Source organism: Talpa occidentalis, unplaced genomic scaffold (genome assembly GCF_014898055.3).
Source record: "Talpa occidentalis isolate TD23 unplaced genomic scaffold, MPIMG_talOcc4v2.1 talOcc4.4, whole genome shotgun sequence".
NCBI lineage: Eukaryota > Metazoa > Chordata > Mammalia > Eulipotyphla > Talpidae > Talpa > Talpa occidentalis.
In genome coordinates this window covers 127,467,303-127,611,481 of record NW_023604295.1, presented here as the reverse complement: position 1 = coordinate 127,611,481, position 144,179 = coordinate 127,467,303, and the positions used below count along the sequence as shown (strand labels likewise).

The window sequence follows — 144,179 nt, the reverse complement described above, 5'->3', positions numbered from 1 at the left end:
CTTGTGAAGCTCTCCGCAGCTTCTGCAGTGCAGGTTCCATTCCAGGCCACTCAGGGAGATTCCCACATGGCACAGCAGAGAGGTCTCCTGCCCACTGCTCCCCTCAGCAGTACTTTTGGTCTGTCTGCCTGTTCTGCTCCCCACTTTGTCTCTGGTGAATCCTTTTACCATCCCGCGCATCTGGCCTGTACCCCAGCTATTGTATAAATTAAAAAAATAAGAAGGCTTCACCTGGTGGTGCAGGCAGTTCAGCGCCATGCTATGAAGCTGTCCACAGCCTCTGCAGCACTGGTTCGATCCCAGCAGGCGGGCAAGGGTCCCACATGGTGGGGCAGACCTTTCCTGTCTCGCCCGCTGCTCCCCTCAGCAGTGTATTTTGTCAGTCTGCCTGTTCTGTTCCCCACCCTGTCTCTGGTGAATCCTCTCACCCTCCCACAGATCTGGCTGTACTCCAGTTCTTGTATAAATAAATAAATAAATAAATAAATAAATAAATAAATCTTTTAAAATAAATAAATAAATAATAAGTAAAAATAAAAAATTACTCAGAAGAAACCTTAGACTCTGGATAGAACAAAGGTTTAGACTCAAACCTCAGGATACAAAATAAATTTACATAACTAAACATATTCTCTTGTTGCTTTGTAAAATTGTCTATATTCAATGCACTTAATTGACAAAAACTGTGTATCTCATAGATGATGGTGTCACAGAATTAAAATAATAAAAACACCAATTCCTTGGACAGTTTCCACTGACACAGTGACTACAAGTGCTAACTGTTTGTTGTTTTCAAAAGTTAACAATATCTTGGGCAAGGATTGCTAAATATAGAACCTTAATCTCTGATCTCTAATAAATAAAAGCAAACATTTAGGCTATAAAAACAAAATAGTGATTACCAGGAGGGAAGCTGGAAGAGGTGTAAGTAAACTGGGTAACAGTAATCAACTTTACAGTGATGGGTGGAAAGTAGACTTTTGGTGGCAAGCATAATGTAGTTTATACATATTCATAAGGCTGTACACCTGAAACCTACAAATTTTATAAACCAATGTTATTTCAATTAAAAAAGATCTGATTTTTTCATTCCAACTATCTTCTTTGATCATAAAGGCATCAAACTAGAAATAAATCATGAAAAGAAAACAAGGAACCCTCCCACTTTATGGAGATTGAAATCCACATTACTGGAAGACCACTGGACTGATGAGATCAAAGAAGAAAGTAAAAAATACTTTGAGTTGAAAAACATGAAGGACACCACTTTCCAGAATATATGGGATGCAGCAAAGGCAGTAGTAAGAGGAAAATATATAGCAATACAGGCTCACATAAACAAACAAGAAAGAACCCAAAGAAACAACCTAATCTCACATCTCAAAGAGCTAGAAAAAGAACAATAAAAAAAAAAAACCTAAAGCGAGTAGAAGAAAGGAAATAATAAAAATCAAAGCAGAAATAAACAAAATGGAAATTAAAAAACAATCCAAAAGATCGATGAAACCAAAAGTTGGTTCTTTGAAAAAATAAACAAACTAGACAAACCTCTAGCCAGGCTCACAAAGAAAAAATAGGAGAAAACACATATAAATAGGACTACAAATGAAAGAGGAGAAATCACAAGAGACTCAGTAGAAATCAAAAGAATCATCAGAGATAACTATGAACACTTATATGCAAACAAATTCAACAACCTAGAAGAAATGGACAAATTTCTAGAACAATATAGTCATCCAAAGCTGGACAAAGAAGAAACAGAACACCTAAACAGACCAATTACAAGCAGCAAAATTGAGGCAGTAATCAAAGCACTCCCCAAAAACAAAAGCCCAGGTCCAGATAGCTTCACAAATGAATTCTACCAAACAAACAGTGTATTAGTGCATATCCTACACAAACTTTCAAAAAATTGAAAAAGAAGAAATACTACCAAATACATTCTACGAAGCCTATATTACATTAATATCAAAACCAAAGGCAGCACAAATAAAGAAAATTACAGTCCTATCTCCCTAATGAACACTGATGCAAAAATCCTCAACAAAATCCTTGCCAACAGAATCCAACAATGTATCAAAGGGATAATATACCGCGATCAAGTGGGATTCATCCCAGAGGCACAAGGATGGTTCAACATATGAAAATCAATCAGAAACATACCTTAGCATGATAAAAGCCATATATGACAAACCCACTGCCAATATTATTCTCAATGGCAAAAAGCTGAAGGCCTTTCCTTTAAGATCAGGAACAAGACAAAGGTGTCCTCTCTCAACCACTATGGAAAGCTGTCTGGAGATTCCTCAACCTGCTAAAGATGGAGCTTCCATATGATCCAGCAATTCCACTCCTAGGTATTTACCCAAAGGACACAGAAACATTAATTCAAAAGGGCACCTGCACCCCTGTTTATAGCAGCACTGTTTTTTTTTAAAGATTATTTATTTATACAAGCACTGGGTACAGTCAGAAGCGCGGGAGGGTGAGAGAATTCAACAGAGCCAGAATGGGGAATAGAACAGGCAGAGTGACAAAATACACTGCTGAGGGGAGCAGCGGGCGGCAGGAGAGGTCTGTGCGCCATGTGGGACCCTCGCGGAGGCCGGGGATCAAACTGGGGCTGCAGAGGTTGCGAACAGCTTCACAGCCCAGCACTCAACCGCTGCACAACCAGGGGAGGCCCCTATAGCAGCACTATTTACAATAGCTAAGCTATGGAAACAACCCAAATGCCCAAAAAAATAGATGACTGGATCAAGAAGATGTGGTACATATACACAATGGAATATTACTCAGCAATCAAAAAAGATAAACTCATGCCATTTGCAGCAACATGGATGGAGCTAGAAGGGATCATGCTCAATGAAATAAGCCAGAAAGAAAAAGAAAAATACCGCAGGGTCTCACTCATAGCAGGAATTTAGAAAACCTAAATAAGGGACCAGGAAAAAGACTAATTATAATAAAATCATAATCAACAAGCAACCATAAACCAGAGACACACTCAGGGGGTTTAGGGGGCTAGGGACTATTATCAAAACAAGGGGGGATGGAAATTGTATGGGAATTATAACCAAGATGAAAATGCATACATTGTGCAAAAATGAAAAATGATGTAAAAAAGATATAAAATTTAAAAAATAATAATTTAAAAAATAAAAAAGATGTGGTATATATACACAATGGAATACTATTCAGCAATCGAAAAAGGTAAACACATGCCATTTGCAGCTACGTGGTGAAACTAGAAGGAATTAGGCTCAGTGAAATAAGCCAGAAGGAAAAAGAAAAATATTGGATGGTTTCACTTACATCGGGAACATAGGGGAACCAAATAAAGCATCAGTGTAAAAAAATAGTAACAGTACAAAACACAACAAAGCAAAAACAGACAATTATAAATCAGAGACATCCTGCAGGGGAGGAGGCAGGAGAGAGAGCAGAGGGAGGGAGGGAGGAGCACAGGGGGCTGAGGTGATGGTGCACGGGTGCATTGGTGAAGGAAACTCTATGGGGACTACACCTGAGGGGGTGGGGGGGAAGCAAATATTGTTTAAAAATGAACAATGATGTAAAATAATTTTAAAAATTAATTAAAATAAGAAATAGATCAGAACCCATCTTCTTGTCATCTTAGTGGGGAGTTTACTATTTCCCCAGGAATCATAAGAATTTGTCAGGTAATTATGGAAAACTGGCCTCTTCCAAGTCAACACTGTCAACCTCTCTAGAAACCAAAATTAAAATGTGGATGACTTAAAAAAAATCTGATTTTTTTTCCACAATTCTTTTTTTTTTTCAAAGATTTATTTATTTTTATACAAGAGCTGGAGTACAGGCCAGAGGCACGGGAGGGTGAGAGGATTCACCAGAGACAGAGCGGGGAACGGAACAGGCAGTGACAGAAACACACTGCTGAGGGGAGCAGTGGGCACGACAGGAGTGGTCTGCGGCACCATGTGGGATTCTCACCGGCTGGTTGGGATTGAACCTGCACTGTGGAGGCTGCGGACAGCTTCATAGCACAGCGCTCAACACGCTGCACCACCGGGGAGGCCCTCCACAATTCTTGAATTAAGGATCTACATCTCTTGATCTAAAACCTGAATAATTTTCTTGGAGGCAATAAGCATGGGAACAAATAAATTAATGCAATATTCTGATGCATTTCAGTTTTAGTTCACACTCTTTCAAATCCTAAGTATTCTTTGCCAGTCAGTAAAGGACTAGGTAAGGTATAAGATCTAGTAATGTTTTTGACACAATAAATACTACTGATTATATAGATAAATGAATTGAGTTGACTTACTTCATCCACATAGAAAAAGAATACATATTGTGGTACCTAAAAAGTTTAAATAGAGCTCTGTCTTACAGTGTTTCTATCTAGAAATATTTTCCAAGTTCCATTTCATTCTATTTATGTGACCTTTTAGTGCCTTACTATGAGACTGCTTGAAGCTCTGTGAAAAAAGACATCTTACAAACCATATTCGACTATAAAAGAGGCTTGTCAGAGAATTTTATTCTTAAAATAACAAAACACCTGTCTGTTTTGAAAGCTAACCTATAAACCTACTCCTTTTTAGATTATATTTCATTATGCTGTTTTGATTAGAACTCTGTTTTACTACACCCTAGAGTGCCAGCATGAAGAGTTAGGTTGAAATAAAATCCTGATTCATGGGCTAATGAAAGTCTTGATACTTCACTTCTAAAATGACCTTTATCTTCACTCTGGCTCTCATTCCAGGAGCTAAAGGTCATATAGGCTCAGAAGTCTGTATTGTCTTTCTTCCACCCTCTAGATGCCAATGTTTATACATGCATAACAGATGGAGACAAAATAAATATGAATCATACACTAAAGGAATCACCTTCAGCAGCAGCTTGACCCTCTCTTCCTCCATCATCAATGACAAAGGTGCCCCAAATCAGCACACACTCACCACTGCCAGACAAGACACAAGTTTCTCAGGTTGTAGAAGTCCTCACTGATAAGTATAACAAAGCAATTGAATCTAGGAAGAAAGGTTTGACCTTTATTCCCTCCCACTGATAAATCTGTACAAATCTGAAAAAAAAAAAAAACCAGTTTTGTCATATGGATATGGTACACAAATGCAGACTAGACTTCTCTAAAACAAAATATTCTATTTGACCCACTTTCACAGGATGGCTTAAACCCAATCCTTGAATTAGAGAAATCTTAAGACCATATTGTACTCCTAGGTGTTAGTTCACTGTAAAATCAATAAGCATTAAGAAACAATGGACCATCTAAGTACCATATTAAATTAAGTGGTAAATAGAGCATAAGATGTAATATTAGAAGTTCTCTTCTTGAATTTCAGTTCTGATTTCAGTTCAAATTAACCAGCTATGTGACTTCTGGAAAAAAAGGATTCCCCCATATTTAGCATGGAGACATACTTATATTCAGTGACAATAACGTTATTATTTTACTTAGCTTACAGTTTGGGAATTCAAAGAATAATATTTATGCAATAATTTGTAAATAAAAAGTATTACATAATGTTGCTATTATCATGGTAACACTAAATAATCAAGAAATCATCATGTTTGCTAACTTCACAAATATACAGCTTCTTCCAAGAATTCCACAGGACACTTTTCCATGATAACATTTCCAAGTGTCCATATTGCATAGGATTATATTGCACAGAATGCATGTGGTTCAAGGAGAGTCTCTGTAATAGCAAATTCAATTTCTAAGAAGTAGGGACACAGCGTCCAACAGCCATATATAACACTGTACTTAGGTAACCTGAAGCTGATCTATATTTAGTGAAAATATTTTGCTGGGTTCTTTTAGAATTAATCCTAATTACTACAAATTTTAAAATATAGAATAAGGATAATATGCACTGCACAAAACTTATGGGAAATGTTTATACATCAACAATGTGACACATTGGTTATGAAATCTGTCTAGATCACCTTCAAGAACCCAAAGGTGCATAAGTACACACAACCTGATCAACATAAATCAAGACTAAGTTTTAGGATTATCTATTGGCATTTTGCACTCCTACTCCCTGGCAGTGTTCAAAGAGAAACCAAGTCAACCTCTCTAAGAAATATTATACACCAGAGTTCCATTTTTAACAAGATTGGCCCACACAGTCTTTAAGATTTTCAAAGCCAATTTTCGATTTAGCTGATTTGATCAGTTTGTGTAACTATACACTGCAACTAAAAAAGTGCATAGTGCTTATGTTAATTTAACTGAATAATATTTCAGGTTATATTCTTTGTCTACTGACTTTTCCATAATCTAAACACAGCTTTTTTTAAATGCAGTTTCTACTTAAATATTCCCCAAAAACAATAAAATTAAAGTTTGATACCCAACATTTAAATATATGTAAGATGCAAACATTCCCATTCATTGTTAATGGTAATACAATGGAGGAAAAACAGGAGCCTTAAAAACTAAGCATCTCTTTCGACTCAATAATCCAGTAATTTTTCTTTTAGAAAATTATTCTAGAAATAATTAAAGGCATACACAAAGATTTCTATATAAAGATGCTTAATAAGAAATTACTTATACTACTTTAATAATTTAAATGATCTTAAGGTCCAATTAATCCATATTCATACATAATATTCTGAAGTTCATTAAAAAGCACATTTTATAAAACTTTATTAACCAAGGTCAATGCTTATGATCTATTAAATTTTAAAAATAGGTTTAAAATCAATACAGTATGAACTCACTTTGTTTTATGTAAGTATGTAACAATCTTTTCCACTTTTGTAGGCACATGCAGACCCATATAGGACTGAAGAAATATGTCAAATTACAAATGATGTTATTTATCTCTGGGTAACAGAATTATGCATAATTTTTATTTTTGTCCTCACGTTTTCTAGAATTTTCTACCTTAGACAAATAATACTCTGTAGGCAGGAAAATCATAAATGATATTTTCCTTTAAAACTATTCTGGGGCCTCCTTGGTGATGCAAGGGGTTAAGGCGCAACTTATGAAGCTGTCCACAACTTCTGCAGCACAAGTTCGATCCCCCAGCCAGCCAGGAAGCAACCCACATGGTGCAGCAGCCCTCTCCTATCTCACCCGCTGCTCTCCTCAGCAGTGTACTTCAGTCAATCTGCCTGTTCTGTTCCCCACTCTGTGGTGAATCCTCTCACCCCCCACACCTTTGGCCTGTACCCCAGCTCTTGCATGCATAAATAAATAAAATCTTTAAAAAAAAAAACTATTCCAGTAATTTCTGAATCCCATCATTTAATTCACTGATCAAGTTTTGAGAACTGGGCAAATATTTGGAAGAGTTCTTTTACCATCTTAGTCATTACTGTCAAAACACAGTACAACTGATGGAGATTTTTAAAACTTTTATTATTGCTTTGATGAACTATTTAATTAATTGTAATTATTGCTGATGGCTGAGATGCTGTTTAATTTACACACACTACTTAAAGATTTATACTGTGACATAAAATACGATACTTGATTGATGTCTTGTTTCCCATTGTGTTCTACATTCTGCACATAACAGATACTCAACACTTCTAAGAAAAGAATGAAGGGCAGGAGGGAGGAAACAATTAAATGTGATGTTTCTTCTTTAAATGGACATGATTCCCTCTTAGGTTATTTCTATGACTTAGATTTGACTTCTATCATTTCAGCTTATGTGATGTTTTTCCAGAACATAGTCCACAGAATAAGGCAGAAACTGAAGTGGTTTTCCAAAGCCTCAGAGTAAAGAAGAGATACGAGTCCATTGATTTTATCTCACACTTCATTGGCCTCCCTGACAAATCCCATGTTAGATTTGTAAATGGAGGCCATTTGTGACATCCTGACTTTTCTCAGAATCACCTTGAGAAAAGACAAGCAAATCAGCAGGGATGTGGCTGAGCTGGTAGCTCTTGAGGTCTCCTGTCCGGGTGGCCCACTCCATCCTGCAGTCTGGCTTCCCTCACTGCCTCCCTTCCCCACCCCACCCCACCCCCCATGCTCCTTGTCTGTGTGCCAGCTGGACTGCAGCTGCCAATTATTGGTTACACAAGATTGGTAGTGTGTTCTTGAGAAACAAAATACCAAATTACATAGATTTGGCAAATATATGTGGACTACCAAAAAATATATAAAAAAAAGAAAGGCAGAGCTTGATTTAGGTAGCCCTTTATTAAATAAACTCCATTAAATTTGTTTCAGACAGTCATATACAGAGTGGGAAGTAAGGAAAAGTGAAGGGAATTTCTTTTGCTTTAAGTCTCAGTAAATTCATAAATTTTGTTTAAAGAAAAAAAGGTAACAAGTTAAGTGGACCATTTTTAATAACAAGAGGATGTCCGTGAACATTCCAGGACTTTTCTGAAGAGTGTGTTGTACTGAATCTTACTGTTGAGACTCAAAGCTAAAAGTCATCAGTCAAGTTCAATGGAGAAAATTAAGAGACTGTTTGAGGGATGATTTGGGGGAAGTATACCCCAGCAGGCATCATAAATTGTCTCAGTATTATTTACCTATGTGATCTGAATACTTTCTTCAAGATACAAGTATCAACTTAGCATGTGCTTTTTTTTTTTTTTTTAAGGAAAAGGGATGATTTCTATCAGAGCTGAGAGTGGTTAATGGGATGAAGATAGAATAGAAAAAAGAAAAGTAGGGGCTTCTGAACGCACCATTAAAAGTGAAAAGCCTCACTGCTATGTGCAATTGGTTTTGAAATCCTCCTGACTGGTAATCAGAAATGTTAGAAGTTAATTCAGGGATAAAGTGCACTTCTGATGTTCAGAGAGAATGTTTTCAAGGTGAAACCAAAGCCAGTAGACAAACAAAAAAGGTACATCAGCTTTATTAGAAATCTTATCCATATAAATTCTTCATTGCTTAAAATGACAGACTGAAAGCAAAGCCACATGTTGCTTCATTGCCTGTTGTAGCAGGTTTTAAATCCCTGTCTTCCTAGGAAGTGACCTCATAAGAAAATCTTATAACACTGTCATGTGGGGAAATCCTTATAACATTCAGGTTAATGCGCTTACATTGTAACAGAGGTCTCCAAGAACATTTAATAATCAGAAAGTCCTAAGGGGGTTTGATGTTAGCTGGGTAAGGGCAGGATTTCTCTCAATGCACACCTGGGACATTTTGTAGCATATTCTATAGCAGGCCACGTGGCTTAATATTTAAAATAGAGGGTTGAAAGAAGAGTTTGGGGATCATATAGCAAGTGAGCTATTGACCAATGAGCTGACCCTACACAAGTCATGACCTTGTGGGACTTCAGTCAGCTTAGCTGCAAAATTGGGCACAAGAGCTGGACTTTACGAAAACCAGATGTGGTTCTCCAGCTCTATACTTCAAATAATATCCTTTTTTAATGTGGCTGTCAAGTCTCAATTGTTTTTCATAAATATAGAAAGGCAATGGGAATACCCTAATCTACCATCCCAGTAAGACCTGGGCAAGACAAGTCAGATCCAAGAATGGCAGCCCTGACCCATCCACACATTAGTGCTCTCTTACCTGGTCAAGTTGACACCTATCAGAGAAATTCTAGCAGCTTGTGCATTCAGGGCCTATGGCTCAGAGTAAGTTATAATTAAAAACATTTCTCTGCATCCTGAGAAAGGTGCTGGAAGGAATACAAAGAATAGCCACAAATCACTGCCTATGCATTCACGTTGCCCCTTTTCTATGTTGTGGATGCTGCAACAGAAATAGGTGATAAATAACAACTTCCTAATCACAACAGAAGGGTTTTTTTGTTCATTAAATTTCCTTATTGCAACTCCCTTGATTAGCCACTGCCTTGCATTCCCTCTGCAAACCATGCTAAGCAGTGTACTTTAGAATATTCTAGAAGTCTTGCTCTCTTCTTCTGCCATCCCAGGGGTTGTTTCATTCCATGAATTAATTGAGTTTGTACCCAAACCCTTTATGCTACATGCAGTTCAAACCACCTAAATTAAGCAATTATTAGTGAAGTTGATAAAATAAGAAAATGAGTTGATTGTTTTAGAGTGGCTCAAAAGGGATGAGTCTCCTTTAGAAAATAGTTATCAAACTGGGTAAACTCCGAAAGAATTCTGCCTTGAGGTTGCTCTGCAAGAGTCTTTAGGTTCTCACTTCATTATAAAGAAATGGAAAATGCCTTATGGTGGTGTTTTCTGGAAGAAAGACAAACAGGATTCCAATCAGCCAAGAACAATTGAAAAAAAGACCTTGGACCTACATCAAAAGATTGGCAAACAAATACACATGTACACATGTTAAGCACAGATTATATGTGTGCACAACATGTTTTCATAAACATAAACATGTATATAGAGATAGATATACAGACAACCACACTTATTTTACATATCAAAGGACTTTGTATTGAATAATCTACAAATGTTCAATCTCATGCTTGTCAGATAACTTCTGAAATAATTTATTTTTCCCCCAATTGGGGTCCTCCTACCTGGTGGAGGAGGAGGTCTGTGATTTCTGACTTCCCTTCTATTCAAGTGTCCTAGGATGTCAATGGTGGATGCAGATCTCCTGTGGGTTATGGCCTGAGGATTTAGGGCAGCAACAGCACATTCCTTTCACCCTCGCTGGAGGCAGATAGCTGGGAAATATCCATGGGCCTCTCAGCCAGGCAGAAGGCAGCCCCACCATGGGACAATGCTCTTTAATGCAATAGCTCCCCTCTGCTCAATTCTCATGCTGCCCTGGTAAGTGAAAGCCAAGGCCCAACTGTGCCAGATTCCTGCTGCAGAGAAAGAAGTCACAGCCCATTCCAACTGGATCAAACACCCATAATCTCCCTTTCATTGACTCAAAGCAATCAAGAGCTGACTGTAACATTCAATCTGATGGTTGACACTCTTAGTCCTGGCAACTGGAAATACATACTTCACTGGAAAATGCAGTTGACTCCAAAATTCAAGAGTTCTCCATCTGCACTCTCAATCAGAAATAAAAACAAACAAAAGAATCATACATTTTACTAATCTGCTTGAAAACTGTTGATTCTTGGCTACTGGTGGGTAAATGCTCATATTGTTATCAATAGTGACCCAAAAATGAAAAACATATTTTTGTGCTACAAAACTTGGCCTGAATGATTGTTAGAAGGAAAAAGATTGCCTTCCAGTTCTGGTGGTTCTGTTGGAACTTCTAAGGCAGTTAGAAAGGAGCATTTAGCAGTCACTCCTCATAAGATGACCCAAGAGGAAGAAATAGTTTGACAACAGCAAAACAGGAGGCAATTGTGGGACAAAGCTATTCACAAAGCTATTCACAAAGCTATTTACCACGGTTTTAGGCTCTATAGAAATAAAGAACAAGGCCTCCCTTGGTGGCTCAGTGGTTGAGCACTGGGCTGCAAGGCTGCCCGCAGCCTCTGTAGTGGCGGTTCGATCCCCGGCCGCTGGGTGAGGTTCCCACATGGCGCACAGACCTCTCCTGCCGCCCGCTGCTCCCCTCAGCAGTGTATTTCATCAGTCTGCCTGTTCTGCTCCCTGCTCTGGCTCTGGTGAATTCTCTCACCCTCCCGCGCTCCTGACTGTACCCAGTGCTTGTATAAATAAATAAATAAATCTTTAAAAAAAAAAAAAAAGAAAAGAAATAAAGAACAAGTAACTGCAAGTGTGCTCTCATGACTCTTAATGCCAGCCCTCAAGCAACATTAAGGTACAATAGAAAATTTGGATCTAAAGGGAAAAAAACACTTATTTGAAAAACAGTGACATTCACAGGTAGTTACTTTTTTAGCAACTCTGTGAGCATTTGATCATGTGCCAGCTCCCTCAAGTAGTGTGCCTGCTCCACGGGAAAATCTAGACTGGGAGAGACAAAGATATTGTAACATAAGCCACGATGACATTATCGTCAAAAACAGCAATGTAAAGTGGTAGGAATAACCATACCCAAGAAACTCAAAATTCTCCTGGAAACACCTCATTTGTTTTTCTTTAGACATAGCCTTTGACTCTTCCCGGTTTGTCTCCAGGTACGACTTGAGTCCAGGTATTTCTTGTGTCCATGCAAGATTGTTTAACCAGATCCTGGAGTATTTACCCAATAGACATGGTCTCACAGTATGAAGCAATAAAACGACCTTCAGTCATGTTCTCTACAGAGAAGAATTGTACTTGATAAATTTTGTCATGCTCTGTATGAAACCAAGTACACCCTTTAAACTTTTAAGCTGTCTGGGAATTTGATCAATTACAAATGTGAGCAGATTATGTAATCCATGGTTGAAGCCATTGACTGTTGCAGGTGGTGCCCCCTGGAGGGGGTTGCTGGTATAGAATAGATAGCCCCAGGGAAAATGCTAAAAAGTATCACATTTGGAGCATGGAGGAACCAATAAGAAATATAAGGGACTGCAGAAGGGGGAGCGGATGGATTCAGTCTTCGGAATTAAGCAGTTTTCAGATCTTCAGCATTTGGGGTCATTGGGTTTCGGCCCCCACCACGCCAATCTTCCAGAAGGCTGCTGTGGGCCTCTAAAGGAGGAGCCCTCCCAACAGTCAAACTCAGAGAGGAAAAGTTTGGAGGCTTTGCAATTAGCAAAGGGACTGAAACTATTCCTGGTTTTGCTGCAGTTACAGCCTGGCAGAGAAGGCGAAGACCCGGAGCTGGGCGCCTGGCTGAGCTGCTTGAATGTGGCCATTTGTCAGGTCGTTCAGCCGCTGCAGCTGCCATTTTGAGTGTCACTTCTGGTGCTGCACTGGGACATCCTGGCAGCTCTGGGAGTGTCTCCTGTTGCATCTCCTGTTGTCTTTGTGAGCTGGAACCTGGCCTATTGCTTGGGAGAGGACCTCTGCATCTTCAGTGGTGGGAAGATGCTATCTTAGCTGCTTTTGTTTAGGCCTAAAAAAACTGGACACCGCTTTGGGTAAGGTAAACTCTTTGTTTTCCCCTGGTTTGTTAAATAAATCCCATTGTTGTTGTTCCCTGAGCCTCAGTAGTCTTGTAATTGTGCAGGTGGGTAAAGAACTCAGACAGTGACTGGTATACTATTTGGGCAGTGTACTTGGCCAGTTTTAGTGCCCCTTGCTGCCCTGTATCAGTTAAACTCTTTTGGCCCAAAGTTTAAAAATAAAATGGTCTCTCCAGGACTGTTATCTAAATGTAGGAAATTTAAGGATGCTGCATAAATCGGAGAGTTTGAGACCCCTGGCATCAAGTCTCAGTAAAAATCAGGGCCCCATCTCAGTCTGCCAGACTGAGATTTAAAGAGGAATGCACTGAGTTATTAGATAATTCTAACCTGGACTAATGGTAGGTGAGTCATTATATTGTAACGATTCACCTTATCATGGGAACAATTCCAGTGGGTACATTTGAAATCACCAGGGATCAGTGAATAAAAAATTCATCATTATACTTAGCATGCACTAGCTATAAAGACTTGGGACATATGATAAACCTCTCAAGTTTTGGTTTTCTCTCTATAACCAAAGGGCTTTGGAGTTTCAGAGAGACTCAAACTTTAGTATGACTAAGACTCATTGGACAGTTTGGTACATATGCAGATGCAGTAGATCTAGAATGAAACCCAGATCGCAGGTGGTTAACAAATGCTCCGGACATCCTGCTCCCAGGGCTGTAAAGCACACCTGTTGAAACAGAGAGATGTTCAAGACACCTGGGTTCCAACCATGGAGCATCCTAGTCAATCGCTCACAAATGAAGAAGCTATGCTTTAAGTTCTGGAAATACTTTCTTGCACCAAAGTAAAACAAATTCAGGTGACAAGTTTCCTGAAAATCTTTTTTATCAGTGATAAAATGGCATTTATTTAGCACCTACCACATTCACAGATGTAGTCTAAGAAGGTCATGTGGCACTACCTTTTAAATATAAGGAAATACAAGATACTTGGAGTCATTCATTTTATTTTTTTTAAACATGCTATTGACAGCATATTTTCTTTTCTTTTTTTTTTAAGATTTTATTTATTTATTTACACAAGCACCGGGTACAGTCAGAAGCGTGGAAGGGTGAGAGGATCACCAGAGCCAGAGGGTGAGAGGATTCCCCAGAGCGGGGAACAGAACAGGCAAACTGACGAAATACACTGCTAAGGGGAGCAGCGGGCACAGCAGGAGAGGTCTGCGTACCATGTGGGACCCTCACTGGCGGCCAGAGATCCAACCAGCGCTGCGGAGGCTGCGGGCAGCTTCGCAGCCCAACGCTCAACTACTGCGCCACCAGGGTAGGCCCGGAGTCATTCATTTTAAAGAGTCAAATTCTTTCCACTTATGTCCCATACTTTACCTTGCATGTTCTACTAAGTCTTTTCTATAGAAAAGAAGATATTGTGGACCAACTGACCACGCCATTGTATATGGTCAGTCATTTAGTCACTGCATTCTGTGCTGCATTAAGTTGCCATTGTAGAAGTTCTATCATTGATTACCTGGTGCCATACCCAGTAAATCATATATATATATATTAGAGGACATCCAGGCTGATGTGAACTCAAAAGTTACCTGTATGAAGCTTTTCAAAAGAACAGCAATGTTTTACTAGATGTGACAAACCATATAAAAGTTAAATAATGTCACACTTTATAAGCACTTCATTTAATACAACTGAACACATGGAGGGCATTGAAGATGATATTTAATTTTTTCCATATGTGGATTTAATACCACACAAAAGTTTCAGTCCCAGATTGCTAATTTTCTACCATGTGGTAGCCATTTAGTTGAATTTTTTAAAACACTTACCAAATTACAGAGTAAAGTTTCAGGGGCAGCAGCTCTGAGTAGGTTCAGAGTACGTGGTGTCCCTCTGGCTTAGTCCTGGGTCTCATGAAGAAGCAGTAAATCCTGACAGTATTTTTATGAGTGCACTTGCTGGGTTTTATAGAAATGAAATGCAAGTTTGCAAAACCACATGCTAATATGCTTCTAAAAATATATTTGATTACTGTGACTCCTTCCATTCTGCCAGTTTAGCCCCCTCTGGAAATACAGGCCAGCACCTAAAAGTCATTCCTTTTAGAATCATCAGGAATTACCCAGGATTTTAGAACACCTTACCAGAATTTGAAAAGATGAAGTGGACCAAGACTCTTGTTTGTTTGCTCATGAAAAGTGACCTCAGATACATTATTTCACCTATGCTATCCTTGTGTTGTTAACTAAATGTATTTATATATTTAATCAGAATAATAATATTTGTCTCCATGTTCCAGTAATAGAAAAGAGCTAGACAATCAAGTTAGAGGAGAAAGACCTCCCAATACCAACTAAGATTTCTCTCCTATAGCCGCAGACAGGCAAATTGATCTTCTAGAGCAGCAGAGACCAAGAACAGGCCTCTCTATTTATTCATTTTTGTCTTATCTAAAATAATTTTGAGTAACTGTGTCAACCTCCTGAAGAAACTCTTAGAAAGAGATAAACCCCTCGGCAGGGCGAGAGGGTCAGTGGGTGAAGACACAAATCATTCAGTACCAGAGGCACCATTTAATGTGATAAATGCACGTGAAGGGACTGTGAAACTTTAAAGCTCCAGCCAAATGTTTGTGATTATTTTTAGCTCAGTGAGACTGACCAGAAACCTGGAACTGCCAGCCAGAGCCTACATCTGGACTCCATGGTCAGAAACAAAGATGCCACGTGGTATACTGACTTGATGATTCATGTCTATCTGGCCCAGAAGAAAAACTACCCTTTCAAAATCATCAACTCCTGGGGAAACATATTTCATTTCCCAGAACCAATTACAGTTTATTCTCCTGAGTCCAAATGGTTAGGGACCAAATCTATTTCACACATAACTGAATATGCTGGACAACCTACCTAAGAAAGCTCAAAATATATACATGAAACTCTATGGAGCCTCATAACACAGCACGGGCAACAGGCATAACAGTCCAATTTTTAGGCTTGCAAAATTAGTGGGAGCAGTAATACAAGTATCAGAAATGGGGGGCTGTCCAGTGAGAAAGCCTACCTGCCAAGATTCTGGAATGATCTCTGTGTTCCCTCTGCCAAAGAGCATGTAATGGAATCAAAAGTTATATACATTTCTACTCAAGCAAAGAAAACATAGCATCCTCATTCTCTATGACGAATTGAATCTTTCTCACAAAGCTCCATCATTCTGGGTTAGCAGAGGGGAATCACAGGCAGATACTTTCAACTTGCCATTTATGGTCCCGATCTCTAACACTTCAAATAGCAGCTCTTAGCAACAGGCTGTCTTTTGGAGGTAAAGGTTCAGTCATCCAGGTGTCCACAGTGGTGGCCCTGGAGAGAAGGCATATGCAGAGTGAGGCAGGGGTATTGGGTCAGCTCATGAGTCCTTTGGATCTTTGCTCATTTCTGCTGCAGGCCACCGGCTGCCAGATTCATTGGTCCATTGTCATGATTTCTCCTAAGACATGCCTGGTGAGGTTTCAATTTATTCTTTTCTTAGTGAGTGCCCACTGGGGGTGCTAATCCTCCCTTCACCCCCATCATCCATCCCCCAGTCTCATCACTGGCCACAATCTCAGGAAGAACTATTCATTCTATATCCCCAGCAATAAGGCCATCCCCACTTACCATGGTGAGCCCCGAAAGCAAGGGCTTGGCAATTAACAGAGCTAGTGACCATCTACTTTCCCCACTCAAAAACAGACCAGAGTGCTGACTCCAGCTCCATGACAGCTGCTGCACCTCAGCCTCCTCACCAAGGTTCAAAACCATAAGCAAACTCTGCCTCTGACCATCCCCTCAATCTAGCAAATGACTCTTCTGTGATATGTCATTCCAGAGTGGGGAGTTGTGATGCTTGTCCCTCAGCCGCCTACCCTGTCTCCCTTCACCTGCTGTGATTCCCAAGCCACTCTCTCTACAGCAGGAACTATTCTGAAATTGTGTTCTGATTTTCTCTGTTCATGACTTATAATAAAGCTCTGATCAAGTCTGATCATAGATATGTTCATGGAAGCTGAAGAAATTGAGAAAACTCATTTCTACCCCTCCAAATTCAGGCTTTTTGACTTGTGGTAGGCTCAGAAATCCTATTTTGGATGTCAGAAGCAGAGTGTTGCTTTTATAACAATCTCACAGCTTGCTGAAGCAAATTAATTCCTCTGAAAGAATAAGAAAAGCACAGTGATAGATTTCTATTTACCCTCACTACAGGTAAAAAGTAAGAGATTCCAAAAGAAGTGACAATCTATTTCACCCCAATAGAAAACAAAGAGCCTTGGCAAATTTCTTCCCTCCATCTCAATCCCCACCTCACCCCCACATATGCAAACACCACACACACACACACATACACACACACATCCCACACACACACACACACACAGAGCTGCTCTCAGTCACTTTGTGTAAATACTCCTCAGAATGGGAGAGTGTCTTGTGTATCCCATCTTTAATAGTGTTATTAATAGGAAATATATATATATAATTGATAATTTAGATGGCCAAAATATATTTCTCGTATGTATCAATATTTATTCATCATCCATACTTCCCGGCTCACAACTCCCCTTGGAATGTCCTAAGTTTTCAGAGTGTTAAAGGTATCTTTTGCTGGGCCTTCGCTGGTGGCACAGGCAGTTAAGAGCCATGCTGTGAAGCTGTCCGCAGCCTCTGCAGTGCCGGTTCGATCCCGGCCAGCTGGCGAGGGTCCCACATGGCGCGGCAGACCTCTCCTATCTCGCCCACTGCTCCCCTCAGCAGTGTATTTCAGTCAGTCTGCCTGTTCTGCTCCCCGCTCTGTCTCTGGTGAATCCTCTCACCCCTCCACCCACCCCGCATATCTGGCCTGTGCCCCAGTTCTTGTATGCATGAATAAAAAATGAAACTTTAAAAAAGAGAGAGAGAGAGATCACTTGGCCACAATTCTTAATAAAATTTGGAATAAAAGGCATTATAAATGTGGTTTAGCCCCACCAAACACTACCCTCCTACATACCCCATCTACAAGATGCATATCCTCATGGAACTTTGCCTCTAATACCATTTCCCAATGAAGAAACCAGAGGTCCTAAAAAAAATAAATAACTGATTTCAGGATTAGGGTAGAGTGGATGCAAGATAAACCCAGAACATCTTCTTATGCCAGAAAGTAAGAAATTGCTCAAAAAATTAATGGGGACATGTCACGAGGACACAAAATACTCCCATGGGTCTAATCTGGGATAATGGGAACACCAAAATAATTAAGGATAGTAAAAAAAAAAACTCTAGACCACTGAAACATAGTTACTTAGCCCAAAGAATAGTAAATAAATAAACAAATAAAAGCAGAGAAAAAAAGCCTGTTGCTTAAACTAGAATGCTGAGTGTTGATTGGTAACTGTGGAGGAGGGAGTGGTGAAGGTAGAAAATGATCATTTTGCAACCATAATAGCTCACTTAAGTTCAGTCATGAGTCACCAATAAATGACAAATTTTTGGAGGAAATTTTCATAAGCAGTACAATATTTGCATGGTCTCCCCAGATAGCTTATTAGTTACAAAGTAGGGGGAGAAAGAGGAGATTATAGAGATAAATTGAAGAATACCTTGACCAGGTGGTTGAAAACAATATCAACTAGGAGGGGCAGATGGACACCATGTGCCTCTAGAAAAAAGCACACATCACTTCTGGTCTGGAATCAAGGCCAACCATGCGGAGCCACTGGAAAAACCCACACTGAGAAACATTCACTTTAAAAAAGAGACTGCAGCCATCAATATGTCAATATGAGAGGCAAAATATGCTCTGGAACTGTTCCAGTTTAAATCAGACCAGAAAGATCCTGTTCCTATGGAGGACATTACTGGGTCAATTGACAAAATTGAAATGTGGATGATGAATTAGATAATAATTATTACAGCAATATAAAATTCAGTAAGATTGATAACTGTACAGTATATAAGAGAATATCCTTATTCTTTGGAAAAAATAACTGAAGATTTTAGGATCATGATAAATGCAATTTACTCCCAAATGGCATAGGGCAAAAAAAGGAAAAAAAATTAAAAAGACAAGAAAAAAAAAATAAAGACAGAGAGAGATAAGAAGAAAGATAAAGCAAATGATAAAGTAAATGGAACAAAATGTTAACAATAGATTATTGGATAATAACCTATTGTTTTATTTATCTATGGGTACAGGGCATAAAGGTGTTCTACCTATTAGTCTTACTCTTTTAGTAACTCTTAGTCTTAAACATTTCTGTAAGTTTGAAACTTTTCAACAACATGTTTTACAACTTCTCTATTTCCCTGAAATGTATTGCACACGTTGGTGGCTCTATCATGACCTACACTTTCTGAAAAAACTCAGGCTGGCCCATGGATGAATAAGAAAACTTCACAATGCTTTGAAATAAACTTTTAACAGGAAACAAACAAAAATAAATAAAATTTGAGGTTAAAATAACACTTGAAAAACAAACCACAGATCTACATATAAAAACATGAACCCTGATCTCATTTGATCAGGAAAAAAAGCTAAAGCATAACATAAATATGTAAATGTAGAATTAACACAAAGCACATAAAATTGTAAATAGCTCTCTGACAAAGCTTACATTTCTTTGCCACATGGATTAGAACATGAAAGCAATATATTCCTGCTTAAATATTCAAGGTTCCTTTAGAACTCTGTGATAAAATATCATGTGACTTTTTCATATAAATGCCAGCACTTACCCACTCTCACAACCAAATGTTGTCTCCAAACAACAACTTTCTAACCTTATAACCTCCCCCCAAAAGCCTTTCTAGCACCATATCTCCCAACGATTGTCATTAGTCCAACACACTTTCAATCATTTAAAATGCAAAAATCCACTTTATTAGAATGTGTAGCATATGCCTATGGAGACATAAACTCTCAGAAGACAGGTAAACTAGAGACCCACAGAATCCTGAAGAACCCTTTCCTGGGGACATAGCTTCTTTTTTTTTTTTTAAATAATAAATTTTATTTTTATATTCCCCATACAATTGCAGGGGACATAGCTTCTAACTTGATTCACTCTAACACCCAGGGCCATGCCCCATATACAGGGACACCTCTGAGAACAGAAGAGGATGCCCCTTGGGATGGAAGCCATCCTACAACCCCTTTCATGATTTTGTAGGTTGCTGGGTTCAGCTAGGTGGTTTTCTGCTCCATGTGCTACTGGCTGTGGCTGGAGCCATGTGGAATTCAGAGCTGGATTAGCCAAAGTGATTCAGCCAAGAGGCCCTAGTGTTGGCTAGTGACTCGGAGTTGAACTGGGGCATTCACCAGAGCACTTTGATTCTCTTCTACACAGCCTCTCCATGAGACTTGGACTTCTCACAATATTCTAAGGTGGCAGGGGGGGCGGGGAGGGGATGTCTCGAGAGCAAGAATTTCAGGAGAAAGAGAGCAGAAGCTTCTAAACACGTAGGTTTCAAAGTCCCATATCATTTTCACCACTTTATACCAGTCAAAGCGGTCACAAAACCAGCTTAGATTCGAGTAGAGGTAGTCTATGTTCTGGTTACTGATGTTAAAAGCGCCAAGCACATGCAGAGAAAGGAAGTACATTGGGGAGCATTTCGGGAGATAAGCCAACACGCTGTGCAAAAAACTCACACCTGGCTGCCCTGCTTACACCTACTCCCTGGAGTTCTCTGTACTTTCTTGCTGGGTTCACCATCAATTCAGGTTCAATTCAAAGTCTGCCAAATCACCTGATCCTTGAGCTCAACTTTCTGGCAATCTTGGGATTTGGCCTCCAACACCCCTAAATAAGAGTCCTGGTCTACTTATTTACATTCAAATGCATGTTTTAAAAGCAATTCTCTCCAGAAAACTGTATATATTTTCGCTGTCCAAATACTGGTCTTATCTTTCCCCCCTGGCCTTCTCATCTGCCAGTCATTATAAATTAATGTGTCAAAACTTACATTTATATAGCACAATATCACATCGATAACATATTTTTTGCCTTCAATGAAAGAGCTATATTTCAAAGGCAGACATCATTAGCAAATGATGGAATTTCATTACATGACTAAAATGACTTTTTGCCAGTAAAAATCAAACACTCACTAGCAATACTTCAGAGCTGGGTTTAACCTCTTATAAAATACAAAAGATAAGGTGAAAAAGGAAGAAGAAAAGATGTTTCTAATCCATGCTAAATCTATTCCCACTGTGAGTAAATCACTTTTCTTTAGATTTACAAGTGTTTTCCTATAAATGCATGACACTGCCTTTGAGTAATTGCTACCTAGTAAACAGCTCTGACTGTGTTTTATTAGGGAGGGACCAGACCCACAGCAAATAGATTCATTTGTAGATAGTAGTTGTTCTCAGCATGAATCAAGGAGAACATGGCTCAGTGCAAAGTGAGAACTGAATAAGTATAACAGCGAACCAGCAAGCCAGGCCTGGCCTAGCTCCAGATGATGCTCCAAAAAAAATAGAGAACTCTCCATGAAGCAGCATTCTCCTGCACTGAGGAGGAGGACCTTGCAATATGCTTATGCCAGTTACTCAGAGTGCTCAGAGGCTTGGAGAAAATTTCGATGTCATCTACTACTTTAAGCAACATCTGTCTACGACCACCAGAAATAACAAGCTGTAAAGGATGATTTAAAAATTCCAGAGTTAAAAGAAAAGCAATTGCAGCTAAGCTTTGGAAACAACCCAAATGCCCAAAAATAGATGACTGGATCAAGAAGATGTGGTACATATACACCATGGAATATTACTCAGCATTCAAAAAAGATAAACACATGCAATTTGCAGCTACATGGATGGCGCTGGAAGGGATCATGCTCAGTGAAATAAGCCAGAAAGAAAAAGAAAAATACCGGATGGTCTCCCTCATAGCAGGAATCTAGAAAACTTACATAAGGGACCAGGAAAATGAATAACTATAAGAAAGTGAAAATCAAAATCAACAAAAAACTATGAACCAGAGACACTCTATGGGGGGTGGGGGTGGGGAGGGGAGGGATTGGGCTCAAAATAAGGGGGTTGCAATTATATGGGGAATATAAAAATAAAATTTATTTAAAAAAAAAAAAGAAAAGCAATTGCAAAGGGGATTTTCTTAGACACCAAATGTAGTATGAGTTACTAGGGGGAAGAAGTGCATACATATATGTGTGCGTATAAATATACCTATACATTTACATATGTGTGAAGTTAGAAGACATGAGTAGACCTATGATTAACATATTTCTACAACAATTTTCAACAACTTATCAGGACATCACTATATTATATATGATACTAAGTACTTTGTCTCATTTAATACTCATATATCTCACTCTCTTTAAAATAAGTCTGATTGTGTATTAATTTTATTTTAAAACTATTTTCATATTGTCTTCATGTAACCTTAAGGGGACATCAACACAGGGAGTACTACCATCTTAGAATCAGGCCTCTACCATCCTACCCAAAGCAATATGCAGATTCACTGCGATCCTTATCAAAATTCCAATGACATTATTCAAAGAAGCAGAACAAACATCACTGAAATTCACATGGAACCACAAAAGACCCGAAAAAACCAAAGTTATCCTCACAAAAAAGAGGGGAAGATTGGTGGTATCACATGTTGCGATCTCAAACTACACTGCAAAAGCATACTATTAAAATAGCATGACACTAGAACAGAAATAGACATACAGACCAATGGAAAAGAATAGAGAGCCCAGAGATAAATAAGCACCTATATTGACAGTCAAACTATGAGAAAGCAGCCAGAAATATACACTGGAGTAAAGAAAGCTTCTTTAATAAGGGGTGCTGGAAAATCGGACAGCCACATGCAAAAGAATTAAATTAGATCACTATCTCATACCACACATGAAAATAAACTCAAAATGGATAAAGACTTGATGTCAGACTTGAAACCATAAAATATATAGAATGTAGGCAAAACACTACACAAACATGCTTCAGGAACATCTTTGTGGATTCATCTCTAGTAGCAATGAAAACAAACAAATGGAACTACATATAAAATTTTAAAGTTTCTGTACAGCAGAAGAAACTGTAATCAAAACAAAAAGACATCACACTGAATGAGGAAAAATATTTGTACACCTAAATCTGACAAAGGGCTGATACCAAAGATTTACAAAACTTCACACACCTCTACAAAAAGAAACCAATAACCTGATTTTTAAAATGGGCAGATGAATTAAATAGGTACTTATCCAAGAAGACATATGCACAGCCAACAGACACATGAAATAAATGTTTATCATTACTTACCATCAGAGAAATACATCAAAACCACAATGTGATACCATCTCACACCTGTGAGAATGGCCCATATCAAAAGGACCAGAAACAATAAATATTGGTGAGTATGTGCAGGAAAGGAATCCTACTACACTATTGGTAGGCATATAAACTGATACAACCCCTATTATAAACTGATACAACCCCTATTAAAAACAGTATGGAAGTTTCTCAAAAGACTTCAGATGGATCTGCCATATGACCCAGCACTTCCACTCCTTGGTATCTACCCAAAGAACACAAAAGCACTACATTTCAAAGGAAACTTGCATTCCCTTGTTCACTGCAGCACTGTTTACAATAGCCAGGATATGGAAACAACCTATATGTCTCCAAAACAGATGAATGGATAACAAAGATGTGGGGGGGGCAGGGGGTGTATATACATACATACATACATATATATATATATATATATATATAAGTCAGAAGAAAATAAAGTCTGTGTGTCAAGATTTAGATATTTCTGCCACCAAGGCTTGCTACCTCAAGTAAATGGAAGATTTTCTGACTCATCAAATAATAACAATAGTAATAATGAAAGTATGATTAAAAAAAGAATCGGGACTCTAAAATGAGTTACTATTAGAACTTTTCCTTAGGACTAAGTTTAAGCAATTTCAACAAGAAAGTGAATTAACACACTTTTTACAAGAAAGTGAATTTACACACAGTGCTTTTTCACTGTGTCTTCTTATATACCCAAAGCAGAATGCAAAAAGACATCTTCGAACAAATTAAAATATATTTGCCTCATGCAGACACTATGAATTAGGCTTCCTACTATATCGAAAGAAAATTATTCCATTTAAAGAAGAAAATAGCATTTTTTTAAAAGAATAATTTTTTAAATTGTTCAAATTATTTAATTTAAAATAATAATCACAGAAAAGTATAAGGTGTTATCATCACCATTAAAATCCTTTTATGAAATAAGAGACCCTAACAGGCACAGAGAAAGAATTCCTGCTCCTGTCTCAGTGACAGCAATTTTATTTGGTGATAAGATTAAATGAGATAACTTAATCATTAATTTTATTAAAAATGCTGGTGTCACAATCTGGATAATGTATTTTTAGAGGGGATAATGTACTTTTAATTTCTAAATTAATCTTTACAAAGAACCAGGAGCCCCTGTGGTGTGCAACTTGGATTTATAGTAATGATCTAAAGGACAGCTGCCACCCAGCCAAATGTAGGGGTGCTTATAGAAGGAAAGAAGTCTGAGATTATCAGTGGGCATATCTCCAGGGTGCCAAAATTGATTAATTGTGCTTGAACTGAGGCAATCTGAATATGCCAGCAGGATCCAAAACTGCTTTAAAATATGGTCTTGCTGAAACAATCCCACTTTGCCAGCAAGGTGGAAATGAATTCATCAAAAGTGTGTTGTAGCAGCCAGGCAGGGTGAGGACAGAACTGTGAGCTCTGTCATTTCATGGACTTCACATCTATGTTTGCAAGCCCAACTTCTATGTCCACTACAGATACATTTTAGATTTTATTTCTCACTCCCTATTGTTTAAAAGCAGGGAAGCATCTTTGGGTGGAGTAGTAAAACTAAGAATAAACTGGAAGAAATGTTTTGGATAAAATGCTAGTAACATTTAAAGCAAATTGCTCTGGTATAAACTCAGCCCTGTACCAGCAGCATCTCATAGATCACAGAGGAGATGGTTGGTGAAGTTGATGGGATATTGATTCCAGCAAGAAAATAAGGAGCCATAAAACAAAAGATGATTAACATGAAATCGTTGACTGAAGCAAAGTCTTAATAGACTGGGAGTTGTTAAATAAAACAGAGAGTGGGTAAAAAGGCTGCACTCTCGGATCGCTTACAATGAAATTCCTTTTCGCTATATATTAAAAATCTCCTGTGTGTTTTTACTTTTCCTGTATTTTATCAATCCATATTCACCCAGTGAAAAACATCTGAAATTAACATGTGGGGAGAGGTAACCAAATCTGGGACACATCATCCATCAGAGAGAAGGCAACTCCTACAGCAATAGCAATCAGGGCCTTAAAAACCTATAAACGCCATCAGAAAATAAAGTGTTTGTTTTTTTTTTTTTTTCAATTTTTTTCGTTTCACCAAGTCCCACTCATGTTTTGTTCCTACACCATGTGCAACTTTCTTTATAAATGTTGCCGCAATGCAGTTTTACAGGTTGATTTGTTGCTTAAAATATGCATTACTCAACAAATATATTTCTAAAACATTCAAGTAAATTTCCAGAGTCAAGTAAGTAGTTTTTTCTGCCAGTCACTCTACAAAGGAAACACATTCCCTTTCCTTCTACCTCTCCTGATACACACACACACACACACACACACACACACACAGAGCCACCACAATTCCTGCTAAATTATCATTACAGAAAAAGCTTTCTTTGCCCAGGAAACCAGGCATTACTGAAGCATTAATCATTTCATTTCATTAAAAAAAAAAAAGAAGCAATTTTTCTGAATCAAAGTCAAAGCTATTAGGGGAGTAATTACAAAGCTTACTGTGTCCGTTCAACCACTGGAGTTCCGGGGATTAAGGGACAACCTTAGCTCTCCAGGTACCAGCTTTCAAAGACAGAAATGCTGATCTCCATTGAGCAAGTTCAAGTTCTTGCTAATGGAAGGACTTTTATTTTTTTTTCCAGAAGACCACAAAGGCCCTATGGGCACTGAGATAAAAAGTAAAAACATGAGAATGTTAAAACAAGATTTGCATGGAAGACCTTGCCTTGGCAGAGCTTCAGCTGAACTACTGACAAAAATTAAATAACCCTTGTAAGTCTGCTAAACATTTCCATACTATGCTAAATATCAACAACTGAAAACACTCTTGGAGATTAGCAAGATTTGATTAAAAGACTAATTATCTGAGGCAAGTCGATCCAAGCACAGTATAATTTGCCCCTAATTTTCTTTAACCCATTTCATTTAAATTTTCCCTCAGTTACTGAGGAAGTGGCATGAAACAGCGAGCCCATGGCTCATTTTTTGTTCTCTGATCTAATGTAGGGTTGCCAGGTATAACAAATAAAAATACAGGCTGCCTAGATGAATTCGAGTTTCAAAAAACAATAAATAATATTTTAGTATAAGTATATCCTATGCAATAGTTGATAAATATTTATAATTTAAAGATCATTGTTTACCTAAAATTCAAATTTAACTGGTTTTCTGTACTTCATCTGGCAATCTTACTCTAATAACACCCCCTGACAATTTATATTTGTATGTGAAAACTTACTCTATCATTAAGGAAATAAGACAGATGTCGAGAATAGAAAAGCCAGAAAAGTCTCTATTTGTGAATGCGAAAATGTAGATGAAAACCCTTTATAACAGCATACTGTGTGATACCAGGAGTTCTCAATGGGTTGTGGCAGGGAAGTGGGAAGGAAGAATTAGAATCACTGAAGATTATTCTTCCATCAGACTGAAACCACCACACTGCACAAATATTATGTAGTACTTTTTCATTTTCATTTTCATCACAAAGGCAGTGGTTATAAGCACAAACTCTGGAGTAAGATGTGACCTCAGTCTGAACCATGCTCTGCCACTTACTAGCTGTTTGCTCTCACACCAAATACTTAACCTCCCTAAGTCTCCCTTTTTTAAAACAGTGCCAAAGACAGTACTTAAAACAGTGACAAATACAGTGCCCAGGTGCAGAACAGGTCACTGTGGGTTCCCCACCATGTTCTCGCAATTGCAAGGCACCAAAAACAGGGTTTACTAACGAACAGGAGATCAGGAAAAGGAGAGAAATCTAAGGCCACAAATGGCCAGATGTCTCACTCCAGATAGTGCATCCAGTGTCCCATAGTCCCAAAGACCGATCATGCAAGATGGCGCCGTCACTTCCATGAGGGCCTAGAGCAGACAGCCTGCCTGTAAGCGGTAGACCAAGATTCAACTCACAGCGACCACAGGAGGTATGCGAGGGCACCAGAGCAGCCAGCAGCACTTATTTGAAGGCCACGCTGGCTGGCCAGTGCTAGAGGCCACAGCACCAGGAGGCAGGGCCGGAGGATCAGAAGTGGTAGCCAATTCTCAGAAGAAGCAGGACCCAGGGCCGCATGCCAGGGTACAGGCATTAGTCTTATGGCCCTTTGTGAGCTAGTAGACTTTTAGAAACACCAGCACAAGCCAAGGGCACAGGCTAATTGGTGCCCTTTGGCAGGATGACAGTGGCAGAGCCAGAGGTGGGAACAGACAGGAGGCTGCAGTTTAAAGCGAAGATTAGAATTGGCGGTCTCCAAAGGCCTCTGAAGTTCTTCACCATAGGTCCAGAAAAGTCTTCCCAACGAGCCTGAATCTCAAGGTCTGGATCTGAAGTTCCAAATGAATCCTAACCTTCTGGAACCTCAGCTTATATGGCCTGCCTTTCAAGCTGATTGGCCAGTTTGCCATCCTAGATGTTTGGTGCAGTTAAGCAGCCAGCAGAGTGCTCCATTTTCAATTCCAGCACCATAGCAAAAGGTAAGGAAACTCTGGCCTTCTCACTCAGACCTGACTCATGGTGAGGTCTGAGCAGGATCATCAGCTGTGCACTCAGGGAAGTTGCAGGAACTGAGCCAATGCTCCCAGAGCTGGGCCTGGCTGCAGACAGCAAGCACCCCAGGCCCTAAACCCATTCATGCCCCAAACCCATTCATGCCCACACTACCAGCAGCCAAGCACAAAGCAAGGTATTGCGCAACCATCCCAGGTGGGGTAGGTTCATTGTCTATTCTCCCAGATTTAGGCAAGAAAACTTAACAGCTTTCAGTGGGTTTTAAGGTCTTTACTGCTGAAACCCGGCATTATATAATGGCAGGCAGAAAGAGGCTAAGACAGACTCCAATCCTGAGAGAGGCAGAGGAGGCCTCCACTGCCTAACCCCCTTTATCCTGTTAAGTAGCCATAGTCATACAACTAATACATTGTTGCAAATGCAAGACCCATCTATTGTTTGCTAGATGTGGGAAAGGTGAAACCAGCATTTCTAGGGTACAAGCTGTGTGTTGTGTGGAAGGCAAAAAATAACCTCATTTTAACTCATTTTCCTTAGACAAGAGTGAGCACTAAAAGAGGTAAATCCTCTTTTTTAAGCACTTAGAACAATACCCAATATACAGCAAACTCTTGCTATGTGAATGTTATTATTCTTATTATATTTGTGCAAATTGTCTTTACCATTTCCCAGTGACCCAAGATAAAGCTCCCTGGCAATAGTCACAAAATATCTGTAAACTGAGTTAATTATAGAGAGAGTTTGCAGAGTTAGCAAATGAGAAGAGCCAGCATTCCAGTGTAATCTGCAGAATATCGGAGTCTGCAAGAGGAGTAATTGTCACAAGTCAAGAGCCCAGGAAAAGGAGCTCCTCTCAGAGCCATTTCTCCTTCCTACGACTCTTTCTGGAAGCAATCCACGCTGAATTCCTTCCACTCTCCAATGGACAGAAGCAATGAGCCCCTCTGGTTTCCAAGAGTAGAGTACCTTTTGTAATTCCACTCCACTATTTGCGCTGTGTGGTCAGCAACAATCATTTCAGCACAACATTCCTACAGATTCTAAATGATTCCCTGTAGTCTGGTTCTGCTCTGAAAGCTGACATTCCCCCACATCAGATCTACCTGTTTCTTTTCCTCCACATAAATATAACAACAGAGCGGCCAATGCCTCCTCTTTCCCACCTGAAGCAGCTGTGTAGCTAAGAGGAGGGATGGTTGGTGGCCTAAAGCACTCATTCTGAGTGGGCGAGCCTCTCTGATCACAAGCCCTGAGGCCTACATTGTGTTTTCAGGTTTATTGCCTTATTAGAGGAAATAGGACAGCTGCTTCCCTGGAAAAAAATGACGGGAAGCCCAATTTGTGAAATGTGTTTTATTTCAAAATCTGTGGCTTAGAGGCAAGAAGTTAGCAGCAGCAACTTACAATTTCAAATTCACCCCAAATCTGTAGTTTCTTTTAAGAATGCCTACCTTTCGAGCATGCTTGATGAAGTGAAGTAGTACTTGTAAAAGTCTTTGTTGCCTACAGAGTTGACAGATGCCAGCGCTGTTAGAATTGACATAGGCGGTAGGTGCTTTCCACCTTGATGCTCTGACACCACATGGAAATTTTGCACCTGATCACTTTTAAGCTTTTAACAGACACCTAGAATTATAACACTGAATAACAGGTAGATAAGTGCACAGCACACAGCCTCTTCAGTGGTCTAACAGAAAGAAAATAATTTTTTAGGACTGGAGATTTTGCTTTTTTCAAAAGCACCCCATCTGCCCAACTAATTAGTGACAAACACCCCCATGTGAACCAGATGTGCATTCCTTGTTTGCACTGCATTCTTAAGATGTTCTTTCAGATAACATGCTTTCTCCTGATGTTTAGGCAGAAAAGAAGATAAATAACTAGATGATGGCCATGCTGTGTGCACCCCTCAGTGGTGTGTGTCTATCATTCTACACATTCCTCTTGAAAATACCCCTACCCTCACGTTCACTAGAAAAGCAAGGAGCAGTAGTGGTGATAGCAACGGTTATCCTGACAATTCTATCCTACTTCTCCTCAGTAAGATTTGTTTTTATTTATTTATGTATACAAGAACTGGGGTATAGGCCAGAGGTGCGAGAGAATTCACCATAGACAGAGTGGGTAGCAGAACGGGCAGATCTACTGAAATACACTGCTGAGGGGAGCAGCAGGCAAGACTGGAGAGGTCTGCTGTGTCACATGGATCAGCAACCTGGCCAGGGATCAAATTCATGCTGGAGCGGCTGACAAAGGCTTGATAGCACTGAGACTTTAACCCTTATGCCACAAGGGAGGCCCAATTATCAATTTTTGGTTTCGATTATTTTCAAAAACCAAGGCTTTTCAATATAAAAATCATTTCAGAATGCTGTGAAGTCAATCAACAAATGTTTGAGTTCCTCATGATCGCTAGCACAGTGCCAGGCAGTAGGTATAAGCTAGAAACAAGGGGTTTGGGGCCCCTGTTATATGGAATTTATAGTCTAGATATCTGAATTTTTAGATTGTCCACATGTGTGACCCAATTAAACCACAGGCCACTTCTTTGATTTTTATGTAAGTGAGATTCAAAAATGCTTAATACTTAAGAATATTTCCCTGTAACTTCCTTCTATTTAGAGTATTATACCTTTTAGATCAATACCTGAAATTTAAAAGAGCACTTTTTCTTCAGAGCCATGAGCCACCTTAAACATGCTAGAACACCCCCAGAGTCAGCTATGGAAATAAGCAGAGGTGACATGAGCAACAGTCCTTAACACCTCTGATCTGAAATACAGGTCTGGTAAAAAGAAGTGACAGGAGGCACACAGCTAGGACTGCCTTGTTAAAAAGATAGACGTAGGAGTGCAGTGATGTGGTGTGTTTTATGAGACCAGCCCAACTATAGAAATTTCAGGTATGGCACAGACATCTAACATAGCTAACTATAATCCTGTGACTATAAGTTCTTTGGGTTCCATTTGATGGTATTAAAAAAAAAAATCTTCCAAGCAGACTCCATTCTTCCAAAAATATTTGTTCACTTCCTGTCTCTGTGTCACATCTAGCTTCCTTAGATAGTGATTCCTCGGACAGACCTGGGCGAGGTAAATAGAAAACCTTCTGGAAAGGATTCATATTCTAGATGCCATTTAAGGATTTTTGATAAATAGTGGGGAGCCAAAATATCAATATTATTAAGAGTTTGGAAGAATTTGATGCCAGCCCTCAGGGATGGCTTTGAGGGATTCAAGACAGACATCTGTGGAAGAAGTAACTACAGATATGGTGGAAACAGCAAGAGAACTAGAATTAGAAATAGAACCCAAAGAGGTGACTGAATTGCTGCAACCTCATGATCAAACTTGAGTAGATGAGATGTTGTGTCTTACGGATAAGCAAAAAAAGAAAGCAGTTTCTTGAAAGGAAATCTATTCCTGGGGAAGATGCTTAAAACATTGTTGGAATGACAATAAAGGATTTGGAATATTACATCAACCTTGTTGATCAAACAGCAGCAGGATTTGATAAGATTGACTCCAGTTTTGAAAGAAGTTCTACTGTGGGTAAAATGCCATCAAAGTATTACAGGGCAAACCCCAATATAAAATGGGTTGCCTGACTGTGGGTCCTCACCCACACGCTTAAAGGGGACTATTTAATGCTAAACTACAGACACACACAAAAGGTTGATAAAAGGCTTATTTACAAGGGAAGGGAAAGCAGGGAAATGAATAACTCAGGGAGAAAAAGAGATAAGTTTGCAAATGCGTCCTACCCGGTCCGCTGACCTGGAATCCCAGTGACCCACCAAGCTGGCGAAAAACCTAGCATCCCGCATGGCCAAGTCGGCCATCCCCGGCCACCTGGCCAGTTAAATACTCAAACCGAGAGCTTAGTTGCTTAACTCCTCCCTCAGGTCCTCGCAATCTACCCTTTCATGATCATGGGATTTGTAGTTCCCAGTGTCATGGGGGTGGAGTCCACAAAGCCTATATATGGAGTTTGCTCAGGACATCCTTTCGCCCTAACAAAAGAACATCACATACTACAGAGAAATCTTTTGTGAAAGGAAGAGTCAATCAATGCAGCAAACTTCACTGTTGTTTTATTTTAAGAAATTGCCGCAGACAATTCCAACCTTCAGCATCCACCCCCCTGATCAGGCAGCAGCCTATCAGTCACCATCAAGGCAAGACCCTCCACCAGCAAAAAGAACACAATTCCTTGATGCTCAGATGTTGATGAGCATTTCTTAGCAATGAAGTATTTTTTTTAATTTAGGTGTGCATGTTGTTTTATAGACAGAATGCTACTGCACACACTACTGTATAATATAAGCATTACTTCTCAATGTACTAGGAAACCAAGACATTCATGTGGCATGCCTTATTCACCTAATTGCAGTGGCCTTGAACTGAACCCACAATATTTCCAGGTGTACCTGTACTTCAGAGTCTCCTTGGAGTTGACCTCTTTTAAAAAAAAAAATTGGTCCACCCAGTTTATTACACTTCAGCTCTATAGCTAATTCAAAATAAGAAACCCGCATCTGAGTCTATGAGCAGTGACCAACACTGCTTCAAGATACCAAAATGCTGTCAGTTGGGTCACCAGATTTAACTTAGAAGGGAAAATAGGGAGGCTGGGCTCTTTGGTTTTTGTTATACATTTAAAATATTAATCATTTATTCAGAAAATATTTCAGACCATAGCATATATCAGGCACTGTGCTGGATTCTAGGAATACAACCTCCAACAAGACACAAGTACTCAAGGTCCCTGTCTCTGTGCACCAACAGTTATGGTAAGAGCTGGCGGAGAAGTAGACAGATGGTACCTTGTTGATACATCCAGTCGATCAGTCTGAAACCAGCAGAGGCTAGTTGCTAAGTGTAGGGTAAGGTAAAAGGTATCAGGCTTTTCTGCCCTCCTGCCATTAGGATTGATGCTGGATCCTTGGGGTCCTGAATGCATGCCTGATGGCGGGCACCTGGAGTAGGGTGTGGGCATAGGTAGACGGGATTCACCTTGGCTAAGACTGTGCTTTTAAGGGCAGCGTCACAGGGACGCCAGCAGAAGCCAGGAAGCCGAAAGAGAAGCCGAGAAAAATAGCAGAAGCCGAGAGAGAGAGAGAACGCCGGAGAGCTCAGATAGAGTGAAGACTTGCTGGCGGCTGGGAGGCCTGCCAGCCTCCCGGCCCCCCAGTACCCCTGCCTGCTGTGTACGTGGTAAACCCCAATAAAAGCCTGCAAAAGCCACCGAGGACTCTGACTCCTCCTTTACCCAGTCTTCATGGGATCCTAGAAAACCTGCGCTGTGTCCAGTCCTGCCCTTACACTAAGCTCATCGCTTCATTGTTCACCCGATACGGAGTACCTACGAGGTATTAGATACCACATGGTATGATGCGAAGGGCAGTAAGAAGAGTCTAAAACCGGTCAGCAGGCAAATCCCAGCTCCAGTCCCAGCTGCCTAGAGGTATCCTGCTGCATTTCCCAACATTTGGCCTCCATTAGCACCCTCCAGCCACACACCCACCTGCATCATATACCCAGTCACCTGCAAATCAGAAAACTGTTGTTCTCACTCAGTCTCCTTAAGCCAGTTCCAATTTTATGCTTTTGTCTCCAGCATCAACCACATGAAATTGCTAAACAGGCAACAGCGATTATACTTCCTTAGGTTTTTCTTTATCAGCCTGCCTGCCCAGGTCCAACTAGTTATTTTAAATGGCATTAAGGAATTATGCTTGACATCTTCAGGTCACATTTACATTTGGCAAGTGCATTCTCAGCAAGCAAGAAAGCAAGCTTTATGCAGTGTTCCAAAGGTGTTGCCTGTTTGAGCACACCACAGGCAAAGAGAATTGTGTACAAGGACTAGAAAGGGCTAGTTAGTGAAGCAGAGGCAGCAGGGTTAGCAATTAAGGGTACTGCATCTAGAACCAGGTGATACAAGTGTGAATCTCTGCTCCACTGCTTACCAGATTTGCCTGTGTATTACCTTTCTGGGCTCAGTTTTTTGTTTGTTTGTTTAAAGATTTGTTTTATTTATACAAGAGCTGGGGTGTAGGCCAGAGGCACAGGAGGGTGAGTGGATTCACCAGAGAAAGAGCAGGGAGCAGAACAGGCAGATGGACTGAAAGCACTGCTGTGGGGAGCAGTGGGTCAGACAGGAGAGGTGTGCCTTGCATTGTGGGTATCTCCCTGGCTGGCCAGGAATCAAACTGCGCTGCAGAGGCTGTGGACAGCTTCACAGCGCTGTGCTCAGTCTGCTGCGCCACCGGGAAGGCCCTGGGCTCAATTTTTAAGGGGAAACCTTCACAGGGATGGTTGAATATTAATATGTGTGCCTGGTACATAGTGCAAATGGAATAAATGTCTGCTATTATGTTACTCTCAGAAAGACTGACTATATAATTTGTGGTACCTGGTGCAAAAGGAAAATTGAGGGCCCTTGTTGAAAAATTATTAAGAATTTCAAAATCAAAATAGCAAACCTTTAAATCAAGTGCAGGGTCCTTCTAAGCATAGTACCCTGTGCAAGCTGCAGGTCACACACCCACACACTTGACTTTCTGGGTTAGGGAAAAACCACAAACATTACCCTTGCTTCTAGGATCTATGGGGTGGTTGTTGAGAAAAGCCCCTGGAAACTCGATTTTTGTTTGCCTCTTGGGAAAGAGTACACTGGCAAGAAAAATAGCTAGCTTTTATCAAGAACACAAATAAAATATACTAATACCACATAAATTCCCAAAGTAGGTTTTGCACTTGGTGATGGAAGATCTTGACAAAAGTAATTTCTTCTAATATTTCATTAAAAATTTCTTTTTTTAAAAAAAAGATTTATTTATTTATTTATTTATTTATTATACACGCACTGGGTACAGTCAGAAGCGCGGGAGGGTGAGAGAATTCACCAGAGCCAGAGCGGGGAGCAGAGCAGGCAGAAGGACCGAAGTACACTGCTGAGGGGAGCAGCGGGCTGCAGGAGAGGTCTGCTCACCATGTGGGACCCTCCTCCGGTGGCCGGGGAGCAGCCGCGGATCGAACCGGCACTGCAGAGGCTGCGGGCAGCTTTGTAACCTAGCACTCAACTGCTGCGCCACTGGGGAGGCCCCTCATCAAAAATTTCTTTAGTGGGAAAATCTCACAATAGATACATGTTCATCATTTACTATAAACTAGCAAACGAAAGTTTTTGCTAAGTGAAAAGAACATTGGAAGAACAAAGTAGTTATAAGTAGTTTGAATTCTGAGATTAAAAAAATAAGGTGCAGTTCTTCAAATGCATTTATTTTTAAAGCCATATCCTTTACTGTTTAATTTTGTGGTTTAAATTGCCTGTCAAACATAAGAAAATAGAGCCCCAAACCAGAGCTGAATAAGCCAGTTTTACTTTCACATGCAATTATAGTTTTTTAATCTTTTTCACCAGTTCATTTTCAACATTTTTTATTGTATCACTTGTGATCAATTCTCAGCAGTTTACTATACAAAAGCTATCAAATGCCTTCCATTTATTTTAAAGATCTAAATTCAGATGAAATAAGACTATTTGATCAATGCAAATAGCATCCTTTATCCACTCCCAGATCCCCAGTTATAAATCACGATATGACAGTATCTATGTGGAGGCTGATTCACCATTACCAGTCCACCTTGCTTAGTATCACATCTCAAAATCATCATAAATCATGTTCTTTTTTCCTTTTTCTTCAACTTCACAGCTGGGTGAAAACTCATTCATTTTCCAAACTCATCATTTCCAGCAGTGTTCATTTTCAACTTTAATTTCCTGGCCAATACATTCATTCAGATGCCTTTTTGGGAGGTGGTATTTGTCTGGTATTTTTTTGCTTTAGAGCCAAAAAAATTTTTAGAGCTCATCTCCTCTGCTATATAACCTCTGGAAAAGGTTAATATATCCTTATATATTCTTAAGTTCTAAATCTCTTCCTCTTCCATGAGCTTAAAATCATATCAAAATAATTTCAGGTCACTTGAACTATGGCTCTGTGCCATGGCCCTTAGTGCTCTCCTATTTGGCTGAAAATGGAAGTGTTATATTAATTTTTAGGAGCCAGAAATAAAAGTGGAATACTTTAAAAAAAATTTAATATACCCACTACAATTTCCAAAAACTACATTTAAAAAAAAAAATCTACTTCTGGGAGTAAGTTATTTAAAAATTTAATTTCAAAACAAATGTTTAGCATAATTAGCTCAGAAATTTAATGCTCCAGGCCCTTAAAAAATTCTTTTAGCAAGGTATTTTTATTAATAGACTATTTTGATTATTATTAGGAGAAACACACACACATTTAACTTCCTGGGCATTGTTCTCTTGGGAGAATAACAGTAATTAGGAGGTAGTTTTTAAATTTTCCTGTGTGCACTGCAATACCTTGATTTTTCCACATAATGAATGGTGGGGATGGAGAAAGGACACCAGGGTCCATGAGGGAAATTGAGACACAAACTATAGTCATCATAACCATCCCCACGCTCTCTCATGCAGTGGTATCACAATGCAAGGATTGTTCTCCATGAATTCCAGTGAATTTCACAACTAATATTAAAGTGAATGACGAGCCACAGCCATGAGTAGGAAACACAGGACTCTGGGGCGGGGTAGCCAAGTGAGTAACTTGGGAGTGGGTTTCCACAAATCTCCTCACTTTCCCAAATACGTAACAGGGACCTTAAGAAAAAGAGAGAAGGCAGACTTTGGATTAGAGTTGTTGCATGGACACCCCCGCACACTCTGGACACCCTGAGAATAAGGGCCATATCTTACTTACCCTTAAAGTCCTAACATTGCTAGGCACGGGGCTGGATCCCATAACTTCAGGTGAAGCAGGTCAACCCATCAAAAGTAGGAGCTGAGAGGAGTGCCTAGTGGAATGAAACTCTAAAGAGGAAGCTTTGGTTTTTTTTTTAAGATTTATTCATTTACACTCACAAGAACTGGGGTTCAGGCCAGAGGTGTGGGGGGCTGAAAGGACTCAACAGAGACAGAGTGGGGAACAGAACAGATGGATTGACTGAGGGGAGCAGCAGGTGAGCCAGGAGAGGTCTGCTGCACCAGGTGGGTAGCTCCCTGGCCAGGAATCAAATCTGCGATGCAGTGGCTGCAGACAGCTCCATATGCTGTGTCCTAACCGCTTGCGCCACCAGGGGGGCCCCGGAAGGTTTTATTAGTAAGAGAAGATGTGGAATCAGGTCAAGGTGGAAATGACAGTGGAAGGTTGCTGGGATCTGAAAGGTTGGTACCCGTGGCATGAAAAAAGAGTAAATTAGCGGAATTACTGGAAAGGCACAAAGATTTATTTCTACTTTGCAGTTTTTACCAGGACTCTCCCTAAATAAATCCAAAAAAGCTAAGTCAGAAAAAGAGTGCATAAAAAAAAAAAGAAAAGAAAAAAAAAAAAAGAGTACTAGCTGCTTTAAGTGTTACCAGTGGCCATGAAATGGTGGAGCATTAGAAATTTAGATGGTTGCAGCTTATTGGAGTATTTAATCATCATATATGGGAAATGCTAGAACATTTTCTGGTGGAGAATACTTTTAAGTTCAGAACTGACCTTGTCCTCTGAACTTCTCACTCCAATCAATAACCCATAGATCTGCAGCAGAGACACTGTCAGAGACTATTAGAGACAGACCAAACAGATGGCCTTGCTCAAAGTATTTTCAAGAGAAAATAATCAACTGGTATTTTGCATGATGCGTTGAATGATATCATCCTCCTTAGAACTATTTTCTAAAAGATACTCCTTTTTTTTTATTCTGAGCAAAAAAAGCCAGACACAAAAGAATGCATATTGTATGATATCATTTATATGAAATTCAAGAAGAAGCAAACTAATCTATCATGACAAAGTAAATCAGTGTTTGGGGAATGGGGAAGAGAGACTGATTGACAACAGGCAAGAGGGAACTTTGTAAGGTGACATAAATGTTCTATATCTTGGTTATGTAGATGCATGTATTTGTCAAAACACATTGAACTCTACCTGTGAAATGCATGTATTTTATTGTATATAAATTATATATCCATTAAGGTGATAAAAAGAAACTGTCTTTTTAAAATATAAACTCTGAGAGCTTTCAGAAAACCATAAAATTCTCTATAATTGGTATTCAACATTAGGATACTGGCAGACAAGCAATCCTATATAGCTCAGCACAGCGCATACAGAAGGTCATCCTATAATACATAGTCTGACAGACTCGACTCACCGTTCAAGCTCTGATTTTCATGGATACTAAAAAAAGAAAGACTCAAAGTTAATACCATATCCATAACATACAGTATATATATATATATATATATTGGTTTATCATGAATTTATGTTTATATTTCCCATAGGAAAAAGTAAATATATGAAGTATATTTTATATTATAGGTTACCTCATTCTATCTCAGCTAATCTTTTATTGTCATCTCAAGTCTGGAGTAAGAACTCATACTATGAATATCTAGACCAGATGATCTTAACTGACCATAGTAATAATATTCTGGCCACCAGGCTGTATAGATCCGACCAGCAGTCCTCTTAAAGTCTGATGTCTCCCTCTGAGCTGACATTGATGTCCTTGAATTCAGGACAAGTCCAAAACATCTTATACCAAACAACACAATGAGGACTCACCTGTCTCTATGTAGAGAAAAAAGGGTGGGTTTTTTTTTTATTCTTTTCCTTTTAAATGGTTCAGTTGGGTCCAAGCTACAGGCCATCCATCATTGAGCCTGGGGCACAGGTAGCTTTCAGATGCAGCACAGTTCGGTGCAATTGCATGCAGCTGACAGACCATCCAGAGTCTTGGATTCTAATGCTGGTTCAACATTAGAGATATCACTTCCTGAAAATCAAGGAACCTCTTAGGCCTTACCTATAAAATGAGGGAAAAAAGATGAACAAAATGTGAAGAAAGAGCCATGCTACCTCTGAAAGTCTATCATGTTTACTTAAAGCTACTGGCATCTCCCAGACATCATCTGACCTCCTCTAGTTCCTACAGATACACAAGGGATCCAGGTCCATTAGGTCAAATGGACTCCATATTCCCAGATCTCCAGTCACCCCAGCATCAAACAGGATATCTCTAAAGAAAAAGAAACAACACAAATCACATGTTTCTATCTTAAAGGGGATCTTCTAAATGTGTACCTCCTACTACCATAGCCATAGCTATATATCCATTTCTAGATTTTTGACATAAACCAGCTAAAAATAGATATACACCTCCACTGTCTTTTAACAGCACATTTTCATGGTTTAACCCAAACTGTTTTTATCATTTCCACATTCAAAGAAATTATCAATTGTGCTCAATGCAAGTTTAGAACTCAATAATAAATCCAAAATTTGGAAAATGTGTAACACAATTAGACCCATATGGCTTATAGGCTTAATGGCCATGCACAACATTGCTTAAGGAATAGATCCAGGAGTCATTTCAGCAAAGTGGCATAGGGGATTCTCATCTTTTGCTTAATTTCTTTAATACTGTTCTAAAGTTTATGTACAAACTGAATTACTTAAAGTGGGTTGTTCATTCTGAGTTAAAGTGGATTCTTTGTTCATGGTGTAGCCGTGATTGAGAATAGTAGTTGTTCTTTCCATTGTGTTCTTTCGAATTCTTTGGTTCCCAAGGCCATACTTACTTGTGATATGTTTCATTTTATACAGTTGTGACCTCTGTAATTTAACTGTTTCAGGGCACAAGCACATAAAGGATCATCCTTTAAAAGATGAGCTCACAAACTGCTCTAAAGTTCAGTAAGGAGCCCTCTGCCAAACCAAAGCAGGTGGCAAATTCCAGAATGAGGGCCTCGCAAGCCACATTCTAGAAAGAATTTTGAGAATTGTTATCTAGAAAATCCTGAAAGGTCTTAAATATGACCTGTGATGAAACACAAAACAACAAATTCATATTCATATTTTAAAGAAAGTACCTGCTTCAGAGCACCTTCAGTGAGTGTTTCTGCATTCTTGATGGAAGCAAAGTACTGAGATTAAACAATGAACCAACTTAGTTTAAATATCTAAAAGGTAGTCGTTATGCAACTGGTGAAAAACATTAATTGTACTAATATATAACAAATCAGTACCAATATATAGTATTTCAAAATGAGATTGAGTGAATAAAGTGTGGATACTCTTTTAATATGTGACATTTATGATTAACCTGTCAGAATAGCTACATAAGTAAAAATGATTGAAACAACTTACCTAATGCTCTGGCTCTAATTAAAAAAAAAACTATTTGAAAAATTGGTATTTGCTCTTAGTGTCCATCCGTCGAATTGCATGTCTTAAAATGTGTTTTAATTTATCCAAAAATATTTATTGCATGTGCTGGTAACTAGGGAAATAGAGAAGAGAAAAATAAGCATCCTTGCTGCCTAATGGAGCACACAGACTAGTAGGGAAGACAGACATCAAAAAAAATAATAATCATAGAATAACATTCATCTTATAGTCACAGTCCATGCTAGTAAGCAGAGAATGCGCATGAGAAGATACAACTAAGGGAAGAAGTTCAAATGGCTGATGGGAGAGAAATGGTATGGAAGAGGTCTTTGAGGAGTAAGCATTTGACAGGATGAGTAGTATTTATCCAAGCAAAACCTAGGTGAAAGTTTCTCCTAGGCAGCAAGATCAGCATACACAAAATCTCTGAGTCAAACAAGAACTTGGCTTGTTCAATGAACCACAGCAAGGCCAGTGAAAGCAAAGAAGCAACAGGAAGCTAGAAGCATAAAGATTGAAAGACAAAAAGGGCACAGAAAAACACACTAAGGATCTTTTTATTTTGTATTAATTATAAAGGGGAGAGTATTTGTCCTGTGATGTCAACCAGCCTTTTTTTTTTTTCCTGGAAACAAAAGACCAAAAGACCAAAAACGCAGAGCAAACCATGCTAAGGATCTTTTTATCTTATACTAATTATAAAGGGAAGATTGTTTGTCCTGCAATGTCAACCATTTTTTTTCCTTTCATTTCTGGAAATATTTATTTCCAGTTTTCCCAGGGTTGCTGTCCTAGTTTTCACTGGTCTATCTATTTACCAGTTTGTTAGTTTCCTACAGTGACCATAACAGACTATCATGAACTGGGAGCTTAAAATAATAAGAATTTAATCTTTCACAGTTTTGAAAGTCAGAAGTCCAAAAATCAAGGTAATAGCATAGTGGTTCCTACTTAGGGCCTCAGAGGTTGAAACTGGCTTGGTTTTCCCTGACTTGTGGCAAAATAACTCCAATCTCTGCTTTCAACATCACATGACTTCTTCCTGAGTGCCTCTGTTCAGATTTACCTCTTTAAAAAAAAAATTTATTTATTTGTTTATGCATACAAGAACTGGGTATAGACCAGAGTTGCAGCGGGCAAGGGTAGGGGAAGGAGGTGAGAGGATTCACCGGAGGCAGAGTAGGGAACAGAACAGGAGGATCTACTGAAATACACTGCTGAGGGCAGCAATTGGCAAGACAGAGAGGTAGGTCTACTGCACCATATGTGGGTTAACTCCCTGGCTGGGAATCTAACACAGGCTGTAGTGGTGATTGTGCTGAAACTGAACCCCTCCACCAGCAGGGAGGCCCCAGATTTAACCTCTTATACAAGAACCAGAGGGGCCCAGCTTAATCCAGTATGATTATAGTCATATTACCTTCACTACAGCTCTGCTTCACTTTACCTTGATTGTATCTGCTAAGAGCCCAAAGCCAATTACGGTTATAGCCATAGCTACTACGGTTACAACTTGAATACACAATTTAACCCATGGAAGATATTGAAGGATTTTTACCAGGGAAGTGACGTAATATTTGCATTTTAATATTGGATAGACCATCAGGTGGAAAATGGATTGAAAAGAGGTTAACAGTCAGGGAGAGACTAATTAAGAGAATATCATGTATTCGGTTCCATTTTGGATAATACAGCAGAATAAATGTCCTGGAAAATTCTTATATAAAATAAATAAGCATATTAAATAAATATTTTAAATTATTTTAAATGTATACCTGAGCTAGAAATAATAGTAAAATTAGCTTTTTAAGTAGGTAGGGAATTTCATGTGCCAAAAAATAAAAAGAGGATTAAATCTTGAATGATGAGCTATCACTGCAGCTACATTGTGATCAGGCATCTGAAGCCATCTTTGGGGGCTTGAGTTTTACATGCTGTATAGAGGACAGTACGCAAGATGTGATGTCAACCCAAAGGAGTTATATCAAGACCTACAAATAGGTAGACAGAGAAGCAAACTTGGGGGGGTGGGGTGTCAGTGGACTATAGTGGAGGACTGTGGATGCCTTGGAGGTGGGTGTGGTACAGTCACATTCTTCTGAATAGGTGTGAGCCTATAACCCTAAATCATTTGCATATGCAGGATTGTATAACAATGTTACCTCAATAAAAAAAGTAATAAATAGTAATAAACAGTAATAAATAAATCAATCCATCCATTGTCGAAAGTGATGACAAAGAAATATATTCTTGTCCTGAAAAAAAATTTCTCATGAAAATAATTTATATACTCCAAAGTGTAGGAATTAAGGGAGAGGGTAGGAAGGAAGAGAGAATAAGGATAGGAGGAATTACCATGGTCTATGGTGGTGGATTATGAGTGATTTGGTGGTGATGCATTAGATATTTATAACTGAAGAAAGATCTTGGATATAGTTGCATTTTGTCTTAACAAAACCCAGATTCATCTCTGTTCTCCCTGGGCAATGCCTGTATTTCCAAAATACCAACAACAATGTGAAAAAAAAAGTTATGTGAGACTATGCAATGGATAGGAAAAGTATTTATAACTTGTAAACAAAATAGGAAGAAAGAAGAATCTCTTAACCAAAATGTAGCCAAAAAAAGAAAGAGAAAAAAAAAAGTGAAAGTAGAAAGACTATAAAAAATAAAATCAAATGCTGAAAACATCCAGCTTAAAAGAAGTCATACAAAATATAATGGATAAAAATCACCAATTTGAAAAAAATTTAGATCTCATTTTTAATTTGGCAATAAGTTGTTCATAAGAAATCTATTTAAAACCTATAAGGCCCCTTCCCTTCAAAAAGAATTAAATTTGATGATTAAAAAAAAACAGGAAAGGAAATGAGCCTTTGACAAGTATCTACTGTAACATAAAGTCTCATGAAAATTACCAAAGTGAGATTCTGTTATTTCCATGTTATCCAGTGAGGAAACGAAGCAGCAATGAGTTTAAGTGACACTCAGACTCACATTTGATACTAGTTCACAGAAAAAGGACATGCAAGTCCAGCTGTGTATATTAGTAAAGATTTGACCCTTGCTACTTTCAGCACTCTACATGAGTCAAAGATGATTTTGGCTTTCAGGTGGGAAAGATGGTAGGAGAAAGTTCCATGAAAATTAATAACAAATAAAAAACAAAAGAGAGGAAACTTCTACCAATTGTCCCATTAACTGGATTCTCAGTACATCTGGTTTGAATTCTTTGGGACTTTAAGCCCACAAGCCACTGAATCCAGAAATCTTTAAACTGTAAATACCTCTGTTTACTCTCTGCCTTATTTGGTCTGGTCTTTATAATTTGAAGAGTCTTAGATATTTTTATGCTTCTTTTTTTTTCCAGAAAAGTTTACATAAGGAGTTCAGAGTGTTTGGTAAGACATGGTCTGTCTACCCCACTGACAGTGGAGTAAATATAAAAATTGTCCAGGAAAATTAAGAAAGCAGTTGACATGTTTCTATAGATTCATCACCAAGGTGAACAAGACACAGTCTGTCTCTGCCTCTCTGATAAGCCACAGTGTCTTTAAAGCACAAAAGTGCTATGTTAGCAGTTTCTTCTGAAACTCACAAAGATGGGGTTGTGGGCCAAAGCTGTAGAGGGAAAAACTGCAGACAATCTGGGTCTAAATCCATAATGTAAAATTCTACAGCAAGCAATGTTTCTGTGTCAGTAGTTGACACACTGCATTTTTAACAAGGTTTAATTTAGGGGGATACAAATTACCAAAGTGTTGTTAATTTTAATCCTCTATTAAAAAGCATGTATTGTCTGGCCCTATATTTATAAAGTATCTTTTACTGATAAAACCTTAATTTTTGCCAATACTTCATCTTCAGTGGATATGTCTGTTTCTGTGTGAATATGTCTACATGGAGAGAAAGAGAGAGGTTGGTGTTGTATTCTTCTTATTTGGTGATGATTATTTTGAAAGAATAGGGTTTTAGGTGATATTTTTTTCTCATCTTCACTTTTCTGAATTACTTGAAGTTTTTTAAATGAGAATGTACTTAATAAAATCTTTTAAAAACAATGCATGCTTAGTGTAGAACATTTGGAAAATAAAGCATGAAAGTGAAAAATCAGTAGTACTCCTAGTACACTATATATATATATATATACACCTATATGTATATGTTATATATATATATATAGTTTTTTATATATATATTTAAAAAAAACACTATCCTATGGGTTGTGGAAGGGATTCTTTTCCTACAGTGTGGATAATAAAAAAAATGATGATGACCTGAACTGGGCTGATAAATAAATAAATGAATAAATGAATAAATAAATAAATAAATAAATAAAATGATAAATAAATAAATGAAGAAATGTAAAAAATATTTAGAGATAAAACTGACATAACAAAGTGTTGAATTTGATGTACACTTTGAAATAACTTTCCAATTATTTGTTTTATTTCCATATATGTCTTATGTGTTTTTATCATAAATCAAACCCCAAACACAAATATAATACTATCATCATTAGAAGTACACAAAAATTTCTTACAAAATCAGAATTTGAAATTTTAAGTTCAGGTGCCAACATACTTACCTAAGAAGTCAAAAGAGTCGGTTCTTGGATATTAGATTTTCCAATAATTTCCTCAATACTATGAAAGTATATGTTCCATCTGAACATCAGATAGAAATTATAGGATCTAAAATAATAGAAAAGAAAAAATTTGACTCTTAACCAGAAAGTTCTACAGTATATTTCTGTTTTTACTAAATAAGAGTGAAGTCTATTAAAAATCCAAAACTAAGCAAACTCATCTCCTCATGCTGATTTAATAATTGTGTTTTGAGGGCCTTCACTGCATACTTGAAATAACTATATTTTCAAAGCTAACTGACTGATTTATGAAGAAACACACATGTGTTTTTGGCTTCACAAAAGCAACTGAAAGCACATTTGGATATTATTAAACTGAAAAGATAAAATATTGCACAGGTCTGAAGAATTAATTTTAAAATGTTTCTTTAAGATAAACAGTGCATCAACTATACCTTAAATGTCATCACTTTGGATGACCAAATAAGCAGATATACAGACAACCGCATGGCTAAAAAGGAATTATTTCAGCCTATCTGTCATAAGCTATTATGTCCAAAGCTATGGAGATCATCTCTATCCACCCTGAAAGCAGAGGAACCCCCATTGATAACAAGGGAGATATATTCCACATCATGCATAGTCCTTCAAAGTATTTTTTCATCTTAAGATTGGCTCAAAACTGACCTGTTACAGGGGGAAATAAAATCCTAGCGATCACAAGTAAAAAAGAAAGAACTGTCAACATTCCATCCTTCAGACTGTAATTCAGAGCTGTTATACAAGTCACATGCTGGTCTTATCAGAAATCTACTTTCTTAGCTTTTCTTTACACATTCCAACTTATCATCACATATTTTGAGTTTTTTTGTGATGAAACAAGCACTCTAAATGTAACCATTGGTCACTGTTTCATACTTTATTAACCATGTCTGTGGCATTCAAAAATTATGCAAGCAAGCATTTGATGAATCTGAGTAAGGCTTCCACACCTGGCCAGGACCCAGTGGCCCTGGGAATGGCCCGTCAGCTGACTGGCATTTTTCTGCAGGGTTGAGGTAGCCACTCAGGTTTTTGGAATTCTCAAATATGGTCCCTTGAAGAATTGCAGGATTTGGGGATGTAGGCCACAAAGTTCTGCTCCCTCAGGTATTGAGCCTGGAAGAAAGTGAGATAAACTCTTAGAATGAACAGAAAGTCATTCATGCAACTCATTGACAACTCAGTTTTTCTCACATGTAAAGGTTGTTGGAGGTAAACTCCAGTAAATCACAACCTACAGTTTTTCTCAAGAACTCACAGATATTCACTGAGGATCTACTGTGTAACAGACTCTTCTAGATGTCAGGATACAACAACGAACCAAAAGAGGCAAAAATCTTTTGCTTGTGAAGCCAACATTCCATACTTAGAAAGGTTCTCTACTGCCAAAGGGGATTCATTGCTTCTTCTGCGTCTTCAAAAGAGACCTTTGCACCCTTGGCAATAGGTAAATTTGAGAGAGAAAACTATGTCTCCTGGCTATAAATAATAACTAATAAGAAAGACTGTAGCAGCTAAAATGTTACAGTCTTTCTTCAAAGTGGAATTTCTTTAGTCTCAGTAAGCATATAACACTTTTCTCAGAAAAACAAAAAGGGAAATCAGAGAAAGAATTTGAACCCTTGGAGCTAAGTGTGAGAAATCTGGTCTTATCTGTGCTTAACTATTCTGTTTCCTTAAAGGAGTTACCTATGTTCATTACCTTAAAGGAAAAAAAAAACATGTCACAGATGTTGGAAAAATAAGTATTGTATTAATAATAGAAAACCACATTAATGTGAGGAATCATTCTCAGAAAGACTTTAAATCGTCTCTCACCTTCCAGCATATGGGAGGCCTAGGGATCTTTAAAAATATCTGGAAAAAGGATGGATAATATCTCTTAACACCTCAACTCTCCCAGGAACTCAAGATAAAAGCTTGATACCGAAGCCCCATCTTTCAGCAGTTTTTACTCACTTTATAAGAAAACAATGCTTTCTTTCTTATGAAAAGAACAAGCCTTGTATCCACTATGACTGAATTAATCTTGACATATGATGAGGGATGAGGCTACAGAGGCAAATTTGAAAGAAAGAGTATTTTATAAGTTTATTTGAATGTAAACCTTATATTCAGGCTAATTGAATTCAAGAATAAGATTATTCTACCAAAACACAGCAAAGGGGCATCACTTTATTTTTTTTTAAAGATTGATTTCTTTATTTACACAAGAACTGGGGTGCAAGCCAGATGCATGGGAGGGTGAGAGGACTCACCAGAGACAGTGGGGAACAGAAGAGGCAGACTGACGAAATACACTGCTGAGGGGAGCAGCGGGCGAGACAGGAGAGGTCTGCTGTACCATGTGGGACCCTCACCTGCCTGCCGGGATTGAACAGGCGCTGCAGAGGCTGAGGACAGCCTCACAGCGCTGCACTCAACCGCCTGTGCCACCAGGGGAGGCCCAAAGGGGCATCAGTTTTTAAGTGGAGTTTTTCCCAAATTACAAGGTCCAACAGAGGAAGAATAAAGGGGAACTTTTTATCATGCAACTGCATACCACAAAACCTAGAGATAAAAAAACATGAAAAGTAAGAAATACAATTTACTCCAATTATCCTTTTTTTCCCCTTGATTCCCTTCTTTTTCTTTTAACCCATTACTATTTAGATAATGCATTCTTCGTCCCCTCCCCACCAACCCCAGCCTCATTTCTTGTTTGGAGATTTTTCTATATATGCAATGTTTGATATTGATATAATATTTATTTCTGTACTCTGTAGACCTCAGTTGTTCTTTAAATAGCAAAGAGCCATCCTTCAACAGGCAAGCTAGAGTAATAGCACAGTACACAGGGGCTATGGTGTTGGACTCTGGGTTCTTTGGTGGTGGGCAACATTGCCCAAAGGGGGTAATCCTGCACTCCTATAATGGAAACAACAATATAAACCAATATTAACGCAATAAAAAATATTTTCAAAATAAAAATAAATAAAATCGCTGGGAAAGCTCAATCAAAGATATCAACATTCAGAAATAAATTGATTGGGGAGGCAATATGGATATTCAGTAACTTGATCACAACCCACAATCTGTAGACCCAGAGTGGAAATTTTTAGTAATTTAGGAAACCTATGTAGCTAAAATATAATCCCCCTTCATTCGGAATCTACAGATTCATTCTCAAGCACAACACATGAACCTCTATAAAATTCCCTGATTTCTTGAACTTGACATAGAACCACAATTGAATGATGAGGAAGCACAGAATTTGTTTGAACATCCTCAGAAAAGAAATAGGAGAACAGAGCCTCCTTATGGAAAAAGGACTCAAGAAGCATCTTAGTGTGAATGAGGACATCTCAGAATGTCCAGAGCAAGAGTTCTACTATTCTTTATCAGTTTGTCCTAGAATTGGCTGAATGTCCCCTGCTCAGTGTTCTCAAGACTTTGTCACACTCAGCAAATGTGGTCCACAGGACCCAGCTGCACACACACCTCCTAGACACTCCTTTCTATCTGCTCATCCCAGTATTCTTTTCACAATAATCACCCATCTCTCAATATAATGAGTCAAGTAGATCTATCCAAAAGTAATTAAGTATAGGAAGTAAATAAAACCTATGGAATGGAGTTGTTTCATTGAGTTAAAAAACATATCTAGGGCCTCCCTTGGTAGCACAGGCAGTTGAGTGCCACACTATGAAGCCGTCCACAGCCTCTGCAGTACTGATTTGATCCCCACTGGCCGGCGAGAATTCCACATGGCACCACAGACCTCTCCTGTCTCTCCCACAGCTCCCCTCAGCAGTATATTTCATCAGTCTGCCTGTTCTTTTTCCCGCTCTCTCTCTGGTGAATCCTCTCACCCTCCCGCGCATCCGGCATGTACCCTGGTTCTTGTATAAATAAATAAATAAATCTTTAAAAAAAAAACCACATATCTAATATCCCTTCCCTCCATTCTTTCATCATTTGTAATATAAAAGGTATTCAGCCAATATGTTGTTTAATTGGTTTCTATGTAGGATGTTAAATCATACATTATATAAGGTTTGCTCAGAGTCAAGCAACTGGCTTTACAACACACATAACCAAGGAAATGAGTGTCATCTATGCTAATGATTTCAAGATCTAAACATTTCTTACTCTTTTTCAGAACCAGTAAATAAACCATGTAAGAAAATTACATGCATCGCTTTACAGGAACAATTTGTCATTGACCCAAAATAATATGATTCTCATTTTATTTACCAAACTTTACTGGGTAGATTTTGATTATTTTACCCTCCTCAAAAAAACTAACACATCACTACCCTGATGGTATCCAAATTAATGTGTCAGAAAGTCCAAGACATTTTCAAAAGAAAGGTTCAGATAATACTTAGAACTAAAAAAAGAGTACCAGAATAAAAATGTAGCCACACACATACACACAAACATTCAAAGACAAGCAATGACTTAGAATGTAAGCTTAGTGTTTTTATTACTTCAATTGTTACTTGATTTTGTATGTTCAGGTTACATTCTGTATATGCAAGGAAAGAACTCATGTTTTATAGATTTTAAAACATAATGAGTACATATCTACTCTCTAAATAATCATGTAATTATATCAGTGCCTACTATTTAACAGTTTTCATTTAAAGTCTCACATATGAAAATGCATAGCATATCATTTTAAAATTTACTGCAAGTACATCTTTATGCATTATTTCCAAATTGCTTTTATTACTCTGAATCTTTTAAACTAAATCTCCTTCCAAGAAACTGCTAGATTAAGATAGCATTCTCCTTATAAGCAAATTAGTTAGCTAAAATTTCCAGAGATGGTTTTCCTTTGCAACTATAGTCTCATATACTAATTTTAAAGTAATTTGCTCTATTTTTTTGAAGCAAAACTCATCATAATGTAATACTGAAACTAGGGGGAGATCTCACAGCAAGTCTTTTCTAAATTGAAAATTTTATTGATATAATTATAGATTCTCATGCAGTTAGAAGAAATAATAGAGATCCCTTGTATGCTTTCTTCCAGTTTATTCCAACGTTAACATTTTACAAGCAATAATACAATATCTCAATAAGAACATTGACATTATACAATTCAGTAATTTTATTCAGAGTCCCTCAGTTTTATTTGTATTCATTTGTGTGTGTCTGTGTATGTTTATTAAGTTTGACACAATTTTATAACCACCATCAGAGTCAAGATACTGAATAGTTCCAGGACCACAAGAATTGCTCGTAATTTATTACTTTTCATTTGGCAGGCAACCACACTGTAGTAAACGGAAGACACAAAATTGTTGTGTGGTTTACATGTGTTATCATCCAAATGTGAATTTCACAATGGGATCCATTTTTCAAACTCATTTTTCATAATCTGCCATCTCAGAAGGATACACATTACAACTGCAATTTTTTTAATCAGGTCTAATTTTCAACAGAGTAAACTTGCACATTTTTGTTAGAACAGAGAGATCAGGAACACTTTGAAGATGGCAAAAAACCATCAAAGCCCCGAAAATGATAAATGTTCAAGTCCTCAGCAAAGGAGATAAACACAGACCACATATTCCTTTACTTTTCTCCCTGTTGCTGTGTCTCTTTCTCTCTATTCTATAATCTGTTATTGTACCCTCATCCTGACTTATTTTTAGGAAGATAATGACAAGCAAAAGAAGTCAGAATTTTCTATTTTGAACTCTTAATATGAGAAGAATTTGAAGTCAAGTTGATACAGGTCTTTTAAAAGAACAGAAGAAAAGAAAGATGGTGAGAGGGGAATGTTGTCAATAGCCAAGTAACCATCTTCATGAAGCTGGGAAGACCCTGGCACACCAGCAATGTTTAAAATAGAGAACATGGGGTAAAACAGACCAGAACTGAACAGATATGTAAAATACAACTGAAGAACATGAACAAAAGATGTTCATGTGCTAGAGTTAAGCGACAAGCTTAGTATCTCAACCAACATGTCACAGACTGCTCCACTGCTGCCTGCAAAGCTTGGCTCAGAGTGGGCTTCTCTGTCTGCACCAAGGACATTTCTACAAGTTTCAAGTTTAGACAGCGAGACCCAGCTCCACTGCCTGATTTATCTCAACTGGTGCCCTCTGTGGTAGGCAAAACCATATTTGAGTATTTCAGGACTGAATCACAGACTAAATTCCTGTAATTTACCAAAAGCTCCAACCTGAAGAGCACTCGTGAAGTTCACAGAGAGAGATACCTATTTCCACAGAAGGGAATGGTTTGGAAGATCCCCTCTGATCTGTACCCAACACAGGATGCGATTCTGGGGCAGCTTCCCTCTCTGTTATCAGGAATAACCCAAATGAAGTTTTCTCTCTGATCTATTCATGGCTAAACTGCAATTCCAACTAATTCCACCTTTGTGCATCTCCTAAATTCTTTTCACCAATTAAGTGAATGTCTTCTAAGTACCTATAATTGGGCTGAATAATCAAGGAATAATAAAGGAATAATCAAGGAATAATATCCAATAGGGTTATTTCTACAGCTTCATAGTGCATTATACTTAGTCATATTTCATCACATTTTTTATGAGAATTATAGAATATACCATATGGGTTTTCAATGGTGCTGCTAAAAATCTCCCATGTCTTTCTCCTTTGACCTTACAAATTATTTTTAAGATAATACAACTAAATTATTAATCTAAGCTAACTAACCCAGATAAATTAGTACCCTATGCTGATTCACCCAACTTATTTTTTTTTAATATTTTTTATTTTATATATTTTTACATCATTTTTCATTTTTGCACAATGTATGCATTTTCATCTTTGTTATATTCCCCATACAGTTCCCACCCCTCTTATTTTGACCCTAATCCCTCCTTTCTCCCCTCAACCCCCAGTGTGTCTCTGGTTTATAGTTGCTTGTTGATTTTGATTTTTACTTTATTATAATTAGTCTTTTTCCTGGTCCCTTATTTAGGTTTTCTAAATTCCTGCTATGAGTGAGACCATCTGGTATTTTTCTTTTTCTTTTTCTTTCTGGCTTTTTCTTTCTGAGCATGATCCCTTTTGGCTCCATCCATGTTGCTGCAAATTGCATGAGTTTATCTTTTTTGATTGCTGAATAATATTCCATTGTATATATGGACCACATCTTCTTGATCCAGTCCTCTATTTTTGGGCATTTGGGTTGTTTCCATATCTTAGCTATTGTAAATAGTGCTGCTATAAACATAGGGGTGGAGAACCCTCAACCTGCTACAGACGGAGCTTCCACATGATCCAGCAATTCCACTCCTTGGTATTTATTTACCCAGAGGACACAAAATCATTAATTCACCCAACTTTTTAAACTCTACTCCAGTTCCATTCAGATTGCTAACAGTTCCAAACATTAGCTGTGTCCAATTTCAATTGGTTCTAAAGAGGGCAGAAGGTCCTCCTAGTGGTTCCTACAGTCCCTTGAACTTCCTGGGTAAGATGTTGATTATCCTGTACTGAGATTGTCTTTCCACTTGTCAGTTAACCCAATATAACATGTCTGCTGAGTAGAGAATGTGTCTGTCTTATTCATCACTGCCAGGGGTAGGTATTCTGTTGTTAAATAAATGACCATAAGCCTTTGCTCTGTCTGTATGTTGTCAGCTTCTGACTGCTAACACCAGTCTAACTGGAACACAAAATTATCCCCCACCAGTCTGCTGCGGAAGGAGCTCATCCATGTCTTAACACACTTTGACCCTTTCCAATATCCTCTTCCAGCTGCTGTTTTCTACTCTTTGAAAGCATAACAAATCAAAAGCCTTCTCTTTTTCAGTAAATTCTGAAAAAATAATCGCCTAACAAATCATTCCAGGTGAATCTCATTAAGTCTTTTGAGGCAGTTAATGCTAATTCATAAAGGAAAGTGTCCTGAAGCCTGACTCTAACAATGAGAAAAGATCGGAGACTTATCTAATTCAACTCGCAAAATTGGGCTACATTTCTTTTGCCATGAGCATAGTGAAAGGGATTCACTGACTGAAAGAAAACGGAGGAAAAGTTAAATAATGGCTTATGAAATTTGTTTTTGGGGGAAGAGAGCTTCTAATGCTATATAACATAGGGATTACTTTTGAACTTGCTTTCCCCATCTTTATTAATGACTTTGGGGAGGAGAAGCAAATAGCATCTTAATAACCTCTGCAGGCAAATCACAACATCCATCTGTGCAGTGTTGTTAACATTCAGAGCTGAGAAAATAAAACCAAGTAATACAGTCAGATTAGAAATGGAGGCAGGCAGTAAAAATGAGATCCAGCCTAGTAAACTAATATCTCTGTAGGGAATGTTATAAAACACCTTTATGTAATGGAATGAAGGTTCCTGTAAAGGTATAATAGTAGAGTAGATAGAGAACTGTTATAAGAAACTAAAACAGGATTTACTATGAGTGATGACAGCTAAAAAAAAAAAAAAAAAAAACCTGACTGAGGTGTGGGTGGTTAAATACAGACAAGGAGTCCCACTTAAAACTGATATGATTGTCTCAAAAAGGACCTCATGAATCAGCGTCAGAGAGTTATGCCTTGTCCTCATGACTCTTGCTAAGGAAAACAGAAAACTAAAGTGAATTCAAGAGGCAGAAAATAATAAGAACAAAAGAATTCTAGAAATAACATATGGAAAGATTTCAAAGGTCAAATCCATGTGGTTTGCCTCAATAAATGACTTTGGGGAGGAAGAACTATGTCAGATGTCTAAAGAGTACCAATATGTAAGAAAACATAGAAATTACTTAGAATATTACAGAAAATAAAGTGAAACTGAGGGGAAACATTTTATAATGCCTTTATTTTAAGTTGTCACTTAATTTTCCAAGTGTGACAATTAACAAGAAGTTACAGCTATGAGTCTGGAGATGAGGAGAGTGGTTAGGCCTGGAGACACACATTTATAAACCTTCAGGGCATAGATGACATTTTATGCCATTGAGCTTCATTAGGAATGAGTGTAGATTGTCAGAGGGCTGGGGAATTAGACCTGGGAAACTCTAGGATGAAAAGAAGAATTTGTCTTTTCCATTTCGAATCTATAGAAAGGATGACACAGTAGTCAAAAGCTTAAACTGAACTCAGTTCTCAGTCTGTAGTAAAACAAAATTCCCACTCTACTAGGTCACTGGTATTTATAGTTCAGAATTTTAGAAGATCACAAATGTTATGGCAAATGTTAACGCCTGTGTTTAGGTTGGTGACAAGGACTCTGCCTTCCATGACCCTCTCATTATAAAATAACAAGAACAACAATAATAATATTTATGGATCATAAGGTCATGTTGCAATACACTCAAAGGATTTTCCATTCTGTCCATGGCACCATTGTCATGGACCTCTAGCAACAAGCAGTGTGGTTAGAAATACACTAGCACTCTTGAATCAACATAAAAAGGGGGCAAGGAGCCTGGTCTAGGAGGTTGAAAACAAACTGATATGAAGCTTACAGGTAACACCACTGTCAGCCAGAGTCAGGCAGATAAAAGGCAGTGTAAGTGGCAGATCAAGCCAGACAGACAGAAAAAAATAGGAATGGGGCCTCTCTGGTGGCACAGCGGTTGAGCACTGAGTTGCAAAGCTGCCCGCAGCCTCTGCAGCACCAGTTCGATCCCCGGCCGCTGGACGAGGGTCCCACATGGCATGCAGACCTCTCCTGCCTCCCACTGCTCCCCTCAGCAGTGTACTTGTCACTCTGCCTGTTCTACTCTCCGCTCTGGCTCTGGTGAATTCTCTCACCCTCCCGCGCCCCTGACTGTACCCAGTGCTTCTATAAATAAATAAATAAATCTTTAAAAAAAAAAAAAAAAGGAAGAAAAAATAGGAATGTACAAATACCAGAAAACACAACAGCTGAGCGCTTCAAAGTTCAGTAACACTGTAAAGTAATGGAAGGTTAAACAGGAGAAAGAAGTCAGGTAGAGGGAAAGGCATGGAGGTGTGCAGAAAGAGGCAGGAGAACACAAGTTACTTATTTAGCTTGGAGAGAGCAAAGGACTTTTTTTGTGAGACTGAGAAAATAATTAGGAACCAGAACATAAAGATGGTCCAGACCATATTAAAGACTTAGCACTTGATTCTGTATGTGTTGGTGACCTCGTCAAGGTTTCTTGGCAAAGCAGTGACATCATCACACAACATTTTACAGAGACTATAAATTGGGTTGGGGTAGAAGTAGAGACCAATAATCCCTTACAAATATGATAAGGGTCTAAGCCACACGGGTTTTTTTTTTGGTTTGTTTGTTTGTTTGTTTTGAGTGAGGGTTAAAGGATGAACTGGATTCCATTTTAGACAGGAAGAGGAGGAGAAAATTCACGTAATTCATTTTGATTGTTTAAGCAAAAACAAAAAAAAAAAAATGAAGCTGAGCATTCTAGATGTGACAAGAATATTTTATGATGCTAAGGTATAAAAAGCCGACCAAAGAAAGTAAATAGTTCAGGGCCTCCCCTGGTGGCACAGGCAATGGAGCGCCCCGCTGTGAAGCTGTCCTCACGCAGCCTCTGCAGCACCGGTTCAATCCTGGCCAGCAGGCAAGGGTCCCACAGGGCACAGCAGACCTCTTCTGTCGCGCCCACTGCTCCACTCAGCAGTGTATTTCATCAGTCTGCCTGTTCTGTTCCCTGCTCTGTCTCTGGTGAATCCTTTCACCCTCCCGTGCATCTGTCTTATACCCTGATTCTTGTATAAATAAATAAATCTTTAAAAAAAAAAAAAAGAAAGCAAAATAGTTCATATTTTTCTTCTGGATAAAAAAGAAAGAATTTTTCTATTAAGCTGTATGATTACCTATTGTTCCATTTACTTGAAAGTAAGCAGGATAAATTTTAATTTAAAAAATATAAGAAAGTACTTGCTTCTTTAGAAAAGGTAAGTCAATGTTTCTTATGACCTTAAATCATCCTTCAAAATGATAGATTATGAGACACACATGATCTTATTCACTTATCTAGATATTTCCTTGATAGACTAAACATTTCTACAAAATTTTACTACATCACAAGGACTCTAATACACCTTTTCCTAATCTGCAGATACTGAAAGTATAAATTAAGGCAATTTTAAAATCAGTCATGGTGTTCTGAAGAGAAAGATTAGTCTCAAACTCTTCTGCATGCCAAATGGCCAACAGGTATGTGAAAAAATGCTCAACATCACTTGTAATCATGGAAATGCAAATCAAAACCACAATGAGATACCACCTTACACTGGTGAGAATGGCACATATTAAAAAAAAAAGAAAATAACAAATGTTGGCAAGGATGTGGAGAAAAAGGAACTCTCCCACACTGCTGGTGGGAATGCAAACTGGTCCAAACACTATGGAAAGCTGTGTGGAAGTCCCTCAAACTACTAAAAATGGAGCTACCATATGACCCAGCAATTCCACTCCTAGGAATCTACCCAAAGAACACAAAAACATTCATTCAAAAAGGTACCTGCACCTCTATGTTTATTGCAGCATTATTTACAATAGGTAAAATATTGAAACAACACAAATGCTCAAAAATAGATGACTGGATCAAGAAGGTGTGGTATATATACACAATGAAATACTATTCAGCATTCAGAAAAGATAAACTCGTGCCATTTGCAGCAACATGGATGGAGCTGGAAGGGATTATGCTCAGTGAAATAAGACAGAAAGAAAAGAAATACATTGGATGTTTTCACTTATAGGAGGGATATAGGGGAACCAAATAAGGGATCAGGGAAAAAATAATTACAATAAATTAAAAAACAAAATTAACAGGCAACTCTTTTTTTTTTTTTTTTTTTTTAACAGGCAACTCTTAATCAGAGACCCTCTTCAGCGCAAAGTGAGGGAGAGGGATCAAAACAGAGCAGGGAAGAGCACAAAGGGACTATGGTGAAGGTGCACAGGTGAATTTGTGGTGGGAATTTCATGGGGACTGCACCTGAGAGGAGAAAGCATGCATTGCACAAAGAGGAAGAATGATGTAAAATATATATTTAAAAAATAATAATAATGAAACCCTCTTCTGCATTTTTAGAATAATTTCTCAATTAAAATCAACACCTTATACTTAAAAGTTATACATATCAATATGAGAATATAAGAACAACATAAAGTACGTTCATTACCTCACTACATTAAGAGAAGTCTGCAATTAGTTCCCTCATTTATGCATATTAGAAAACAATGGTTTTGTTAATGCAAATCACAAGGTTTCAGCTATTTCTGCCCTCAGCTATAGGCTGAAGCCTGGAAATTGTTATTTGTTATCATGTGGCCGATAAATAAATCACAGAAGGCAGGCCACCCCCTGGAAGCACTGGGATAGCATAGGGCTCTGATGCCAGACGTGAAGTGTAGTAATTTAGCAGCTCAATTGTGCATTTGTTGTGAGAACTCTGACAAGCTTCAGCAATGTAAGTAAACACAGCAATGCCCAGAAATTCTGCGCAAAATGCCAGTACAAAAAGAATTGTTCCTCTCCTCCTATGGTGAGATAGAAAATTGTGACTTTCCCAAAAACCGATCTCCAAAGAGCAAATGAAATACTAACCAACCACCTGGTAGGACATGTAACCAACAAAATGCCTCTTATATCTGCCTCATAAAGTCCTACTCATTCTTCAAGACTAACTCAAAGGGTACCTCTCTGACTCCTTGCCTCTTCCTTTCTCCCAGCAGATGCACTTGGTGACCACATCCTCCTGGCCCAGAACATCTGTCACTTTCTACAAGGTATTCCAGACACACAGAGGGTAATTGAGTGCCCACAGTCAAAGACATTCCAATTCATTTTGTGATTCCCACTACAATCGTCCTGTGCCAGGCACACAACAGACGCTAGGATGGGTTGTCTGAACACTTTGAAATCTTAGAATCAGTCATTCTGTCATGATTAACCATGTTTTAAAACGTTTTGGAAGTTCTTTTGCAACTAGTTTTTTAGATTTTTTTAAAATATCTCCTGTAACAACAGGTTTTGCCCTTCTAGGTTACATTTTATTTTGGAAACTGTCAAAGGTCATAGAAAACCAGTCCATAGAGATGTTCTCTCTTCTTTACCACCGCCCCCCCCCCCCCCGATGATAAAGAATGGTGCCTTCTTCCCAGGTCACCACTACACAGATAAATGTGTTGAATGAATGCACAAATGACCCAGTGAAGTAAATGGGACCTTAAACTGTATTTAGTCTAGGGACATAAATGACAATGTGTGCCAAATTGCTATATCCAGGCTCTGCCCTGATTTTGGCAAATCACAGCTTAGACAATGAAGAGGAAAGAAAATAGAGTCCCTACCTGCCCCAGGTGTACTACGGCTGTTCCATTTGCCCAATGAAGGTGCCTTGCAGAGGAGAAATAATGAAGATGAGACTTGACCAAAAATATAGCAGGAACTTTAATTTCCCATGAATTTGATTGTCACAAGGAATTAAACTGGGCTTAACAGTTTAGGAGTCACTGGACTCCTAAAAGGCAAATACTGAGATCCATCTCAAAATCGCCTGGGCCTCAGGCTCAAAATAACTCAGCACCAGCAATGTCTGGGCCAGAAGCCCCAGTGACTGCCTAAGTGAACTCCAAGTGCATCAGCCCCCCACCCTCTTCACCTGTCTCATTTTCCTCCTAGGCCTTACAAGAGCCTCCAGCATCATGGCCACAGTTCCTACTTCCCTAAAACCGAGACTAACTCCATCTTTTCTATCAAGCGTTGAGCTATACCATGTGTCTAAGCTCTCAGAATTTAACCTCAGAGCAAGCCTTCCTGGGAAATCAGGTGAAAGGAAGTGAGAAGGAAGAAAGACACTGTACTGGATTTATACAGGTGAGCTCCTTAAACCTGCTCAACAAATCTCTAAGGTATATGCTATTGTTCTCAGAAAACAGAGGCTTGAAGAACTTACACAACTTGCCTAAAACTTCCCATTGTTATTGAGAGCAGAGCCAGGATTCTGAACAATTGTGAGACTCTGAAATCTATATTAATTCCACTATACATGACCCTAAAATTCATCTTACACCTGTTAAGACCAGCTTCTTCTTGGAGCTTGTCACTAACTCTGCAGACCATTCCAATAGAAGAATCCTCAAATGAGAGCAATGAGAGTTGTGTTGCTCATACGTGGATACATTTCTAGGGTTATTACTTAAGAATCACTTGTGTTTCTTCTCCGTACATGGCATCAGCATAGGAAAAGAAAACAAAGAGCTAACAAATACCGCTGAGGTTCACACATGTTGACTAAAACAGATAATGTTGGAATTTCCTTCCCTCTTTTCCAGACAAATCCAATAAAGATGTCTATGTCGTCATCTAAAATCAGCATGAAAGGTGTATTCTCTCCCCTATGTGACTATATAGAGCAAATAATTCAGCTTTAGTTCTCACACAAGTAATTTCTTTCAATGTTTTTATAATATCATTCAAGGCAAGTTTTTATTTTATCCGTGGCTACCATAAGCAGAGTGTCAACAGTTCTCAGCATATTAGCTCTATTACAGAAAAAACACCATCAAAGTACAAAAACCTTGATAATCGGGACAATTAAAAATTCATGCCCTGTGCTGATGGGGCAAGATTTTGGCAGGGTTAGTAAGATGCCTTTGAAGTGTGCCAATGAAGTTTCCAACCTGCTGTCTCAGATAAATGGTTTTCATTTTACTCTTTGCTTGTGCTTGATAAGGTTACTGAATTGATTCAAGTTGTTTGCAATGCCTTGAAGGCATAAAAGTTTACAGCTTCCAGTGTTCTCGTGGTTGACTATTGTTTTTCTAAAGAAGTTTCTTGCCATGATACCTGAGACATCAACATAAAATATTCCACTTCTTGCATATACATATTAATTTTTCTCTGGAATAAGTAAATATGACTATCAGAAATTCCAATGAGGACTTCATGTTGATACTCATGAGTGTTCGCAAATCTATAAGTAGACCAGTGGAAGATCTCTTTTAATTCAGGATTTCAAAACTAAGGCCACAGCAGGACAAATATCATAATATCTAATCTCATCTTGGGACTGGGAATTTTAATAAAAATCATCTTTTCTCCACAATCTTAAAATAGCATTGCTATGATCTGAATGTTTATGCCCACCTCACACACACTAAATTCATATGTTGGACACTTAATTCCGGATGTGCGGATGTGATGATACTTTGAAGTGAGTGCTCCGAGAAATGATTCGATGATTATTAAGTGATCGGGTGGAGCTCTCAAAAATGGAATTAGTGGCCTTAAAACAGAGGCCCCAGACATATCCCCACCCCTCCCACAGTGTGAGGTTACAATGAAGGGACTGTTTATGAGGAAGCCGGCCCTTCCCTACCAGTCACTGAATCTGCCAGCCCCATGATCCTGGACTTCCAGTCTCTAGGATTGTGAAAATTAAATGTTCGTTGCTTATAAGCCACTTTTTTTATGATATTTTTTGTTATCATTAACAGCAGCCCAAAGGGATTGAGACAAATACCAAGAAAAGTGTTTTGATATCTTAAAATATAGATCATTGGAAAATAAATCCTCTATCCTTCCTTCATATAAGCTAAGTGAAATTTTGAAATAAAATGTATCCCTTGCACCACCAATCTACATCTTCTCAGAGTTAACAGATGAGTTGTAGCAGTGCTTGAAGTTCTGTGGTTTTGATGGGTTTGGACATAGACATTTTAACCCACTGCCTAACCCTAATCAGAACACCAGCCATAGAAATATCACATGGAAAGACCATCTCTGAAAGTACCTGGTCTTCCTCGAGATTGCTAATTCCAGCTTTCTTATTACTATGTCCAAACTAGGAAAGCTATAACTTACACAAAAAGATTCCTTTTTTTTTTAAAGATTTATTTTTTTTTTTTTATTTTTATACAAGAACCAGGGTACCTGCCAGATGCGTGGGAGGGTGAGGGGATTCACCAGAGACAGAGCAGGGAGCAGAACAGGCAGACTGACTGAAATACACTGCTGAGGGGAGCAGCGGGCGAGTCAGGAGAGGTCTGCTTCGCCATGTGGGATTCTCGCCGGCTGGCCAGGATCGAACACACACAGGAGAGGCTGCGGACAGCTTCACAGTGCGGGGTTCAACCGCTGCGCCACCAGGGAGGCCCAAAAGGAGATTCCTTCTAAAAGTAAAGGTTCCCTGTCTACCTTCCAGAAAAAAAAAAAAAAAAAAACACGCACAGACAATAGAGAGAACATTGGTGTCTTTCTTCCTTTGGACTGATTTCTAAGAAATGAAAGATAAGAAATTAGAAAATTAAATACTTGGCACCTAAATATTTAACATTTAAAACCATGCAAACAGTAGTAGAATCACAGAAATGGGGGTTTGAGGGGTTTGCTTGCTTCAGGAATTTGTAATTTAGAGTCAGACACTAATAAAAAATGTCTGAGTCTACAGCAATTGAAAAAGATAAGCTCATGCCACTTACAGCAACATGGATGGCGCTGGAAGGGATCATGCTCAGCGAAATAAGCCAGAAAGAAAAAGAAAAATACCAGATGGTCTCACTCATAGCAGGAATTTAGAAAACCTAAGTAAGGGGTCAGGTAAAAACCTAATTATAATAAAGTAAAAATCAAAATAAACAAGCAACTATAAACCAGAGACACACTGGGGTGGGGGGGGGAGGCTAGTAAGATCAAAACAAAGGGGGGTGGGAATTGTATGGGGACTATAACCAAGATGAAAATGCATACATTATGCAAAAATGAAAATGATGTAAAAATGTATAAAATAAAAAATAAATAAAAATTTAAAAATTAAATAAAAATTAAAAAAATGAAATGTCTGAGTATAGTTCAAAGAAAGACCAAAAACAAATTTCAGAGAAAAAAATGAGAAACTAAAATTTGAGCAAACATTTCAATGTGGACAAAACAATTCTTTTCCCAAACTCCTCCACCTAATGCATTTAGGCAAAAATATTTATTTATTGAATGTTTACTATGAGCTATTCACTGTCACAAGTACTGAAAAATACAACAATAATAGAAAACAAAATTACCTACATTCATTTAGTTTATAATCCAGTGGGAGGAGAAACTGTCAACAAAGTATGTAAAATATATAATATTCCAGAAGGTGATAAGTGGTCCAGAGAAAAATTAAGCAAGTAAGAGGGGTAGGAAGGCTCTTACAGGTACCCATTAAATAGGATGGTCAAGGAAGTTATAGCAGGTAGAATAATATGTCTGTATCCTTGTGTGACAGAATGTTGCGGAGGTGATTATTAAAGATCATGAGATGTGGAGATTATCATGGATTATCCAAATGGGTCAAAAATGTAAAGGTAGAAGCTGGCAAAAGAGTCAAAGGGAAGGAGGTGGACAGAGATTGGAGAGATAAAATTGCTCACTGGAAAGCAGCCATGAGTCAAGTAATGTGAGCATCTTCCAGGAGCGGATAAAGGTAAGAAAATGGATTTTTGCTGAGAGAGATGAGTTCCTTGATGCCACTGACTTTGTGTTCATTGGTTACCGCAGTAACAGAAAAACAAAATAGACTCTCTTGCTGAGAAGACTCAAAGGAAGTGAGGGATCCATTTCTGTGGACATATAGACAAGAGTGCCCCAGGGCGAAGAGCAATACCCCAAGTGGAAAAAAACAGGAAGATGCAGGTGTTTGATGTTTTTGAAACCATAAATATGCAGTAGGAACTTAACTCTTATTTATATGGATGAACCTATGGTAAAAAATTGGTTTCATTATATGTCTTTTCACTTGAAGTCAGTTTGTTTCCAAAAACCTTTCAACCATTTCAAGTGAGGATTTGCTCTGTTTAAGATGCTCCTTTCAGTTCCTTGGATACATACCTGTGAGTGGGATCACTGGGTCATATGGTCATTCAATGTTTATTGTTCTTTTAATGGTTTTGTTTGATTCAGTTTTAGTTTTTATTGTATTTTTTTGTATTAAGGTAGCGGTGGCTTACAACATTGTATATGAGTCTTCTTGAGGAGCTGCTGTACTGTTTTCCATAGCTGCTGCACCATTTTACATTCCTGCCAGCCACACACACACTTGTTTGCCAGGGTTTTTTTTATCACAGCCATCCTAACCTGTATGCAGTGTATTTGTATTTTATTTTTTTAGTATTTTATTTTATATAATTCTTACATCATTTTTTCATTTTTGCACAATGTATGCATTTTAATTTTGGTTATATTCCCCATATAATTGCACCTCCCTTATTTTGACCCTAATCCCTCCTCTCCCCGCTGCCCCCCCACCCCACGTAGTGTGTCTCTGGTTTATAGTTGCTTGTTGATTTTGATTTTCACTTTGTATTAATTAGTCTTTTTCCTGGTCCCTTATTTAGGTTTTCTAAATTCCTGCTATGAGTGAGACCATCCAGTATTTTTCTTTTTCTTTCTGGCTTATTTTGCTGAGCATGATCCTTTCTAGCTCCATCCATGATGCTGCAAACTGCATGTGTTTATCTTTTTTGATTGCTGAATAATATTCCATGGTGTATGTGTACCACATCTTCTTGATCCAGTCATCTATTTTTGGGCATTTGGGTTGTTTCCATAGCTTAGCTATTGTAAATAGCGCATGCAGGGTATTTTTAAATGCCACGACTATGCTTGCAACACATAGCCAGGTTTAAAAAAAAAAAAAACTTCCAATCTCAGGCTTAGTTTTTCATGTGGTTGTAAAATGGAACAAATAAAACCTATCTAGAAGGGTGATTGTGATGATTAAGTGAGTCCCCATGAAAGGCAACCAATAACCATTGGTCCCTCTTTCCCTTAAGATTTCTACTAAACTTCTTCCCTTGATGTGCAGAAAAATTCTGATGTTTTAAACTATACAGATTTGACACAAACATGATTTTAACTTTTATTTTACTTTATCTATATATCTTGCAACAAAGGTCAAATATGTCTTCCATTACACCTAAACAGCACCACCCCTGCTCCCAGCTTCTCTCTCAAATTAACTATTAAACAAACAAAGAGCAGCTATAGTGCTCAAGGAATATGTGGGGCTGTGCTATACAATTACAGCTCTGCCAACCTTTTCAATTTGTTAAATAACACCAACAAGTTGTCCAGTTACATTAATAGAATCCATTGGCACAAAAACCCTGCAATATATGACAATAAAGGCAAAATATTTCACAAATAAAGCATACAGACATGACAACTTAAAAATATTTTCATAAATAAGTAATGAAGGTGTTACTTTCAATTAGTGTATCTTCTTTTGTCTCATAGTCACAAACCATTGCTTTGTTTGTTAATTGAACACTCAATGCTGGAGATCTGCAATAATGTTATTATAATGCTATTATTGGTCTCTCACAGAATCCACAGAGGACCCCCCAGAACTACAAACCTATCAGACCATTATGCAATGTCTAAAGTGTTTGCAACAAAACAGTGAACAATTGACTTGCAACTAAGTTGGAGTCAAACCATATTAAAGAAAGGATGTTCCAGCTGGACTTTCCACAATGCACTTACAACCATGGATCAATGAAATATTGGAAAACCCAAACCAGTTCTGGCTCATTGCCACACATTTTTCCTCGGGTGTCATAATGTGGCAAATCAAAACAAAGCAACTATATGAAGTGGTTTTCCAAGAGAGCGCAAAATGTGTTAAAGCAAAAAAAAACTTGCAATTTTCAATTTACTCAAATCAAACTATATGCAGATTTCACATGCTCCTCTCTCTATATAATCCAAAACTTTTGGCTTCACCTCCCCTTCCTTCTTTTGTGTTTCACTTTCTTTTCCTTTGGGGTACCACAGGTGTTGGGAGTTAATCCATTGGTGACCTAATGTCACCCCTATTGACTGGTTAGGACAGATGTCTATTTGTAAAAGTACATATAACTGACATTTTGTGTTATTTGTAAAGTACAAATAACTGACACTCAGGCTAAGATCTAGAGCAAAGTTATTGAAACTTTAAGTGCACATAAATCACTAGAATTTAGTAAAAGTAGGGCCTCCCTGGTGGCACAGGGGTTATAGACACAGTGCTATCAAGATATTGCCAGCCACTGCAGCATGAGTTCCATCCCTGGCCGGCCAAGGAACTAACCCACAAGGCGCAGCAGACTTCTCTTGTCTCACCCACTGCTCCCCTCAGCAGTGTTTTTCAGTAGATCTACCTGTTCTGCTCCCCACTCTCTCTGGTGAATCCTCTCTCACACACATACCCCCCAAACCTCTGGTCTGCACCACAGATCTTATATGCATAAATAAATAAATCTTTTTTTAAAAAAAGAGTGTAGTAGGGCCTCCCCAGTGGCGCAGCGGTTGAGTGCTGGGCTGTGAAGCTGCCTGCAGCCTCTGCAGCGCTGGTTCAATCCCCGGCCGCCTGGCGAGGGTCCCACATGGTGCGCAGACCTCTCCTGCAGCCCGCTGCTCCCCTCAGCAGTGTACTTCAGTCTTTCTGCCTGCTCTGCTCCCCGCTCTGGCTCTGGTGAATTCTCTCACCCTCCCGCACCTCTGACTGTACCCAGTGCTTGTATAAGTAAATAAATAAATCTTTAAAAAAAAAAAAAAAGAGTGTAGTAAAAGTACAAATTCTGGCTCATGAGTTCTGAGTTGTAGGAAGCTCCCAAGGATGCCCAAGCTGCTGGCCTTGACAACACTTGAAAGAAAAGGGTATATACAGAATATACCAGCACAGAAAGGGTGAGTGCATCAGGGCCCAGGCAGCCCACGCTAGGCCAGCTCAAGGATCTGAGCAAAGATCAGTGTGACTGAGACAGATGAGAACTGGCATGAGATGTGAGGAAAAAAAGTAGGCAAGAGCTAGGTCAATGCGTAAGTGCCTAGGAGGTAGAAGGCACAGGGCTAGACACTGGCTAGATAGAAATAAATAAAGTAAATCTAGTCTCTGCACCCTTAGAGCTTGCAGCAGTTTGCCTGACATCATGCAGAGGTTTTATCACTGTCAGCTTTAGATCACAAAGCTCTGACATTATTTCACACCCTGAATATAGGCTGATGTCAGTAGTGTCAGTTATTGTATTTTTAAATTTTTTAAATGAAAAAAAAACTTTAGCAAGAATTTTTTTTTTTTCACATCAGGAGCTCACCCCTCAAAATGTTTTGTTTACACAGATCACCAAACACAAAGAGAGTTTCCAATCTTCTGCTTATTTACAGGAGGTAAATAGCCCTGGGTCAAAGAGTTAGAGGAAACTCAGAGAGAGGAAGTTTATTTTGAAGAAATGAAATAAAAGCTAGTCCAACAGGAGAATGAAGTTCTAATTCAGCAAGAAGAAGGAGTTCACAATGAAAGACTCTCATTTCCAGGAATCTGAGACGGTGGGGGACCTGGAGGGGGAGTGTCAGCACAAATGACACAGAATCAGAAGCCAGGGAGGGGTGAGAAACATTACTAGGAAAGCTCTTCAAATTCAAATAGACGACTGAAATTATGGAATCCTTAGGACTAAATTCCAATTGGGAAAAACTGAAGGAAATGATCTCTCACTCCCAGGAGATAGCAAACATGATTTAGGTAAAAAGCTTTTAGTTTTATGGCTGGGGAGGTAGCAATAAAGAAAATGAACTTCCTGCCAGTGATTCTTTTTCAAGCCCTGCCAATTCCCGTGTCTGGGGAAACTATAAAGAATGTCCAGCCTCCTGTTAAAAGAATTGCCGCAGAATTCCAGCTTACCTGCACTCAGATGGAATCTTGCATAAGCCTATTCCCAGCCCTGGAATTGAAGAAAGGAGACCCCCTTCCTGGTCTTCAGCTTCAGCTACACTAGCGTGGCAGCGTAACCAGGGCCGTCAGCAGTAGGTGCTAGAAAGATACAGCAAGGCCGAGGACACAGCTGATGGAAAGCAGAATCTTTCCTCTTTGGCAGCAATACTAGTACCTTGAAGCACATCTCTTTTGGAGCTTTCCAAACCACTTCAAAAGCAAGTTTCTGGTGTGGATCAAGAAAGCTAGGCAAATTGACCCCTGTGTGCATAGCCGCAGGCCAAGATTGATGAAAGAAGGCGCCTCAGGACCCAACTCAGGCAGCAGTGGGAAGCATTTGAAGACAGCTGAGAGATTCTGTGAACACTGGTCAACGCAAAGATGGACAGTTCCCTAGTCACCCAGGATCATTCTAACCCTGCCCCTTCCCAGTTCATGGTGCCTGCCCAGGATCCTGTCCCCAGCCTTATCTCTTGTGCCTGCAAAACCAAGCAATCCCATGTCAGTTTCCTTTGGACCACACAAACTGACCAGCCTGGGAGGGAGCGGAGCTCTGTTAAATGAAGTTCTGTGATAGCCATAGAACAGGGTGGTTCCAGGTTCCCTGCCCCACCCAAGGAAGGGTAGAGCTGAGCAGGAGGAAAAATAGAAAAAAACTGAGAAGAAAAAAGCTGAAGTGGATTATGAGAAGACCTGGAGGAGGAACATGGAGCAGAGACATGTGAAGAAGAAGCCACGCTTGCTTCTCGGCCTTGAACTTAGTGCCATGGATTTGGGGGACATGGAAGGAGACACTTGAGAGAGACAGAGACATAGGTGAGAGGTCCACGGGGAAGCCCAATATGGCAGCCTTTATCTTGACGTGGAATTTGATTTTGCTCTTTTCCTTCCAAGCTTGCCTGGCCCCTTCTGCCCCTTGCCTATGGTCCCCACCAGAAGGTGCTTTAGACTTCTGGCAAGTTTTCGGGCATCAATGGCCCTGCTTTGGGCCAACCCTCTTTGGCTGGGCATTTACCAGCAAGGGGCTGGGTAACTTTGGGAGCTTAATTGAAAGCAATTTTAAAAATATTCTTTTTCTTCTCTCTATTGCACATTAATTATATGAAAGTTCTTTTCTCTTGATGGTCATATGCACTAAAGTATTTTTTGTTTTGATGTGGCAGATGGCAGAATCTCTTTAGAGCAGGCAAGTTTGGGGATACCAGAGTGCCCTCATTCTGCTTGCTAACACATTTACACATGGTTTAGTGAACACTGCATGCTGAAGCATTTACTTACAGATTGCCAGAATCATGTCTGTGTCCTTCAGACTGAACTAAGACCTGCTTAGATTAAACAGAACTCTGAGACCCAACTATAAGATCAGGGTTGATCTTTCCTTTTTAAAAAACTTTTCATTGAAATTTTCCTTCATTTAATCCACAAGAGAGACTAATATGTCAGAACCATTAGGACAGGAAATGTGAATACAGTCTTTACAGTCCTACAAATTACATAAAGCTTATCCAAAACCCCTACCCTAGCCCACCCCATAGTTTTCCAGAAACTTCATTTTCAGCCACAAAACTTAAAGTGTCATCTCCTCCCTGTGTAACTTACAGTTTGAGGATTGACTCTTGAAGACTAAGGATTTGGAAGAACCAAAGAAAGAGCTGTCAGATGGAGAGAGAGCACTACTGTAGTGGCCCAGTTTATAACTGCTGCAAATCTCAGCACCAATTTTTCCTGCAGATTTTTAGTCTTCTCAGACCCTCAGTTTTATAATCTCTAAAATTGGAGTAATAGCATGTACATCAGAGTATTGTTATGAGGGCCAAATGTGAAGATATTAAAAATAATTTAATATGTCTAATATTTAACATAGTTCTGGCCCCAAAACAGGAACTCAATAAATATCAATAGTTTTCCTTTTCAAATAGTAGGATGTCTGATTGAACAAAAGAGAAGGTTCCCAGCAGTGTTACCAGTGGTGGGCTAACTTATTGCTAACCAGTCAGGAAGTTTGCCTCAGACCCAAACACCATTTTTATGCAAGCTGGGAACTTGGTATAGAACAAGGGAGAAAACAATCATTGTCCCTAAGAAGACACTAAAGGATATTTTCCTCATAATGTAATTCTCTTGCCACCCTTATTGCCTGGATCTGCACTTAGATTTCAATTCTACAAGAGAAATAAAATTTGTAATAATGGAGGTGATTAAGGTAGTATTTGGCCAGGAAACAAGTCTCCCCATGATGTCCCTAGGAAAGATATACATGTACAGAAAACAAAGCATGGTAAAATAATACTTTACTACTACCCAGAGATTTTCCCCAACTACAGAGAAAGGTTTAGGGAGCTGAGCTCCAGCTGGAGGGACTCTGTTATAACTTAGTTTAAGGCCAAAGCAGATCAGAGGCCCCTTCCACCATCTTCTCCTCAAGCCCAAACCCAAGCCTTAGATCTGGCCATTCCAATATGAGGAAGGGTTGGAATATCTATTAGCAAGCAGGACAAGAAAAGTTGCCAGACAGAGTCATGGTGTCCTTTTCACAGATTAATAAAGTCATGACCCAGAAGGCAGTAAGATTTCAAAAGAAAGGGTGTTAGTATTCTCAGAAAATGAAAGCCTTGTAGTAAAAAGGTATATGGATCCTGATATATGGAGCTGATAAACTAGAACCCATACCCCAGCTACACCACGTTTTATTTTTTCATTTAATTTTATTTTATATATATTTTACATCATTCTTCCTTTTTGTACAGTGCATGCTTTACACTACTTCTTGATGGTGCAATCTTGGACGAGTCTCTCAAATTAAGCTACTCTGCACCACTGAAATAATAAGATTAGCCAAAATCAGATTTCATGTTTTTAAACTGAATAATGTGTCTAGGACAATTAGCATGTGTTCATAAATTCTACTGCATGATTTCAAAGTACATGCTTTTACCCAATTGTTATAAAAGCTACCTATTATAGATTTCCCAATTAGAAGCCTTGTGTATGTAATTCTGTAATAATTCTTAAATATAATAAGAATGAATAAATCTCTCAAAGAAATAGTCAAGCTATCTTTGTTTTTAAAAAATCCGGACAAATTGGGCAAGAATCGAGTTATAATTCAGTCTTTATATCAGGGCTAGATTTTTATCCAAAGAACAACTGAATGTTATTAGACTGCTGTTTTTTTCTTCCCCAAAATTCACATGTTAAAACCCTAGCCTACCATGGGCATTAGGAGGTTGGGCTATTCGAAGTCACAGGTTTCCCCTGCTAGCTGAAAGTAGAACATTCCTATGAAATCTTTACTAAGTCAAAATTGTGTGAAGCAAAGAAGCAATTACATTAATTTACATGGAAAATTTTTTGAGCACTTCCAAGCCTAAAAATAACCTAACATATCATATCAAATAACATAACTTAAAATGACACTAAACACAGAGTAAGAGCAAGAATGGTAGACATCCACAGCCTGAATAATGCAGTTCCCAGGGAAGGAGCTGGGCGCAAGTTCATCTAGACCAGCTGCTATAAAGGAACTTGGATGCTAGTTTTGCTTTTTGACTTCTGTCACCAAATTGGAAATCCTCTTCAAATTCCCTTTGCTTAGCAAAAACAGGTACTTATGTACATTTTTCATAAATTCAAAGTGATATAACTCCAAAGGGAAAGATATATGTAATTAAGTTTAGATGAAGCCATGGGGGTGAGAAATTCATGATGGAATATAGTGTTTGTCTAAGAAGGAAAAGACTAGAGTTCTCAGCCATGTGAGGAGTCAACAGAAGATCTACAAGCCAGGAGGTAGAACCCCTCTAGACACAGTACCTGACAGCACCTTGATCTTGGACCTCCCAGCCTCCAGAACTGTGAGATATGAGTGTTTATTGTTTAGACCACCCTAATGTAGTGTGTCTGTGATAATGTATTATAGCAGCTGGAGCAGACTAAGGCTTAAGCACTCTTTTTTAGGAAGTCAGTTAAGTTGCAATTACCATGGCAAGATGCTGGTTTCTCCCTCCTCCCTTGAAGCATAAGCTCTGGGACTAGAGCTCCTGGAAGCTGGACCTCTAGTTCACACCTAAAGAATTTGTCTCTGCATCTGTGGCTGGCTTCTGTCTAACTTAGGTAATCAAAGAATGTTAGCTAAATGGAATTAAGGCTCTAAGGGGCTGACCAGCCAACATTTGCAGAGCATACCTCTTTGGGTCCCACAGGACCGCAAAGACTACTTAATCCTGCCCATTAGACTGAGGTCTCAGATTCCACCAGAAAATCCAGATTCTGGTGTCAGTTTTGCCCTCGGGATGCATATTCATGCCCTGTTAGCAGTGAGCATTGAACACTAAATTTGGCCATTTGGTCTGGCCAGTGCCCTCTCCCTGCTCCATACCAGTCAACCTGACGCCCAGTCAGCCTTGGTCTTCACTGAGGCCCAGGTTTGCTGTAGTCACCTATCACTCAAAGTCAGAACACAGACCTGCTGACTCCCAATCCAGGGTTTTCCCTCATTTCCATCAGAGGATGCATTAAACCACTAACTTTGCTTTATTTTCGTTTTCTCATTTTGCTACTTTTCAGAATTCTCCATTTCAAGACATCTGACCTCCCAACATTTCATAATCCTCTTGAAAGTGACACAGCAAATATGCTATGCACACAGTGCAAACAGAAGTTGATTTCATTTTCTATCATCTAAAAAGCACATAAGGTAATTTCTAAACCAGCACTAAAATCTATTTATAAAGAATGCTGATTTGTTTTCTGAGCTTTCCAGCACAGAGGTTCAATTTGTTTCCTTACCATAAAAAGAACCATTACTTTTTTTAAACAATCATAGTTAGAGCATTTTAGAAATGTATTAATTTCAAAAAAAAAAAAAGAAGAACAACTTGCAATTTGGAGAGTAAATAGCTTTCTTAAAATGGCTCCATTTTAGATCCAGTTTGCTGATGGATGATTTTGCCATGCTTCAAGGCAGATGATTTCACAGTCATTGGGTATATAATGTAATGGTATTTTTATAAAGTCTTTAGTATCACTAAAGACATAATTATTATAAATAAAATTATAGGGAGAAAATGTTAAATCTTTACTCAGTGCTGAATTTTGAGCTAACTCATTACTAAAAATTATGTTTTAATACAAGTAAAGTCCTATACATTCCTTCTATGGGACAAACCTAATAACACCTTTAAAACTTAATAATTATGAGATAGAACTATGATAATTTTCTAGAGTACTTTGTTTTCTGAGAGCAGATGCCTTTTTATTAGAAGGGAAATAGCAACACCTTGTGGACAAATAAAAAAGTGGACATGTTTCTGCTCGAAGAGTATCAGGTTGCATAAAAAGGCCATTTTCTAGTTTTGTATAGCCATTTCTACAAGACAAATAGCATCATGTTTGTATATAAAGAACAGCATAGCATTGCTTATAGAGATTTATAAATTATCCAGAAAACGTTTTCAAAGGGATTCATCATCCTAGTATACCTACATGGACCCAAATTCCAAATTTGGGTGAGGGAAAGAAATGAAACAGATACCAAGATGTTGAAAATAAACCCAAAAAATATTTAATTAGGAAGTATGAAAGACATACATCCACATAATTCCTAATTTGTGGTAATATAGTAAAACAAATAAATTACAGCAACAGAACACAAAGGGAAGGGACAAGAGTTGAGAATATGACCTTCCTTACCCCACCCCAAACCCCTCCTGTCCCCTCCCCTCCAGCTCAACAATACCCCCATGATCACTGCTTCCCCTGATTTTACTCTGTCCTTTGTAAACATGTGGTCCAGGAAACCCTGGAAGTTCCAGAGTTCTTTTCAGTACAAGATCAAGCACTTTTCATAACAATGCTCAGGTATTTTTTGCCTATTTAAAAAAAAAATTAAGATTTATTTTTTATTTGTTCATGCATAAAAGATTTGGGGTGTAGGCCAGAGGTGTGGGTGGTAAGAGGATTCACCAGAGATAGAGTGGGGAGCAGAACAGGTGGATCTACTGAAATACACTGCTGAGGGGAGCAATAGGTGAGACAAGAGAGGTCTGCTGCGCAATGTGGGTCTCCTCCCTGACCTGATCAAACTCAGGTGTTCAAGATAATAGCACTGAGACTTAACCCTTAGGTTCACCAGGGAGGCCCTATTAACACCTTTGTAAAGACATTACTTAATGTCTATTTGAAGCCCCTTAGTTTCCACCTCTCCCTAGGATATCTTATAAGAGATCTCTGTTTTAGGTCTCAAGTAAATTGGGCTCTGTCTAGAAATGTGATTATAGCAACAAAGAAAGAAGATTCTTTGAACCTTCTGATGTTAGAAAGTAATGAAAAATATGGTAGAATATCACATTTCTCACTCAAGTCCTACCACCTACCTATAACACTATGCAATATAACTTCTGCATATATTAGCACTGTTGAAATGGTAAATCCATAAAGAGTATGTTCCAGATCATTCCAGTTTAGCTTCTTAGAAGATATGCTCAATAAGTCCTTCTTTACACTCCTGAGGGGCTCTATGTTTTCATTGAAAATGATTGCAAATGGTTTCTGAGCTAAAAACTAGACAAGTCAAGCTTAATTTTTGCTATTTTTGCTCTTTTTCCTGCAGGCCACCCTGTCCTTCTTTCTGATATTAGCCATTATCTGAGTCCCTAAATAAAGCCACTCTCTATCTTGAGGTTTGGGGGGGTCAAGCTTGACCCTACCTCAAGCCTCAAGAGTGATGCACAGGGCATCTATAAAGAATTACATAATTCACTCAAGAAGGAAACCCAGCTGAGGAGGCAAGTGGGGGACTTAAAACCAGCCTGGAGTTCTCCAAGCCATATGCCCCCACACAGGGCTGTATTTACCCGGAGGAAAGAGAGTCATTTCCTAATACTTACAAAGGCATTATGTGAGGAACAAACACCCTGAATGGGCACATGACACATGCCTAGTTAATTAATTATGACACTCATCACAGATCAGATCAGAAATGCCTATGAAATCTTAACCTTCAGTCTCTTAAGTGAAACTTTCAGAGGTTTTCTTCATGGGATGAGATGAGATGTGAGTCTTGAGGTGAGTGGAGACAGCCACACTGTACCACAAAGGGAAGCTTGCCTGAGAATAAAACCCACAGGGAAGATAACACCACCATTTTGAGAAGCTGGGTCCTGAGCTCCTCTTTGCAGCCATTCTAAACAACGCCCTTATTTTTTCTTTGAGTACAAAAATTCACTATTGTTGGCCTTAAGCCAATCTGAGTTTGAGTTCTGTAATGTACAACTAGTCCATTATAGTATCTTAGCGAATTTCCAAATACAAAATATGCATAGTAAGGCTAGTAAACTTTGGAAGTGTTTTAAACTCCCACCAAAAAGTGAGAGTGAAATGAAAGGAAGGGAAGAAAACAGAAGATTAGCAACTACAGTTGTCAAGGAAGGCTTTAGAAGCATCAGGCCAAAAGGTAGAATTTAGCTTCATGTTCAAACACATAAATCCTGCTTTGAAGTCCTCTGCCTGGTGGTCATGACAGAAAGCCATATTTCTTGGAACTGTTTAAAAGATACAATAGGAATCACCACATACCCTGGGGACCCTAACAGGGAAGCAGACGACTTGGGATAGTGCCCAGTTGGTCTGAGGCAGAGAAGTCAATTTTCAAAGCTGTAGTAATTCCAGAAATAACAACAGGAATATTTATTCTAACTACACAATGCTTTTTTGTGTTAAAAGACATATCCAATAAATAGCTTTTATGGTAATGAAACCAGGCAATTTAGGGGAGAAGGAGCAGAGATATTTAAAAAAAAAAAAAACTTTAAGGAGAAATAAGTACCCTGAAAATATATAAAACTATTCTATCACATATATAACTCATGGTAAATTAACCTGATGCACTATGACTCTTAATACATTTATGGAGACAATTGATTGGAAACTATTTCCATAAGTGCATTTTGTTTCACCCTGAAGAACAAGTTTCACAAAAAGTTACTCATCTGCATTGTTAATATTGCTGATTAACTTCACATTCTTAGCTGGAATTAAGATAAATGTCACACTTTTCTCCATCCGGGTTGTGGTCTAGCCTGAGTCAAGATACATGACCCCTGTCTTAACCTTTAACCTAGCAGTTTAGTTTAAGCTGGCGTACATTTTCCTCAGGGCGATGGTACTGAGTTGCTTAATGAGATTTTTTTCTTCCTTTGAGAGGATGCTGATAACATCAGTGCCTGACAAACATCCTGGGCCATTTTAAACCAATAACACAGAAAAAGCAACTATTCCAGAAAGTCATTGATAACCCTGTCACTGCCCCTAGTCTGAGCCTGCGTTCTGAGACTTGAAACTATAGAAACCCTCCCTTGTCCCCCATGTCCTTAAATTTCTTTCTCTCCAATATAAACTTCCTTCTCTCACCGCGCAAGGGGATTGTAGGGGCAGGAATGGCACTATACAGGTTCTCTATGATCCCATGCAGACAGGGTAAAGGAGGAAAGAGTTCTGGAGACCTCCGTGGCTTTTGCAGGCTTTTATTGGCATTTACCAGCTACATGGCAGGCATAAGTGCTAGGTGGCTGGAAGGCTGGCAGGCCTCTCAGCCCCCAGCAAGTTTTTACTCTTTCTGGGCTCTCGGGCCTTCTCTCGCATTCTCTCTCTTCTCTCGTGGTTCTGCTTCTGTTTCTCTTCTTCTACTGCTTCTCTTCTGCTAGCGTCCCCGTGACACCGCCCTTATAAACCCAGTCTTAGCCCAGGTGAATCCCATCTACATACGCCCACACCCTACTCCTGGTGCCCGCCATCAGGCATGCATTGGGGCCCACAGGGCTCCGTCATCTATCCTAATGGCGGGAGGGCAGAAAAGCCTGATACTTTTTACCTCACCCTACAGGGATGGTTTAGTACTAACTGCTCTCCTTCTGTGGCAGCACCACTTGTATTCATAAGGACTTCCTTTGGGGACACAATTTCTTGGTTCAGAGTTTGACTTTCTGAGCACAGGGTTGTAGGGTAAAGAAAATGTCAGGCTTTTCTGCCCTTCCGCCATCAGGATAGATGACGGATCCTTGTCCTGAATGCATGCCTGATGGCGGGCACCTGGAATAGGGTGTGGGCATAGGTAGATGGGATTCAGCTGAGCTAAGACTGTGCTTTTTAAGGGCGGCGTCACGGGGGGACGCCAGCAGCAGCAGTAGCAGCAGCAGTAGCAGCGGCAGTAGCAGCAGCAGTAGCCGAAGCCGAAAGAGAAGCCGAGAAGCAGCAGAACGAACGCTAGAGAGCCCAGATAGAGTGAAGACTTGCACCCCTGCCTGCCATATGCCTGGTGAACCCCAAATAAAAAACCTGCAAAACTACTGAGGACTCTGACTCCTCCTTTACCCGGTCTGCATGGGATCAGAAAACCTGCACTGTGGTCCATTCCTGTCCTGCCCTTTACAAGGGTCTATGACTCAATTAGGTCAGTAACAGGGTAACAGTTGAACCATGATAGACCTGTAATAGGAGCAAAAATTAGGAATGCTTAAAATGACAGTTACTGCCATGAGCAATAACCTAGAATAGAGATACAGTTGCCTAGTTCAGAGGAATCAAAGGAGAGAGGACCCCAGGAATGGGTTTCAGAATCCCCATAAAAAAATATTCACCATCAGGCTAGCCAGGAGAACTTGAAGTCATGTAGCCAAAAAGAAAGGATGGGAGAGAGGGAGGGAGGCAGGGAGAGGAAGGAGGAAGATGAAAGAAAGGGAAGAGAGACATTGACTACTCCTTCTCTACTGTCCTGGGGAAATTTTGACAACTCCAAAAAATAATATATATGGAGTAGTGTCCTTTCTTGTACATTTTTCTGGATTATTTGACTCTTTAGGGACCTTTAAAAGTCTGAGCTATTTTCAGCTCAAAAAATCTTGTAGTAATGTAAATTATCCTTGTCCATAGAAATGCAAATGAATTTTGTTAAGTGGAATTGGATTTATGACTGACTCAGATATAACTTTGCATCTAATCATAAATTTGTTTTAGCATACTTTATAAATATGCTAAAATATGCCACCCCAAATTATTATCCTTTTGGCAAGAGGTTTATTTCATGGGAGGAGCTTTGAAGACAAAATGGAGGTCATTTTTGATATTTATATGTAAACTTTTCTCTGTGAGGGCCTCTCCCCAGAATACTTCATTCTTTGTCTCTTTCCTTTTTTAAAAAAGATTTATTTATTTATGCATACACAGAACGGGGTACAGGCCAGAGGTGCATGGGGCAGTGAGAGGATTCACCAGAGACAGAGCAGGGCACAGAACAGGCAGACTGACGGAAATACACTGCTGAGGGGAGCAGTGGGTGAGACAAGAGAGATCTGCCGCGCCATGTGGGTATCCTCCCTGGCTGCCAGGGATTGAACCTGCCGGTGCAGAGGTCACAGACAGCTTCACAGCACTGTGCTCAACCCCCTGCACCACCAGGGAGGCCCTCTTTGTCTCTTTTCCAAGGAGAAGACAGAAATAAATCTGCAGACATTTTGTCCAATGTGCCTTTCCAGATAAACTCCCTAATTGAAATTCCCTTTTCTTTCCCCAACTTCCCTTGTCCTAGCTAAGCTATTTAGGATGTCAAAGCCAACTGGGCAAGTTATTCAGTCATGCTGGGTCTCTCCCATGTATACAAGAGATGTAGGTAGATATTTAAAAACAGAATTCACAAACTTAGGGATCTAATTTGCATTATTAAGTGATTTATCTCTAGGGTGGCATCCTATCTAGAAGCGGAAAGGAATTACATAAAAGGGAAGGTATTTATAGATGGAGTGGGACAAGACTATTAGCAAAAGAAAAGATTATTTCAGGTAAAGTCACCTTCCATCAAAGGAAGGTAGAGAGATCTTATAATGAATGTTACCTTTGGTGCTGATTAAGGAACTACATATTAATTGCTTTAAAATTATATTTTGAAACTGCAATGAGATTAGTTATTAAATCTGAGTGGGAGGTTCAGTGTGAACAACTCCATTTTGGGCCTATTTTTTCTGCTTTTAATAAATGTTATTATTAAACTTCTATATATCTTTTTTTCTCTTAATGTTACAGGGCAACCCCCATATGAAATAGGTTGCGTGACTGTAGCCTTAGGAGGGCACAGGGCAGGATCTCTATGACCCGAGCAGACGGGGTGAAGGAGAGAAGTCCTGGAGCCCTCAGTGGCTTTTGTAGGCTTTTGCTGGGGATTTACCAGGTACACGGCAGGATTTACCAGGGGTGCTGGGACAGGGAGTGGGGGGGCGGGGGGGGCGCCGGGAGGCTGTCAGGCAAGCAAGACTTCACTCTTCCTGGGCTCTCCGGCGTTCTCTCGTGGCCTTTGCTTCTCTGCTCCTTTCACTCTGTTCCGCTGGTGCCCCAGTGATGCCGCCCTTATAAGCCCAGCCTCAGCCCAGGTGAATCCCACCTACATATGCCCACACCCTATTCCAGGTGCCCGCCATCAGGCATGCATTCAGGACCGCAGATCCATCATCAATCCTAATGGTGGGAGGGCAGAAAGTCCTGATGCTTTACTTACCCTACAGTGACTGTGGGTCCTCACCCGTGCAATAAAAAGAGACTTATTGTAGGGTAAGGAAAAATGTCAGGCTTTTCTGCCCTCCCGCCATCAGGATAGATGATGGATCCTTGCGGTCCTGAATGCATGCCTGATGGCGGGCACCTGGAGTAGGGTGTGGGCATAGGTAGATGGGATTCACTTGGGCTGAGACTGGGCTTTTAAGGTCGGAGTCACGGGGACGCCAGCAGAAGCTGAAAGAGAAGCCAAGAAAGAAGCAGAGAAGGCCGGAGAGCCCAAATAGAGTGAAGACTTGCTGGGGGCTGGGAGGCCTGCCAGCCCCCCAGTACCCCTGCCTGCTGTGTACCTGGTAATCCCAATAAAAGACCTGCAAAAAAACCACTGAGGACTCTGACTCCTCCTTTACCCTGTCTGCTGGATTAGAAAACCTGCACTGTGTCCATGTCCTGCCTTTGCACTTATTAATACTCAACTGCAGGCACACACACAAAAGGTTAATAAAAGGTTTATTTACAAAAGAAGGGGAAATGAAGAAATGAACAACTCAGGGAGAAAAAGGACATAAATTTGTGAATGCATGCTACCGTTCTGCTGACCTGGAATCCCAATGGCACGCTGAGAAAAAAGCCAAGAGCCCTGAGTCCAAGAGAGACCCAAGGCCCACGTATCTGGTTTTATATCAAACCTGGCTGCTTCACTCCACCCTCGGGTCCCAGCAACCCTCCCTTTGCAGATGATGGAATTTGTCATTCCCAGTGTCTTGACGGCTTTGGTCTGGAATGGGGGTGGAGTCTACAAAACCTGTATGGAGTTTACTCAGGACTTCCTTTCCCACTAACATTAACAGTCTGCCTGATGCTTATTTGATTATTTGCAAGCCTAAAAGAACCGTGAGAGATACAGGATAATTTTGCTTATCCCCTCATGCATATTTGCATGTAGGGTGTGCTCTTCGAATTCCCCTTTAAGCCAGTTGTAATGTCTTCAGTATCCTCTCATTAATTAATGAGCTTTACATTTTTTAAACACATGGTTATTTAATATCTGAGAATAAATATTTTACCTGTTTGAAAAATCATTTTCTTTAACACCAGGTACCCACCTTCCAAAGCAGTTAGCATGGAGGGTGTAGGGCAGTGGGATGATGTGCAGGCAGATAACATGAAGGGAGGATTCTCAAGCATGAGAAAAAGTGAAATGGGTTCTTATTTTTCACCCACAGCCAGGATAAACGTCTCTTACAGAATAAAATCTAAAAGAAACAAGGATTTGGCAACTTGATTATTTTCTAAGTCATGCTTGTTCAATATATAAATAACGTGAGATAAGGACTTGGCAATTAGGAGGCCACGGGTGCCAGGAGACTGGTAGGGATAGAATATAGACCTCAGTCATCTGGGAAGGGGAGAGGATAGGACTAAATCCACATTGTTGCAAGTGCTTCAAATGAATTTTTTAAGCATAACAAAGCTTATTTACAAAGCTTATTTATATAAAAATCCCTTAGGTATAAATACATATATACATATACATGTATATAATTCCATCCTCACCAAGATAAACTTTTTATTAGCAAAAAATGATAGAAGCTCCCTTATTTAATAAGGTTGGGACCCATAATAGTAGATTAATTCAAAGTTTCCATTAGGGGAGAAAACCTAAAAAGTGCTACATGTACACCTTTAATTTTTTTAAAGATTTTTTTATTTATGCATACAAGAACTGGGGTGCAGGCCAGTGGTGTGGGGGTGTGTGTGAGAGAATTCACCAGAGACAGAGTGGGGAGCAGAACAGGCAGACTGACTGAAATACACTGCTGAGGGGAGCAGCAGGCGAGCGAGCAGAGGTCTGCTGTGCCATGTGGTATGGTATCTCCCTGGCTGGGGCTCGAACTCGTGCTGCAGTGACTTCGGATAGCTCCATAGGTTGCGTCTTAATCCCTTGTGCCACCAGGAAGGCCCTACCTTTAATTTTTAATTTTAATAGATCTATGCATAAATTTGTCAATATTTTAATACAGAATCAAATTATGAAAGCGTAATCTCCATAGAAATAGGAGGCTCCAGGTTCCCTGCCCCATCTGAGGAAGAATGGAGCTGAGCAGCAAGGGGAAGCTAGAAAGAACTTGGGAAGGAAGATTTTTTTTTTAGGATTTATTTATTCATGCACACAAGAAATGGGCTACAGGCCAGATGCGTGGGAGGGTGAGAGGATTCACCAGAGACAGAGTGGGGAACAGAACAGGCAGACTGACTGAAATACACTGCTGAGGGGAGCAGCAGGAGAGACAGGAGAGGCCTACCGCGCCATATGGGATTCTCACTGGCCCAGCCAGGATCGAACCTGCACTGCAGAGGCTACACACAGCTTCATAGCACTGCGCTCAATGGCCTGTGCCACTAAGGGAGGCTCCGGGAAGGAAGATTTGAAAGACTTGGAGGTCAGTGGAGCAGAGACATGTGAAGAAGCCTCACTTGCTTCTTGGCCTTGATTTGGACCAGGGGTTTGGGGGACATGGAAGAAGACACTTGAAAGAGATGTGCGTGAAAATGACCTATGGGGAGGCTGACAATGGCAGCCTTCATTGTGATTTGTATTTTGATTTTGTTCCTTTACTTCCAGACTTGCTTTGTTCCATCTGCCCCTTTCCTATGTGTCCCCACCAGAAGGTAACAAGGATTTGTGGAAAGCTTTTGGGCTTCAATGGCCCTGCCTTGGGCCAACCCTGTTTGGCTGGGCATTTACCCACAAGGGGAAGAGTAACTTTGAGTATTTTATTGGAAACTGTTATCCTTTCTTCTCTTCTCTCTATTGTACACTGATTCTATTAAACTTCCCTTCTATTGACAGTCTTATACACTAGGAGTATGTTTTGTCTTAATGCAGCAAATGGGGGAAACTATTTAGAGCATCCAAGGTTTGGGGGTCTTGGGGTGCCCCTCAGCCTGCATTATATAAATTCACTAATTGGAGATTCAGGTAGAAACCATATCAGTGATGCATTTCCCCTGACTACTTTCACTTTCTAGCAAATAAAAACTGGGCCGAAGCAATGAGATAACTGAGTAAAAGATTTTACATACAAATAAACAGACAGTAACTGTTTAGGTGTCTCATTCTTGAAGTGCTTTTGCTTATTCAGAGAAACAACACTTTGAATATTTACTTTTGGAGCTTATATGTATTTGTTTAAATTCTATAATTACAACAAGAACAAATGACTTTCAGCTCGCAGTGGACATCAGTCAGTGGGATTTACTGGAGTACCAGAGAGTGTTAGCTTATCAGCTGATGCAAGTCAGCTAAGGTAGTATCTTAATCTGTAAAGTAGGTATCCTAGTCTCAGTGCTACCAAGCTGTCGCCAGCCACTGCATCATGAGTTCGATCCCAGGCAGGCCAGGGAGCAATCCATATGAGGAGGCAGACCTCTCCTGTCTCGCCCACTGCTTCCCTCAGCAGTGTATTTCAGTCAGTCTGCCTGTTCTGTTCCCCGCTCTGTCTCTGGTGAATCCTCTCACCCCCCACACCTCTGGCCTGTACCCCATTTATTTTATGCATAAATAAATAAATCTTAAAAAAAAAAAAAAAAAAAAAAGATGTCCCAGGCCAGGGAAAGCACTCGATGCTACCCACCCACCTCGACCCTATCCCCAAACGCGGTCCAGACTCTCGACTGGGCCAGGCAATCAGCCCTGGCTCCCTGCCTGCAGCACTGAGAGAGCTGCAGCGTCGCTTCATCCTCTTGTCAACCAAATTGTCGGCTTCTCCCAAGACCTAGCAGGAAGGCAATCTCCGTCGGCTCGGGAGGCCAACCGCGGCTGTTACAACTTCGGCGTCCACCAGAGGGCGGCACTCAAGGTTTCCTCAATTAGGGAAACGCTAACGCACCGCAATCGATGTATTTCGGCCCCCCGCGCTTGCCGTAGCGCCAGGTAGTAAACAGGAAGTGGGGTTCTTCATTTAGGAGTCTGCATTCGTGGGGAACGACACAGTGATTCGAGTGAGGGGCGTCCACTTCCTCAGTTGCTACATTTTCAGGGAGTTTGTACCCCGGCTCCATTTTTGTACCCCCGTCGCCTGTCTGCGCTAGCCGAGGCATTTTGTCCTGAGCCGGCGCCCACCTCCCTCTCTCCCGAGTGTCCCCGCAGCCATGGCCGAGTACTCCTATGTGAAGTCCACCAAGCTCGTGCTCAAGGGAACCAAGGCTAAGAGGTGAGGACCCCCCAAGTTCGCCCGACACACGCTTTCCCGCTTTTCTGAGCAGCCTCTGCCCTCGCCACTTAGGCTCCCAGCGCTGGGCCCGGCCTCTGGACCTAGGAAAGGTGCTTGCAGGGGGCGACCTGGCGCAGGGCGGTCAGGGGGTCTGGGAGGCGACGGAGCCCCGAGGCCCCTGGGAATCTTTTAACAGTCTCTCCGGGCTCTCTCGGGCCTTCTTTCTGGTCTCGCCTACTTCTGTAATCACGCTCTTTTCCTCTCCTCGTTGACCTCTGCCTCTGAGTGACCGTCCTTACACCCCTGCCCACCAGGCTCAGGTGTTCACACGTGGGCTCGCCCAGGCTCCAGGTGTCCACTACCAGACCCGCGCCCACGCGCCCTCCGCTTTAACAAATCAAGGCCACAGGTGATGGCCACAAAGGCTAGTAGTGCAAAAAGCCTGATTAGCTCATTTTCCCTCCAGTGCTGGACTCAGTTCCCGCGCCTGTGCAGACCTGGGGAGACCTGGGCAGAGACCAGGGAATAGCCCAGAAGCTGCAAGTTTGGGATCTCTGAGCCCCTTCCTCCCAACCCCACTCGTGACCTCAGCTAGTGAGGACTGAGTTAAGTCTGAAAACACATTCATGACAATAACAGTATTACTAGTCATTATTGTCACTGTCATCTCCTTCCTAAAGAAAATCTGCATAGATTTTTTTAATGCAATATACAGATTGGAACTGGGCAGAATCACACGGATTAAGGATATGACTTTTGATAGGGATATGGACTCAACTGTGGACTCCACCAGTTACTAATTTTGTTATTTGTGGGGTGCTGGTTAATCTATTTGGCTTCCATTTGGTAACTATAAAGAGGAAATAATGATACGCAAAGAATTATGAGGATTGTTCACTTATGTAAATTGATTGACGCATAAGTGAGTTTATTAAGGAATTGAGACTGGACTATAGTCTGGGTACAGCATCCAAGTAACTCTAGAAAAGTTGTCTGAATTCGAACTCCATAATGATTTTATACAGTCTGCAAGGAAAACGTTTAATACAGTTTTTAAATGATTTTTACAGAAGTCGGGAGTTGTCTAATGTATCTATATGATGTTGCCTAAATTTACAGGAAGGAGAGAGACATGAACTTCAGAAAACTTACTTTATGATGGAAAAATGTAAACAAGCATGTCTTAAAATTATATCATAACTGTGTTAACATAATATATATATAACAGCAATCATAATAAATAGTGATAGTCACTTTCTGTGTTCCAAGAACTGTACTAAACAACTTTGCATATTAGCTTTTAAAAAAAAATTCTTGAGAGGTTTTTTTTTTATTGAGATATACTCCATATACCATAAAATCCACCTTTTAAAGTACAATACATTGAGGGTTTTGGGTTTTTTTTGGTATATTCACAGTAACATCTAGTTGCTAAATATTTTTGTTACCTCAGAAGGAAACCCTTTACCCTTTAAGCACTCACTGCTCTTTTCCCTAATAGCCCAGTCCCTGCAAACACTAATTATCTTTCTAACTATGGATTTTCCTGTTCTGAATATTTCATGTGAATGGAATCTTATAATATGCAGTCTTTTGTGTCTGGCTTCTTAGTGTAACATTTTTAAGATTAATCGATGTTGCAGCATATGTCAGTACTCATTTCTTTTTATGGCTAAATAATATTCCATTGTATAACTAACACATTTTGGGTAATATGTCCATTCATCAGCTAATGGACATTTGATTATATTTCCCCTTTTTTGCTTGTTATGAATAATGTGGTTATAAATATTCTTTCACAGATTTTTGTGTGGACTTGTTTTCTCTTGGGTATATATTTAGGAGTAAGATTCTTAGGTTGTATAATAATTCTGTGTTTAACTTTTTGAGGAAACCCCAAACTTTACCAAAGTGACTGCACCATTTTACATTCTCACCAACTATGTGTGAGGATGTACATTAACTCAAAATTTTCACAATAACCTTAAGTGTTGAGATAAAAGTGTTAACCTAGGGCCTCCCCAGTGGCGCAGCTGGTTGAGTGCTGTGCTGTGAAGCTGTCCACAGCCTCTGCAGTGCCGGTTCAATTCCCGGCCAGCCAGGGAGAAACCCACCTGGTGTGGCAGACCTCTCCTGCCTCACCCGCTGCTCCCTTCAGCAATGTCTTGAGTCCATCTGCCTGTTCTCCCCATTCTGTCTCTGGTGAATTCTCTCACCCTCCCACGCCTCTGATCTATACCTCAGTTCTTGTATAAATAAAAATAAAAATAAATTATTAACCTAATTTTATAGGTGGAGAAAATGACTCTCACAGTGATTAAGTAATTTCTACAGAAATCACAAACTATGAAATGACAGAATCTGGACTCAAAACCAGGCAGTCTGGCTCCATAGTCTATCCTCTTAACAATAACACTGTATATGCTGGATCAGAAAAACCTCTCAGAATGAGAAGAGAGTATATCGTAAATCAATAATTGATAGATCAACATATAGTTTAAAAGACTTCCTAGATTCCATCTTATATTTACCATGCATATCAACATATCTAAACTCACTTATAAAATTACCTCCTATAGGGCTTCCCTGGTGGTGCAGGGCTTAAAGTCTCAGTGATATCAAGCTATCGCCATCCACTGTGGCATCAGCTTGATCCCCTGCCAGGGAGCTAACCCACTTGGCGCAGCAGACCTCTCCTGACTCACCCACTGCTCCCCACGCTATCTCTGGTGAATCCTTTCACCGCCCCCCCTACCTCACCTCCGCACTTCTGGCCTACACCCCAGTTCTTGTATTCATAAATAAATAAAAATAAATCTTAAAAAAATAAAATTACTTCCTATAAAGAGCACAAGGGACTATGGTGATGGTCACATGGTGGTGGGAGAATTATGGGGATGACAAATGAGAGCAGAAAGCAAATATTTCACAAAAATGAACAGCGATGAAAGGAAATAAAAAAATAATAATAATTATCTACTATAGTAAGAAGAAAAAGAGTAAGGATAAGAAGAGAAAGAGAGAAGAGGATGAAGAAACACAACTTGATATTGTTGGTGAGTCAGTTTTTAATGATTTATTCTGAGAAAAGTTAACATTTGTTGAGATTCTATTAAAAAACATTTTCATGGAGATGAGTAGTAAAAAAGAAAAATAGAAGGAAATCTGAATTATTCATATTTGTCCTAAAGTGTGTAAATACTATTTATAGTTGTAAGATTCTTTTTATTCTCCAGGGCAGTAGATATCACTGAAGCCTTTTCTTCATTATCAAAGCCAATCATGAGAAAGAGGAAACATTAGCCTTATTTAATAAGCACCGTTCATATGGTTAGTATCCCAGGGATTTTGATACATAAACTTAAGGGCCTTATATAGATAAGTGCTATTTAGCTGTGTAAATATTACAATTTTTTTTTGCATGTGTAGTTATTTTAATTGCAAAGCCACTGATTTGTATGTCCCAAAAAGAAATACATCCAAAGTAAAAAAATGATTTTTGTCTACTTTTTTCCATTTAGTCCTGCTATCCTTCCACACCTACTTAAAAGCAGTTAATTTCCTTTTAAAACTTGGCAAGTTGCATTTTGAAACATCATAACTGGTATATCAAAAATATGTTTTCAAAAGTAATGAAAAAGATATTCTCATTCAGGTCTTAAGTTTCTTGCTTCTAGTGTTCACATTAATAAATCTTACTGTCCTGTGAAATATTGTGACAGATGTACATGTGCTAAAGAGCCTGACCACCTGCAAAAAGCCATTCAAGCCTCTCCTGCTTTATTAACCAGTACACAAGTACATAAAGACTTTTCATTTGCTTAATGGAATTTTTTAAATAGCCAAAAGTTTTTAATTTTTATAAAGCCTAATGAAATTTTTTTTTCTATTATAACTACTGCCTTATTTCTCCAGTCCAAGAAATCTTTGCTTTTCCCAGGATCATAAAGATAGTCTTGTATATTTTCTTTTAGATAATTCATTGCTCTTTTTTTTTTTCCTTACTGATATCGAGTTAAATAAACTTTCCCATTAAACTGCTTTGTTATCTTTGTCAAACTTCAAATCTTGGTATCTTAGTCAGCTTCAAACTTGAGTTGAGGTTATTTGAAGATCCTTTGCTCCTTTCAGGCTTGATTTTTGTTTTGAAGTATTAGGGCTATTTGGCCTTACCCTTAGAACTAAACTATAGCCTTTATTCTAGGACATGGTCCCCATGGGGGCCTCACTCAAATGCCCAGCCTGCTCAGTATCTTGTGAGTAGCTCATTCCACTCCACTGTCTGCCAGTACTTGGTGACCTCTGGTATCTTCACTGAGCTCTCAGCAGCAGCGATCACTGTACTTGGCCTTATGAAATCTGCCCAGCACATGCACAATCCTGTCATTAGCCAAGGAACTACTAGGAATCCCCATGTATATTTCTGGGGTGTCCACCTTTGTGCAGTTCCCTTTTCTCAGTACTTACTCTGTAAATTTGTCATTTTGGCACTACAGTCTCAGGTGAGTGAGATCGCCTTGCTCTTCTTGGGCTCTGTCTCCCTGCACTATGGTTGATAAACTGACATTAGGAAAAATCTTGAAGTGAATATGAGGTCCACCTCATGTGTTTCCCTTTTCTCAAACATTATAATCTTGTTATGCCTGTGTTCCAATACCTGAAAATAGTTTTCTCACATATTCTGTCCAGTTTCCTAGTTGTTCATGGTGGAAGCTAAGTCCAGGACCAGTTAAACTGTCTTGACTCTTTACCCTCCTATTTTCTTTCATATTCCTGAACTCCTAAGATTCCTGTGTAAGTAATGATGTACCTGTTGCTGAAAAAAAAATACCGAGCTTATTTCTTAAGCTGTGTTGATGACTCCACACAAGGACTTGAACGGAAGACCTAACGCCAGAGTGGATTGGTAAATAGGGTGAAAGAGATTGTGCCTTTCACAAGGGAGATATCAAGTCTGAGCAATAATAGCAAGGGGCAGCTCTGTAAGAAACTAGCTTCAGTGAACTCTGCTAGGTTAGGAAGTGACTGAACTTAACAATTGCGTAAGTTGTGAAACTTCCAGATACTACAACCAAGTAAGCTCTGTGTCAGCTTACTGAAGTAGTTCCTTGAAGGGTACTTAGACTAGAATCTATTTCCAGAGCTAAGATGTATGGCCCCTTTGAGCCAGGTGCATAATTATGGCAGAGATTTCAAGGGGACCTTTAACAAAGAGGCATTGGGTCAGCTGAAGGTGAGGTAAATCACTGGGCAGCACTGGGAGATGATAAGCTTAAAGAAAGGGCTTTCATAATAAAAGCTTTCTCTATTCTTTAGTATCTGCTGTAGTCTTACTACCAGAGAGAGTGGGTGCCATGACAATATTTTTCAACTTCCATGGCATTTAAACTAGGACATTTGTAATTCATTATTTAGAAAATGTGTGCTCACTCCTTTCTCTGTGTTAGACATCAGTTAGCAAAATAGTCCTGGGCCTTCTCCTCACAGACTATATCCTCTTAATAGACAAATAAAAATTTACAGTGTATGAACAGCTTTGTTCTATGATGTGACACTACCTAGAAGGAATAGCTAACAGTCTGCAGAAGGTTTAGAAAGGAATAACTGAATTCAATCTTCTGCCCATTTTTTAATTAGGTTGTTTGTATTTAAGTTTTAAGCATTCTCTATATGTTCTGAATAGTAATCCCTTGTCAGAGGTGATTTATGAATATTTACTCCCTTTAGATGGGTTGTCTTTCTATCCTATTGATAGTATCCTTTGATCCACCAAAGTTTTTCATTTTAATGAGTCCAATTTGTCAGGCTTTTGTTGTTGTTTGTACTTACTGTGTTATAGTCAAGAAATCATCAATAAATCCAATGTCATGAAACTTTTCCATGTTTTCTTCTAAGAGTTTTATAATGCTAGCTTTACTTTTAGGTCTTTGATGCATTTTTCAGTTAATTTTTATTTAGAAAATCAAATTTTTGTATGGTATAATTAACTCAAATTTTAAATGAAAGTTTTTAAACTAGTATCTTTTTTTTACACACATGACCATGCACTTTTTTCCTGGAAAATATTAAAGTAAATCACAACTATTATGTTACTTTACCCACAAATATATAAAAACACATTTCTTATAATGATATTGTCTCTCTTTTTCGTTCTGCTTTATTCTTTTTAAATGCATATTATCAGACCTAAAAAATTAATGCAGATTTCTTGATATCATTTACTATCCTATTAATGATTGACACATTCCTGCTCTAGCTAAACCACAATATAGGGGAAGCCTTGAGACCAGTTTTTCCCATTAAAATATAAACTCTTGCAATGACTGCTTAAATAGACTCTAGAGTTTAACATTTCTACTGAAGAGCTAGATATTAGTGCAACACACAGTAGTTTTTGATGATTTTTTTTCTACTTTGAAATCATAGTTTAAGGTCCTCCCTGGTGGCGCAGCGGGTTGAACACAGCGCTGTGAAGCTATCCTCAGCCTCTGCAGCGCCAGTTCGATTCCCGGCCAGCCAGGGAGAAACCCACATGGCGCGGCAGACCTCTCCTGCCTGGCCCGCTGCTCCCCTCAGCAGTGTCTTTTGTCTGTCTGCCTGTTCTGCTCCCCTCTCTGTCACTAGTGAATTCTCTCACCCTCCCGTGCCTCTGACTGTACCCCAGTTCTTGTATAAATAAATAAATCTTTAAAAAATAAATAAAAATAAAATTATAGTTTAAAATACTATTCTGAAAAGATTTTCTTAGAGGGATACATAAATAACAGGTTATAATAGTTATCCTTGGAAATTAGTCATAGAGGGCTGGGGGCTGGAAAGGGAGATACATCATATGTACTACTGTCTTATAAAGAACCAAATCTTGATTTTGGTGCTAGTTATCCTACATCTCTACATGTACATACAAAAAAAATTTTTGAGGGCTTCCCCTGGTGGTGCAGGCGGTTGAGCGTAGCACTGTGAAGCTGTCCGCAGCCTCTGCAGTGCGGGTTTGATCCCGGCCGGCCGCAGAGATACTCACATGGCAGGCAGACCTCTCCTGTCTCGCCCGCTGCTCCCCTCAGCAGTGTATTTCAGTCAGTCTGCCGGTTCTGTTCCCCTCTCTGTCTCTAGTGAATCCTCTCACCCTCCCACGCATCTGTCCTGTACCCCAGTTCTTGTATACATGAATAAATAAATCTAAAAAAAAAAAAAATGGAAAAAAAATTTTTGAAAATAATTATAACAATAGCAGTGACATGAACTTTGTATAAAATCTAAATTTATAATTTTATTTTTTAGGAATCTGGTGGACAGTAACAAACTTTGGTGAAATTTCAGGAACCATAGCAATTGAAATGGATAAAGGCACCTACATACATGCACTTGACAATGGACTTTTTACCCTGGGAGCGCCACATAAAGAAGGTTTGTGTCTGGTAGAAGCAATGGGAGGGCAAAAGCCATTTAAACTATATATTTTATAACATTCATTCACTTAGGCCAAATTTAACTCATCTCAAGTATATTTCAAAGGAACAAAGCCATTGTATCTGACTCTTCCATTTTTTTTTCGTTTCTCAGTATTTCCAAATTATTGGCAACTCCTATTCAGTAAAGTATTTGAAAATACTGTACAGTTCAAGAAAAGTATCTATGGAAATCAAAAAGAACATGAATAATTTAAATAATAAAAGAAAACCTGGTTCAATCAAATGTTTGAATTCCTATATTTTTCAGACCTTTTGCTAAAATTAAAATAGAATATAGTTGCCAGAAAGAAAAAGAAAAATACCGGATGGTCTCACTCATAGCAGGAATCTAGAAAACTTAAATAAGGGACCAGGAAAATGAATAACTGTAAGAAAGTGAAAATCAAAATCAATAAAAAACTATGAACCAGAGACACTTTTTGGGGGTGGGGGGCGGGAGGGGAGGAATTGAGGTCAGAATGGGGGGGTAGCAATTGTATGGGGAATATAAAAATAAAATTTATTATTTAAAAAAAAATAGAATATAGTTAACAATTTGAAGTCTTCCTTCCCTTTAGCCCATCAGAGGAATCACTACTATACAAAGAAATCAGAAGATAGAGAAGTAGCATTATTTCATCTGAATGGCCATTCCTTGAATAAATTAAAACATTTAGATTTGTGTCTATTAGCGCTTATTTGTACAGACAAATAATGACTAAATAGCTATGCTGATCTCTCTTGCTAAAACTAACACGAGTTAAAAAGATAAAGTATATCTTAATATGTTTATATCATAATACAACTGTATCATAATATTCTTATACTTAATTTTGAAAGAAAAAGTTACATTATTTTGAAGCTAGAAAATATCTTTGTATGTATATTTACAACAAATTTGAAATTTATCTCAAAATGTTTTTTTCTCCTGTAGCTGATGAGGGCCCTAGTCCTCCAGAGCAGTTTACAGCTGTCAAATTGTCTGATTCCAGGTAAGCTTGAGTTGCACTATCATTAATAATCCTTTATTTTAAAATTTAATTTCATTTAAAAAAATACTATCTAGCTAGCTTAAACCACAGAGTAATTTTGATTTCAAAAGAAAAATGCCTTTTTTGAAGTGAGTTTTATGACACTGTATATCTTATAATTATTTAGATATTATTTTATTAAATTACATTTGAAATAACTGTGTCCTCCAAAGAGACTCACAATTCTAGATAAAAGCATACATTCTGATTCTTAGCAAGATCAAATAGGGTATAGATTAGAAAAATCATGTGAAGAAAACAAACATAAGTCAAAACCTGATCTGATATTACTGTGATATGTAAACACAGTGGTTAGGAGTCAAGAAATAAATAGGATAGAAAAAAAAGTATTTTTTAAACTAGCAGAAAATGTTACATAATCATAAGAACCAAAGAGATGTTTTGCTCACTATTTTCCAATCATAAACTGACCAACTTTTTCTCATAATGCAAAAGTATAGAGTGATATACTTTGGGCAATAGAAACAGAAATTGAATTTCACTATGCTAGTCACATCAACAAGATAATGATGGGTCTAATCATTAACCTAAAATAAATATCATGTCAATTCTGGCATCACAAGGAATTGGTAAACTAAAAAATTAGAATCACAGTCAGATGATTTCTATACATTCTTTGAGTGTCCAGTATGTATGGTGAAAGATTTTTAATTAATAAAAACAGAAGAACACACACTTTTTTTTTCTTAAAGATTTATTTATTTATATAAGAACTGGGCTACAGGCCAGATGCATGGGTGGTTGAGAGGATTCACCAGAGACAGAGTGGGGAGCAGAAAAGGCAGACTGAGGAAATACACTGCTGAGGGGAGCAGCGGTTGAGCCAGGAGAGGTCTGCTGTGCAATGTGGGTTGCTCCCTGGCCGGGATTGAACCTGTGCTGCAGAGGCTGTGGATGGCCTCACAGCGCTGTGCTCAACTGCCTGCGCCACCAGGGAGGCCCCTTCACAGGTGGTTTGATGGCAGGAATTTTAATGGGGATTACATCTGAGGGGAGAAATCAAACATCATACATAAATGAACAACAATGTAAAAAAATAAATGTAAAAAAAGAAAGATACTCTCCTAATTGGAAGGTAAGAATGTAAGTTGATAAAAATTTTTTGTGAAAGCAATTTGATAACATGTAACAGGAACTTTAAACTAGATACCTTCTGATCCAATAATTCCCATCCTACAAAACTCTTCAAAGGAAATGTTGGCAATTTTATGTATAGAAAGCATATAGCAATACTGTTTATAATAGTAGAAAAGATTAATGTTATATAATAAAATGTATTTAATATTAAAATGTATATACAACTATATTGTCCAATATGGTAACCACTGAGCCGCGTGTAGTTTTTGACACTTGGAATATGACCAGTCTGAATTACTACACATTTTTATGTTCCATATTTAGTTTTCATTCTCCACATTTTTAATATTTATCTATTTTATTAATCTGAAGAATTGCCCTGAAATCTGGCTATGGAAAATACCTCGGTATTAATTCAGATGGGCTCGTGGTTGGACGTTCAGATGCAATTGGACCAAGAGAACAGTGGGAACCAGTATTTCAAGATGTGAGTATTATTTTTGTTTGTCTTTAAAGTTAATTTTTCTTCAAACTGAACTGTATCTGTTATATTCTCAATGGATCTTTTAGCCAAAGGAATCAATTCTCTTTCATCTAGTTAGAATTAGTCTTACTAATAGAATATACTAAAAATACTTATTGTGTTGGTTATCTTTGAACAGAAAGATTTTGTTTCCATTCTTTTTTTATTTTCAGGTTTCCCCCAAATTTGTTTTTACTTTTAGAATGGGGGAGGGGAAATTAGTTTAGTCTCAAGACTTAAGAGTTCTTTTGTAGATATCCTCATAACTACTTTTTGTTGTTTTGTTTAGGGGAAAATGGCTTTACTGGCCTCAAATAGCTGCTTTATTAGATGCAATGAAGCCGGAGATATTGAAGCAAAAAATAAAACAGCAGGAGAAGAAGAAATGATAAAGGTAGTCATGATGGTTTTCTATAGACTCTAATACATGTCTTGTATATGATGTGATTACACCTCTTTAGAGTGTTGTGGTCACTCACATCTGAAGAGGTGTGAACCTGTTCCCCTGAATCATAAGCAGTGTTGTAAATCTATGTTATTGCACTATAAAAAATAAAATGTTGGATAATCACTTACTTTTACTTTAAATATTTCTCATAGCATTTTACATTATGCTCCAAAATTATTTTTAACTATAAATCTCATAATTGAGGCTTGTTTGTACCATGTTGTAGAGAAATTACTACATCTAAGAATTACCTGGCTGCTATCTCCTTCCAATAGTGTTTTTTTCCTGAGTAATTCCACATGCTTTTTAGACTTATAAATAGATAATATACCTTTCTGAAAATAGATAATTATTGGGCCTCCCCTGGTGGTGCAGGCGGTTGGGCGCCACACTGTGAAGCTGTCCCAGCCTCTGAAGCGCCGGTTCGATCCTGGCTGGCCGGCGAGGGTCCCACATGGCGCAGGAGACCTCTCTTGTCTCACCCACTGCTCCCCTCAGAAGTGTATTTAGTCAGCCTGCCTGTTCTGTTCCCCGCTCTGTCTCTGGTGAATCCTCTCACCCTCCCACGCATCTGGCCTGTACCCCGGTCCTTGTGTGAATAAATAAATAAATCTTAAAAAAAAAAAAAATAAAAATCATTTATTTCTTTAAAAAAAATAATTATTCACTTTTCAAATATGTTTTAAATATTAGCATATAAAATTGTCTCATCCTTCCATAGTTTTCTATAATTTTTTTTTTAATAGAAATATGAATGTTTGCGGGCCTCCATGGTGGCGCAGGCAGTTGAGCTCAGTGCTGTGAAGCTGTCCTCAGCCTCTGCAGTGCCAGTTCGATCCCCACCGGCCTTGGAGCAACCCTCATGGCGAGCAGACCTCTCCTGTCTCGCCCGCTGCTCCCCTCAGCAGTGTATTTTGTCAGTCTGCCTGTTCTGTTCCCCGCTCTATCTCTGGTGAATCCTCTCACCCTCCCCGCACATCTACCCTGTACCCCAGCTCTTGTATAAATTAAAAAAAAAAACTTAAAAAAAAAATATGAATGTTTGCATCTTTCTACTTTTTACCCTGAAGTTAACTTCCTATACATACTATTTTAGACCTTGATTTTTTTTCTTAACAATGCATATTAGAGATTTTTCCTCTTTTAGTGTATAGAAAGTTTGGTTTCTTTTTAATACCTACATAGTATTTCATTTTAAAGGAAGTACCATAATTTATTTAGTCAGTTCCTTATAGAGAGAAATTTAGGTTAGTTCCAGTTTTTTCTCTTGTAAACAGCATTGCAGCATCATTTTGAATATGCATCATTTTGTAAGTATGGAAGTCTATCTGAAGATAAATTTCTGAAAGTTGAATCATAGGCCCAAGGGGTATATGCATTTGTAATTATGTTAGATATTGCCACATTGCTTTCCATACAGGGTATACTTACACTCCCACCAGATTTTTAAAAATTTGCTTAATACTTGAGCCTCCATGTTACTAATCACTGTAAAAAATATATATAAAAGTCATAATCAGTACTATTTCTAGAGCTTTAGCCTTTTGATAGCTCACCAGTGACCTCTGCTTACCTGGAGCTGTAGCAGGAAGTTACTTGTTCTTCATTTTTGCTTTTACCATGTTGTAATCCCCAGAATCAAATATTTTTTGCCCTTTCTGCAATCATTTTCTTAAGAATTCTGAACCTCCATGTTTTTGTTCCAGACAAGGATACCTTACTTTTAATTTCACTCCTTCAACTTTCTTTGGACTAGTCACTTTATCTTTCATTTGTTTCTGCTTCTTCCCCCCACCCCAGGCTGCTTCAGGGGCTTTCATGGACATACTGCTCTTTCTTACCCTGCTTCTCCCTTAATTTTATTTTCTGAATGTTCCTGATTTTCATAAGTCATTTTTATAGTCTCTAAGTACTTATTTTATCTTGAAAATATTACTAATCTTTTTAAGCATGTGATAATACTACTAACTATTTGTTCATCTTACCATGTGCAGTTAATTGAAGAAGAAATACCATTCTAGACAATACAAGAATTAGAAATTTCAATAGATCTTCCATAACTTTTTTTTTAATTTTTTTCTTTATTTTATCTTTGAATATTTTAAGATCCCATTTGTTTAGCATCACATATGAAAGCTGGAGTGATATTGCATGTTTTTGTCTTTTTTTTTTTAAGATTTATTTATTTTTATTTATACAAGCACTGAGTACAGTCAGAAGCACGGGAGGGTGAGAGAATTCACCAGAGCCAGAGCAGGGAGCAGAGCAGGCAGAAGGACCAAAGTACACTGCTCAGGGGAGCAGCGGGCGGCAGGAGAGGTCTGCGCACCATGTGGGACCCTCCTCCGGTGGCTGGGGAGCAGCCGGGGATCGAACCAGTGCCGCAGAGGCTGCAGGCAGCTTCGCAACCCAGCGCTCAACCACTGCGCCACCGGGGAGGCCCAGATCTTCCATAACTTTTTATAAGGCATTTTCACTGCCAAAATCGCTAATAATTTCAATCTATTTTTTTTAAAGATTTATTTTTTTATACAAGAACTGGGGTACAGGCCAGAGGTGCGGGAGGGTGAGAGGATTCACCAGAGACAGAGCAGGGAGCAGAACAGGCAGATGACAGAAATACACCGCTGAGGGGAGCAGCGGGTGAGACAGGAGAGATCTGCCACACCATGTGGGTATCTCCCTCGCTGGCCAGCAATCGAACCCGTGCAGCAGAAGCTGCAGACAGCTGCACAGCACTGTGCTCAACCCACTGCACCACCGGGGAGGCCCCACATTCTGACCTGTTTTAATCAGTCACTTCATGAAGTTCACATGAAAAGAGCTAGACTAAATGAGACAGGATGTGTACCCAGGCCCAAGAAATTCTAGAAACTACTTATGCATTCCATACCACACTTCTCAGGAAATAAGTCATTAGAAAAACACTAGTGGGTTTTTTTTTTTTTAATTTTATTACTTATATTTAATGTTGTGAAGTACCTGTCAAAGTTCCCTGGGTTTATTTGGTTAGTCAAGTACCTGGAAGCTCTGAGCAATGATAATCCAGCACTTGTTCCACCTTGCCTTTTACATCACAGGCTCTGCTCATCTGTGTCAGCCAAGTCCTAGTCTTATCTATCAGAACAGTAGTTCCCTCCAACCAAAAGTAGTGTTGTATCATAGGACCTGGTCTGAATTTCCCCAGCTTTTCTAGGGAAAACCAGACCTGTAACTCACATATCCTTGGCGAGCGCTTTCTAAGCATCCTTGGAATTGGACTCTGAGCCACAGAGATCACTTTGGAGATGTGGGTACTTTGGATTGCAAGTTGCAGGGTCATTGTACCTGAATTCTGCCCCCTTCCTTGCCCCACTCAGTTTATCCTAATTGTTGTGTCTGTATCAACAACAATTATGGCATTTGATGGCATATATCTGTCAAAATTTATGAGGCTATCAGGATTTAAAAGAGGAGATTCAATAGGTAAAAGCAAATTGTGTTTAATGTATTTTGTAAAAGCTTGGACAAATTAAAATAGGCACTATCCTAACCTTACAGTGTTATAAAAAGAAACACTATCTACCAGGGATAATTTGATCCACCTTTATTTACTTTGAAGACAAAATCACATTGGTTAAATTATTGCCTAATTTCAGTGGATCTGATTTGTAAAATGTTTATCGAATAATTTTCTCTTTGGTATTTCTGGTGCAAGGGTTCTGCAGAAACATGTAGTGTCAATTATTAATAAAAATTACGTAAATTGTATCTAGAAACTGTCTTTTTCTGACAGGTTTGCTAAGTTAATTGTCTCTTCTTTCATATGGAATTAACTTATTTTTATGTGATAAGTAATGTGGAAAGGGGGAAGATAAATGTATAACCTGTCGGGTTCTCGGTTCTCGTTTTCAATATCCAGATTAGATCCTGCGCTGAAAGAGAAACCAAGAAAAAAGATGACCTTCCTGAAGAAGACAAAGGAAATGTTAAACAGTGTGAAATCAATTATGTGTATGTATCCTTTACCTTTAGACCTACAGATTTGGCCATGAAGTACTTCTCAGAGCACCTAAAATAAAATGCCTGCAGGACAAGATGAGGCAACATAATATAGACTCTAGGACAAAACATTGAATTGAATGCTTTTCTTAAGGCATCTGTGTTCCTAATTATCCTGCTTGCTTTCAAAGTTCAAGTCAGTTGGGTTAGCCAAGTCTCCCTGTTCATTAATAAATTGGCTGTGATTGCGACCTGCCGGGACATAATGCCAACCAAGTACTCTTTCATAGCCACTACATAGGGGATTCCAGCCCCTAGTAGAAGTGGCATTCTGTAGTGCTACTCAAACAACTGCCCTCTTGATGATGGGGCACTCAGGCCATCTTTGTACTTGAAAAGGTGTAGTTTATTAAAGAAATACAATTAGATTTTTTTTACTAACTGAAAAACCTTAAAAATATTTGTGAGTTTATCAGTAAACATGTATAATAAAAATCTGAGAATTTTAAAGGAAGATACTTTGTTTGCAGTAAGAAATTTCAGAGCTTCCAAGACCACAAACTTAAAATAAGTAAAGAAGACAGTAAAATTCTTAAAAAGGCCCGAAAAGACGGATTTCTACATGAAACACTTCTGGACAGGTAGGCATATTTTCCCTTATTTCCACTAACTTTCAGTAGCCAAGCTAGAGGGCATATAGAAAGTCAGTGTTCTTTTTAAATCACTAGAGGTTTTAAATGTTTGTCTTCATTTCTAATTCATGGTAATATTGCCTAAAAGGAAATCTTAGGTCTGGGGAAAGATTGCTAAGAAAGAGTATCTAAAAAATAACAACCAGATTCTTAAGTATTTACTGCACTTATTTATTGCAAGAACTTCAGGTTTCACTAAAACTATTTCATAATGAATAGACCATCATGTTTTTATAACACTTAGAACTGGATTAGAAAGTAGTTTGTTAATGTCAAAATTCTGTGTTTTCTATTAGAGTGCTATAGATTATTAATAATGAGAAAAAAATTTAAATAAAATTGAAACTTTTATTAAATTGGATTCAGAGGTGTGCAAGATACTTATCATGGCCTATTACTAATATCATTACTATTCCTATTACCATTAGGTAAGTAAGATCCTGGATTTATAACATAATAGATAGAGAGGTTTAGCTGTACCAGATTAAGAGAGAATTTGGTAATCTGCCACTCACTCAAATCCGTGTTACAAAATCAACCTTAAAATCTTTATTTGTTTACCTTAGTTGATAAAGACACTGTTCTGCCATGTATTTTCTGTTAACTCATTGATCAAGTTGTTACATGAAGTTAGTAAATTATGTAAGAGTGTTTTCCAGCTGAGCATGTATCTAGTTTTAAGAAATAAAAAATCAGATATGAAAAATAATAGGGTCTATCTCCTATAACTTTTATCACTTAGAAAAATACTACATTGCCATCTTGTTAAATGGAACTTTAGGCCATGCTTAAATTCAGGGATAATTAAACTTGCTCTTATGGATTAAAAAGCCCTTAGGCAACATTTGTTAAATATTCAAAAAGATCTTCATAAGAATAGAATCCATTTAGTATGAAATATAACATTGAAAAGCAAATTTTAATTAAAGTAAAATTTTAATATTTTAATATGAGTGTTGTGCAATATAACCAAAATTGAAAATACAATTTCTAAGCATGAGTTTATATTTAGTAGCAGTTGACTATATCTGGGCATGTTTCACGTATGTTAATTTTTACTAATTGTCTTTATTTAAACAGGAGAGCCAAATTGAAAGCTGATAGATACTGCAAATGACCAGGATTTTTGTTACTAATTCTCCTTTTGTTTTTTCTGAATAAAGTAATCAGTGGAAGTGAATGGGTTTTTTTTGTTTTTGTTTTGTTTTGTTTACTGGGGTGACATTAGTTTACAAAGCTATGTACATTCCAAAATTACATTTTCTCACCACTGACTTATTTTACTTAGCATAATCCCCTCAAGGTCCATGCATGTTGTCACAAATGGCAAGAGGTCACCTTTGTTTGTGCCTGACTTGTATTCCATTGTGTATCTATGCCACATCTTATCCATCCAATCCTCTGTCATTGGACATTTGGGCTGTTTCCATATCTTTGCTATTATGAATAGTACTGCAATGACAATATGGGTGCATATGCCTTTTTGAGTTAGTGTTTACATATTCTTTGGGTAGATACCCAAAAGTGGGATTACTAGGTCATATGGTAGCTCTACTTTAAATTTTCTGAGGAATCTCCATGCCTTTTTCCATAATGGCTGAACTAATTTACATTTTCATTCACCACATTCTCGCCAACAATTATTATTTTTGACTTTGAGATAATAGCCTTTCTAACCAGTGTGAGATGAAATCTCATTGTTTTGATTTATATTCCTAATGATATGTGATGTAGAGCATCTGTATGTTGCTTTAGGTAGAGTAGCAATTTTGACAAAATTGATTCTTCTGATCCATGAACATGGAACATCTTTCTTTTTCTTTGTTTCTTCAATTTCTTTCAACAGCGTTTTATAGTTTTTAGCATATGGGTCCTTTACTTCCTTGGTTGAATTTATTCCGGTGGTATTTTATACTCTTTGCTGCAATTGTAAATAATATTGCCTTCATTTCTCTTCCTTCTAGTTCACTGGTTACATATGGAAACACAACAAATTATTGTATATTGATTTTTTTAGCAACTTTACTTTTTCATGTATTTCTAATAGTTTTTTGGTATAGAAAGCTTTTTCTGTATATTTTCAAGTAATCTGCATGTAATAACATGTTTTAAAATGTTGCTTTTTCTTTTCCAATCAGGATACTTTTTACTTCTCTTTCTTGCCTAACCTCTCTGGATGGAACTTCCAAAGCTATGTTATATAATAATGGCAAGAGTTGGTATTTGATCTTGTAGGAAATGCCTTCAGTTTTACCCCATTGAGTAAGATGCTGGCTATGGGTTTGTCATATATCACCTTTATTACCTATAGGTATTTTCCTTCTATACCCATTTTATTAAGTGTTTTTATCATAAATAGAAGCTGAATTTTATCAAACGCTTTTTCTGCATCTATTGAAATGATCATATGATTTTTATCCTTCATTTTGTTGATTTGATTAATCAGATTGATGGGTTTGATGCAACCATCCTTGCATTCCTGGAGTAAATCACATGTGGTCATGATATGTGGTCTTTGTAATATATTGTTTAATTCAGTATGCTATTTTGTTAAGAATATTTGCATCTGTGTTCATCAAAAAAATTGGCCTATAGTGGAAGTGTTTTGAAAAGTTCCTGAGCTGTTAGGGAATTATTGCTGAACTAGTAGTTAGTTTAACCAAGATTAAGCGGTAGTATCCATGGATATTCTTTTTAGTTAACTGCAGTATTTCACCTAGAAAAGAAACTTAGAGTACACACAATGCCCGAGACATTTTTTTCTCTTCTGGATTTTCTGTCAAAGCATGAGGTCCTATTCTATGAAACCGATGTTTCTTGGCCAGCTTGTGGAAAATCTGACCTACTGCCTTACTTTACTTGATACAGTAGATGCCTAATGAATACCTTTAAACTCCCAATCCAAGTCAGTCAACAAGGCTTTAATTTTGTCTCTTAAATATTGCCCAAGTCACAGATAATCCTATAAACACCAGGAAAAAAGGGAACTGGAAAGAGAAAAAAATGGTATTAGACAGTGGAATGGGAACTTGAAACATTACAAAAGAACACGCAGGCTCAAAACAAAAGGAGGGTAAAACTGGAGAAGTTCCCTAATTAGGACAGTTTAACACAATGGTAATGTAATGCCTTCATTCTCTCGTAAGTTGGGATGGGAGCTACTAAAAGTTCAAACACTAAGCATTCCTGAAGTCTGCCTGGGCTGAGGCAATTTTATTCCTGAACACACCTGTCTATTTTGAGTTCCTGAACACAGTATTTCAGGTATCATCTAACCCTCAGAGTATTCCAGAAACAAGGTTGTATATCAGATGCCTTGACTTAACCACTGGAAATTCTGAACCAGGACTGAGGTTGACTGACACATTCGTATGCTTCTACCATTGCACAGTGCTTCCAGTGCACAGCCAGGATTGAGACCTAACCTAAGCTGCCAGACCCCATCTAGCTTTCAGTCTTGATGTTCCATCTATCAGCTAGTCAAGTTACATGGCCCCTCTATAGCAAGGTTGCTGAGCTGCTGGTAACCTACAAAGGAGCTCTTGCTGTAGATGTAGCTGAACTTGGCACTTCATTTCTCAATGTTCTCTTTGACCCTTTGATTGGAAATGTGCTTACTACTATGACCCCCCACAGCAGTGATTCTCAATCAGGTGCTGTTTTGCCTCCCAGGAGACATTTTGCATAGTCTAGACACATTTTTGGTTGTTACAACTGAGAAGTTGCTTCTGATATCTAGATGGTTAGAGGCTAAAGATGGTACTAAACTTCTGTATATACAGGACTGCCCCCCCACAGAAAGAATTATGCAACCCGAGCCCACAGCCTCTGCAGCACTGGTTCGATCCCCGGCTGCCAGGCGAGGGTCCCACATGGCGCGCAGACCTCTCCTGCTGCCCGCTGCTCCCCTCAGCAGTGACTTCATCAGTCTGCCTGCTCTGCTCTCCCCTCTGGCTCTGGTGAATTCTCTCACCCTCCCGCGCTTCTGACTGTACCCAGTGCTTGTATAATAAATAAATAAATAAATAAATCTTTAAAAAAAATAAAAAAAGAATTATGCAACCCAAAATGCCAGTAGTGCCAAAGTTGTGAAACCTGACATCGAACTTAGTCTGTCCCTTGCTTTTGTCAGTTCCACAACCCTTAAAAGTCATGACTGTCTTTAAAAAAAAAAAAAGTCATGACTTTTCCAACAACCCAATGTATTAATATATTTGTCATCTAGGAAAGATGTAGATTTCAAAGACTTATCCTTAGAAGTGTAGGCCTAGCAAGTCTAAGATTGAGCTACAAAACATGTTTCAATAAGCACTTCAGGTAACTCTGAATCAAGTAACCTGAACTTGGAGAAATACTGCCTTCAAGAGATTGAAGTCTTGCTTCCAACATCATCTGCCAGCTGACTGATTCTCGAAACATTCTGTCTGCCTGAATTTCTGAGCATAGTGCATTAAGGATTCCTTGTCACCATGCTCACACTCAGGCTCCCCTAGTGATTGCCCCCATTCCAGTGAGCAAGCTAATTATAGGTCCTGGCAACTGGGAAGATACAGATTGAAAATATGCACTGCCTGCCATCATGGAGTTCACATGCTAGCAAAAGACAGCAAATGAGTAAAAAGTTGCTCTTTATACAAACCCCCATTACAGCAGCGGCAGAGGTCGAGAATGAGTGCATCTAAATATTGTCATCTGGTTCACCTTTTCCCATCTTTTTTTTTTTAAAGATTTATTTATACAAGAACCAGGGTACAGGCCAGATGCACAGGAGGGAAAGAGGATTCACCAGAGACAGAGTGGGGAACAGAACAGGCAGACTGACGAAATACACTGCTGAGGGGAGCAGTGGGCAAGACAGGAGAGGTCTGCCTCGCCATGTGGGATTCTGCCGGCCGGCCAGCTGGGATCAAACCTGCACTGCAGAGGCTGCGGAGAGCTTCACAGCGCTGCACTCAACAGCCTGCACCACCAGGGGAGGCCCACCTTTTTCCATCTTATGCATGAGTATAATGAGAAATCGTTCCTAGATACAGATACAAAAAAATTATCCTACCAAAAAGAGTTGGTTAAGAAATCATTAAAATGAATGAATGCATTCATGCATTTTAAAGTAAGCCTGAATTCCTAAAATGGGTTCATCAAACCAGATGACTTAGCACACTTCCAAATACTGTGGAGTTGCTGAGTCAGCCCTAATGTAGATGCAAAACAGCCCATGGCTTATCTACAACTCACAGTCACAGGAATTATATTCACATGGTTATTTCATATTTTACTGACCATATCATTATGACATGACAGTTTTTATAATTGGCATGAAAATCTTCGAACATTACTATCTTTAAGATTTTGTTATCTTATGGTATCCCCATAATCAATAATATTAGGCACTTACTACCGGTAAGCTCAATCGTAGTTTTTGCAGACTCACACGTGTTGAAATCTATTTTATTTAATGAAAAGACTTGAAACAACAGAAAGAATAATGCCCTATTGGGCCTCCCTGGTGGCTTAGGGATTAAGTCTCAGTGCTATCACCACTATGGCGCACCTGCTCTCCTCTTACCTGCTGCTCCCTTTAGCAGTGTATTTCAGAAATTCTACCTGTTCTGCTCCCCACTCTGTCTCTGGTGAATCCTTTCACCCACCCCCACCCCACACCACCTACACACCAGGTCTTCTATGCAAATAAATAATAGACAAAACATTTTAAAAAATGAAAGAATAATGTCCTGCCTTTATTTCCCCTATTAGTTTGAAGGTTTTTTTTTTATGTGCATACCGCATTAAGAGAACTTGATGATAAGGCAAGCTTCACTTTTTGACTTTTTTTTTTTTTTGCTTGTGTATGTGTGTACTATATTCCAGGAAAATCCCTGACACTATTTGGTGGATTTCTTTTTAATTTTATGCCACTGGGCTACTTCATCTAAATATTACTGAAGTTTATTTTCCATGATGGAGAAACAACCATGTGTTTCAACACTGCCTCTGTATTTCATAAAGAATAGGTTTTCTTTTCAGAATACATAATGAGGAGTTGTAAATTAAATCTGCATGTGTTTATTTTTCTGACTGTGTTTTGCAAACCTAATGAGGTTTTGCAACCCTGTTCTGAGAGCTACTAGTAGAAAAGAGGGTGTAACACTTCTTGTTAGTGTTTGTTTTTCCATCATGCAATTCCCTAATTCCAGTGCTTAGATACTAAGTGGTACTGTTGGAAGAGGACACCTTTAAAAGGTGGAAACAAACATAAATAGTCTTCCAAGGTAAAAGAATTGACTCATGACCATCTTTAGTTCCCTGTCACCTGACAAGTTGTATATTGTAGTCAATCACAAAAAAATAGGCAATATGTTAAGCTTCTAATATTTATTCTTTTTATTATTGCTTATCCCTGTGTATGTTACTACCTATTTTCCTATCACTAGATCTCATGTTACCTGTATATGTAAAACAGCTTTATAAGTGACTTTCAGAATGACTGGTGAACCTCAGAGCAACTTAGGCTGTTCTACAATTTATCAGCCTATAAATCCTAATTTAGATAAGCTGTGAAGTACAACAGCTGAATTGTTTGAATGTATCCCTATTGTTTAGGAAAATAATTTCCCCAAGTTGCCTGTAGAAACAGAACCTTCTTGTATGTTGACTGTATTTCATTTGTAGCTTTAAGAATCTCCCTAGAAGACCTTTTATAAATTCTATCACTGTCTCTTCAACCTCTTCTACCTCTTCACCTGTGATTACTGATTTTTTTTTTTAGTCCATGTTCCTTCTACTACCATAGCCACATTCCACACCAGTGTATTCTTTCCACAGCATAGAAAAATTAAAAAGATTCATGCATTTAACAGCAGGGCTAAAAAATTTCCTAAGGACTAATTTCCTCTTCATGGTCCCATAAAAATGCCTCTTCTGATTTTTTCCAGCTGAATTCAATTGTCAATCCATGCACCCAGACTTGGAGAGTCATATACTATGGCCCCAAGTACCAATTTTGAAACTCTTCATTATCTCCACTCACCAACGCAGACTCTGAAACACATAACTCCACACCCATTGCCATTGCAATTCTGCTCTCCATAAGTGTCCTTGATCCACCTGAAACCTGGTTCATCCATAGTCTTACCCTTCACTAAGTCTCTCTCCTCAGTTACATTGACTTCAGCATTCACATTTATATTCGCACTTACATTCAACTACTTTAAAAATTCTGTTGCCTCAGATGATCTTTTATGCTATCTTGATTAACTAGAGACTATCAAATTTGTACATTTTGCTTTTGTTACTCCTTTCTAGACTGGAAACCCTCATCTCTACCTCTTAATGATCTTCCTGGAGCATGTTAATTCATCCCTTTTACCCAATACAACTTTCATCTTAAAAAGTTTTTAAATATATTTTCTCAGTCCCAACCAATTCCTCTCTTATTATTAAATTTAATTTTCTTGCACTTAGTTTTTAATTTCTAAACCTAGTAAATCATTCAGTTTTAATACATTATTATTTCTTATTGTGTTCATATTATATAATCATTTTGCAATCCAGTAGTAATGTTTTCTTACATAAAAATATATTACCTTTAAGAAATTCCACTGAGCACAAGATAAAACTGAGCATTCTATCTTGCTCAGTTCGAACTGTAATCAGAACCCTTAGTTTTGTCTTAATATTAAAAAGTTACTGATTAATTTACCATGTGGTATAAATAAGAAATGAAAGATGAACAGAGAGAAGTGGGGGTTTCACCTTGATTCTAAAAAATCAGGGATTCTGATTTCAGCAGTATCACAGGTTACATACCATGAATGGCACTCTTTATTAAGACAACTAATGCACTGGGTAAGATATTTTTAATATCTATTTTAACTTATGCACACAAAAGAATCTATTAACACCAAATAAAGAAAAAAGCAGGAACTCTGAGATGAGTACCAATGCTAGTTTTTACCAAATCCTAGAGACTGAGCTTTTGCTTTGACGAGTATCCAAAATAAGGGAGGTAGAAACCTGAACTCACCCAGGAGGGACTCTGTGAGTACACAGGACTATAATTTAGGATAACAGCGAATGAAAAGTAAGTCTTAGAGCACAAAGAGGGGTAATAAACATTTTTTTAAGATTTATTTATGCATACAAGAGCTGGGGTACAGGCCAGAGATGTGGGGGGGGTGAGAGGATTCACCAGAGACAGAGTAGAGAGCTGAACAGGCAAAATGATGAAATACATTGCTGAGGGGAGTCTGCTGCGCCATGTGGGTCACCTCCCTGGCCGGGGATCGAACTTGTGCTGTAGAGGCTGTGGATTGCTTCATAGTGCTGCGACTAACCCCTTGCACCACCAGGGAGGCCCCAATAAAGAAACATTTTATCTTATACTGTGCACTGAGTGAAAGGAAAGGGAAAAAAATCTCCCCTGAGGTGTACAAGCCAGATGGGCCTGTGACCCCACCACCTCTCATTTAAAAAGAAAAAGAATACCAAGGAGAGAATTTAATGTCTCAATGATTCTGCCTTTCTACTCTTAAAATAAATGGTATCCAAAAATTTTTTCAAAGAAAATAAGCAACTCAGTCAAAATTATAGGCAAAACAAGGCACCTTTCATGAGAACCAGGAAAAACAACAAAAGAAAGAAAAAAAAATGTAGACTTTTAAATAACTACACTTAAGATATATACATAGTAAAGAAATAGATAAACATATAAAGCTGGAGCCTGAAATAAGCAGGAAATATAAAGCTATAAAAAGACTAAGATTTGAAAGGAAAAAATAAGAACTTGTAAAAAGTTAAAAGTTCAGTGGTTGATTAAACATCACATAAAAGGCAAAGAGAATTAATGAAATACAAAATAACTGAATAAATGACCACAAATACAATCTGACAGAGAAAAGGAGATGTAATAGATGATGAAATAAATGTCAAAAGACACAGAGAACCTGGTGAGAATATCCAAGTGAGGCACAAAAAGGAGATAAATGAAGGGGAAGAAGTAATAGAAGTAGCAACTCAGAATTTTTCAGATATCAGATACTGAAATCTCAGTGAATCCCAGCCATGCTAAATAAATAAACACACAAACACTTCATGGTGAAATTTTAGAACTACATAAAAAAAAGTTTCTACCTTAAAGCAGTGAGAAGAGAAAAAGTACCCACAAAATTACCATAATTCAACTATACCGTTTTCTCACCATAGATAGAAAGCCAAATGATAGCAGAGTAGCTTCCACAAGCTGAGAGAAATTAATTGCCAACCTAGAATGCTACACTTTATGAAACTATCTTTCAAGAATAAGACAAAAGGTTTAAGAAGAAATGTGAACAAAATATTGAAGATAATAGGTAAAGCTAAGCAAAACTGACTATATGAAATTATAATAAAACGTAGTTTGTACAAGGCTCTTAAAACTAAAATACTAAGTAAAAACAAAGAATTAACAGGAAGAAAGGATTGGATTTAAACTATCACAATGTTCCTATTTGTTCAAGAACAGAAAACAGTGTTGATTAGCATTAAGCTATGTTATTCAATTAAGTTAAAAAACACTTAGAGTAACCGCAAAAAGAAAGCTAGTAGATATAATTCAGTAAGTAAAGTGGGAGATTTGTTCCCCACCCCCAACACACACACAAAAGGAGAAAAAAAAAATAGGGGGAAACACCTAATATAGTGCTAAGTGCTACAAAATATTTCAATTGGAATTTTTTGACATTAAACAAAAAATGTTGGGTCTCCCTGGTGGCACAGGCGGTTGAGCGCCGCACTGTGGAGCTGTCCGCAGCCTCTGCAGCGTGGGTTCTATCCCGTGGGTTCTGGCTGGCGAGAATCCCACATGGCGAGGCAGACCTCTCCTGTCTCGCCTGCTGCTCCCCTCAGCAGTGTATTTCATCAATGTGCCTGTTCTGTTCCCTTCTCTGTCTCCGGTGAATCCTCTCACCCTCCCGCACATCTGGCCTGTATCCTGGTTCTTGTATAAAAATAAAATAAATCTTTTAAAAAGATGTTTTAAAAGATATAAGAATTAAAGAAATCAATAGAAAAAGATATTCTAATAAAAAGCATTATAACTATACTAGTTATAAGTGCAAAACAAGAAGAATTATTGGAAATAAATCAGGTTACTATGTAATGATAAGAGTCATTTCATTATGAAAATACAACCTCAAAATATATAAGCCAAATTGAGAACTGCCTGGAAAACTGGCAAATCAACTATCCAGGTAGATTTATAGTGTACATCTCTCAATAAATCTAACAAAGTTCAGTTCTCATATAACGAATGTTTTGTTTCTCACCCCCAAAAATGTTGGATTGGTACAGGTGGGACTTTGGAAAGGTGATTAAGTCATGAAGACTCCTAGTACCTTAGCAAACGAGATCTCAGAAAGAACCCTCACCCTTTCTGCCATGGAAGGTTATAGTGAAGACAGAGGTCTGTGCAGCAGCAAGGAGTATCCCTATCCAGACAGAAAATGTGCTGGCACCTGGTTCTTGAGCTTTCCAGCCTGTAGAACTGCCAGAAATAAATTTTTGTTGTTTATAGGCCATCCAGTCTATGACAATTTGTTGTAACAGCCCAACTGACTAAACATAAGGTAATTTAAAGAAGACAGACCATGGGCCTCTCTGGTGGCGCAGGCTGTTGAGCACAGTGCTGTGAAGCTGTCCACAGCCTCTGCAGCACAGGTTCTATCCTGGCTGGCCAGGGAGATACCCATATGGCGTGGCAGACCGTTCCTGTTTCACCCACTCCTCCCCTCAGCAGTGTATTTCAGTCAGTCTGCCTGTTCTGCTCCCCGCTCTGTCTCTGGTGAATCCTCTCACCCTCCCACACATCTGGCCTGTACCCCAGTTCTTGTATGCATGCATAAATAAATCTTTTTAAAAAATAAAATAAAGAAGACAGAACAAAAAAGCCCCCCCCCCCCAAAAAAAAGGCCCAGAAATAAATCAGATAGTTACTCAGCCTTATCAACATAGTGTACTGGTAATCTTTAACAATTGACCTTCCAAAGGAGATAAGCCCTAATTTGTAATGTTTGCTGTTATCCATGTGGCAAATATCATGGACTAATGTGATGTCACTGGGTGATAGCCAATTCCAAAACACCACCACATTTGTAATCAGGGACTTCAGAACAACACTGCAGTGAAAGCATTTTCAGCCATCAGAGTGATGCAATTTTAAGTCAATTAATACCAGAGTTGGCAAGAATATGAAACAATAGGAACTCTCATCCACAGTGGCAGTTAGTCAGATTAATCACTTTGGCTGAATATATGCATAACCTATAGTTCATAGATTCCACACCTTCAAAGCTTTGTATTTAAAATACAAACTCAGGGGCCTCCCTGGTGGTGCAAGGGGTTAAGCACAGCACTATGAAGCTATCCACAGCTTCTGCAGCACAAGTTCTATCCCTGGCCAGGGGGCTACCCACAGGGCCCAGCAGACCTCTTCTGCCTTGCCCACTGCTCCCCTTAGCAGTGTATATCAGTCAGACTGCCTGTTTTGTTCCCCACTCTGACTCTGGTGAATCCTTTCACCCCCTGCATCTCTGGCCTGTACCCCAGTTCTTGTATGCATAAAATAAATAAATCTTTAAAAATAAATAAGGGCCTCCCCTGGTGGCGCAGCGGTTGGGCGCTGGGCTGCAAAGCTGCCCGCAGCCTCTGCAGCACGGGTTCAATCCCCGGCCACCGGCAAGGGTCCCACATGGCGCACAGACCTCTCCTGCCTCCCGCTGCTCCCCTCAGCAGTGTATTTCAGTAAATCTGCCTGCTCTGCTCTACCCTCTGACTCTGGTGAATTATCTCACCCTTCCGCGCTTCTGACTGTACCCAGTGCTTGTATAAGTAAATAAATAAATAAATCTTTATAAATAAATAAATAAAATGCAAACTCAATATTAGTGCCCAAGAGTAAATTTGGTCTTTTTCTACATAATCCTGAAAAATGAAGTTAAAATTAATTTCTGAGCAAAGTCTTCTAAACATGTTGATAATTCTTGATTTGACTAAAAGTGTAATGGGAAATCACTGGATGGTAGCGCCCAGATGACTGAGATCATTAGATTTTCATTTTTAAAAGACCATTCTGGTGTAGAGGATGTTCTGGAGAAGGACAACAGAAGAGACTCCCAGTCCAAGGCGGAAGTTAGTGCAGTGGTGGACTGGGCTGTTGGCAGCCAGGGTGGAGAGAAGATGACAGATTTGAGGCTTTCTAAAACATAATTCACTGTCTCACTGATTAATATTATATGTGGGAGATGAGGAAAGAGCAGAGTCCAGAGTAACTCCTAACTTTCTGCCTTGAGCATCACAGTAGATGGTTCATTTACTCAGAAGGAGGAAGAGCAGATTTGAAGGGAAGAGGAAGAATGATGAGCTCAGTTCCTGACTTGTCCATGAAATACCTCATGTTGATCTCAGATAACAGAATCCACAAAGAAGGCACAAGATGGAGTAGAATCAACTTGGGAGAGAGTGTTAGGTAAAACAAGTGAATGGAACAGAGGTTTAGGATTTCCAATACTAGTGTAATTTAGTAGAGAGGAAGCTGGCAAAAACTGATGAAAGGAAATAAACAGAAGGATTTGGAAACCAGTAGTGTAGTGTATAATAGAATCCATATAAGGGGAGCTTTTTAAGGAGAAGAGAGTCATCAGTTTTACCTAATATACTAGGTAAGTAGAAGATCTAGTGCAATGGAAATTGTCTTTTGTGTTGCAAAGTTCATTAGTAACCTCAGTAAGAGTATTTTGGTAGAGTGGTGTATTAGATATACAGATATACAGATTAGGGAGTGTTGGAGGAAAAAAAGGGGAGGAAATAGAAATAAGCAGGTAGGTTCTATTCTTCTTAATTGAAAGGAACAGTAATAAAAGCAAAAATATTTTTGTATTGACTAAAAAGGGCTAGCAGGTTTTGATCTTGCCAAGCAGAAATATTTTTTAAATTCTACCAATTAGTTCCATAATTTGATAAAAGAGCATTACTTTTTTTCAAAGAGTAGGAAAGATTTACCATCAAAATAAAGACTAGTGCTTAGGAAAAGGTATTTCGTAACCCTAATCATATATGTACCATGATTGATAGATGATAGACACATAGATAGAACTTGCCAAATGGGTAGATACGGACAATAATTACTTTTTTGTCATTTTACCACAGATGCATAAAATACCAGATAGTACTCTTATTGAGGATTTTGGCAAGGAATGGAGGAAGTTAGAAATAATATCTAAGTGTCAAATATAGAAGAGCCTTGACTATGTTTAGTTACTAAAGTCAAGAAGCCAAAAGAAAAGCTTCCTTACATCATTTTTAACAACTCTTGGCATATGATGCTAACGTAGTTCTTTTATTTATTAAATATTTAACAGACAAGTGTTTGTTATGCAGCACAACTGCATACCATTCACTGTTCTAAGTGCTGAGAATAAGTAGTAAACAAAACAAAGTATCTGTCCTTGCAGAACTTACATTCTGATCAGAACATGACAAATGCTCAACAAATATAAAAGGAAATATCAATATGTATTATGTCAAGCAGTGATGATGTTTGGAGTTAGGTCAAGTTGGGAAAGAAGGATAAGGAATTCCTATATTACCGATGATGCTGTATGAAGGCCTCTCTAATAAGGGGCTATTTGAGCACTTCAGTGAGTCACATAGATGTCTGGAAAAGAACATTCCAGGTAGAGGGAGCAGTAAGTACTAAGCACTTTATGTGGAACATGCTTGGCATGTTTGAAGTCCATAAAGAAGACCAATGTAACTGAAGCATCATGAAAAAAGGCAACGCTGGTAGGATATGACCATCAGAGCAGTAGTAGGGGCCAAGCAGATACTAAGTGAGCTTGCAGAACACAATAATATTATCTTTCCTTCTAAGTGAGGTGGGAAGTCTTTGGACAGCTCTGAGGCTAGAAGTGATAGGATCTGGGTTATGTGGAGTTTAGACGAATGCCAGGGAAAGCAAGGATACCAGTTCCAAGGTTATTGCATTAATCCAGATGAGAGTAATTTGGGTCAAGGCAGAAGCAGAAATGGCAAGAAGTGGTGGAATTCTGCCTATGATATATTTTAAAGATAGAACCAAAAAGATTTGCTGATGCAGCGGGTGCGTAGTAAGAAACAGTCAAAGGTAAAAGCCTAAGCAAACTAAAAGTGTAATTGCCATTTACTGAGATGGGGAAGATTGAGGAAGGGATAATATGTATTGAAATAAAGGAAATAATTCATTTTTGGAGATGATACGTTTAAGATGCATATTAGTTACCCAAAGTAGACAATGCTGAGAAGATAGCTAGATACAAGAGTCTAAGTTTAGAAAACAGGTCTGACTAGTAACATCAAATTGAGGGTTATCAGTATAAGAAAAGATATGAAGTCATGAGAATGGATGAGATTATGTAAGAGGTGAGCAAGGATAAAGAATAAGAGACTCTGAAGACTGATCCCTGGGGTGCCCAAATGACCTAGAGGCCAGTGGATGAGGAGAAACCATCAGAGGATATACAGGATGTGGCCAGTGAGAAAGACAAAATTCAAAGAATGGTAATCTAGAAATAAAACACATTAAGCATTTCAATGTCCAAGATACAACCATGGGATTGCATACTTATCTGCAAATGGGCAAAAGAGAGGCAAACACATGGTAAGAGAAGAGGTCAAGAAACTAGGATATTGGGGCCTCCCTGGTGACACAGATGGTTGAGCGCCACGCTGCGAAGCTGTCCTCAGCCTCTGTAGCACCGGTTCGATCCTGGCCAGCCAGCGAGGGTCCCATATGGCGCCGCAGACCTCTCCTGTCTCGCCCGCTGCTCCCCTCAGCAGTGTATTTCATCATTCTGCCTGTTCTGTTCCCCTCTCTGTCTCTGGTGAATCCTCTCACCCTACCGCGCATCGGGCCTGTACCCCGGTTCTTGTGTAAATGAATAAATAAATCTTAAAAAAAAAAGAAACTAGGATATTGGAAGGACTGACTTTGCAGCTATTACAACCACCAAGAATCTCAACAGGGATCAAATTAGAAAGCATAGCAGTGAGCCAGGTGTGAAAAATCCTCAAGGGGCAATGGAAGCAGGAATCAGCAGAGGTGGCACAGCTCTACAATGAGATGACAAGGGCTTCCATGTCCAGTCATCGTGAATGTTCTGACTGTTCATAATGTTAGATTGGTCATATGACATGTTGACCTTCAACTGCTCTTTAACCTATAAAAATAATAATTTCATATGGTTCAACCTAATATAACCGAACATATGTAAACTACATTTGAGTTGTGACTGACTGCATGAGTTATGCATATTTATGTTAGTACCATTTTCTCTTTTAGTTTTATACTCCCTGAGATCAATAATTCATATTTTACTGCCTGGATATCTGCTTTTGTAATTTTAGTTGATCACTGAGTACTTTTAATATATATATTATTGTTATTATTGCTATGGTTGACTATATTGTCACTTCACAACGATACTCATTTCTCACCTGAGAAATATATACAGCATCAGATGGGGATCGATATTAGCTTTATTGCTGTTCAAGTTGGAATAGGAAAAAAAAAAAAACCGCTTGGACCTAAGGCCAAGATAGGATCCCAACTCATTCTCTGGTATGAATTCATGGACGCAGCAACTTCACAAATGCAAACTATTTCCCAGGAGTACAATTTTTACTATAAGGAGAAGTAAACTGAGGGCAGGTGAAGCTGGGGAGAAGGGTAGCAAATACAAGTACAGGTCTTTCTTGACTTATGATGGGGCTAGGTCCGAACAAACCCATCATTAAGTTGAAAATATCCTAAGTAAAAAATGTATTTAAATACGCCTAACAGATTGAGTATCATAATTTAGTCTAGCCTACTTTCAGTGTGCTCAGAACACTTAAAAAAGCCCACAGTTGGAAAAATGAGCTAACCCAAAGTCTATTTTATAAAATGAAGTGTTGACTATCTCATGGCATTCATTGAATCCTGTACTAGAACTAGAAAACAGTCTACAGAGCTTGGTTGTTTACTCATGTGACCACATGGCTGACTGGTTACTGCAGTTCCCTGCTGTGACTCCCTTTTGCTGCCCAGAGAGTATGGTACCATATGTGGTTACCCAGAAGAGATCAAAATTCAAAGCATGGTTTCTACAGGTGCTCTAGCACCATCATAAAGTTGAAAAATGGTAAGTTGAACCTCTGTACACTGGAGACCATCTGTACTTACAAAAGGCTCCATTCCTTGACTATCTTCTCTCCACGTCTTCCAGAACTATCCTTTCATGATGTTTCTTCTGCGTCTTCACAGTCAACATCTTACCTAGTGTTTCTAAAATTGGTTGGAGAGGTCCCTGTTTTGGAAGATGTGGTCAAAAGCAGCAGGTATATCCCCCTCTGCTCTTGTCATCCAGGGTTTGCTGCAGTGAGCTTAGCACTGTGGGAGGAGAGATCTGAATGAGAGCGCCAGAGAGGCCAGGCCACCCATGGGCAGTGACCCTTCCAGGAATCTACCAATTAGATAAATCACTGCTCCCCCATGGAGACATGAATTGAGGGAACTGGAGAGAAAGGTGGAAGTTTTCTCCCCAAACTGTCTGATGGTAGATCCAGGCTTTGTGAAGCCTAAGACCCTTATTAGTTAGATGGTTTCCTTGAAAGAAAGAACACAAAATTACAAGTGTAAAATTAGAAAGCTTGGAAGAGGCCAACACAAATGAATGTCCTGAAACTTTAGCTTTACAGCGTTCTAGTAAATCCCCCCACTCACCCCCTGCCCTGCCGCTCTTGAGAAGGTAGAAATACCTATTTTTATGTGTACATCAGGTAGAATTCAACTTGCTAGGAAACCAAGTTGAGCTGGCTTAAATAATAAAGCATAGTGGCTCATGTCCAGTTGTAGGACAGGCTCCATGGTTGATCTAGCAGCTTAACAATGTCACAGTGACCCAGTTTCTTTCTCATCTCTCCTCCATGCTGTCCACAATATCTGTTCCTATTTAGGTAGCTCCCTTGAAGCTTGCAGTAGGAATACCAGCAGCAAAGGGGACTACTAGTTTACTCTTCTTATTGGAAGAGAAAGGACAATTGTCTCAATTATACCAACTGTCCTGAGGTACAAATCTTGCCCTGTTGAATTCAAGAGTTTGAGTGACCAAGCCTGAGACAAGGACTATTGCAAGAGGGATAGGGTTAACCTCAAATGACAGGTCAACCAGGGCCCACCTCCAGAGATAAGGCCAAGGTTAAGACTATGCTTCATCCTAATCACTTGGCTGCTGCATTTTGGAGGAGTAGAACTGAGGCTGGTGAAACTCACTGTTCAATCAGAGGGTAGAGGATGGGATAGTGAACTATATGTTTTGACAGCTTTCAAGATAGTCAGATGATTTACATTTCCCCCTCCATCTTCATTTTTCTCACCATGAGACAGCCTTCCCTGAGGGGCAGGGAACTTTGTTCACTATTTACCGAGCACCTACAGTAAGTGCTCGGGTTTTTTTTTTAAGAGTTTTTTTTTTTAGGTTTATTTATTTATTTTATACAAGAACCGGGGTACAGGCCAGATGTGCAAGAGGGTGAGAGGATTCACCAGAGACAGATGGGGGAACAGAACAGGCAGACTAACGAAATACACTGCTGAGGGGAGCAGTGGGCAAGACAGGAGAGGTCTGCCATGCCATGTGGGATCCTCACCAGCTGGCCAGGATCGAACTGGCACTTCAGAGGTTGCGGACAGCTTCACAGTGCAGTGCTCAACTGCCTGTGCCACCAGGGGAGGCCCTAAGTGCTCAGTTTTAATTGAGAGAATATATGCATTTAAGTACAAACTTATAATAAAAAGCAATGGATTAACACATTAAATAACTGAATGTAATGGTTTTTTATTAACACATTAAATAACTGAATGTAATGTAATGGTTTATATAAAATGGGACACTGCAGAATATGAAATCAGAACAAAAAGATTTAGACAGTATTGGATTTGAGCTGAATTGACAAATAATTTTTAAGGCAACAGGTCTCATCAGGCAAAGTAGAAATGGGACAAAAGGACTTTTTAAAAGAGACTCTTGAAACTGACAAATCTGAGGTGTCAGGAATTCAACCAGACATCAAAAGTGTTTCACGGAGAAACCGAAAGGTAAATGCAAAGTGAAGGATAATTAACCCCCATAACATTATATAAGGAGACAGTTAGATTAAATGTAAGCACTAAATTTGTTGTATAATGCAATAACTTTAGTCCAAGATAATGACTTAACATATTTTTTGATATAAAAGTAAAACACAAAGCAAATCATCTTGCTTAGTTAGGGAGATGGGTGATAAAGCTGCCAAAGGATAAAGAATCATGTAACAAGTGTGCATGGCTTCTGATTTTCCATTTTTTTAATATCACTTATTTTCTATGTTCTGTGCCTAAGCTTTAAAATTCAGATTACATTTGAAATATACTAAGCCTTTTAAAAAATTAAACAACTCATTAGTAAATACTTTGGATAAAATGTTTATTTTTTTAATTGAAACATTATCTCCATGTTCCTTGAGTTTTTGAATATTCAGTTTTATTAAATCAAGCCATACTTGTTCTGGGCAATGTGGTGCTATGTGCCATAGGTTACATGTAGGGTGGGGTGGTTAGATGGCAATGATTTTGAATCAAGGCTCCACCTCAGGAACCTGGGAATGTTAGGCAGGAGATAAGAAAAGTCCCACAGCTTGCCAAGAACTTCAGCTATTCCGATAAACAATTTGATTACTGATGCTGACTCTTACATACTATACAGGTTATCCAAGTCTTAATCTTGATGCTTGCTGTGAATATAGTATTTGGACCGCCCTTTCCACTGACATAATTATTCATTTGTATATTTAAATAGCATTTTCTATGAATAAGTCAGTATTCTATCAACAAAGGCAGTTTCCTCTGGCTACATGACTGGCCTTGGCTACCTAATATTAAAGAATGGAGTATGTGAAAACTGAGCTTATAGATAAAAGAGAACAGATTGATTGTTGCCTGAGGCAGGAATGAGAGAAAGGGTACAAACTGGGAAGCAAAAGGTACAAACTTCCAATTATAAAATAAGTCACACAACCTGGCAACTAGTTAATAATACTGATTTGTATATTTGTAAGTTGCTAAGAGAATCCATCTTAAAAGTTCTCATCACAAGAAAAAATTGTATAACTATGTATGATGAGGGGTACTATGGTGACCATTACACATTATATACAAATTCTAAATATATACAACTATTAAATTATCATATGTCAAGCTAATAAAATACTATATTTCAATTATGCCTCAATCAAAAATTTTTAATTAAAGATATTTGTATGGCCTCCCTGGCAGCCTAGGAGTAAAGTCTCAGTGCTATCACCTCTAAGGCCTGAGTTAGATCCCTGACCAGGAAGCTGACCCACATGGCGCAGCAGACCTCTCCTGTCTCACCCGCTGCTCCCCTCAGCAGTGGATTTCAGTCAATCTGCCTTCTGCTCCCTATTCTGTCTCAAGTGAATCCTCTCACTCCCTGCACATCTGGCCTACACCCCAGTTCTTCTATGCCAAAAAAAAAATTCTAAAAAATTCTCTCAAAATAATTAGGTCCAAAATAATTCAACATGGTTACACATTACACATTTTCCCATAGTGAAGCCAGGTCTTTGCAGGGGCTCATGGTGCCCTACACCTCATAACCTCTCAGACTTCATCTTCTTTTCCCTGTTCTTTCTGCTCCACCCCATTGACTTTTCTGGCCAAGCACAACATGCCTGGCACATTCTATCAAGCCTTTGTACCAGCTGCCCCTTCTGTCTGGAATACTTCTCCATAGGCATCCACAAGGGTAACTCCCTCACTTCCTTCATCTATGCTTAAATTTCACTTTCTCAATCATACCTATCATGTCCATGAAATTGTGACTCTCCCCTCCTAATCCCCCTTATTCTGCTTTCTCGGTGGGTTGAGCGCAGCGCTGTGAAGTTGTCCCCAGCCTTTGCAGCTCGGATTTGATTCCTGGCCGGCCAGGGAGATACCCACATGGCTCAGCAGACCTCTCCTGTCGTGCCCGCTGCTCCCCTCAGCAGTGCTTTCGGTCTGTCTGCCTGTTCTGCTCTCCACTCTGTCTCTGGTGAGTCCTCTCACCCTCGCGCACCTCTGGCCTGTACCCCAGCTCTTGTATAAAAATAAATAAATCTTTAAATATATATCTATAAATACTTTATAAACATAAATTTTTTTACACATGGTGTTTATTGTCGATTTTTCACCTACAACTTAATCCTCTTGATGAAAGAACTTTCTATTTTGTTCCCTGCTTATCCTTGATACATGGTAGATCAACAGCAAATATGTTTTAAACTAATGCATATTGCTGTGACCTGCTTGGTTACTGTTGCATCAGGAACCATTTTAATCATATGATATGTTTCAAAAGTCAAACTTCCTCCTTAAAGAGAGACAGTGTCATCTACCAAAAAAAAAAAAAAAAGGAAAAGAAAAAACAACAAAACAACAAAAAATACCCAATATTAAAATTTCATTCCCCAATCTCCAACAAGAAGATTGTTTGATTTTTTGATTTTGTTTTTTCTAAGAAAGTCCAGCCCTGTCAATCTAAGGTCTGTGATGAGTTAGTTTTGTCCAAACACACAGTTGCTGAGAGGCTCAACACAGCGGCAAAAAAGAATGTTGGCGGGTCTACCTGGTCGTCCCACCTGTGTCTGCGCTCAAGTGACAGGACCATAAATTCTGTGACTTGGCAACTGCGACAGGAAACCCTAAGTGGGTAATTCACAGCCTGGAGTTTCTGCTGGGGTTTACATCATCCCCCGACGTGTGAGCCTGGCCAGGGCCCCCCAGGTCCCGAAGAATAACCTCGCTCAATTGGTGACAAGTCCCGGAGGGCAAAGATGGGGTCGGAGGCTCCAGATCCAACGCGTTTTGAAATCCTGGACTCTGGGCACCGAGTGGCCGGAGCGCAGACTTCGCCCGGGGCCTTTTGGGGACGCCGCCCGGCCCGGGGAGGCGCGGGAGGCTCCGGGCGGCCGCACGGCCCTGACCCGCGGGCCTGGAGGTGGGCGTGGGCCAGCCGGGCACGACCCGCGGGGAGAAACCGCCGGGCACCACCCACCGGGGCGGGCGGGGCGCGGGCTCGGCCCAACCACTGCCTCGGGGCGGGGGAGGCCAGAGCAGCCGCGCGCCCCGACGCCGCGCGCCTCCCGTCCCGGGGCGCCTCCTGCGCCCGGAAGGCTCCCGGCCCCCCCGCGTCCTCCCCGCCTCGAGGAGAGGCCGGGTTCTCCCCTCCCGCCCGCTCCCCGCGGCGCCCCCCGCACCCCCAGCCGCGCTTGGTGCGGTCCGGGCTCCCCGGTCACGCGGCGACGGGGGCGCGGCTTCTCCAGCGCTGCTGGTGCCTCTCGCGGCCTCGGCGCGCGTCCCCGGGAGCGGCTGGAACGATGTTGGGCCCGAGTCGCCTCAGCTTCGTCCTCCTGGCCGCGGCCGTCACCTGCGCGGGGGCGCAGCACGCGCCGCCGGTGGGTGAGCTCGAGCCGGGGCGCGGGGCGGAGGGGGCGGCAGGTGCGCAGGGGGCGTGAGGCGCACCTGGTCCCGGGCGGCACCTTCGCCCGGGTCTGGGGTCTGAAGGGCACAGGTGTGGGTGCGGAGCGGGCCGGTGAGACTCACCCCGGTCGATTCGATACAAGCTGGGACGAGAAAACGCTTATAGCCACCTCCGAGGAGCTGCAGAAGAGTGGCTGTGATTTGCACACCCCCAAACCCGAGTGATTGTACTTGCTCTGCTCGTCCCTGCGCATCCTCAGCTGCCAAGAGGAAAAGTCCCCGTCCAGGAGTGTCTGTAACTCAGCTAAGCGGATGACCTGATGACTTTGGGGGTCTCTGCCCCGTGGACAGGGGCTGAGGAAGTTGAGGAAGTTGTAGCTCAGACGGCTGGGAAAGCCGGGTTAGGGCAGTGGGTACAGCCCAGGAAGGCCCCAAAATGGCCTTCACCTCCTTTTTCCCTATCCCGCGTCATGTGAACTCCTGTCCCGTGGCTCTGTACCCACAAGGAAGTCACAGAACCACACGCTTGATAACAGGAGACAGCGAGGGACCAGCCACACTCTGGTTTTTACAGAAGTAGACTAGGAGTGAGAAAATCTCTAACCAGAGGCTCGCGCTATTATTTACAAAGGCATGTCTCTTGTGATACCCAGGCTTTCATAATCCTCTTCTTTAAAAGCAGTAACACTAGGGAATATAAAAATAAAATTAAATATATATATAAGCCTTATAAAAGAAAAAGAAAAAAGCAGTAACACTGCATCTGTCTTGGCCAACAAGTCAAAGGAATAGGAACTTGGCTATGCATATGACCTGGGGCTAGATGAGGATGCTCTGGAGTAGCTTAGGTAAGATATTGATTATGGGAAGAAGATGTGTGAGTTCTTCTTTCACTCTTGTATTCCTCTAAGGAGAAAGGCTTTAAAAATAAAATCATGGTGGGATATTATTCAGCTAAGGGAAAAAACGACAGAATATTGAGTAAATAAAAGTAGAATGCAAAATACTCTGTACAGTGATTTTGATAACAAAAACACTACGAATAAGGTCTAGAAGGTTATAAGAAAAAAAGGAATTTGCTTTAGTGTGGCTACGGAGTGTATTTGCTATAGAGTCGTTGGGATTATAAAAATTTTTTTAAACTTTATTACTTTGATATTGTCAGTGCCTTTCATTTAGCCAAAGACCATCAGGAAACACACCTGTAGTTGAATGGAGTGAATTAGGTTTATTGCTCTTTATGGTGAGTGAGAGTGCACGCCATGGGCATCTGTAGGACCTCACAGTAAAAGGGTATTAGGAATAACCCATTTCATAATTTGGACTTTGGCTGTGTGATTTGGAGGTAGGTCTAAGGAGTCAGAGGTTTGCTTTTAGAAAAGCAATTTTGTGATTGGGTAAAGAAGAAAAGTCATTCATTTGACCAGAGAAGGTGGGTATTGGTATTTTATGAATTGCATGGAACCTTTGTTTTTGTCTGTGCTTACACAAAATCATAAAAGTGCTTTGTTTGTTCTCATTTTTCAAGTTTCATGCTAACACAGGAACAGAACTTGGCTTGGTTGTGTCAGACCAACTTGTAATGATGTTGAGGTCTGATTGTGAACCTCAGAGCTATTTCAGATGTCAGGAGCTGCTCTCTCTCTCTCTCTCTCTCTTCCTTTCTCTGTACTGTATTATTTGAAACAAAATTATTTTTGAAATTATTTTAAAATTGCTTTTAGAATCAGCAGTCCCTCCATTAATTTAATAGTTTTTTTAAGATTTGTTTATTATTTTTTTTAAAGATTTATTTTTATACAAGAACCAGGGAACAGGCTAGATGCACAGGAGGGTGAGAGGATTCACTGGAGACAGAGCGGGAACAGAACAGGCAGATAGAAGTAATGCACGGCTGAGGGAGCAGCAGTGGGCAAGGCAGGAGAGGTCTGCTTAGCCATGTGGAATTCTCACTGGCCGGCTGGGATTGAACCCGTGCTGCAGAGGCTGCGAACAGCTTCACGGTGCGGCACTCAACCACCTGCACCACCAGGGAGGCCCCTATTTATTTATTTATACAAGAACCGGGATATAGGCCAGATGTGCGGGAGGGTGAGAGGATCCACCAAAGACAGAGTGGGGAGCAGAACAGGCAGACAGACGAAATACACTGCTGAGGGGAGCAGTAGGTGAGGCAGGAGAGGTCTGCTGCGCCATGTGGGTCTCTCCCTGGCTTGCTGGGATTGAACTGGCACTGTAGAGGCTGCGGACAGCTTCACAGCACTGTGCTCAACCACCTGCGCCACCAGGGGAGGCCCTAATAGTTTTTTAGTACAGTGGTTGTCAAAATTTAATCCACTCACCAGTGTCAATTTGAGAAACTGTTTTCCTAAGTCTTTAACAAAATGGAAAAAATAAAGGCATAAAACTAAAATTAAGAATGTTACCTTGTATTCATATTTTACAGACTTCCAGTTTTGGTTGTTAAAGGTTTTTAAATTGGTGGTCTTCTTATGGTGGGTTTTTGTCTTTTAGCATCTCCACTTAGAAGAATAAACACATCGACTCCCTTATGTTGAGCCCCTTCTTAATCTCTTTTATTGATCTGGTAAATTCTGCGAGCCAGTGGCCAACACAACCTGTGAAAACTCATATAAGTCTAGTTCCTTCTGACAATAAAAAGCAGTTTTTCACTGGGGATCATTATATGATAAACTATTTGTAGCCATATAGTAACAAAAGATATTCAAAACCACTTTTGATTAATATGGATAGTAAGGATTGGCTTGAAGTTACAAACAAGGCATTTGATTTGGAACATATATGGGTCTGGTTTTGCTTTTGACTCTTTTAAGAATATGACATTTTGAGGTCTACTGGAGTCATTTATTACTGATTCTGTTTTGAAGCCTGTTAAAAGATGATGGTGACAGAAGTGGCACAAGAGAAGTCTGGAGAGGGAGTTGGAGGTGCTATCATCCTAGGATCCCTAGACCTTGTTCAGGCCTTTGGAATTTATCCTAAAAAGAATGGGAAGCCATTGGATGGTCTTAAACTAGACAAGACAAGATAAAATTTTCTTTTTTAAAAAGACGAGTTTGGATGGCGGGGCGTGGTGCCGAGTTGGATATGAGGAGACTAATCTGAGAAATACTGTGAGTTGCAAGTATAATGATATTATTTGAAGCCATTGGAACAGGTGGATTCAACTAGAAAGAGGATGGAAAAAGAGAGGGAAAGAGACGTATGCAAAGGCTAAGGGATTCACACCGATGCAGGTAAGGTGGAGAAGAAATTGGCAAAATTAGAGTCGTAGTCAGAATGGGAGAGTATGTATTACAGAAGATGATAGGAGAGAGTGGACAGGTTACTGATGTTGAGTGCTACTGAGAGGTCAAGTGTCCATTATGTTTGGCAGCTGGAGATCATTGCATACTTTGGCCAGAGCAGTGTGGGCAGCAGAAAACAGATTGCATGCGGTAGGCTGAGCAGTGATCAGCAGGAAAGGAACCAGAGTAGGAGAGGTGACTTCTCAGTAATAAATCTGAGCAGATTCCTAAAATGTGTGAAAATGAAACATAATGACTCAATGATTAGTTGCTGAAGGGAACTTAACTTTTATGCATCAGCTTCTCATATGAGTAAAAACATTCTTGACATTAGCTACTGAATCAGCTTATAGCAAGAATTTTCACAAAGGTTCCAAAATTGCATAAATCCCATCTGGCCTAGCAAATGTTACTATTCTGCATGTGCTTTTCCACAGAACTCCAAAGGCAGGGACATATGGGTATAATCTGTTCACTCAGTCAACACAAAGTTTATGCTTACCTTGTACTGGATTTGGAATGGTTAGTGAACAAAATAGAAAATCCCTGCCCTCCTGGAGGCTTTATTTACATTCCTTGTACCTAAATATCACCAGTGTAGTAGGGTGCTAGCCATCAAAGCCAAAAATAAAAAATCATGAAATAATTTACATGCTCCTTTAAGGCAGTCATAGATGCAGAAGACTTACCTTTTCTTATTTGATAGGTGTATGTATGTTCTGTTATACATAAAGAACATACTAAGAAACAAATCATATTTAGAAAATAGTTGTTGGTGAATCAAAGAATTTTAAAATAGTCTTAATGAGTAGGGACAGTACAAAGAGATTCAAGCTCCTGTGAATCAATTAGAGAATTTAGTGAGTTTACTTCCTCTCACTTAGGAAGCAAAACAAGAGATTCTAAGTTGATTGTGGCTTTTTTCCCCTTTGAGCTGCATTTCAGTATTCAAAGCCAATTACATATATCTGCCTATCACCTATTTATGGTTTTTACCTATAAACTATTTAAATTTTTACCTATCTTGATAAGGTTGTCTTTTATTAAAACCTTACAAGTTGATCAATAAATTTGGAGATAATAAGAGACTTTAAATCACAAATGAGTTCATTATAATTCTACGTCAAGTCTACACATAAATTTGGAAGCTGAGTTTGCTTGTAAAAGTCTTCTTTGAAGGTGGAGATATAATTCTCTACCCCTATATCTAGCCTTTTTGTTTAAATGACTTCAATTTTTACCTGCTGGGCATCTGAACTGCTCTGGTCTCCTAACTGCTACCTTTTTTTTTTTTAAAGTGTTGTGTGGATGTTTGTATTTCCCTGCTCTTGTTGCGTCAAATGTACTTGCCTAGGTCTTGTGGTTAAATATATTTCCCTTTTTTTAGGAAACTGTCAAAACACTTGCCAGAGTGGCTTACCTTTGTACATTCCCTTTTGTCCATACAAAATGTGGGAAATTTTTTTCTATCTTTGTTAGCATTTGACAATGTCACTATTTATGTCTCTGTTCTAGGCAGTGTAGAGGTAGCTTGTTGTGATCTTGATTTGCGTTTCCCTTATGGCTAATTATGTAGAACTTCTTTTCATGTGCATATTTGCCATCAGTAGATCTTTCTTGGTGAAATGTCTCCTTATGTGTATCATAGCTGCTACCTTTTAAGATTTCTGTCACATTTACCTTTTATTCTTGCAGCCAGATTTCATGCAAATCTCATATCTGTATTTCATGAGTTTTTTAAATTGCTAACAGGATTACTGTAGTAAAATGTCTGATTTCAAACACCTACATGTATGATGGCTAGATTGCTCTCTTACCTCTGGGAGCAGGTAGGATGCCCCTAAGATTTGACAGCACTCTTAACTTCCCTTACAGTTGTCTAGTAGAAATACGCCTTGTAGTTTGATTTTTATATTGACTTTAGAGCGCAGATCACGCAGAAATAATTATTAGGGAAAGATGGGCTCATTGTGTTTTACTCACTTGCTGAGATTTTAGTGATCATCAAAAGCCCTAAAGGAAGTGCAACTTGTTCCCTATTAGGAATTAAATTGAAGCTTTGATTTTATTGAGAGAGCAAAAGCAGCCTGAACCAGCGCTCTGACACCTGCTTCTGTCACCAACTGTGCAAACTTCTAACCCCTAATGGAACTGGACCCTTCATCCAGATCACAGCCCTCAAGTTCTTAATAGCATGAAATTCAGTAAGAGGGCAGATAATGGAATTGTGTGAATCAGTTCACCTTATAAACTCAACTAGAGTTGTGATACTTAGAATTTTATGATGAATAAGTTAGAATGAAATAAGAATTTCATTTCTAAGGTTAATATGTGCCTTTGTAAAATGATGTGATTGGAAAATTCATACCTGTAAATTAAGACTTTCTCAACTAGAATGCTCCTTTTACTTATCCATTTCTAACTTTATTAAAAAAAGATTAGTGAATTTTGAATGCCTTCCATTGCAGTGTGTTATTTTTAAATAATTTTCAGTTGTGACCCTTAAAATACTCTCAGAATCACTCTGTAAAAATCCTCTATGGCACTGAAGAATATAGAATATATCATATAGAATATAGATAGAATAGCGTCCCAGAGGAAACTCAGCCTTCGATACCCATTTTAGACATGTGACCTTCAGAATTGTAACATTAATTTGTGTTGTGAAAAGCCACTGAGTATGTGGTAATTTGTTGTCACAGCAATAGGAAACTAATACAGCTAAGAGCTGCCAAAGACTGATGTCAATCCTTTAGCTTATGTTTTGATTGACTCTGTGTGAGAGAGACTTTTAACTAATTTTTGGCATTTCGGTAGTAGAGGAGTGTTAACTGAAGTAATCTGAAAGAAACTGTTTTGAGGAAAGGAAATCCGTGAGAAGTTCCTAACTCAGAGTAGCAGTTACTCTGAAGAATAGGAATAATAAATGAGGATGAAAAGGAGAGTGAGGGGCTAGTACACAGAAAATAATGCCTTTCCTAACCTCTACATATAGAATTGCATGGGTAGCATCATGCTAGATAAAAAGCAAGTACATGTATCTCTCCTTGCTCTTTTTCACCCCCACACATATGTTCTATCTCAAAGGATTTTCCTCTGAAGAAAATGAATAGTCTAGGCACAACCAGACAGCTTGGATGGGTGTTGGTACCGTGGAGCAGTAATTGACCAAATCCAGTCTGCTACCTGCTTTTGTAAGGCTTGCAAGTTAAGACTGGCTTTTACACTTTTAAAAGGTTGGGTGGGAAAAACAAAAGAATAATAGTTCACAACACAAAAAAATTGATGTGAAATTCCCATGTCCATAGCAGAGTGGAGTTGGAACACAGCCACGCTGGTTTGCATGTTGACTGTGGCTGTGTGAGCAGTAGAGCAGTTGATTTCTTCCAGAAGAACTTCTCTCTGTGCACTATATTCATGGCTTTTCCCTGCTGCTTAGGTGCTTCACGTCACAGTTACACAATTATAACTCATCGGCATGTTATGTACATTGGAACTCAAAGCCATGCGTTCCAATGTACTGTGTTATTTTAATCTTAAAAAAAAAAAAGTATATACCTATCTTGTTGAAACAAGAGCAGAAAAGTAGACTTCAAATGTTGAGTTCTTTTGACAAAGCGGAGTAAGGATTTTCTTGTTACTGAATTAGACAAGGAATCATTGTTTATTATGCGATGGCACTAGAATTGTGCTAAAAGAACATAATGTACGTTAAATAACAGAAGATTAAGCAGTCAACACAATATCTGCAGTTTATGGAGAAAAACGATCAGTAAAGTAAAATTCATTGCAGTTTTTCATCATAGAAGAATTTATTTACAAACTTTAAAAAGTGAAATGAGACTTCAACGAGAGTAAGTCTGCAGCTAGCTTATTTGTTAGCAAAGCACAGAAAGCCCTTTACTTATGGTGAGTTAAAGAAATCACATTTGATCGTGACAGTGGAAGAGATGTGTCCTGAGAAAATTTGTTTCACACCATTAGAACATTTTGTCTGGCAGCAACATCAATGTCGACTGAAGAACAAGGCAAATGAAACCCCGTTGCTTCCCTTGGCTCTTGTAGTTATGACATAGATCAGTTACTGATATTTATTAAAGCTCCATTGCTAAACTTGAGATTGAATAATTAGTCTTGATGAGTAATTTGCATGAAGCAACTACAAGCAAGGATGTTTTCAAAGAATTTGCAAATTCAATAATTCACTGTGACTTGAAGTGGATCTAGAATGATGTGTAACAGTTGGCAGTGGTAAAAATAAGTGTGGAATAGAAAAAAAAAGGCTTGGATGAATGTACAAAATTTTTGAAAATGCAGGGTATTTATAAAGTTTGTTATATTACTGATTGGCAAGTACTTTGTAGAAAATATTTTAATCGATCATGTTATTGAGCTAATACGGTCAGATGTGTACTTCTTTTGCTCTTGTAGACTTAGCCATTATCATTTGTGAATTTTTGTAAGAAATGGATGCTGATATGCTACTTCCCCAACCATCTAGTAACCTAAAAACAGCTTACGAGATCAGGGCCAAGGCTGAAATTTTTCTAAAAAAACTATCCTCAGTCACCATTATTGAACACTGAATGGCTTTAGAAGTTAATAGCTTTTGCTTATTTTGATGTTGAATTATCAAATTGATATCTAAAATCTAATATTTTATACTGTAATAATTTTAGAAAAAGCACTTAAAAATTAATGGTTAAATTAGGTTTCTACTTAATATTTGATACTGTTTCTTAATGAGTTCAACCTAAAATTACAAGGCAAAACAGCACTGAAATAAGAACCATAACTCTAGTAAATTTACATTGACAATGTTTGAATCATAGATGAAGTCGAATTACTTTATACACTTCCCTTACGACCAAAAGTTAAAACACGATATGAGATCTCTATTCCCAAGCAAAATTGGTGCAGATATATTTTCTATGCTCAACCTACATTTCTAGTAGTTTCCTTTCCTACTGTACCTTCCTCATATTGTGGATTATTAATTGTGGAGACACACACATATTTAAAATTATTTCACTTTAACAACATTGGAATCTTGAGAGGAAAGGAGGTAAACGTGCTTGCCATCTTAAACTAGTAATAAAAGAATCATAAATCTATGTAAATGCTTTTGATTGTTTATGTTGAGAGCTAATTCTATTTTCTTGAACAGTTCTCCCTAAACCAGTCTCATTCACTCATTGCCTCAACAGTGACCTTAATGTTGAACCTAGAGGCATAGAATCTGATAATGAAGAGAGATACAAGCACACATAATGCAGTGGCATAGATATGGTAATGGGGATGTGTACAGATGCTGTGGGCAGATAGAAGAGGGGGTGACTGTTCTCATATGGTAAGTGCATACAGATTTCAAAGGAAAAAGGATATTTGAACTGGATTTTAAAAGTTAGAACCAGAAGTTTACCCTACACAGAGAGAATAGCACATCTCGGCAAGGAAGAGGAGACACTATAGAATGTAGTTGGATGTGACAGGATACTGGGTTGGTAACTTAGGGGCAGATTATAAAGGCCCCTGAATAGTGTTCCCAGAAAATCTGGTTTGGGGTGCCAATATCTACTGCAATGGAGTCGGCTCATAATATCATAATATCACATCCTATTAAGTAGTTTACTATTAGTGATAAACCAACCTATCTGACAAACATTTTCACCTACTTTTATCTGTACTCTATTTGCAATATGAAAGCCAAATTGGCGCTAGTACAAATTGAGGCTGAAATCTGCTTGGGTGAGGTTTTAGAAGTTTTTGTGACAGGAAGAGACTTTTAAGTATCTTTGAAATGGTCTAAAATGGCAAGTCACACTTGATTTTATCTACACAGATTAACAATTTTTACCTACTTTGCCTGTCTAATCTTTTTTTTTTTTGAAACTATCAATTTTCTTTGTATTTTAGTGGACGGAAGACTGCAGAAAATCAACCTATCCTCCTTCTGGACCAACGTGAGTAAACATCATATGGCTAAACTCACTTTGACCTTTGTGGAGATTTTGTTTGATCTCATAAAAATAACAATAAGTCATATCTTCTATCCGGAGACAATTTTTCCCCCCTCAGACTTGTGTTTTATGCATTTGGCCAAGACCCTGAACAAATAGGAAAATAACCACAATGAAAAATATCCCTTTCTATCAAAATCATAGAAGAGTAGAGAATTTCTATTCTCTACTACTAAGTTTTTCTACCACTAAGAACTTTTCCTGACAAATACAGAACTCACCTGTGATTTTCTGTGATAGATTAAACTACCAGGTTACATTGGAGCAAACGTGTATAGGGTCACGTAGATGAAACATTTTGAAAATAAACCCTGGCGTCATACCACAGCTATGGAGAACAAAACATAAGGGACGAAACACCGTCAGGTTTTCATATGCTTAACATTAATGTTTTCCGTCTAGCATGTTGGCCTTTTTAAAATCCTTTGTGGCTAAATGGACCTGTTAGAAAGATACAGAATAGCTCAGCACCCCCGAGGGTACAAAGGAGAAGGAGGAGGAGGTGTCGGGAATGGTAGTCATTTTTGTTCTGTTCTTCCTGCTTGATGCTGAGGGGACGGGAAGGCAGAATACCATTTTAACCACTAATACGAAGATAACACTTAGGGGCTTTGTAGCACTTAACATAATTCTAAATTATGTGTCCTAAGTAGCCTCTGTCCCAGATACAATGAAACTGTAATAAACTAAATTATCTTTATTTACTCACCTTCCTGTAGAAAGAGGCAAAAATTTGAGAGCAGTAGTCATTGGCAGAGTAGTGTAAAGACAGTTGGTTTCTGTTACCCTAAAGCCCTGTCTCTAGTGGCTGCTCTTCAAGTCTCCCATCACCATTGGCACCATATTGGTCTCCAATGCCTTGCTGAGTGCATGCTGCATCTCTTGGCTGTTCTCATGGCCCCACTTCATTGAACATTTAGCAAGTAACTGCTACTTTTAAGGATTTTCTCCTTCCCCCTTTTATGTGTGCCTTATATGTGTCTATGAATTGATTACCATGCAAGTCTTTCCTGCTTGGACATTTAACTAGTTCCACACTGCAGCATGTGCACACACACATACATACATGTATGTGTGTGTGCACACATGTACGAAGAACATTTTTCTTATCGTTATATATGTATACATAATGCACATATTTTGGCCATAGTGTTTCTGGCACATTCCTTCCTACCTTGCTAACCTGGTTCCTAGGCAAAAATCCTTAGTACTACTCTGTTCCTTCCCTTGTCTGAACTTTAAATGAATCTTGAGATCTGGGAAGGAAATGTGATATTCATACCCCTTTGAATCACAGAAAAATAATTCTCCTATACTTTTAAGGTCATCCTTTTCAATCAAGGACATAAATTAGCATGGGCAGCTGTGAGGGAGGAAAGAAACACCTGTTTATCCAGACTGACAAGTCACATCAGTGCTGGAGGTCAAGGACTGACAGACAGATCACCCCTTTATCCATCTGAACCCCATTAACATTATTTTTTTATAGCTCACTGGTGCTTTGCATCTGCTCTCTTATTTATATGTATTTGTGTTGTGTCACTTGGACACGTTTCTAAGCCACCTGGGGAGCCAGATGGTTTCATTCAATTAATATTGATTACGATGACCTCGCTGCAGCAAACACTTAAGTCTCAAAAATAATGATGTCTATTGTTCATAATAAGCTAGGAAAATATATGATAGTATATTATGGTTGATTTAATACTGATATTTCTCAACATTTTCTGCATATTTCTTGTAATTGTCACCACCCTCATAAGGTAGATGCTCTATTTCTCTAGGAAATTGAGGTGCAGATTTGAATTTTTTTTTAATTATATTTCTGTGTAGAAGAACTGGGGTATAGGCCAGAGGTGTAGGGTGAGGGGTGGGGGGAGTGAGAGGATTCATCAGAGACAGAGTGGGAAGCAGAACAGGCAAACTGACTGAAATACACTGCTGAGGGGAGAAGCAGGAGAGATGGGAGAGGTCTGCTGCATCAGTGGGTTAGCTCCCTGGCCAGGGATGGAACTCAGGCCTTAGAGGTGATAGCGCTGAGACTTAATCCCTAGGATGGAGGGTAGAGGGGGTGATGCAGATGTTAAATATTGAGATATTTTAGAAAAATATTTATTGTGATATGAAATGTTGGATTATGGTAAGCTTTATTTATTAAATTAATTTTGTTGATCAGATTAACAATTCTCTCAAAGAATTCTGATTCTATCCTGAAATAAATTTGTCTGGGGTCTCTCCATCTTCAATTACTTAAAATCCTCTGCTGCATTATATATTTACTCTCCTCTGGAATCCTTGAGCTATTTAGAACTCTATACTGAAAAAAGAATCAGGAGAGGGATATGGTTGGGTTTTGTTAGATGTTGTGAGGAGAAGAGCAGCTTGTTGAAGTTCATGGGCAGAACACAAATCTTAGGACAATTTCACAGCTATGAATAACTTCTGTGGGCTGCTGATTTATGCTTGCCACCAGACACAGAAATCCAAATGCATGCTGATGGGGAGGGGAGGAGGTCACTGGCATCTTCCCATAGTAGAAAGAACAGTAATTATTTAATTTAATTTAGATAATCAGCTACTACAGAAGTGGATTTTAAAAATCCTTTGAGAAGAACAAAATTCATTCATTGTGATCTTCTTTAAATGTGTACAGCACAAGAGGCTGCTGTGTCATAAAACCTGAAACATCCACCCAGAGCCCAGACTCAGCAGAATTATTTAGAGATTCAAATAATTATTCATGACCACAGGTGTTTAAATAGGACCACAGTTCATGACTTTTAGGAACTAACCCACCCTGCCCTAGGCATTTCTCCTTCACATTGCGGAACTTGGCAACACCTTCTCCTTCTCTGGAGCAGAGCAACAATAGAGCAGAAGAGGTCTATTTTTAGGCATAGTTTTAAGCTGATAAATCACTAAATAACACCCCTATAGAGGCTGCTTCAGCTTAACAAGTGCCAGAAGATAATGTTTCTATTGCAACAGAGAAAATGGCTGTAGAGTTCACCAACCAGAAGTATTGCTCGGCTCTGTTGATAAGGATGTGGACAGTGTTTGTCTTCATAGTAGTAAAAGAACAGGTAGCTGGGGATAGAGTATGATAGAACAGTACTTGGGCTTGAACTTAATCCAGAAGACTGAGAAGAGGCCTCCCCGGTGGTGCAGCGGGTTGAGCACAGTGCTTTGAAGCTGTCCGCAGCCTCTGCAGTACAGGTTCGATTCCCGGCCGGCCAGGGAGATTCCCACATGGTGCAGCGGACCTCTCCTTTCGCGCCCTCTTCTCCCCTCAGCAGTGCTTTCGGTCTTTCTGCCTGTTCTGCACCCCACTCTGTCTCTGGTGAATCTTTTCACCCACCCATGCCTCTAGCCTGTACCCCAGCTATTGTATAAATAAAAAATAAATCTTTAAAAAAAGAAAGTATGAGAAGAAAGGAAGTAAGGAAGTGTAGGATGATTGAAGAGCGAAGGTTCTATTTGGGGACCTTAAAGGGTCTCTCACTGAGACCGACAGTAGAGAAGTTGATTTGGCAGTAGTGTTAGGTTGTCTAAGAGGAAATTCTGAGACTGAGAAATCAATTAGCAAAGTGCCTACACTAAATCTGCAGATTTAGGAAGAGGAAAATCAAGGCAGATATTTCCTACCGGTGCTATTCAGGCTTTTTATATATATATCTATCTCTTGAACCAAAATTATATTAACCAATTCTTGAACCAATTCATATTAACTTTCCAGAATGTATAATTCTATTTCAAAATTTCTGAAACTATTCTTACTTGGGTGTGGAACGTACAGAAGCACTGGGTGGGAAAGCGCTTTTTTTACTATTTTTGGTTTGAGTACCAGCTTCTATATTGCTGTTAAGAATACACCTCTAACATATCCATATAGATGTAAGTATATAATCCTCAAAGCCTCATCAAAAATTTGCTTTCAGTATTTCAAGATGATGCACCTCTCATTACAGGTATAGGGGTCCAGTTCCATGGTACACCATAAATCTTGACTTACCACCCTACAAAAGATGGCATGAATTGATGACTGACAAGGCATCAACGGTATGCTGACTCTTAAAGCTTCTCTTTGTGACTTTACTGAATACAATTGCAATTTTGAAAGAATGCTACATGAAACTGTACACCAAGTATTTTAAGAATACTTTGATACTTCTCTGCCATTTACAATGAATGATAGCATAGAAAAAGATGTCATCTCTGTATAGCTACTTGCTCTTTTCAGGGGGTTTTAATTTTTTTTTTGGCCTTTGTTTCTTCCTCTTACTGTCATCTACCTTCATCTGAGTAGTTAAGAATCAAATGCCACATTAAGGACAAAATTAGACTGCTTGTGTTTATCACTAATTGAAATTATTTTCAAATAGCACTATTCGATTTAGCTACATATGCATATGTTTAATAAAAACAGATAGCAATCTTAGTGTCAAATTTCAGCACTGCTTTGTTTCTTGTTATTTTTTTTGTTTTTCAGCTAAAGATAATAGTGAATTCCCTGAAGGATGTAGTAAATGCATTTGTGCCAAGTGGAAAGGTTATACAGCTAGTGGATCAAAAATTGGTAAGAAATACTACTTCCCATAATAAATTTCTTTTGTTTATTGAGGTCATTCATTTCTAACCTTACATAAACTTCAAGTATACAACTTTCTGTTTCAACACCTGTATAAATCACGTTATAATTATCATCAAAGGTCTGGCTTATGACAATGATAAGTTTTAAACACCCACATATACATAGAATTAAGAGAGGGTTCTGGTATTTTGTAAAGATATAATTTGACATCCTCTTCTAAGAAGCATTGACAGGTTTGCATTTACTTTAGACCACTGTCAAAACTTCATAGGAACTTAAAATTCTGGGGCTTGGTAGTATTACAATAACAAGGCACAATATAGCATACATATTTTGCAGCTTACTGCCGGGGACCAGCCTCCGGCAAAATGTCGTGTCAGGGTTCCTGAAAGGATGAGACGGCGTTGGCGAATACGAATGATCTGAAACTTAGGGACTGAGGGGAAGGGAATGAGGTAGAATGAGAAGATACTGACACTTTTTGCAAAAAATGTATAAATAAAAAACCTACTGAGCCTTTCGGCAGAAGATACTAACTACCTCATTCCCTTCCCCTCAGTCCCTAAGTTTCAGATCATTCGTATTCTCCGATGCCGTCTCATCCTTTCAGGAACCCTGACACGACATTTTGCTGGAGGCTGGTCCCCGGCAGCTTACTACTCTTTAATGTTTGGTAAAGGTATGCATTGTTTTATAAAACAATGGGCAAATAAGCATACATCATTTGGGACTATGGCATTTCCTACCCCTTGTAATACTTAGGTTTGCAGATTCCCTATTGAAAATTTGTGTGTTTTTCTTAAGTACTTTTGCCTGAGTTGTTTCAGGACACCCAGAGATTCTTCTAGATATGACCAAATGACGTATTCAGCCCAACCCTTTATTTTATGGAGCCCTTCAGGAGCTATGACCATTGAAACTCGATTGCTTGGGCATTCACCAAGGGTTTTGTTTTCTTTCTGGTCACGCACAAAGACTCCATTTCTCATCCCCTTTTTTCTTTATTTTTGGTGAAACCAGTGGAAAATCTAGGTCTGGCGCTCTAGGCCGCCTGAGAAATCCTCATCACCTTCTTTTAGTCTTTGCTCTTCAGTGCAGATTTTTTTAACCTTGGTAGAAGTGATATTTGGAATCAAATAATATATTGTTGTGGGGACTCTCTAAGCATTATAGGATGTTTAGCAGAATCCCTGACCCTACCCACTGGATGCCATTAGCACCCTTCAGCCATGACAGCCAAAAAGGTCTCTTAACATTGCCAAATCTTCCCTGGGGCAGGGGGTTGGGGCCATACTGCCTCTGGTTGAGAATCATTGTCCTAGAGGCAGGATGCTCTGGGTATTTTATGCCTACCATAATATACCTGTCAACCACCAAACCAGTGATTTATGTTTATGTTTTAAGAGCCATTGGTTAAGGCTGGTGTTTATGTTCATACTAACCAGGCTTCCCAAAATAAAAATGTTGGCAGAAACAGTGAAAGAGGGGCTTCCCCTGGTGGCGCAGCGGTTGAGCGCTGGGCTGCAAAGCTGCCTGTAGCCTCTGCAGCGTCGGTTCAATCCCCTGTCGCTGGCGAGGGTCCCACATGGCACAGCAGACCTCTCCTGCCACGCCCACAGCTCCCCTCTGCAGTGTGTTTCGTCGGTCTAGCTGTTCTGCTCCCCGCTCTGGCTCTGGTGAATTCTCTCACCCTCCCGTGCTTCTGACTGTACCCAGTGCATGTATAAACAAACAAACAAACAAATAAATAAATAAATACAGCATGCCTCTATTAAAAAAAAAATTTCTTTAAAAAAAAATAATAAAATAAATAAATAAATAAATAAATATCCAGGTTTTGTGATCAGACAACTTTGGGTGTTTTGTTTGTTCTTTAAACATTCGATTTTAAGTCACACACTAGTGGTATATCCAACAAATTTCTTAACCTTTGAAACTTAATTTTCTCATCAGAGAGCATTTACAGATTTCATATGGTGGTTGTGACTACTGAATGACATGCTGTATGCAAATCCCAGTGCCTGGATGTAATAAATGACTGATAAATATATAATTCAGTGAGGATATATAATTCAGTGAGGATACTTGTGCAGTGCTTTGAACACTTAGGAGGAAAAATTAGTATTCTTAGTTAAGTCATATTACATGTAAATAACAAGTTGGTCAGAAATGAGACTTGTGATTTTTAATCACATTGTCTCACCAAGAGTTTGTAAGCTTAACTAGTGATCACATTGTTAGCAAATAGCTGTTGTTGAGAATGTCTGATGTCCACCATTGAGTTAGTTCATGCGTTCATTACAGCTCCAGAATGCAGTGAATACATATGAGCCCCAAATCAGCCATTTACTATGAGTGAGGAGAATACAGATTTGCTGCTTTGAGTGTGAGAAGGAAATAGTAGTGAGTTGTAATGCCGGTGGCTGAAGAATGACTTCAAGTAGAGAGATAAGGCGTGTTTGTGATGTTCCTGTGTTGTGATTTATGTTAGATTATCAGCTGGATATATTACAATTTCTTATCTCTCTACAGGAGAAAAACAATCCTAAGGCTGGAATAAGCAATGACAATCATAGTTCTCTGCTTAATATCTGAGAACAGATAAGCTGAAGGAACAAAAACAAGAGTTAAAGAACTAGGGTCCCAATATTGAGTATTATTTAGAATCTTTTAGAACTATCATGATGTAAATATGCTAAATATGCTTTTAAACAAAATATATGCTTTGAAAAAATTAGGTAACCTAGTGTTACCATAATTGGAATAATAAATTATTTTTTAAAAGAGAAGGGTATAAGAAAAAAAAAAAGTTTGTCACCTATTAATGATAGCAATATCTAGAACAAGTTATATGTATAGACTCATATCTCAAAGCAACCCAAATAATTTAATTATTATTAAATTATTTGTATTTCAGCCTGGCATGCTTGGTCACTTTCCTGGACCTTTTGAGGAAGAAATGAAGGGGATTGCAGCTGTCACCGGCATTCCTTTAGGTAAAGTTCACTTTGCAGCTGTTACAAATTTAGTCAAGTGCTTCGAAAGTCTTCTATTGCAGAATGGCATAAATTCAGTAAGTGCACAAATATTAAGTGCACAAATCTTAAAACTCACTAGAGTTTTAAAAGTGCTTATATACATGTAGTCACAACTCGGATTGAGATATAACATTTCCAGCAATCCAGAATGCTCCATGATGCCCCCTCACAAACAGTATTGCTTCCCTAGGTAACTCTTATTCTGACTTCCCCATAGATTAGTTTTGCCTCTTCTTGAACTTTTTATGAATAGGACTGAAAAGTATGAAATGTGTCTGGTGTCTTATACTTGTCATTATAGGTAGCATGCTGTTGTATGACTAGGATATGTTGGGCTTGTTTCCAGATAGAATAAAACATTATGAACATTCTTGTACATGTCATCATATTTTTAGTTATTGATGTCTTTTAGAAGCTATTTTTAAATGTTCACTTTCCAATAGCATTTCAAGAAAAAGACTTTTCTACCATCACAAAGTTTTATTTTTAAGCCAACAAAGCAATAGGATTGTTATAAATAGCTAGCAATACCTTGGTTTTACAAGAGAGATAGTAAAGCCTTTCTGAATATCAGTGGTATTTATTAACAAACATTGCTAGATTTTTTCCATTGGTTTGCTTCTTTTAAAGCCATTCTTTAAAAAGGTAGTCAACTTACTGGAAACATCAATTCCTCTATCATATAAAGAACCCTGGCAAGTGACTATAACAAATAGCTCAAGAGAAAAATGAATTAAAATGATTCATAATAAAAGAAAGTAAGAGTAGTATTTCACCACAGTAGAAGTCAAATGGAAATAAAATGAACATTAGATCATGATGGGGAAAAATGTGAAACCTAATGTGTTAAGATAAAATAGGACATAAAAGGTGGGTTGTATACTTTCAAGCTAAATTCTAAGTGGACTTATTATAGTTTTGGGAAAATATTTAATAATTAGAATGTTATAAATGGGTTTTCTGCAGATTTTATTAATAGTTCCTCTATCTCTTTTCTCTCCTTAGAAATGTTAGTCACATTCTAAAGTCTAGCAAAATGCATTTTCAGCATAAACCATGAGTCAGATATATTAAGTTATCATATTAGAGGCCCCCAAAGAAAATAAAAATGTAGCACACTGATGAAAAATGTGGACCCAGATGCCAAGCTTGCCTTATGGGGAACCATTTTTATCTTGAGTCTACAGAGACCACACAGACTAGTAAGTCACCACCAACTATCCAGGCTTACTCAGGCTGCAGGTCACTTTTATATATCAAAGGAAAAACTCACTCAGTGATGATAGTTAAGCTTTTTCTTGAAAAATAATTTTCTAATACTGTCATGGTTCTCTATATTGACCAAAAAATTTCCTATCTTTTCTTGTAGGAGAGATTATTTCATTCAATATTTTCTATGAATTTTTTACCATTTGTACTTCAATAATAACAGAAGACAAAAAAGGTAAATGTGTGCTGAGGGAGGATGGGCCATGCACAGTACAAAGTAAAAGAAAAACCTAAATAAATGGGATTGGAATTAGTAAAATCTAGGTTGTTAATGTTGCTTCTGTGTATGCTGATACAGTGTTAGAGAGCTTGGTAAATTTTTAAAAGTGAATTGAAAACTATGTTAAGACCAATGTAATGCCTGTTGATATTTAAGTCAGGTGTTTCAGGCTCCTGGTCTACTCATACCCAGCTTCATGTTTGGCATAGTCTTCAAATACTTAATACCCCAAACTTGCATCAAAAGCCAGGACAGACCTCCCATCATTTCCCAGCCAAATGACCTTGTGTAGAACAGCCTGACATTACCATGTTTTTCCTGACAATTCCCCAGAGCACAGGATGGTTTGCTCTCATTCACTCTTATCTTTTACCTGTGCTTCAGTATAAAGGGCTATACCTAGCCTTTGAGGTGTCCAGCTGTAGGTGACAGTCCCTGAAGGGAAGCTGTTGGTAAGTCTTATTAGGCAAGGCTAATATAGCTGTGTCCAGGTAGAGCCTTGTCATAGTGGACCACTGGTCCTTTTTCCATATTCTCATTCTACCTGAAACCCTGATCATGTTGTGGGGCTTCTGGTTGACATGGCATCACTATAGGTGATCTTGTTAACATCATCTTTATGTACTTACATATCAGGATAATGCTTCATCCTTATGTTGGATTGAACAGTTATGAATATCAGTTAAGCAGAATTAATTGCTTTAGAATCATTCATACTGTCAACTTCTACATTTCTCTTCTGCTTACTTTCAATTAGGTCATCTACTGCATGGGCGAAACATGGATTTTGGAGTATTTCTTGGGTAAATAAATAATGTGGTATGATCAGTCCCTGAGAAGAGCAGATTGTGTTACATTGATGAAAATAAGCCCATGTCATGTCCAAAATGTGACCAGAAGTGAAGACATTGGATTTCTGGTTTTGAGACAAGTTGGCACACTGGTTTTCAGTTATTGGAGCATTTGAGTTGCACCTAGTGAGCAGGAATCTGAACCATGCACATCTAGTTACTGCTTCTAAGGAAGAGAAGTATTCTATTTTGTGTATCATCCTGACCTTTCTCAAAAAAGTGTAACAGTAATTAGCAACCTAAATTTGAATCTGGGATTTGTTCTTTATAGGCAGGTGTATTGGAGAATTAACTTCTCTGAGCTTGTTTGTCATGTGGAAAATGAAGGAGAAAACAGTCCATATTGCAAAGTTCTCATTAGAACTGATCTTTAAAGGGAGGGAAGTGGGGAGATGGCTCAAAAACAGGGGAAGGAAGAGCACAAGGGACTTTGGTGATGAATTACGGGTGCTGTGGTGGTGGGGGAACTACAGGGACCACACCAAAGGGGAGAAATCAAATAGTAACCAAAAATTAACCAAAATGTAAAAAATCAATAAATAATTTTTAGAGATCAATAGCTAAAGCACCTAGTGTAACACCTGGCCATCATTATAGTCTTCGTTATTATCATTGTTTACTAAAGACACTGAAATTTGTCTTTCATAGGTGGAATACAAATAATAATTCCTGGGTCGTCACCGAGGAACTCAAACCTTTAACAGTGAATTTGGACTTCCAGAGAAACAATAAAACTGTCTTCAAGGCTTCAAGCTTTGCGGGCTATGTGGGCATGTTAACAGGATTCAAACCAGTAAGAAATCTATTTTTACCTAATTTTGCAGGTAGCTCTGTTCTGTGTCCTGCTATTACTCTCTGCGAAGGGTGGAGTCCAAGGAAATGAGGAGCTAAAAAAGAATATGAAACCCCAGTTCATCCCTTTGTATTTTTTGTCTCCTTCATAGGTGTGAGCTTGCATGGTAGAGTAGAAAGCAAATGAAGGTTGCTAATCCCGTTCTTGGGAAAAGGCATGTGGCTGGGTGTTGAGGGCTCAGAGTCGAAATCTGGGATCTGGTCCTAGTTCTGCCACTCAGGCAAGTTAGGCATCAATTCTCTGCGCTTCAGTTTCCTTATCAGACAAGTGTGACTGATAATGTCCCTCTTGTTTAACATATTTGATGTGAAAATACTTTGACCTTCTAAAAAATCTGTTATTATAAGTGATATTATTGTAGTTGCAGTTTTTCTTTGCAATCCTCATTACCCAGTTCAGGCCTTGGTCCAGCTCTATAATGTGTAGTGAGAGGACTTCAAACAGCATGGTTGACATTTCTAACTTCATTATTTGTCTTATTCTTAGGGTCTGTTTAGTCTTACACTAAATGAACGTTTCAGTCCAAATGGTGGTTATATTGGTGAGTGGCAAGTTCTTAAAAGAAAGGGGATTCACAGATGTTTGAAGAGGAGGGAGGACTATGCCTTCTAGTTATATAGTCTTAACCTCTTGCATGTCTTGTGACTGCGTTTGATCTCTTCCAGGTATCCTAGAATGGATTTTGGGAAAGAAAGATGCCATGTGGATAGGGTTTATCACTAGATCTGTTCTGGAAAATAGCACAAGGTAATCTCTTCAGTTGCTTCATTAGCAAGCATAATATTTTAATTTTTTATTCATTTTTTAAAAAGATTTATTTTATTTATTTATGCATACAAGAGCTGGGGTGCAGGCCAGAGATGCCAGGAGGGTGGTGGTGAGAGGATTCACCAAAGACAGAGCGGGGAACAGAACAGAAGGACTGACTGAAGTACACTGCTGAGGGGAGCAGCAGGCGAGACAGGAGAGGTCTGCTGTGCCATGTGGGTAGCTCCCTGGCCAGGGATCAAACTCATGTTGCAGTGGCTGTCGACAGCTTCATAGTGCTGAGACTTAACCCCTTGCACCACTAGGTAGGCCCAATATTTTATTTTTTTTAATTGAAATAGACTGACATATGCTAGTTCCAGGTATACAACATAATGATTCACATATAGTGAAATGTGTATCATTATAATAAGTAAAGTTAACATCTGTTGCACACAACTACAAATTTTTTTACTCTGGTGATGAGAACTTTTAGAATTTACTTTCTTGGCAACTTACAAATGTACAATTCAGTGTTATAAACTGTGGTCTCCATGCTGCACATTACATCCCCATGATTTATATAACTGTAGGTTTGTACCTTTTGACTCCTTCACCCATGTTGCTCAATCCTTTATCCTCCTCCTATATTCTCTGTATCTGTGAGCTTGGGGGAGGTCTTTGTTTCCTGTCTTTAGATATCAAATGTAAGTAAGACCATCGTATTGTCTTTCTCTGATTTATTTCTCTTAGTATAATATCCTCAAAATCCATCCCTGACAAGATTTCATTCTTTATGATTGAAAATTATTCCTCTGTGTGTGTGTGTGTGTGTGTGTGTGTGTTTATAATGAGGAATGAATACACCACATTTTTTTATGAGTCATCCATTGATGGACACTTAGGTTGTTTCCATATCTTAGCTACTATAAATAATGCTGCAGAACCATGGTTGTGCAGATATCTTTTCATAATAATGTCATTGGTTTGGTTTTTTTTGTCCGTTTTTTGGATAATTACCCAGAAGTATAATTGCAGAATCATATGGTAGTTCTATTTTTAATTTTTCAGACTGTTATTTTTAACTTTTATACTGTTTTCCATAGTGGCTGCACCATTTTACAGTCCCATCAATAGTGCATCAGGATTCCCTTTTCTCCACATTCTCCCCAACACTTATTTACTCCTGTCATTTAATAATGCTTATTCTAAGGTGTGAGGTGTTAATCTCATTGTGCCTTTGGTTTGCAGTTCCCTGATGATTAATGATGTTGAGCACCTTGATCATATGATTTAACCCTCATTTTGTTAATGTGGTGTATGTATCACATTGATAGATTTGCAAATACTGAACCATCTTTACATGGTTAACGGGGTCATAATGATAATACTTACATAATTATCTGTTAAATGTAATATGGCTTATTTTAATTGCTCATATTAAAAGATTAAAATATTTCCCAGTTTATCATCCATCAAGAAAATAGTTCAGAATTTTTCAGGGGAATCTTTGAAACTCATGTAATTATTCACTTTGTGTGTGCTTATAACAAGGAAGTGAATTTACTTACTTAAAAAGTGCTGGGGACTTTTCCACTATGAGGAACATCTATCACTTTTCCTTGGTATACAATAAACACAAAAGGAAATTGTACAAAAAAAAAAATCATCATTGAAGTCTTACTACCTATTAACCTAGAAGTTATAATCTACTCTGGTACAGAAATTTTATAATAGCAATACTGCTTTTAGCTTACACTACATCCAAATGACCTAGAATAAATAGGTGTCAATTCTATTTGTTTTCCCTTTGTTATTACAACTAGGAAATTTCCATTCCTAGTCAACTAAAAATGTTTTTTTTTTTAAATGTTTCTATGTAGTTATGAAGAAGCCAAGAATATACTGACCAAAACCAAGATATTGGCCCCAGCATACTTTATCCTGGGAGGCAACAAATCTGGGGAAGGCTGTGTGATTACACGGGGCAGAAAAACAGCTTTGGATATATATGAGTAAGTACACTTGTTAAAGCAAAATAAGTAGAACTGAAGCATCATGTGACTCACTAACAGGTTGAAAGCTTAAGAAGAACCTCCCTTTGTATCTAGACTCAACCCCCAAAAGGGCAGATGGTATGTGGTACAGACAAATTACGACCGTTGGAAAAATCCCTTCTTCCTCGATGATCGCAGAACACCTACAAAAATGTGTCTGAATCGGACAACCCAACAGGTACATCCCCAGTGTCATTGACAGGAGCTGGTGACCTAGTGATCTAGTTCTGGCATTTTCTTTGACCTTCTAGGATTTTATAAATCTCATCCGGTAACTTTAAATAGTCCCCACTAAATTTTTGTTTTCTGTAGTTTTTTCATTTAAAGAGCTAAACTTTGCCTTCCTTTCCCTAATTCTAATGTTGGACCCCTCTGAAGCTGAATGATATACAGGCAAGAAGGGAGGAAGAGACAGAAGGACGTGTTCCCTTAGCACCACTACCTCTGTTTCTAACAGTGACCCCAAGGAAATTCTTTCTAGGGGTGTTGGGAAGGTTCATTGAAGAGTGTCTTGGTTTCTTATGACTCATTTAATGTAGCTAAGCTGCTGCTAGTTGTAACTTGTGGAACAAAACTACTTTTGTGTTTCAGAATATCTCATTTGCAACCATGTATGATGTCCTGTCAACAAAACCTGTCCTCAACAAGGTATTTTAATTCTATGTATATTTGCTAATTTTAGGGAAAGAATTTGGTCCTGTGCTTATGTGCTGTTTCTATTCATGATCCGGAATAATGGTTTCATTAAAGTCAGTTGTTTCAGTCTTTGTTATTAGCTTATTACTTATTAACTATTTGTATCATTATGTTATATAATACATTATATATCTTATATATAATTCCATGTTAATTATCTAATATTAAGTCATTTCATAACACAATTTCACAAGTATAGAAATACTAGAAATACATCTTGAAATTGACAACATCCTTAAAGTAGGACTAACTTTTCTTTCAGCTGACTGTGTTTACAACCTTGATGGATGTCACCAAAGGTCAATTTGAAACGTACCTGCGCGATTGCCCGGACCCTTGTATAGGCTGGTGAGCACCCCGGGCCTTCAGCGTGAGCTCCGCAGCACAAGGTGGGAGCTCCGGCTTAGCTGACTGAGCAGCCATCCGACCTTCCAAAGATTCCGAATCAGGACAGGTTGTCATTGAGGCGTGTGCTGTCCTTCTCAGTGTGTTTACAATTCACATGCTATTTTTGCCATAACAGCTGATTGTTCTTATTTACAGATAACTTCCTTAAGTACAGTACAGCAGTTGTTGAGAATTTGCTGAGTTTCATTTCACGTTGACATTTGTGGATGAGGATGGGCAATTAAACTATTGTGGGTCCCACCTCCATGTAATGAAATGAGGTTCTCTGTGGGCGTTGAATCCAGTGCATCTGTGTGAGTAATAAAATAAATGGTCCACACTAAGCAGTTTTTCACTTAAATCTACATGATTGTATGTTTTCTATATAACAATCTTTTCTCACTGGTTCTGACTGCTATTAAAATTAATATGCCATTGTCTTTGCTGTTTGTAGCAGCGATTTAATTTCATTAATTTTGATTGGAGGGAGATGAGATGGACGTTGAACTATGTATTTCTCTTACTGGACAATTCATGGGCCTTTGATTCTAAAGAGAAGTACTTTTTGGGGTTCTCAAAGTAATCTGTATGCAAGGTAGTCTTTTATGTAGAGAGTTGAAATGTTCCTTTTTTATAATTACTCTACCTCCTAGAAACCCCAGGAAGTGGTTAACTTCAAAAACTGAGCCCCAGGTTCTGTGAGTAAATGGTAAATAAACAGGTCAAAGACTTGTGGAAAATGGGAAGTAAACCGCCATTATTTTAAATTCTAAATAACATTAATAAATACATTTTTGTCACTCTGATTAGTATGTGTTTTTTTAAAACTAGAGTTACTAAAAATGTTTTTCAGAAATCCAGCTATTTATGAAAAGTGCTAATAGAACTTGCTAACCCTTCAAACTTTCATAACTGTGAAATGCATGCCAATTGGGCAAGACTGTATCCGCTTCATTTCTATAAAATGTCAGTTGTATTCAATACATTCAATAAACAATCATTGGCAGTAGTGTCAGCCAGGTGTCATGTATGCTGATTGATGTGTACCTATGTGTCGGTCTGAGGGTGGCGATTATTATGGAGAAATCCAAATAATGTCTGAATTAAATTACAAGGGTTATGTAAATGGGTTATTCAACTTATAGCTAAATGTTACAATCTCTTATGATTAATCCCTCCACCTCTTAACCCATTGGAATCAGCCCCATGTGCAAGCGTCTAAAGGCAGCTTTCCCCACCAAGACAGAAGGTGCTTCCACAAAATTACAGTGACTC

The 144,179-nt window shown here is 38.8% G+C and overlaps 2 protein-coding genes and 1 long non-coding RNA gene across 3 annotated transcripts; 2 read left to right on the top strand and 1 right to left on the bottom strand.

The window, feature by feature from the left end:
* Positions 1 to 44,678: 44,678 nt before the first annotated feature.
* Positions 44,679 to 66,513, bottom strand: LOC119256997 (uncharacterized). Its single transcript, XR_005127955.2, has 3 exons — positions 66,294 to 66,513; positions 45,613 to 45,778; positions 44,679 to 44,726 (listed from the first exon to the last, which is right to left on the bottom strand). It is a non-coding gene; the product is annotated as an uncharacterized LOC119256997 (long non-coding RNA).
* A 15,266-nt stretch (positions 66,514 to 81,779) lies between these two features.
* FRG1 (FSHD region gene 1) lies at positions 81,780 to 98,477 on the top strand. The gene is made up of 9 exons (XM_037526342.2): positions 81,780 to 82,078; positions 85,064 to 85,134; positions 89,360 to 89,485; positions 90,464 to 90,521; positions 92,031 to 92,145; positions 92,471 to 92,575; positions 96,531 to 96,622; positions 97,141 to 97,251; positions 98,383 to 98,477. Exons 1-9 carry the CDS (start codon positions 82,017 to 82,019, stop codon positions 98,417 to 98,419), a joined length of 777 nt encoding a protein of 258 aa, XP_037382239.1. The 5' UTR covers positions 81,780 to 82,016; the 3' UTR covers positions 98,420 to 98,477.
* Positions 98,478 to 118,724: 20,247 nt separating this feature from the next.
* Positions 118,725 to 143,938, top strand: ASAH1 (N-acylsphingosine amidohydrolase 1). Its single transcript, XM_037526341.2, has 14 exons — positions 118,725 to 118,842; positions 128,092 to 128,138; positions 132,164 to 132,254; positions 132,685 to 132,771; positions 135,704 to 135,782; positions 137,194 to 137,268; positions 138,071 to 138,116; positions 138,813 to 138,957; positions 139,504 to 139,558; positions 139,683 to 139,764; positions 141,648 to 141,779; positions 141,876 to 141,999; positions 142,413 to 142,469; positions 142,780 to 143,938. The coding sequence occupies exons 1-14, from the start codon at positions 118,765 to 118,767 to the stop codon at positions 142,867 to 142,869; spliced, it is 1,188 nt and encodes a 395-aa protein (XP_037382238.1). The 5' UTR covers positions 118,725 to 118,764; the 3' UTR covers positions 142,870 to 143,938.
* The last annotated feature ends 241 nt before the right edge of the window (positions 143,939 to 144,179 follow it).

Coding starts and splice junctions, on each gene's coding strand:
- FRG1 (XM_037526342.2), top strand. CDS start 82,017: ATGGCCGAGTACTCCTATGTGAAGTCCACCAAGCTCGTGCTCAAGGGA. Junction 92,576..96,530: donor GAGAAGAAGAAATGATAAAG/GTAGTCATGATG, acceptor TTCAATATCCAG/ATTAGATCCTGCGCTGAAAG. Junction 97,252..98,382: donor CATGAAACACTTCTGGACAG/GTAGGCATATTT, acceptor TTATTTAAACAG/GAGAGCCAAATTGAAAGCTG.
- ASAH1 (XM_037526341.2), top strand. CDS start 118,765: ATGTTGGGCCCGAGTCGCCTCAGCTTCGTCCTCCTGGCCGCGGCCGTC. Junction 118,843..128,091: donor GGGCGCAGCACGCGCCGCCG/GTGGGTGAGCTC, acceptor TTTGTATTTTAG/TGGACGGAAGACTGCAGAAA. Junction 128,139..132,163: donor TATCCTCCTTCTGGACCAAC/GTGAGTAAACAT, acceptor CTCTCATTACAG/GTATAGGGGTCCAGTTCCAT.